The sequence below is a fragment of the Oncorhynchus clarkii genome, chromosome 25 (genome assembly GCF_045791955.1).
Source record: "Oncorhynchus clarkii lewisi isolate Uvic-CL-2024 chromosome 25, UVic_Ocla_1.0, whole genome shotgun sequence".
NCBI lineage: Eukaryota > Metazoa > Chordata > Actinopteri > Salmoniformes > Salmonidae > Oncorhynchus > Oncorhynchus clarkii.
The window spans coordinates 39,390,697-39,501,504 of NC_092171.1; the positions used below are offsets into that span (position 1 = coordinate 39,390,697).

General features: G+C 41.7%; 3 protein-coding genes and 1 pseudogene across 4 annotated transcripts; 2 read left to right on the forward strand and 2 right to left on the reverse strand.

Moving 5' to 3' along the window:
• Positions 1-2,588: 2,588 nt before the first annotated feature.
• Positions 2,589-8,454, reverse strand: LOC139384107 (oocyte zinc finger protein XlCOF6.1-like). Of its 2 annotated transcripts, none has more exons than XM_071128752.1 (4): positions 8,305-8,454; positions 7,613-7,813; positions 6,571-6,684; positions 2,589-3,671 (listed from the first exon to the last, which is right to left on the reverse strand). In XM_071128752.1, exons 2-4 carry the CDS (start codon positions 7,710-7,712, stop codon positions 2,992-2,994), a joined length of 894 nt encoding a protein of 297 aa, XP_070984853.1. In that variant the 5' UTR covers positions 7,713-7,813; positions 8,305-8,454; the 3' UTR covers positions 2,589-2,991. The 2 variants fall into 2 exon arrangements, with proteins under 2 accessions (XP_070984853.1, XP_070984854.1); XM_071128753.1 differs by having other exon boundaries at positions 7,613-7,854.
• Positions 8,455-12,012: 3,558 nt separating this feature from the next.
• Positions 12,013-13,332, forward strand: LOC139383743 (thrombomodulin-like). Its single transcript, XM_071128300.1, has one exon. It carries the CDS (start codon positions 12,049-12,051, stop codon positions 13,177-13,179), a length of 1,131 nt encoding a protein of 376 aa, XP_070984401.1. The 5' UTR covers positions 12,013-12,048; the 3' UTR covers positions 13,180-13,332.
• Positions 13,333-18,481: 5,149 nt separating this feature from the next.
• On the reverse strand, positions 18,482-20,100 carry LOC139383641 (complement component C1q receptor-like; annotated as a pseudogene).
• Positions 20,101-59,667: 39,567 nt separating this feature from the next.
• LOC139383958 (calpain-1 catalytic subunit-like) lies at positions 59,668-102,936 on the forward strand. The gene is made up of 21 exons (XM_071128582.1): positions 59,668-59,764; positions 68,089-68,345; positions 68,468-68,537; positions 72,134-72,252; positions 72,466-72,599; positions 72,702-72,876; positions 73,557-73,631; positions 73,783-73,868; positions 74,563-74,637; positions 74,765-74,925; positions 75,431-75,615; positions 77,426-77,634; positions 77,810-77,867; positions 77,970-78,050; positions 80,626-80,683; positions 81,124-81,188; positions 84,237-84,305; positions 84,433-84,511; positions 100,550-100,666; positions 101,122-101,174; positions 101,497-102,936. The coding sequence occupies exons 2-21, from the start codon at positions 68,109-68,111 to the stop codon at positions 101,521-101,523; spliced, it is 2,133 nt and encodes a 710-aa protein (XP_070984683.1). The 5' UTR covers positions 59,668-59,764; positions 68,089-68,108; the 3' UTR covers positions 101,524-102,936.
• Positions 102,937-110,808: the final 7,872 nt, after the last annotated feature.

The following is a 110,808-nucleotide window of genomic DNA, read 5'->3' on the forward strand; positions in this document are numbered from 1 at the left end:
TTTGTCGAGATCGGTGTGGAAAAACTTGATTTGCCTGCACATAGACCTGACCTCAATCCCATCAAATAGACCTGACCTCAATCCCATCAAACACCTTTTGGATGAATTGGAACGCCGACTGCGAGCCAGACCTAATCGACAAAAAACATCAGCGCTCAACCTCACTACTGCTCTTGTGGCTGAATGGAAGCAAGTCCCCACAACAATGTTCCAACATCGAGTAGAAAGCCTTCCCAGAAGAGTGGAGGCTGTTATAGCGGCAAAGGAGGGGGTACAAATTACATATTAAGATATTCAACTAACAGGTGTCCACATACTTTTGGTAATGTAGTGAAGTACTAAACCAGAGAACGCCACCTAGACGAGCACAGGCACAAACTCACAGAACACAACATAAAAGCCAGCAGATATAAAGTAAAGAGAGAGCAGAGACTTAACGATTTGACAGCTGAGTTAGCTACCAAAGAAGAGTCGAGGGAGAGTCAGCTAATCGAATAGCGATATACGGAGGTAAAACCAAAGAATATTTGTCTGTAATGTCAAATGCAATGGGGTAGGGATCCCGGATAGCACGTGTTTCATGTAGTTTTAATGAAGAAGCCAACAGTGCCTTAGCCAGCGAGTAACAACTTCTATATACCGCCTGCTCAACAATGGCATCCGGTCTATAACCTAACAGTTCAGCACCTTACCAGCAGGTGACATCCAAGCATTACATTTTTTATTTTATTTAATCTTTATTTAACTAGGCAAGAATAAATGATTATTTACAATGACTGCCTACACCGGCCAAACCTGGATGACGCTGGGTGAATTGTGCGCCGCTCTATGGGACTCCCAATTGTTGTGATACAGCCTGGATTCGAATCAGGGTGTCTGTAGTGACGCCTCTAGCACTGCGATGAGGTGCCTTGGACCGCTGCGCCACTCGGGAGCGGACGCTTATTCCACCATGCCTAGATGGAATACAGCTTATGTCAACTAGACGTCAAAACATTTTAGAAAATATCACTTTAGCCAAACTCTTTTCCTAAACTTAACCTAGGGTAGCCTAGTGGTTAGAGCGTTGGACTAGTAACTGGAAGGTTTGCAAGTTCAAATCCCTGAGCTGACAAGGTACAAATCTGTCGTTCTGCCCCTGACCAGGCACTGTTCCTAAGCCGTCATTGAAAATAAGAATTTGTTCTTAACTGACTTGCCTAGTTAAATAAAGGTCAAATTAAAATGTAAAAAAAATATCCTAACCTGCTACATTAATTATCACTCGCTACAAAAAGTTAATTTTGACAAAAGCAGCGTACCTTCTAGACAATTCGACTAAAAACGAATAAAAACAAACAGATATATGCCACCATGTGGCTGGATTGTTTACTTCAGAAGGAAACAACAATTTGTAAGATCTCCTGTTGAGATTTATCCAGCAGGGACGAGATCTGAATTCAGGGTAAAAAAAAAGCCTTTTATTATCAGTGACCAGGTCGCGTATCGCTGGTAATAAAACCTGCTCGATAACCTGGTTAATCATCATATTCCCCAAAATCTTAAAATTCCTCTTTCGACAGTCAGCAGGAATGTAAACTTACTCAATAAACATGTACATAAATACCTTTATGGAATGGCAAAGATCCAGTTTGAGGTACTACAAGGACCTGTTTAGGCTGGGAAGCATGCGGACATCTTAATGGTCAATCACTTATACCATGGTTCATCAGTCTACACCAGTCTCTTGGTAGTTAATTGAAAAGGAATTAGTTTCCCCTTATTAGATTGAAAGATGTGTTATTTTTCTAGTATGCTAAGAAATGCATGTTATAGTATATTACAGTTATATTATCTCCAATGCAGTAAAGAACTTGAGGAATGTTGAGAAGTGTGTAAATGGTATAGTTGGTTAATCCAGAACTAAAGTGTTGTGTAATTGGTCAGCTGCACGATTACAATTCTAGGTCCATATGTGTTAAGAGAAAGGGATCAAGAGATTCTAGAAAATGAGAAGCTTCACTCTCTCTCTCTCTCTCTTTGCTAGTGACGAATGAATGTCCCCCTCTCCTTCCGAAATTTCGGAAGACGCTAACCTCTGCGAAATCACGAGTTGTCCAAATAAATCAGTGACGAAAACGCCAAAACACCAGACCTACTGCCGTTCGATAGCACACGCATCCCATTCCTTCCGGACAGAGTCTATGGCACCAGTTACGTTTACATAGATCTGTCCATGAGAGATTATGTAGGTGGTACCTGGAAGTGGCATCTCTATACCCCTCTATGGCATAACAAGGCTATTCATTTCAGGTAATAAACCATTTGAGCCAAAAGCCTGGTGTGCAAAAGCGATCAAACATCTAGGAGATATATTTAACTCAAGAGGGTCTCCCTAGTTTCCAGGAACTTTGTCTCTTTATCTTAAGTCTACAGTCTGCACTTTGTGCCTATGGTGTCCCATTGGGTACAAATTTGTCCAGAGGTTTGGTGTCTGCTATTTATTTTCCATCTTCAATTACTAAAGCAAAAAATATCTTCCAAATGGTTAAATCATGGGTAAAGTATTTGTCTGATGATGATGATGCTATTGACTGGGAGAATGTCTGGGAGAATGTCATTTCACTGATCAAAGAACCCAAACCATCAATTAATTCATTGTAAGCTTTGTCATAGGTTGTGCTGGACACCACTTATAATAATTCATACAAAACAGGCTTTAAGCCTAACCTGTAACCTGTGCCCCCCTCAATAGACTTGGCACATATAAAACTGATGATATGAGATTCATATGTTTTGGAGGAAAGGATCATCTATCCTGACTTCACTCCTTGAACCGATTCCTCTTCGACTTAATGACGATTCCAGTGAACAACAGTGGATGGTTTGGCCGGCTGGGTTGACTGCCGACCGGCTGGGTTGACTGCCGACCGGCTGGGTTGACTGCCGACCGGCTGGGTTGACTGCTGGCCAAAAATGTATTGTTCAGTGCTGGTTGCCACCACATGACCTTCATATAACACAATGGTTAGCATGTTTCCGCAGGTGTTGTTCAAGATATGATGGGAATGGGAAACTCTTCCCACAGTCAGAGCAGGAGTAAGGCTTCTCCCCTGTGTGAACTCGGCGATGGGAGGTTAAATGACTTGATGTTGTGAAGCATTTCCCACAGTCAGAGCAGCAGTAAGGCTTCTCTCCAGAATGTTTTCGCAGGTGTCTTTCAAGATATGATAGGAATGGGAAACTCTTCTCACAGTGAGGACAGTGGTGAGGCTTCTCTCCAGTGTGTGTTCGCTGGTGCACGTTCAAGCCACTCAGTTGAGAAAAACTCATCCCACAGTCAGAGCAGGAATAAGGCTTCTCTCCAGAATGCTTTCGTAGGTGTCTTTCAAGATATGATGGAAATGGGAAACTCTCCTCACAGTGAGGACAGCGGTGAGGCTTCTCTCCAGTGTGTGTTCGCTGGTGCACGTTCAACCCGCTCAGTTGAGAAAAACTCCTCCCACAAACAGAGCAGGAATAAGGCTTCTCTCCAGAATGTTTTCGAAGGTGTCTTTCAAGATATGATGGGAATGGGAAACTCTCCTCACAGTGAGGGCAGTGGCGAGACCTCTTAGCTTTGGTCCCTTCCTGATGTTTCTTCCCGGATGCAGGAAATGTCTCCACTTGCTCAGAGGAGTTAGAGGTCTCTCCTGGGTGAATGACAACATAAAAAACTGGTGAGCGGGTGCAGTACACATCCATAATCATTGGATCAAATTAAAAGAAATAAATGTGCATTACTGATAAAGCATTACTGAAAAGGAGTTACATCTATAGGTGTATTCTGCTTGAAATGAATGCTACATCGGCTTTATCTTCTTTTCTAAGTGACAATATCGCTGTTGAGCATCTTTAAAGACCCACTCCAGACTTCCTATCACCTAATGTATCACCTGATGTACTTAACAAAAGGCACATCTCAATGGTTGGTCCAGGTTAGAGCTTAACACAGGAACAGGAATTCAGCGGGTTTTGTGAGATTCTGGCAGGAATGGGAGTGAAATTCTAGAGTCTAGTTCGGGACAGGACGGGACAGGATCAACAGTCCACAGGAACGGGCAGTACAGGGATAGTGTAAAATTGCGTTTGTTTTTTTAGGTGGAAATATGTAATGTGAGGAGCATTTCATATAAACAACAACTGTGCAGGGTAGGCCTAACATAGTTTACTTAATAGAAACGTATACAAAAATTAAAGTCATTTCCACCCTTCCCCTTCCGTCAGCTCACTCTTGCGCCTCTAGGACCCATCACTAACATTAACATTAGAGACAAGGAATGAAAAAAAATGTTTTACCTAAATTTGATGGAGTTGTCTTTGACAAACACTGCTTGTAAAAATGTTGCGGATTAGGCTACCAACCGGAGAGAGCGACACGCAGCCTGAGGCAGCATAGCTGCTAATACTTTCAACAACTTTACCTTCAAACCAAATTGTTTGCATATTTTTTTTAATTTAAAAAAATTTTTTTTACCCCGTTTTCTCCCCAATTTCGTGGTTTCCAATTGTTTTTAGTAGCTACTATCTTGTCTCATCGCTACAACTCCCGTACGGGCTCGGGAGAGACGAAGGTTGAAAGTCATGCGTCCTCCGATACACAACCCAACCAAGCCGCACTGCTTCTTAACACAGCGCGCATCCAACACGGAAGCCAGCCGCACCAATGTGTCGGAGGAAACACCGTGCACCTGGCAACCTTGGTTAGCACGCACTGTGCCCGGCCCGCCACAGGAGTCGCTGCAGTACAGCGCCCTTAACCACTGCGCCACCCGGGAGGCCTAATTGTTTGCATATTTAACTAAACCCATGCCATCGGAGGTGAAGAGAGAAATAAAAATAGATTGACTTATGCAGTACTGGCGCTCAGGTTTTTAAAAATGTTTTATGTTCATGTTGTAAATTTGTGCTCAGTGCTGAGCTGTAGGCCGGTGCTGTGGTGAGTTGTAGGCCGGTGCTGTGCTGAGCCATAGGCTACAGTTTTATGCCGGTGCTGTGCTGAGCCATAGGCTACAGTTTCATGCCGGTGCTGTGCTGAGCTGTAGGCCGGTGCTGTGGTGAGTTGCAGGCCGGTGCTGTGCTGAGCCATAGGCTACAGTTTTATGCCGGTGCTGTGCTCAGCTGTAGGCTGCAGTTTAATGTGCTCAGTGCTGTGCTGAGCTGTAGAGGCTGCAGTTTAATGTGCTCAGTGCTGTGCTGAGCAGACCATCCTGCTGGGGTCTCTGTCCTCACCTGCAGCCTTAATCCACCTACATTTAGAATACGCTCTTATCCAGAGAGACTTAGGCAAAACAACCACATCACAGTCGCATATTGCATTAACAAAATAATTTTCAATACTTGGTAAAACCATAAACTATAAAAACATTTAGGTAATTTAATAAACTATTTGTATAGTTTATTCTCCGTTAGTCAGCAACTCCACACAAAATACATTTTCTGCGTGTGTGCCAGCTCATGTTATTTTTATAACACTTGGTAAACCAACGCAATAGCCTACATATTTCTGCGGGCAAAAAAAAGAGCACGAGATGGGAGTGGTTTTTATCAGGAAGGGACAAGAATGTTCCGGGGTAAAATAATTTGTTGCGAGAGCAGGACAGTACAGGGGGAAAAAAATTGCCAGGACAAGATGGGACAGGAATTCATTTTCACTCCCGTGTCAACCTCTAGGTGTCCTCTGGCATGGTAAAAGTGTGGTGGTGGTGGGGGGGTGCTCTTTTGTCCTCAATTGCTTCTCTATTGTTTCCACATACAACTCCTTCAATTTCCAAACCTTTGAATTTCGTAATTGTGTCTAAACATATAATTTCACCCTTATGTGTTTATACTTTACTGAATTTATACTTGGAATATACTTCAAATCAAATGTTATTGGTCACATGCACATGTTCAGCAGATGTGATTGGTCACATACACATGTTCAGCAGATGTGATTGGTCACATACACATGTTCAGCAGATGTGATTGGTCACATACACATGTTCAGCAGATGTGATTGGTCACATACACATGTTCAGCAGATGTGATTGGTCGCATACACATGTTCAGCAGATGTGATTGGTCGCATACACATGTTCAGCAGATGTGATTGGTCGCATACACATGTTCAGCAGATGTGATTGGTCACATACACATGTTCAGCAGATGTTATTGGTCACATACACATGTTCAGCAGATGTTATTGGTCACATACACATGTTCAGCAGATGTGATTGGTCACATACACATGTTCAGCAGATGTTATTGGTCACATACACATGTTTAGCAGATGTTATTGGTCACATACACATGGTTAGCAGATGTTATTGGTCACATACACATGGTTAGCAGATGTGATTGGTCACATACACATGTTCAGCAGATGTTATTGGTCACATACACATGTTCGGCAGATGTTATTGCGGGGTGTAGCGAAATGCTTGTCCTTTACTTTTATTACTGGAAAAATTCAAAGATAGCTGGAGTGGGCCTTAAACCCGTGAAACCAACTAATGTGTGTTCCTGGATCATCTGACGTGCCTAAAAATAATACATCAAATCTGCTCTTACCATGATCAGCAGATTCCCCAATGTATTCCTTCTGTTCTTCATTCATGGTGACATTCAGCCCCAGTGTTTGACTGCTGCCTGCCAGCTCTACGGATGCCATGTCTGGACTCTCTCCTGTGTAAATGAGAATAGAAGACAAAAAAAAAGTGTCAAAATGTGACAAATGCATTGCGTCTAAACTAACATTTTGCATTGGACTCGAGGAAATAAAATAAATACTAAAACCATGTAAGAAAGTGGTTGGCGTGCAACTAAATGACCTAACTGCGTACTTGATATCTGCCTGCCTCGATCAACAACAGACCCAGGTATCTTAAGTAAAAAATAAAAAAAAAATACAATTGGCATCTTAAAAATAGTATTCTAATAGAAATCAGTCTCTCACTAAAAGGAAAGTATGAAAACCAGCTGGCACTGTGGCCCTCGAGGACCAGAGGAAAAGTGTAACCGCTGTTGATAAAACATGGGATGTAATCTTAAGTGCACACGGTAGCAAACTGTTTGGCCAGTAACCAAGAGGTTGCAGAGTCGGATCCCCGAGCCAACTAGATGGGTTGGGGGGGGATCTGTCGATGTGCCCTTGAGCAAGGTATTTCTCCCCTATGAACTTACTAATAGTTTTTAATGTATAACAGGCTATGAATATTTCCTTTAACCTGTCACAAAGGCAGATAAGAGCATCTGTAAAATGACTAAAATGTAAAGGTAAACATGAATTTGAGCTGTGTATAACAGCAACACAATGCAATGTACAGTGGTAGAAAAATGTGAATGAGAAATGTGGAGAATACAGTATTCAATATACAGTACAATACCTTATGGACCTACACAAGGAACCGAACAGAAGCAAAAGGCACAAAACAGGAAGGGACCAACCTGAATTTATCCAATGAAAACTCTTGTTTACATTGTAAACGGTTTCTGTTGTAAACGTTTTGCAATAGACCAAGGTTTTTGCTACATTCTGCAACTAATGAATACACACCCCTGCTCTCTTACCTTGGTTGTAAACGCTGTTGATAAAAACCTGCTCTCTTCTTACCTGGATAATCATCACATTCCCAAATCTTCACTTCCTCCTCTTTATCTTTCGTGATGATATTCAACAGGAGTGTTTGACTGCTGTCTTTCACTGATGCCATTTCGCCTGCGGTGCCCAGTGATGTTGTCAGTCAGGACCCAGTCAGTATAGTCTTGGGCTCAGTTTGTGGTGGAGAACGGCAGGCTAGTTATCTTCACTCTCCTTATTAAGTAAAGATCAGATAGATAAACAACCTGAAAAACCTGTATAAAATGCAAGGGCTGTTATTTAATTTGGTGACTTGCTATCTAGTTAGCACACATAGCTATTGTTTTCTGATGTAGACAGTGATTTAATCAGTGTTGCTACGCTAATTTATTTACCTGTACCGGCTCTCGGCTGGATAAGCTACGAAATAAAGTCACAAATTGAAAGATAACCGTAGTTAACTAACGTTATTTAGGGTTTTTGCCACAATTTATTGCTAACGTTAGTTAGCTACACATTTGCCTATTTTGATAAAGTATGTGATGGCATTACTTTTTTCCGTTTGATTAACTTTAGCAAATATTTGAGTAACATTAGCCAGTCCTTGCGGTTTTGTCTAGAAGAGACGCGGCTTTTATTACAATTTACTTTGATTAAAAATTGACTTGACCAGGCCTTGCCTGTCCATTTGTCCTGAAACAGACTCCTCGTAAGGTCGTTCTTACCTGAAGCCTTGCTTCGCTAAAACGGAATCATAAATAGTTTGTTTTATTTGTGTACTGGATTAAGTTATGTGTCCATTGTTTATCGAATACAGTATTACTTATGGTTTAATATCTCCTACTAATAAAAAAACAAACAAACGCGATGGCAAATTTTCACTTCTTCTTTTTCGAATGACTGGGCTTGTCAAACTACACAAACGTAGAGGTACGCCACCTGTGTGCGGGAGGGTGCATCGCAGGGCATAATATATTCATTACTCAGGTTTTGGTTATTGTCCCCCACGATGAAATTGGAGAGGGGTTTCTCCGGTGAAAAGAGCCAATAATGAGCGGAATGAGCTACTATCGCCGAGCATTGAACAATGAGACAGATATTTCACTGGATGTATAAAAGTAATGCATCCGCTTGGGGTTTTACGCTCACTCAGAACTGACCATATAATTAATCAACTTCATTATGCTGTATTCCTCACCAAACTTAAGAGATACAACTTTATATTGATATTGACTCTGCATCTAACATATAATAATATAATAAACAATTGTATTTAACATTTGAATTCGTTTATTTATTGGCCTGTGTGTCCAATAGAAAAAATTACTGGTATGTCCTGTCTTCACAACCATTACAATTATCGGAGAGAGAAAATAATTTGGGCCTTGCTCAGTGAAACATTGTTGACAGTATATTGACATTTTATTCCCAGTACACTCACACAAAAAAAATGATTTGGGCCACTATTTTTGCCTGTAGGGGAACCCTGTAAAAGAAAAAAACAGGTTCCAGATCTAACCATTTAAGATCAGATAAAACTCATGGTGATGGTGGAGGCAGAGAAGGGGACCGTGGTCAACATAGAGGAGTCAGCTGACTAGGGGCCCATGGTGATGGTGGAGGCAGAGAAGGGGACAGTGGTCAACATAGAGGAGTCATAGAGGAGTCAGCTGACTAGGGGCCCATGGTGATGGTCAACATAGAGGAGGACTAGGGGCCCATGGTGATGGTGGAGGCAGAGAAGGGGACCGTGGTCAACATAGAGGAGTCAGCTGACTAGGGGCCCATGGTGATGGAGGAGGCAGAGAAGGGGACCGTGGTCAACATAGAGGAGTCAGCTGACTAGGGGCCCATGGTGATGGTGGAGGCAGAGAAGGGGACCGTGGTCAACATAGAGGAGTCAGCTGACTAGGGGCCCATGGTGATGGTGGAGGCAGAGAAGGGGACCGTGGTCAACATATGGTGATGGAGGAGGAGTCAGCTGACTAGGGGCCCATGGTGATGGAGGAGGCAGAGAAGGGGACCGTGGTCAACATAGAGGAGTCAGCTGACTAGGGGCCCATGGTGATGGTGGAGGCAGAGAAGGGGACCGTGGTCAACATAGAGGAGTCAGCTGACTAGGGGCCCATGGTGATGGAGGAGGCAGAGAAGGGGACCGTGGTCAACATAGAGGAGTCAGCTGACTAGGGGCCCATGGTGATGGTGGAGGCAGAGAAGGGGACCGTGGTCAACATAGAGGAGTCAGCTGACTAGGGGCCCATGGTGATGGTGGAGGCAGAGAAGGGGACCGTGGTCAACATAGAGGAGTCAGCTGACTAGGGGCCCATGGTGATGGTGGAGGCAGAGAAGGGGACCGTGGTCAACATAGAGGAGTCAGCTGACTAGGGGCCCATGGTGATGGAGGAGGCAGAGAATGGTCCCATAGAGGAGTCATCACTGATCCCAACCGTGGCCACCAAAGGAGGCAGGGGCATGTGCAGAGCAGGTGACCGTGGTCACCAGAGGAGGGCAGATCCCTCAGGGCATGTATCTGAATTAAACAGAAATAACACTTGGGACTACGCCAACCACGTGCGACAGCAGTAGCCATTCATTTACATAGACAGCGTCGTGTATGCCAGCGTAATTGTCAGGAAAAGTAATTATAAAAAAGTTGTTATTCTCTTTTTAAATCAAAGTTGCCTCATTCCTTCAGTTTTCCAGACGTAGCCCAGGTTACATGCCCTGAGATAAACAGGAGTAGCTGAGACTGCGCCGAAGAGGATGATGTTTACAAGCTTCTAACCAACTGTGCTATTTAGTTAGGTTTTGTTTGCGTTGTTTGGAACTTGTTTTTTTTAAACTTATTTTTTTCATAATGTTGCTGCTAGGGTTAGCTACGTCTGGTAAGACGAGGGGTGGGTGTGTCTATTTGCCAATAACAGCTGGTGCTACACACAGACCGATGCTGGCAATAAGACCGCACACAGCCAACTGTATAAGGCCATAAGCAAACAAGAAAATGCTCATCCAGCAATGGCGCTCCTAGTGGCCGGGGACTTTAATGCAGGCAAACTTAAATCCGTTTCACCACATTTTTACCAGCATGTCACGTGTGCAACCAGAGGAAAAATACACCCTCCATTTGGCAAATCTGACCATAATTCTATCCTCCAGCTTACAATCAAAAACCTGTGCAGGAAGCACCAGTGACACGCTCAATACGGAAGTGGTCAAATGATGTGGATGCTACGCTACAGGAATATTTTTCTAGCACAGACTGGAAAATGTTCCAGGATTCAGCCAATGGCATTGAGGAGTATACCACCTGAGGTAAAGCCCCTCAGTTTACTTCTGGAGATGCCACGTCTGCCCTATCCTGACTATCCTGAAGTGTGGCTGCCAAACACTGTGCAAGATACTCCACTGACATCAATGCAATTATGAAGTTGTGAGACAGTGAAACATTCCTTTTTCTACCTGTTGGATTCTGGCTTGAAATATACGTATTCCTGTCATCATATTAGAACGTATTGATTACATGAATAAGAAATGTATATGTTAGGGGTCAATGAAAGGTGAATAGGAACTTTGTGCATGGAAAGTTACTGAGTGAGACAAGGGGAGGTGCAGAAAGTTCACATTCTGTTCAAACATGTTTTTGCTGAATATTCATATTTCTAAGGAAGAGGGCAAAGGGTAGCATTTTGGTTTGAGTTCCTGGTAAGGCAGGCACGTTGCTGGGAACTAGGACAATGAGGGATGTGGAACTCAACTCCAGATAAGGTCAACAGTTGAAGAGAGAAGACAGGGAGGGGGGCCATAGGGGCCCACCCTGAAAACCATCTGACTACAGCCCTATCCCATATCAAATCAAATCAAATGTATTTATATAGCTCTTCTTACATCGGCTGATATATCAAAGTGCTCTACAGAAACCCAGCCTAAAACCCCAAACAGCAAGCAATGCAGGTGTAGAAGCATCGTGGCTAGGAAAAACTCCCTAGAAAGGCCAAAACCTATGAACCTAGGAAGAAACCTAGAGAGGAACACATGGGGAAAGATAGTACTTTTTGGAGAAATGTCCTCTGGTCTGATGAAACAACAAAAATAGAACTGTAACCTTCCGGTTACTAGTCCAATGCTCTAACCACTAGGCTACCCTGCCGCCCCTGCTGTACCTGTAGGAATGTGAAAGACAATGTAATTATTAGACTTTTACATCACCAAATCATTGTGGATTACTAAAGTATAATATCCCTGATAACAAATCATGATAATAGATGACATGATAATGATCAATAGATTCATGGGCACAAATATGTGTGTACCTTCCCTATCCAGAAGAGCCTACTCACTTTGCAGTTGGGGGTGCTTTTCTGGCAGTTTCCATTTCCTTCCTTCCTCTAAACTTTTGTCTCTAGGGTTTCTCCTTTCATGGTTTACTCAGTATAACTAAATGGATTTTGCCCTCCACGAATCCTCCTGTGATGTTCACTGCGATCATGGCAATGAAAACGAATCCTTTTCTTGGTTTGATAACCATAATTATTATAACTATGTTCATGCTAACGGTAGGCGGGGAAAGCATTGACTCGACTACATGCGTGTGCAATAGGAACATGTGCAACGCTGTAACCCTGGGTGCTGTCGATTTCCAGACATCGGGGGAAACATGCCAAAAGATGGAAGGAGAGTTATTGACAGTTCGATCTGCAGCATCAGACGAAATTATTGGAGATTTGCTTGTAGGCTTAACGGGAGACTTCTGGATCGGTTTGCGCCTACCAGCTGACCGATGTAGCAACATCGAATCGAAATTGAGAGGATACCAGTGGGCAACTGGATTTCAAATCACAGAATTCAGCAACTGGAAAGACAACGTAAATGTCTGCGCTCCACGGTGTGTGTCCGTTTCTACCGATCGAATGTGGACAGAACGACCTTGTCAGGAAAAAGTCGATGGATTTTTGTGTCAGAATGTTCATGGAAGCATGTGCCAAACACCGCAAATGGAGGCTCGCGAGTTTTTTCATCAAGGTGATGGTGGTGAAGGATGCGCTATGGCTCCTTGCGAACATATATGCACAGAGGTACCAGGGGGCTACACATGCTCGTGTAAAGAAGGATATATTCCAAGTAGCGAAAATACGCACTTGTGTAAAATGCACTGTTTTTTGGCCAAATGTCCAGTAATATGCGACAGACACAGCGCTGGGACACAATGTGATTGTCCTAGTGGCTTCATAAAGAGTGACGATTATTGCCACGATATTGACGAATGCGACCATGGATATTGTGATCAAAGTTGTGCTAACACGGCTGGAAGTTTTGTTTGTTCGTGCAGTGCAGGATTTTCCCTTCAAAATCTCGTGAAATGTGTCAAAACAGTCGGAAATGAAAGTGTTCCCTTAACAACGCCTGTCCACAGCGACTTTTTAGCGCCAGGTGTTAACTTTACAAGTAATGTCTCATCAGCAACAGCGGGGGGGTTTCTTTGGGTATGGATTTTCATTGCAGTGGCGGTCATAGTACTGATACTTGTTGTTCGGTATTGTGTTATTAAGCGTCATGAGCAGAATGTCGATAGCCAACAGAGATGTAATGATGAGGCGTTATAGAAACCAGTGACTGCCACATTAAGGAATGAGGAAAAGCTACTCAAGTTGGGGAGGGGGTTCAATGCTACTGTTGTGACTGTTGTTCAATATCACTTCTAGAGCCATGTTGTCATAAATGTTATGAAACCTAAATAAAGATGTCTAAAAAAGAAACAACGAATGACTTATAGCATTTTCATATGTAGAACATTCTCATAATGGTTGCTAAATAGTGTATGATAAAAAAAACGGTTTATGAATCGTAAAAATGTCAAATAAATGTTAACATTTCGTTGATGGATACCCTACAAATGATGCATACACATTTACAGACAAGGGCATATGGTTCTTTAAATCAAAGTAATATAACAATTGGTTACTTAATGTCACGGACCATTAATGCTTTTGATAATATTAATGTGGTCTAATTATTATACTGTTATAATTAGTACTACACTATGAATGGTCAAAATGTACAAGCTGAAGGAGGTCCTGAGCTCACCCATGATGTTATATTCAGATTTGGTACAATCACTTTTGCTCCACCCTGTTGTTAATATCGGTATTGTAAAATCAAGCCCCAAGAACATCCATTAAGGACACGTTTGTGTTACTTTTTTTGGGTGAAAAAAAAAAAAAATATATATATATATATATATATATATATATATATATATATATATATACAGTGCCTTGCGAAAGTATTCGGCCCCCTTGAACTTTGCGACCTTTTGCCACATTTCAGGCTTCAAACATAAAGATATAAAACTGTATTTTTTTGTGAAGAATCAACAACAAGTGGGACACAATCATGAAGTGGAACGACATTTATTGGATATTTCAAACTTTTTAACAAATCAAAAACTGAAAAATTGGGCGTGCAAAATTATTCAGCCCCCTTAAGTTAATACTTTGTAGCGCCAACTTTTGCTGCGATTACAGCTGTAAGTCGCTTGGGGTATGTCTCTATGAGTTTCGCACATCGAGAGACTGACATTTTTTCCCATTCCTCCTTGCAAAACAGCTCGAGCTCAGTGAGGTTGGATGGAGAGCATTTGTGAACAGCAGTTTTCAGTTCTTTCCACAGATTCTCGATTGGATTCAGGTCTGGACTTTGACTTGGCCATTCTAACACCTGGATATGTTTATTTTTGAACCATTCCATTGTAGGGGGCTGAATAATTTTGCACGCCCAATTTTTCAGTTTTTGATTTGTTAAAAAAGTTTGAAATATCCAATAAATGTCGTTCCACTTCATGATTGTGTCCCACTTGTTGTTGATTCTTCACAAAAAAATACAGTTTTATATCTTTATGTTTGAAGCCTGAAATGTGGCAAAAGGTCGCAAAGTTCAAGGGGGCCGAATACATTTGCAAGGCACTGTATATATATATATATATATATATATATATATATATATACAGCAGTTTCTGTCTCAATATTTGCAATGACCTCAATTTGTCAAAACAAACGTACAAAACAAATCAAAGTGCTCATTTCACTTTGGCCCATTGACTAATCAACTTCTGTATGTAGATGTGGTGTACTAACATCGCCACATCTTTTACAGTGTAAGAAAACACAATGAGAATTCCATTATTTGAGTGCTATTTAGGAACAGGATATGACTGTTCTCCTTTGTCTACCATTAGATCCAAAGTGCAAAAGACACAGGGGTCTGTTTCAGATTATCCAGGCACACATTTTGAGTGGCTGCTTGCTGCTTCCTTGTAGCGTTTTAGCCAGGCCCAGTAGGCATGTTTGGATAATTAACGTGAGAGTTTAGGATAATTAATGTGAGAGGTTAGGATAACTATCGTAGCAAGTTATGATAATTAAATTGGCAGGTTAGGAGAATTGACGTGTCATGTTGGGATAATTAGGTTATGGTTAGGAAAAGGTTACGTTGCTTGTACACTAGATGGCGGTAAATTGCTACGTGCAAAAACTAATGTCTGCAGTTTTTGGTTTGGCTATTTGTTTCAAGTGCATTAGTATGTAAATAAATCTCTCCCATGTCTTATTCGACTAGTAGTTGTTCTGAAATGTTTATTGCTTGCCTACAATTTACTCCCTCCTCTATGTTTACAGTTTTTTCCAACTGCTTACACACAAAATCCTTTCATGTCACACGATTTTTGAAACCTCTCACTCAAAGTGCAAAACTACACACCAAATATCCAAAACCATAAGCTATTTCTCAGGCTTTGACTCAGTTGTCAATTGCATAAAACACTTTTTTCAAAACACAAGTGACTTGCTTTCGTTTTCCAAACACAACCAATCAAAATGCTACACTTATTCACCAGGTCACACACACACACTCCTCACATGTGCAAACACTAAAATCTTAACTGATCACTAACCAATCACTGTTTTACTGTAGTATAGGCCTATAAATAGGTCAAAGGTCAGATGACCTGTTTTGAACAATGGATGCCAACAATGGACAGAGAGAAAGAGGAGTAGGAGGGAGAGGAAAAGGAAGAAGATGACAAGGGCAAAGAAGAGAAGGAAAGGAGAGCCATCTCTGATGAGATTAGGGCAACACTTGTTGATCATGTGATCAACCACGGTTTGACCATGAGAGAGGCTGGACTGAGAGTCCAACCCCAGTTGAGTCGATTTACAGTGGCGTCCATAATTCGAACCTTCAGAAATGAGAACAGGCATGCAACTATCTAATGACTATTTTAGCATTACAGCAATGTACTGTAAAATACGTACGACAGCATAGTATTGCATAAACATGTGTAACTCTAAGCCATCCATTTACTGCACTGCATTGAATGAATAAGGTTGTTTATCATGCTGTACTACATGTTTTTGTACATTGTTTACAGTTCCTATGCTGAACACATACTGTGTTTGAATTCTGTACAGAGTGGAAAGGCAAAAACATCATGGAGGACGAGGACGCTTGTTTACAGATGTACAAGAGACTGCTATTATAAATATGGTCTATGTGGGGACATAGAGGTTGCCTCTGTCCAAGGTTGGATACGCCATGCTAGGAGATACTTCCCTCCATGTTTGGCAAGAGAAAACGTATCCTGTGATGTGGACGAAGTATTGTGGCCAGGCCCAGGCCGGAGGAGAGATGAAGAGTAGCTTAGCACTGGTGATCCACCCCCCCCCCCCCCCCACCACCAATTCCTGGACTGACCACCCCGGGACCCCCCACACACAAATTGTGTTCTTTACTGTATTCTAAAGAAAATACTTTTGGTTTACATATGTTTATGGTTGTGTTGTATGCTACTGTATACAACAGTAATGTTTGGCCTAATAAATATGTTCTGTTTCTACATTGCATTGGTGTTTACAGTGTACTTGTTACCCCTCTCAGCAGATTACTTTCACTGTAGAACATTGTATTGGTGTTTACAGTGTACTTGTTACCCCTCAGCAGATTACTTTCACTGTAGAACATTGTATTGGAATGTAGATATAAGCCTATGAAAGACCAAAGAGCTTTAGATTTAGAACAACAGTGTTTACATGGTATATCCAAACATGTACTATTATGAAAGCAGTGTTTGCCATTTGATGCAAATGCTTCACTCTGACATGTGTTTATGGCATTTTGAATGCAGTGTTACATTTTGAAGGAGATGTGAGGCATTTTGCATTTTGTGTGTGCAGTTTGGGGAATTGTGTGTAGAGTTTTGAAAAAAAAGGAGACCGTTTTGAAAACTTGTGTAAGCAGTTGGAAAAAAACTGTAATACAACACACATACATTCATTATTCATTTCGGATGCCTAACCTGATGTGAATGTTGTTCTATAGAAAGTATTTGACTCTAGCTACAAAATTAAGGAAGTAGAAGGGGGTTGAGGGGGAGGGGTATTGTACTTAGAGCATTGGACTTGTAACCGAAAGGTCGCAAACTCGAATCCCCGAGCTGACAAGGTAAAAAAATATGTTATTCTGCCCCAGAACAAGGCAGTTAACCCGCTGTTCCTAGATCGTGATTGGAAATAAGAATTTGCTCTTCACTGACTTGCCTAAAGGTTGAATAAAAAGACTATGTAAATATATGCAAGTACACTACACATTAACTCACCAATGGGATTAAACACTACATAAGGATCTGTTAGCAGAAAAAAATATATTTTATTTAGAAAAGGTAAACAAATGTGTTTGTGGTACAGAACTTTTTGTTGTTGTTGCAGTTTTACAGATAATTTCCTGCAATTCAACACATTTCACCATGGAGCGGGGAGACATGTTTGCAGGTTTAAAAGGCGATTTCCTGCAATTCTACACAGAGAGAGTAACAAAATCAATGGGGCCGCCTCGAGGTCAGGGTCCCGGGTAATTGGTAATTCAGATCTGATTATTACAAGTTTAGATAGCTGGCTAGACTAACTCAAATAATTTATCGGTCTAAAAAATGATAACTGACATGGGCTAATTGAGTGACCGTGGGTGAATGACATGGGCTAATTGAGTGACCGTGGGTGAATGACATGGGCTAATTGAGTGACCGTGGGTGAATGCCATGGGCTATAACGAGAGGAAAACTGCTGATGCACAACCAAGTTTCGAAATTGCACCCTGTGTTTTCTACTATTCCAACTCAACAGTGAGTTGAGACCCTGACTGAGGTCTGTAAACCACGCACAACGTGACTGGACTAACGACGTGCACACAGCAATGGACTGTATAGGAAGGAGTATAGCAAAAAATATAAATAATGATTACCGTGCAATAAAAGTAGGAAATAACCCACTGCTGGGTCAAAATACACGAATAACATGAACTCGGGAAAATAGTAAAAATCAACCCAACATTTTTTTTCGAGAGTATGACGATGAAATAACATTGTTAAACCGTTATGAATAAAACATACTTAAAATTGGATATGTGCTTTGATGAAGTACAGGCAATGATCTGACACGCTGTAAAAAGAAAACATTTGTATTCAGATTCTTCAACGATTTTTAAAATATATTTTAGTAGGTAATGCAATGTCTGAATATTATTTAGATTTGTTATCGTTTAACATTTCAAGAGTTCACACAATTTCAAGCTGTGCTTTCAAGTGACCCGTCAAATGTTTCCAACCGAGTATCTATACCGGAAGCCACCCAACAATAACTGTCAGCAGTGGCGATTTTCTTCCTCGCTTCTTTTTTTGAATGACTGCATCGAAATATGACAATAACAGAGGTTACTGCAATGAGAATAAGTAGTGGAACAACAGAAGCAATGACGCAAATAAACAGCCAAGAGCTAAATAAATGATAATTATGCGCTGGCCCACTCATTCCAATGGTTTTGCTGGACGGACTATGCTGCGTAATGTCGTGCGGAATGTCATGCGTAATGTCGTGCGTAATGTCGTGCCTAATAGTGTCTTGAGGTGGTCCGTGGGTGTACTGAGTCTCTTTTTTTAATTCAACCGGCGATATGGTTATAGTGCCCATGGTCTCGTCGTGTTGGTCAGTGTCTCTATGATCACTTGACGTCTCCGCAGTGGAGACAACAGTCACATCTCGAATGCAGGTCATTCCATTAGGGTGTAACCGGAAGTTCTGATGGCAAGAACACCTGAAACTACCAAAGGTATTAGTGCATTTGTCCTCGCATCGATTACTGAAGCATTCGTCTATGTCTTTACAAGTATGCCCGTCCTCAGACACAGTGAACCCCGCGATGCAATGGCAGGAGAAGGATCCTTCAGAGTTAAGACATATTTGGGGACATCTAGATTCCGTGCACTCGTCTATATCGTGGCATTTGCCATCAACCATTGTGTAGCCTCCCTTGCACCTACATATGTAACTACCTTGGGTATTGATGCAATGATGACCATCGCAGGCATTAATGTGGCATTCATCAACATCAATACAACCAAATTGGTCTTTATCCAATTGGAAGCCGTTTGGGCATACGCACGAGAAGCCCGTCGGTCCTGTTACACATTGGTGCTGACATGGAGAACTGTGACAATATTCCTTTAGGCCACATGATACTCTGTCCTGTCCTAACACATAACCGTCCTTGCATTCACAACGGACACCACCAGCGTCACTATCAACGCACAAATGATCACATCCACCGTTTTTATACCCACAGTTCTGTTTATCTGAGCCACAAAACGGACCAGGGATAGTCCAACCATAGACACCATCCGTTAATTTACAAATAGAAAAGTGATCAGTGTCATTGCATCTTATATCAGCATATGTTCCAAATGGGAATGCAGTCATGTTATTATCCCCATTTAATGGATTTGCTGAGAATGGGAGCATGTAATTCACTTGCTCTCCTCCTGCCAACAACAAAGGTTTACACATTCCCTTGAAATAGAATTTGCACGAGTAAAAAGCCTCGTCTTTGCAAGATCCATCCGTCCATTTCAATTCATTGCGACTCCATAAAGAATAATGTACCAACACGCAACGCTCCTCTGTGCAGGTGCTGCGAGGTTCCTTCTCCCAGTTCGAATATTGGGAATATTCCCCTCCAGATATCCACTTAAAACCGTTGAGACTCATGTCCCTTATAATGCAATCGCCTTTACGCAATTTCAAACCGATCCAAAATTTGAAGTCCAAATAGCGATGTCTTTCGTCGATCTGTGAAAGGGTTGACTGAAGTTCTGCTATCTCGCTTTTGTCTTTAATTGTTACCAAGTAACCTCCGTCACCATGGCATTTCAATCGAGCGTCTTCAAAGCTGACTCCCTCCATGTGAAAAGAGAAACAGGCATTGGATGTACACACAGTTGCTTCTCCGTCGGTGTCTGCTCCAGTTGCTCCCCACATAGAGAGTTGCAGTAAAAGTAACAACAGCATCATTCCCACATAATCCAATAAACCAACAGCAATCATTGATTTAATTTCTAAAAGGCTACATTTACGCCTTATTGGCAAACGGACGACAAATTAGGCTCCTCATTCCCTGCAAGTGGTGCGAATTTGAATTGTACATTCAAGCGCCTACACCCTGTATGTGTATGTAAACATTAGACCTAAAAAAAATATTGCAGCAGATTTTTGTCTTCTGCTGAACAAAGTTCCATTGTGGAAAGCAAAAACAATAGCAGCACCCTCATTGTTTTGACTTGTTTTCCCGATGGCTACATGTTTAGTAAACGTGACAGACTGCTTGTTTGGCCTACACCACTTTTAGCCGATGTTGATTTGCAAACGCAAAACATAGCATTTAATGATTTCGCAATCTATTAAATCAATTCCCATATGAAAGTAACAATTTGTACGTAACTATTGTTCATAGCCTATCATATTTATTTCATTTATTTCAAAAGCTGTTGATTTCATTATTTATTTAGTTATGTTGACTAACTTAATAGGCTACATTTAAGTTTATAGAAATAAGCCTTCATTAAAAATTGCAAGTGGACAGACAAAAACGGCTTCCCAAATAGAATGAATTCAATAATTTGTTTCCATGTGTTGCAGAGAACAGGGTCTTTTCCTGACAGCCTTCTTTTAATTCATTTAAAAGCTCTGCTGAAATGAGAGCCCGGAAAAATGACAGTAGTTAACTAGATGGTAACTTTACAAGTACAGTTGTGGGGCTTGGAAGTTTAACAAGTTTTTTGGTAACACTTTCCTGGACACCCAGCATCATAACACATGATGACATGGTCACAACCAAAATTTGTCATAACCTGTCATAATATTGTCATATTACTGTTATGACCATTATATTTACTCCTTCATTTCAAACGTGTTTTCTCCCTGTCAAGAAGTGTCCTTCCATTTGAACGTTTTTTTTCCTTTGTTTGCATTTGTAATTCATTCTTTACAGTCATGTTTTTTTTTTCATCATATTTTAAGTAACTTGCAGAAAATACACTCTATGACACTGTCATGAAGCATTATGACCATCCTGCGTCACTTTACTTGGACTAAGATAATACACTCTATGACACTGTCATGAAGCATTATGACCATCCTGTGTCACTTTTAGTAGTTGTGGTTCAGCAGTTTTGTGGTCAGTAGTTGTGTGGTTGTGGTCAGTAGTTGTGGTAAGTAGTTGTGTGGTTTAGTAGTTGTGGTCAGTAGTTGTGTGGTTGTGGTCAGTAGTTGTGGTCAGTAGTTGTGGTAAGTAGTTGTGTGGTTTAGTAGTTGTGGTCAGTAGTTGTGTGGTTGTGGTCAGTAGTTGTGGTAAGTAGTTGTGTGGTTTAGTAGTTGTGGTTCAGCAGTTTTGTGGTCAGTAGTTGTGTGGTTGTGGTCAGTAGTTGTGGTCAGTAGTTGTGGTAAGTAGTTGTGTGGTTTAGTAGTTGTGGTCAGTAGTTGTGGTCAGTAGTTGTGTGATTTTGTAGTTGTGGTCAGTAGTTGTGTGGTTGTGGTCAGTAGTTGTGGTAAGTAGTTGTGTGGTTTAGTAGTTGTGGTCAGTAGTTGTGTGGTTGTGGTCAGTAGTTGTGGTCAGTAGTTGTGTGGTTGTGGTCAGTAGTTGTGGTTTAGCAGTTTTGTGGTCAGTAGTTGTGTGGTTCAGTAGTTTTGTGGTGAGTACTTGTGGTTCAGTAGTTATGGTTCAGTGGTTGTGGTTCAGTGGTTGTGGTTCAGTAGTTGTGTTTTCAGTACTTGTGGTTCAGTAGTTATGGTTCAGTAGTTGTGTGGTCAGTATTTGTGGTTCAGTAGTTATGGTTCATTGGTTGTGGTTCAGTGGTTGTGGTTCAGTAGTTGTGTTTTCAGTACTTGTGGTTCAGTAGTTATGGTTCAGTAGTTGTGTGGTCAGTACTTGTGGTTAAGTAGTTATGGTTCAGTAGTTTTGTGGTCAGTAGTTGTAGTTCAGTAGTTGTGGTTCAGTAGTTGTGGTCAGTAGTTGCGGTTCAGCAGTTTTGTGGTCAGTAGTTGTGTGGTTCAGTAGTTTTGTGGTCAGTACTTGTGGTTCAGTAGTTATGGTTCAGTGGTTGTGGATCAGTAGTTGTGTTTTCAGTACTTGTGGTTCAGTAGTTATGGTTCAGTAGTTTTGTGGTCAGTACTTGTGGTTCAGTAGTTATGGTTTAGTAGTTTTGTGGTCAGTAGTTGTGGTTCAGTAGTTGTGTGGCTGTGGGAGGTAGGTGGGGTTCAGTAGTTGTGGTCAGTATTTGTATGGTTGTTGTCAATAGTTGTGATCAGTAGTGGTCAGTAGTTGTGTGATTGTTGTAGGTAGTTGTGGTCAGTAGTTGTGTGGTTCAGTAATTGTGGTCAGTAGTTGTAGTCGGTTGTTGTGTGGTTCAGTAGTTGTGGTCAGTAGTTGTGGTCAGTAGTTGTCGTCAGTAGTGGCCATCAGTAGTTGTGTGGTTGTGGTCAGTGGTTGTGTGGTTCAGTAGTCGTGTGCCCTCCAATTAGTATGATACTGTATGTATTAGGTATCTTGTATATTTTATGTTATTGTTATGTGTCTATGGTCTATGGCTATGGGTTAGGGTTAAGATCAAGGTTAGGTTAAAGGGTTAAGGTTAGGGTTAGGGTTAGCTAACATGATAATTATTTACAAAGTACCTAAAAAGTAGTAAGTAGTTGAAAAGTTTCTAAAATGCAGAAGTTGTCCTTGATAAGATTTGAACACCCAACATTTGGGTTGCTAGACATGCACGTTATATGTTTTTGCCTTAATTGTGTAACCATACCAAACATAACATTTCATACTATTTTCATAGTCCCGGATTTACATTTACTATGTTACGTCTAGTCTATGAGACCAGGCTGTTTACACAGGCCCGATTGCTTCTGCCAAATATAAGGCCCTGCCTGAAACCCGAAATCAGAAATAACTCCCGCAATTAGTAAATCCTTTAGCTGCTGCTCTCTGTCTGTCACTCAATCACTCCCGCATACTCCCATTTTCTTCTGAGCTGTCTTGTATTATTCACGACCGTAATCTAGCCTGGGCTAAAAGCAAGGAAATCTTGTTCTGATGCTGATTGGCTTATTTTTAGGCAGTTACGAAACAAGTATTATTTTCTTCTCAGGAAGGCAAAGTCTGAATATTTTATGTCTGTTACCACTGATAACCTGAATTTATTTGTATTTTTTATTTTACCTTTATTTAACCAGGTAGGCAAGTTGAGAACAAGTTCTCATTTACAATTGCGACCTGGCCAAGATAAAGCAAAGCAGTTCGACAGATACAACAACACAGAGTTACACATGGAGTAAAACAAACATACAGTCAATAATAAAGTATAAACAAGTCTATATACAATGTGAGCAAATGAGGTGAGAAGGGAGGTAAAGGCAAAAAAGGCCTTGGTGGCAAGGTAAATACAATATAGCAAGTAAAACACTGGAATGGTAGTTTTGCAATGGAAGAATGTGCAAAGTAGAAATAAAAATAATGGGGTGCAAAGGAGCAAAATAAATTAATTAATTAAATACAGTTGGGAAAGAGGTAGTTGATAGGGCTAAATTATAGGTGGGCTATGTACAGGTGCAGTAATCTGTGAGCTGCTCTGACAGTTGGTGCTTAAAGCTAGTGAGGGAGATAAGTGTTTCCAGTTTCAGAGATTTTTGTAGTTCGTTCCAGTCATTGGCAGCAGAGAACTGGAAAGAGAGGCGGCCAAAGAAAGAATTGGTTTTGGGGGTGACTAGAGAGATATACCTGCTGGAGCGTGTGCTACAGGTGGGAGATGCTATGGTGACCAGCGAGCTGAGATAAGGGGGGACTTTACCTAGCAGGGTCTTGTAGATGACATGGAGCCAGTGGGTTTGGCGACGAGTATGAAGCGAGGGCCAGCCAACGAGAGCGTACAGGTCGCAATGGTGGGTAGTATATGGGGCTTTGGTGACAAAACGGATTGCACTGTGATAGACTGCATCCAATTTGTTGAGTAGGGTATTGGAGGCTATTTTGTAAATGACATCGCCAAAGTCGAGGATTGGTAGGATGGTCAGTTTTACAAGGGTATGTTTGGCAGCATGAGTGAAGGATGCTTTGTTGCGAAATAGGAAGCCAATTCTAGATTTAACTTTGGATTGGAGATGTTTGATATGGGTCTGGAAGGAGAGTTTACAGTCTAACCAGACACCTAAGTATTTGTAGTTGTCCACGTATTCTAAGTCAGAGCCGTCCAGAGTAGTGATGTTGGACAGGCGGGTAGGTGCAGGTAGCGATCGGTTGAAGAGCATGCATTTAGTTTTACTTGTATTTAAGAGCAATTGGAGGCCACGGAAGGAGAGTTGTATGGCATTGAAGCTTGCCTGGAGGGTTGTTAACACAGTGTCCAAAGAAGGGCCGGAAGTATACAGAATGGTGTCGTCTGCGTAGAGGTGGATCAGAGACTCACCAGCAGCAAGAGCGACCTCATTGATGTATACAGAGAAGAGAGTCGGTCCAAGAATTGAACCCTGTGGCACCCCCATAGAGACTGCCAGAGGTCCGGACAACAGACCCTCCGATTTGACACACTGAACTCTATCAGAGAAGTAGTTGGTGAACCAGGCGAGGGAATCATTTGAGAAACCAAGGCTGTTGAGTCTGCCGATGAGGATGTGGTGATTGATAGAGTCGAAAGCCTTGGCCAGATCAATGAATACGGCTGCACAGTAATGTTTCTTATCGATGGCAGTTAAGATATCGTTTAGGACCTTGAGCGTGGCTGAGGTGCACCCATGACCAGCTCTGAAACCAGGTTGCATAGCAGAGAAGGTATGGTGAGATTCAAAATGGTCGGTAATCTGTTTGTTGACTTGGCTTTCGAAGACCTTAGAAAGGCATGGTAGGATAGATATAGGTCTGTAGCAGTTTGGGTCAAGAGTGTCCCCCCCTTTGAAGAGGGGGATGACCGCAGCTGCTTTCCAATCTATGGGAATCTCAGACGACACGAAAGAGAGGTTGAACAGGCTAGTAATAGGGGTGGCAACAATTTCGGCAGATAATTTTAGAAAGAAAGGGTCCAGATTGTCTAGCCCGGCTGATTTGTAGGGTTCCAGATTTTGCAGCTCTTTCAGAACATCAGCTGAATGGATTTGGGAGAAGGAGAAATGGGGAAGGCTTGGGCGAGTTGCTGTTGGGGGTGCAGTGCTGTTGACAGGGGTAGGAGTAGCCAGGTGGAAAGCATGGCCAGCAGTAGAAAAATGCTTATTGAAATTTTCAATTATGGTGGATTTATCAGTGGTGACAGTGTTTCCTATCTTCAGTGCAGTGGGCAGCTGGGAGGAGGTGTTCTTATTCTCCATGGACTTTACAGTGTCCCAGAACTTTTTTGAGTTAGTGTTGCAAGAAGCAAATTTCTGCTTGAAAAAGCTAGCCTTGGCTTTTCTAACTGCCTGTGTATAATGGTTTCTAGCTTCCCTGAACAGCTGCATATCACGGGGGCTGTTCGATGCTAATGCAGAACGCCATAGGATGTTTTTGTGTTGGTTAAGGGCAGTCAGGTCTGGGGAGAACCAAGGGCTATATCTGTTCCTGGTTCTAAATTTCTTGAATGGGGCATGTTTATTTAAGATGGTTAGGAAGGCATTTTTAAAAAATATCCAGGCATCCTCTACTGACGGGATGAGGTCAATATCCTTCCAGGATACCCCGGCCAGGTCGATTAGAAAGGCCTGCTCGCTGAAGTGTTTCAGGGAGCGTTTTACAGTGATGAGAGGAGGTCGTTTGACCGCTGACCCATTACGGATGCAGGCAATGAGGCAGTGATCGCTGAGATCTTGGTTGAAGACAGCAGAGGTGTATTTAGAGGGGAAGTTGGTTAGGATGATATCTATGAGGGTGCCCGTGTTTAAGGCTTTGGGGAGGTACCTGGTAGGTTCATTGATAATTTGTGTGAGATTGAGGGCATCAAGTTTAGATTGTAGGATGGCTGGGGTGTTAAGCATGTTCCAGTTTAGGTCGCCTAGCAGCACGAGCTCTGAAGATAGATGAGGGGCAATCAGTTCACATATGGTGTCCAGAGCACAGCTGGGGGCAGAGGGTGGTCTATAGCAGGCGGCAACGGTGAGAGACTTGTTTTTAGAGAGGTGGATTTTTAAAAGTAGAAGTTCAAATTGTTTGGGTACAGACCTGGATAGTAGGACAGAACTCTGCAGGCTATCTTTGCAGTAGATTGCAACACCGCCCCCTTTGGCAGTTCTATCTTGTCTGAAAATGTTGTAGTTTGGAATTAAAATGTCTGAATTTTTGGTGGTCTTCCTAAGCCAGGATTCAGACACAGCTAGAACATCCGGGTTGGCAGAGTGTGCTAAAGCAGTGAATAGAACAAACTTAGGGAGGAGGCTTCTAATGTTAACATGCATGAAACCAAGGCTATTACCGTTACAGAAGTCGTCAAAAGAGAGCGCCTGGGGAATAGGAGTGGAGCTAGGCACTGCAGGGCCTGGATTCACCTCTACATCGCCAGAGGAACATAGGAGGAGTAGAATAAGGGTGCGGCTAAAAGCAATAAGAATTGGTCGTCTAGAACGTCTGGAACAGAGAGTAAAAGGAGGTTTCTGGGGGCGATAAAATAGCATCAAGGTATAATGTACAGACAAAGGTAAGGTAGGATGTGAATACAGTGGAGGTAAACCTAGGTATTGAGTGATGAAGAGAGAGATATTGTCTCTAGAAACATCATTGAAACCAGGAGATGTCATTGCATGTGTGGGTGGTGGAACTAATAGGTTGGATAAGGTATAGTGAGCAGGACTAGAGGCTCTACAGTGAAATAAGCCAATAAACACTAACCAGAACAGCAATGGACAAGACATATTGACATTAAGGAGAGGCATGCTTAGTCGAGTGATCAAAAGGGTCCAGTGAGTGGAGAGGTTGGTTGAGGGTCACGGCGATTTAGACAGCTAGCCAGGCCAACCGGTAGCAAGCTAGCATAGGATGGAGTCTGTTGTTAGCCACCTCTTGCGTTCGGTCAGTAGATTAGTGGGGTTCCGTGTGGTAGAGGGGATTAATCCAAATCACACAACAACAACAAAAATAAGAACAATAGATATAGTTATAGAGGCCCGAGAAGAAAACATAATAATAATAAAAATAAATAAATTGTCCGATTGTCAGATAGCAGCCGGTAAGACAGCTAACGGTTAGCGGGCCGCAGATGGGCGTTCAGGTAACGTCGCGACAGAGGAGCCAGCCGGATCTCATTCAGGTAGATAACGTCGGCAGTCCAGTTGTGAAGGCCCGGTGGGGCTCCGCGTAGGCAGTGAAACGGGTCCAGATAGGTGACTGCAGCCCAGGAGTGAATGATGGAACTCAGGAGTGATTGACGGAGCTGGCTAGCACCGGAACAATCGATGTTTGCTCCGGAATCGACGAAAGCCGACTGTCACACGGATAGCAGCTAGCTAGCTGTGAGATCCGGGTATGAATGTCCAGAGAGCAGTTGAAATCCAGGGACATGGAGAGAAAAATTGGTCCGGTATGTTCCGTTCCGAGCCGCGCTGCGCCGTACAAAACTGGCGATAGATTTTCGATAGATTTTCGAGCTAAAGGATAGCTGATGACCACAAACCGTGGTTAGCTGAATACTAACGATTTGCCAGTAAAGAAGCTAACTAGCTTCTGATTAGCTTCTGGATTAGCTTCTGGGCTAGCTCCTGGCTAGCTTCTGGCTAGTTTCTGGCTAGCTTCTTGGAGTTTCTGGCTAGCTTCTTGGAGGATTACAGATCTGAGGTAAATAATATTTTTTTATAAATATAAATTGGTGAGGCTGGTTGCAGGAGAGTGTTTAGAAGATGAGTTGATGGAAAATAAAAATAAAATGTATGTGAAAAAAGTTGTAAATATATATGTATACAGGACACGACAAGACGAGGACAAAAGACGTCTGAACTGCTATGCGATCTTGGAGTTTTTTTTTTGAATGACCCTAGAAAGTTTGGAAGGCTATTAAGTCTATGTCTGGTAACAGTAATGTTAATGAATTACCGTCATGTGTTTTGAAGGACTCTGTTGCTGTATATGGCAAAACTGAAATGCTGAATTGTTTCAATGAGCACTTTGTATCATCTGGTAGGCTGTTTGAACCCTGTGTGGATGAAGTAGTGTCCTCTGTCACTGTACAACCCTGTGTGGATGAACCAGTGAGAGCTTGTCAAACTTTTAGCTTTTTGCCATTCTCAGTGCAGGTGGTACATAAAGCCCTGAAATCCTTAGATCAGAGAAAGCCTGCAGGTCCTGATCTTTTGGATCCCTGCTTTTAAATCTGGCAGCTGATTTCATAGCTGAACCACTTAGATATCTGTTCAATCTAACCCTGGAATGTAATGACATTCCAAAGATCTGGAAATCAGCATTTGTCCTACCACTTTTAAAAGAGGGAGATCCAACTCTTTTAAGTAATTATAGGCCAATCTCAAAGCTGTCACCCCTGGTGAAAATACTTGAAACCCTTGTAAGTGAACAGCTAAAATAGTTTTTATTTACTAACTCTATTTTATCAATAGGAAGAAGCAGAGCACAATTACAGCAGACATGAAGGTTTTAAATGATATCACTGAAGCCCTTAACAAAAAACAGCACTGTGTCTCACTTTGTATTGATCTCTCTAAGGCTTTTGATACAGTTGATCATGCTATACTAAGGCAGAGATGGTTGAGTGTAGGTCTTTCGGAGCATGCAGTTGCATGGTTTGCTAACTATCTGTCTGATAGAACTCAGTGCACTCAATTTGATGGGCTTATGTCTGTTAAATTGTCTGTCCTCAATGGTGTGCCCCAAGGCTCTGTACTTGGTCCTCTCTTATTCACTATTTATATAAATGATTTAGACAAAAATGGCCAAAAATGCACAACTTAATTTTTATGCTGATGATACTGTTATTTACTGTTGTGCCTCGTCTCTTACAAAAGCTTTCCAGAACTTGCAAACTGCTATTTATACTGTTCAACATACCTTGTGTCAATTGAAGTTTATCCTCAATACTGACAAAACTAAACTAATGGTGTTTTCTAATGCAGGAAATAGACCTCTGAACCTTTCACCTATTACTACCTGTCAGGGAAAGGAGATTGAGGTTGTAACCTCATATAAATATCTTGGAATTCTAGTTGATGACGGCCTCTCTTTAAAATTGCATATTCAACAACTTATAATAAATTGAAGCTGAAATTGGGATTTTATTTTTGGAATAAGGCCTGTTTTTCTTTTGAAGCCAGAAGGAGGCTAGTATCAGCTACATTTATGCCTTTACTAGACAATGGAGATATTTTATACTGTATATGAATGCTTCCGCTCAGTGTTTGAGATCAATTGACATTCTTTACCCTGGCACTTTGAGATTTATTTTAAACTGCAAAACTGCACTTTGTATACCAGGGTTGGCTGGCCTTCTCTAGTAACTCATAGGCTCAGTCACTGGTATACTTTTATTTACAAAGCCATTTTGGGTTTACTACCTTTTTATTTGGGCATTTTTATTGTTCAGAAATGTGGTGGGTACTCTCTTTGTTCGGTGGACTTTATCCTGCTAACTGTTCCAAATGTCCAAACTGAATTTGGTAAAAGGTATTGTATGTACTCTGTGCCATTGGAACAGAGTACATAGTCAGATAGTCAGATATAACTGTACTACGTAGCAGAGCACGAGAAATTACTCAAGATTAAAAATGTCAGTGATCAATTTTGTGATCCCCCAAGCCGTACCATAGTTATTGATGTGGTCAAAGTAGCTGATTTGTGTCAAAAGTTGCATTATTGAATTTTCAGTGAATGGATTGTTGGAAGTGATGTCAAAATGGGGAGCTTAAGAATTTTGAGGAAATGCCAGGAAAATGAATAAATCAAATCAAAGTTTATTTGTCACGTCCGCCGAGTACAACATGTGTGACCTTACAGTGAAATGCTTACTTACAGGCTCTAACCAATAGTGCGAAAAAAGGTGTTAGGTGAACAATATGTAAACAAATAAAACAACAGCAAAACGACAGGCTACATACAGTAGCGAGGCTATAAAAGTAGCGAGGTAACATACAGACACCGGTTCGTCAGTCTGATTGAGGTAGTATGTACTATAACGATTGACGTAAAGAAGGACAAAAATGTATAACCTAAAAAGTATAAAATATGTCAAAGCGGAATACCAGCAAATCAAACCAGATCAGTCTACATGTTTTAACGTTTGAATGGTGTTTCTAGCTTAAACGGTGTAGAAGCAGTTGAGTGCTAAATAATTATAATAAAAGTAGGTAGGTTGAATATTGAAGTGTTTTTTGCTTCGCAAGCCCCCATCATTTATAAAAAGATAAAGGCAGGGTGTTAGGAAGTTCCTGGGTCAGGATGTGTGTGCACAGAATGGGGACATATTTTTACGCGATTGTGGAGGGCTACTGATGGAAGCTCAGCCAGTCTCGCCACTCTCAGCAAATCTAACCCTGTTTTTACCCTTGGCAGACAGCGGGGCATTTCCTTTTTAGCTATCATTATAACTGATTTGAACCAAACATTGACAGATGTTCAAGATGTCTATATGTGATTGCGTTCTATAATGTTAGTGGTATTAGCTTTCTTGCGTATTATGATTTTGTCATGTGTCTATGGTTTTATATAGTGGAGAAAAGTAAATGCAGACTTTTGAAATGATTCCCATATGGAATATTATTTATAATAATCTTTTGAAGTAATTACCCACTGGGCACAAGCTGGTCGAATCAATGTTGTTTGGATGTTATTTGTCAACGTAGCCCGATTGTGACGTTGAATCTACATTTTAAACAAATTTGGATTTGAAAAATGTTACCAGTACTGTTTTCATATCATTTAAAACAGCTTTACAAACATTGAAATGAGGGTAAAACTTTAACTTCAATACAATGACTTAATAATCTGACTATCAGGGTTTTACAACATTCTATTGAACAAATATATACATGTAAAGTGTTAGTCCCAAATAAAAGATCCCAGAAAAGTTCAATATGCAAGAAAAGCTTGTTTCTATCAAATGTTGTGCACAAATTTGTTTACATCCCTTTTAGTGAACATTTCTCCTTTGCCAAAATAATGCACCCACCTGACAGATGTGGCATATCAAGAAGCTGATTAAACAGCATGATCATTACACAGGTGCACCTTGTGCCGAGGACAATAAAAAGCCACTAAAATGTGCAGTTTTGTCACACAATACAATGCCACAGATGTCTCAGGTTTTTGAGGGAGTATGCAATTGGCAAGCTGACTGCAGGAATGTCAACCCTGAGCTGTTGCCAGAAAATGTAATGTTAATTTCTCTACCATAATGTCATTATAGAGAAAGTGGCAGTACTTCCAACCGGCCTCACAACCGCAGACCACGTGTAGCCTCGCCAACCCATGTCCACCACATCTGACTTCTTCACCTGGGGGTTGCTGAGGAGTAATTGTGTCTGTAATAAAGCCCTTCTGTGGGGAAAAAAATAATTATGTGGGTGGGCCTGGCTCCCAGGTGTTTTATTGTTGCATTTATATTTTTGTTCATTGTACATTTATGACATTGAAGTGGCTTTTGTGCATCTTTCACCATCTTTGTGTCTTCAGACGGGGTTTCATGTATCGCACTCCGACAAAGTAATGAGGCAAAATGTATATTTATTTCAGTATAATTTCAACGTAGTTATCAGAACTATGTATATGTTCAAATTGCTTTAAAAATGCCACGTAATTCACGTCAGTGTGAACGAGTCTGCATATTATTCATAATATATATGCATAAGACAATATTGAAATGTAAAATGTGTATTATATTCATATCATGAATTTGGCGTTCTATTTATAGGGCTAAAATGCCATATGGTGTTTTGTAATTTACTTTGCATGAAGTGTTGCCACTAGTGAAAAGGTGTCTTGTCAACCTGTTCGCGAAATCGTCTGACAGCTTCAACTGATTGACCCGATTATAGTAGTCTACTGTAATTTACACAGATAACAACCCATCTCAAGCTAATCAAGCCCTGTGGAGAAGACGACATCTGAATAGGTAAGACACAAACATTTTGTCACCTATAAATCCAAATGTCTCTTAGTTTAATGGTTTGTTGGACTAGTGCAATTTAGCTATGACTTCTCATAAACGGTGACATGAATTACAATGCGGATGTTTTAGCTCTGACAGAGTCTATCGATAATGGGACATCTGTCATACATATTGAAACTAGGGTAGATGGTAACTTGACTGACACCTCCTCCATTGTTACAAGTGATCGTACTGGAAGGTTGTTTGATAGTGATGAGATTGAGCGGTCGTCTGATAGCGTGTGAAGCAGGATCTTCTCAAACTGCAAAAAAAGAGTGGTATTTGTGAAGCTGGCATCTTGGAATAATGAAATCAACCTCACCAAGGGTGCAGTGGGTAGTTTATTGGTAATTCTCAAAGAAGAGGGGCTGAATATTCAAAAATATACCGGTGCTGTGCCGAAAACCTCCCCCCTCGCGTAAATGCGCACGCAATCAATTCTTCATTGCGCCGACTGGCCTGCTTGTTGAGATTTCCGATCACGTCATGCTGGGTTTCATTATTTTTTTTTATGTCGGTTTGAACGCGGGAGAGGCGAATCAAATCCAATTTTATTGGTCACATACACATGGTTAGCAGATGTTAATGCGAGTGTAGCGAAATGCTTGTGCTTCTAGTTCAGACCATACAGTAATATCTAACAAGTAATCTAACAATTTCACAACAACTATCTATTACACACAAGTGTAAAGGAATGAATAAGAATATGTACATAAAAATATATGGATGAGAGATCGCCGTGCTGCATAGGCAAGATGCAGTAGATGGTATAGAGTACAGTATATACATATGAGATGTAGGGTAATGTAGGGTATGTAAACATTATATTAAGTGGCATTGTTTAAAGTGACTAGTGATACATTTATCACATCCAATTTTTAATTATTAGTGGCTAGAGATTTGAGTCAGTATAATGGCAGCAGCCACTCAATGTTAGTGATGGCTGTTTAACAGTCTGATGGCCTTGAGATTGAAGCTGTTTTTCAGTCTCTCGGTCCCAGCATATGATCGTGTTGAGCAGGGTATATAGTACCCCATTCATATACGCTAACTACTACTTTAGAGACTATTGAAGATAGTATCTTCTGACCAAGGGGAGTTTTGTTAAGACCCCCGACGCTTGCACTAAACATGAATACTCATCGCTTGAGGTACTGTTTGAGAAACATTAGGAATATATATTTTTTTAAATATCAGAGAGAAATAATACTACAAAAAAAGTTAATTATTACACAACTTTTTATAGGGTTACCGTTTCCACCTGTCCAAATCTCCACGGTACACCGTGACAGTAAGCAACAGTATATATATTTTTAGATTATTTCTCGCTGACATGAAAGATGACATGAACGATCACTATCGAAAGCGATTATTGACATCTCTAAATGTTAAAACACAGCGTCGCAATTGTAGTTTACGCAGAGCCAAATGTGGATGAATGTAATGGCTGAAAACCCTTTATGTGGAGAAGGGTTTTCAAAAAGCTAGCTGTAGCAAAGACTCTGGTTGAGCATCCAGATTTCATTGAGGATTCAATAGATTTGAAAATCAACTTTGGTGGTGTTCCTCTCCAAATCATCTAGCTGCCAACTTATTTAGCTTTCATCTTTGTGTTTGCATTTATTGTGGATGCCCATTATCTGCTGCCAAGGCAGCCGCTACTATTCCTGGGGTCCAGCAAAATTAAGGCAGTTTATACAATTTAAAAAAACATTAAAATACATTCACAGATTTCACAATACACTGCATGCCCTCAGGCCCCTACTACACTACTACCACGTAACTACAGTACTAAATCCATGTGTACGTGTGTGTATAGTGTGTATGTTATTGTGTGTGTATGCACATGTCTGTGCCTATGTTTGTGTTGCTTCACAGTCCTGGCTGTTCCAAAAGGTGTTTTTTCAGTTTTTTTTAAAAATCTTAATTTTACTGCTTACATGACTTCCATCCATTTTGTTTCCTTATTCTCTGGAGAGACTAAACCAGTGCCTGTGGATAAATGCTTGAATGATGTCCTGTCTGAGTCATGTCCTGTCTGAGTTGAAGTTGCTCCTGGTTTCAGCTTCTGAAACATGCACACTGTCTTCCTCTCAGAAAACCAAGGTGTCGGCGGCTCTGATCTCCTTTCCAGGCTTATTGCCAAAATAATTTTCCCATATACAGTTGACACTTTAAAAAATGATGTAGCTGCTGTAGCTGTCTGTGTAGCTGTCTGTATCAACCATGGAAAATAACTCCATATTGCCTTTGCGTGGTAGGCTAGGGCACATATCATCTAACTTCTCATCGGTTCTTGCTTGACTGATACTTGTCTCTGAAATATGCTGCAAACTCACCACATTTAGGTGTGGCGGAAAGTTCACATAGGTTTGCAGGGGCCGCGATTTATCAGGTCATCAATGGTTGAGAAGAGCACTCTCGAATTATACAGAGTTAATAGTGCCGAAGGTATACAAATAGTCTTGTTATATTTGCCAAGTTGCACTCTCAGAATATCATAATGGACCTGCCACTTTGACTTTCTCCACTTCCGCTCTGCATTTCTGCAATTTCTCTTTTAATTGATTTCGTTTATTCATTCCAAGGGGCTCTCTGTTTGGTTGTGGCCTTTTTTCAACTTTACTGGAGCTGTGGCATCAATGGTTGCCCTTCATTTGCTATTACAGTTATTAACTAAATCATTACAAGAGGAAGGTAGAATAGGTGGTGGAGTATTGTTCAGACACTCAATCAAATCTGTAGCAACTTCAGAAGTATTGTGTTCAGTATTGCCCTGTGCTGTGGGCTACACAGTGATGATCAGATAAAGCAACTTCAGAAGTATTGCGTTCAGTATTACCCTGTTGCTGTGCGCTACACAGTGATGATCAGATAAAGCAACTTCAGAAGTAATGCGTTTAGTATTTCCCTGTGCTGTGGGCTACACAGTGATGATCAGATAAAGCAACTTCAGAAGTATTGCGTTCAGTATTGCCCTGTTGCTATGGGCAACAAGGTAGTAAAACAGACAGTGGTGGTCAGATAAAGCAACATCACAAATAGAGGATATGTCAATAGAAAGCCCCTTGGTAATAACCAGATCCAGAGTATGGCCGCTGTTATGGGTGGGCCCAGTAGAAAGCCCCTTGGTAATAACCAGATCCAGAGTATGGCCACGGTTATGGGTGGGCCCAGTAGAAAGCCCCTTGGTAATAACCAGATCCAGAGTATGGCCACGGTTATGGGTGGGCCCAGTAGAAAGCCCCTTGGTAATAACCAGGTCCAGAGTATGGCTGTGGTTATAGGTGGGCCCAGTAGAAAGCCCCTTGGTAGTAACCAGGTCCAGAGTATGGCTGTGGTTATGGGTGGGCCCAGTAGAAAGCCCCTTGGTAATAACCAGGTCCAGAGTATGGCCACGGTTATGGGTATGGCCCCACAGGTTATGGCTGTGGTTACGGGTGGGCCCAGTAGAAAGCCCCTTGGTAATAACCAGGTCCAGAGTATGGCCATGGTTATGGGTGGGCCCAGTAGAAAGCCCCTTGGTAGTAACCAGGTCCAGAGTATGGCTGTGGTTATGGGTGGGCCCAGTAGAAAGCCCCTTGGTAATAAGCAGGTCCAGAGTATGGCCATGGTTATGGGTGGGCCCAGTAACATGTTGGATGAAGTCCATAGAGATCAAAAGATTCATAAATTCACTGGCCTTGGAGTCAGTTTCTTTGACAACACGAATATTAAAATCGTTCTCATGGACAATAGACAATAGTTCAGATAAATCAGTAAAGTTCAGGAAATCTCCAAGTAAAACAGAAAGAGAACTACATTCAAATAATTTAGAATCGGTATGTTTAAACACACATTGACAGTTTGTGTACATTGAATTTACTTGGCATGGTTGTATTCTGTATATTGTGTGTTTAGAATCGCTGGAGGAATGTAGTCTGCCACCTCTAGCCACTACTGCCTCCAAGTTACAGTGTGTAATTAGGGTAGCCCGCAATAATGACTAATCAAGCCCTTGTCCCTGAACCCTAGCCACTGAACAACCACCTTGCCTTTTAATAGACTGGGAGGACCTTGTACAATATTAATTAAACTGATCCTTTCAAATCTACAAGTATGTGGCTAGTGGGGAGGTAGACTCAACCCAGACAGAACAGTCCATTGTTAGTGTTGTGAAACTGAGCTGAAATCTGTCTGGATTTCCGGAGTTGAGGCTTGGGAGGCATGTTGTAGAATTTTGGCTTAAAGTTTGGTAATGTGTTTAGTTTAACGTTTTAAAAGTCTTCCACTTCAGTAACATTTAAACGCTTGACAAACGTGTGTAGAATAAGGCTGGATGTTATTTTACACATATTTTATTTCCAGACAAAGGTCTTACCCAAAACCCCCCACCAAAATATGCCCTGACGGACCAGAAAACCAGTGCCACTGCTACCAAGAAGGAAAACGCAAAAACGCAGCACAAGCCACCATGATGGTGAGGACGACCCTTCACAACGTATTCCAACCCCTTTCTCTTGATCAAAGGTATTCTAACTGTAAAAACAGCAAAGGTACAGGATGGCAGGCAGGCTCAGGGTCAGGCAGTGGTTAGGCTTGCGGGTAAATGGTCAGGACAGGCAAACGTCAAAAACCAGGCGGACGAGAAAAAGAGAGACTAGGGAAGGTTTCCCCTAGTCTCTCTTTTTGTCGTGCGAGCAGAGACAAAACACTGATAGGCTTGAACAAACAAAACTGGCAAACTGGCATTATACAGACAGAAAACACAAGTATAAATACACAGGGGATAATGGGGAAGATGGGCGACACCTGGAGAGGAGTGGAGACAAGCACAATGACAGGTGAAACAGATCAAGTTGTGAAATGTCGTACTGGATGGACAAATCCTGTACATGTGTAATACATAAATTGTCATTTTGTAAATTGACAGATATGTCAAAGCTTGGGTGGGGGGGGATATCCCGGACCGGGTGTAGAGTGCAGCGCACCAGTAAACTATTGGCATATTTGTTTCACTTATAAATTAGGTTGTGGTGTGTTGCTTTTAAAGTACAAATTTGTACTTGTAATGTACAAATAAACAGCCTTGTGTTCTACACAGAACCCTGACAAATGGCCTTGTTTTCTACACAGAACCCTGACAAACGTCCTTGTGTTCTACACAGAACCCTGACAAACGGCCTTGTGTTCTACACAGAACCCTGACAAACGGCCTTGTGTTCTACACAGAACCCTGACAAACGGCCTTGTGTTTTATACAGAACCCTGACAAACGGCCTTGTGTTTTATACAGAAGCCTGACAAATGGCCTTGTGTTTTATACAGAAGCCTGACAAACGGCCTTGTGTTTTATACAGAACCCTGACAAACGGCCTTGTGTTTTATACAGAAGCCTGACAAACGGCCTTGTGTTTTATACAGAAGCCTGACAAACGGCCTTGTGTTTTATACAGAACCCTGACAAACGGCCTTGTGTTCTACACAGAACCCTGACAAACGGCCTTGTGTTCTACACAGAACCCTGACAAACGGCCTTGTGTTCTACACAGAACCCTGACAAACGGCCTTGTGTTTTATACAGAACCCTGACAAACGGCCTTGTGTTCTACACAGAACCCTGACAAACGGCCTTGTGTTTTATACAGAACCCTGACAAACGGCCTTGTGTTTTATACAGAAGCCTGACAAATGGCCTTGTGTTTTATACAGAAGCCTGACAAATGGCCTTGTGTTTTATACAGAAGCCTGACAAATGGCCTCATGTCAACGATAAATTTGAAAGGAAACAAAAGAAGAGGGTCTTTGAGGACTCCAACCTTTGCAGCATCATTATAGACACAGTTAGAAACATGACCTTCTACATGCCATTTGAATACATTCTCTAGCTAATATTTGTTTTCCCCCCTTTTACAGCAGGTGTGAGTCTTGGCGAATCAAATACTACAGACAGAAATACTACAGGCAGAAACACTATAGGCAGAAACACTACAGGCAGAAATACTACAGGCAAAAATACTACAGAAAGAAACACTACAGGCAGAAATACTACAGGCAGAAATACTACAGAAAGAAATACTACAGGCAGAAATACTACAGGAAGAAATACTACAGAAAGAAATACTACAGGCAGAAATACTACAGGAAGAAATACTACAGGCAGAAATACTACAGGCAGAAATACTACAGGCAGAAATACTACAGGAAGAAATACTACAGGCAGAAATACTACAGGCAGAAATACTACAGGCAATGTCAACCTGCCTGAAATGTGCAACAGACTGCAAGGGTGCAGCGGGAGGTTCACTGAGCAGCAGGAGGTTCACTGGGCAACGGGAATGAAGGGATGAAAGAGGTCATAAATAGTTAAAAGCATCAAAGCCTTTTTTTGGTTCATTGTGTATCTAGGTCTTTACTGAAGCATGTGACAGAAATGCATGTTTTTTTGTCTTGTACATCTATTTTGTGTTGCAATAAAGGTGTTTATTTAAATGCATATCAGCTTTTACATGGACAGAGGTTCACACAATGCTGTTCCACGATCCAGCTCTAATTGTGTTACACATCATGACAGTAACCAACAGTAGTACAGACCCTTAGTCTGGAAGATACATGTTGCACCATGGGTAGAATGGTATTATACATATTGTGTTTCTTTTCAAGTGTGGGCAACATCAAAGGTCCTGGTTGATACACTAAATGACCAAAAGTATGTGGACATCTGCTCATCGAACATTCTCATTCCAAAATCATGGCATTAATGTGGAGTTAGTCCCCCCTTTTCTGCTATAACAGCTTCCACTCTTCTGGGGAGGCTTTTCACTAGATGATGGAACATTGCTGCAGGGACTTGCTTCCATTCAGCCACAAGAAATCAAATCAAATCAAATTTTATTTGTCACATACACATGGTTAGCAGATGTTAATGCGAGTGTAGCGAAATGCTTGTGCTTCTAGTTCCGACAATGCAGTAATAACCAACAAGTAATCTAACTAACAATTCCAAAACTACTGTCTTGTACACAGTGTGAGGGGATAAAGAATATGTACATAAGGATATATGAATGAGTGATGGTACAGAGCAGCATAGGCAGATACAGTAGATGGTATCGAGTACAGTATATACATATGAGATGAGTATGTAAACAAAGTGGTATAGTTAAAGTGGCTAGTGATACATGTATTACATAAGGATACAGTCGATGATATAGAGTACAGTATATACGTATGCATATGAGATGAATAATGTAGGGTAAGTAACATTATATAAGGTAGCATTGTTTAAAGTGGCTAGTGATATATTTACATCATTTCCCATCAATTCCCATTATTAAAGTGGCTGGAGTTGAGTCAGTGTCAGTGTGTTGGCAGCAGCCACTCAATGTTAGTGGTGGCTGTTTAACAGTCTGATAGCCTTGAGATAGAAGCTGTTTTTCAGTCTCTCGGTCCCAGCTTTGATGCACCTGTACTGACCTCGCCTTCTGGATGATAGCGGGGTGAACAGGCAGTGGCTCGGGTGGTTGATGTCCTTGATGATCTTTATGGCCTTCCTGTGACATCGGGTGGTGTAGGTGTCCTGGAGGGCAGGTAGTTTGCCCCCGGTGATGCGTTGTGCAGACCTCACTACCCTCTGGAGAGCCTTACGGTTGAGGGCGGAGCAGTTGCCGTACCAGGCGGTGATACAGCCCGCCAGGATGCTCTCGATTGTGCATCTGTAGAAGTTTGTGAGTGCTTTTGGTGACAAGCCAAATTTCTTCAGCCTCCTGAGGTTGAAGAGGCACTGCTGCGCCTTCTTCACAATGCTGTCTGTGTGAGTGGACCAATTCAGTTTGTCTGTGATGTGTATGCCGAGGAACTTAAAACTTGCTACCCTCTCCACTACTGTTCCATCGATGTGGATAGGGGGGTGTTCCCTCTGCTGTTTCCTGAAGTCCACAATCATCTCCTTAGTTTTGTTGACGTTGAGTGTGAGGTTATTTTCCTGACACCACACTCCGAGGGCCCTCACCTCCTCCCTGTAGGCCGTCTCGTCGTTGTTGGTAATCAAGCCTACCACTGTTGTGTCGTCCGCAAACTTGATGATTGAGTTGGAGGCGTGCGAGGCCACGCAGTCGTGGGTGAACAGGGAGTACAGGAGAGGGCTCAGAACGCACCCTTGTGGGGCCCCAGTGTTGAGGATCAGCGGGGAGGAGATGTTGTTGCCTACCCTCACCACCTGGGGGCGGCCCGTCAGGAAGTCCAGTACCCAGTTGCACAGGGCGGGGTCGAGACCCAGGGTCTCGAGCTTGATGACGAGCTTGGAGGGTACTATGGTGTTGAATGCCGAGCTGTAGTCAATGAACAGCATTCTCACATAGGTATTCCTCTTGTCCAGATGGGTTAGGGCAGTGTGCAGTGTGGTTGAGATTGCATCGTCTGTGGACCTATTTGGGCGGTAAGCAAATTGGAGTGGGTCTAGGGTGTCAGGTAGGGTGGAGGTGATATGGTCCTTGACTAGTCTCTCAAAGCACTTCATGATGACGGAAGTGAGTGCTACGGGGCGGTAGTCGTTTAGCTCAGTTACCTTAGCTTTCTTGGGAACAGGAACAATGGTGGCCCTCTTGAAGCATGTGGGAACAGCAGACTGGTATAGGGATTGATTGAATATGTCCGTAAACACACCGGCCAGCTGGTCTGCGCATGCTCTGAGGGCGCGGCTGGGGATGCCGTCTGGGCCTGCAGCCTTGCGAGGGTTAACACGTTTAAATGTCTTACTCACCTCGGCTGCAGTGAAGGAGAGACCGCAAGTTTCCGTTGCAGGCCGTGTCAGTGGCACTGTATTGTCCTCAAAGCGGGCAAAAAAGTTATTTAGTCTGCCTGGGAGCAGGACATCCTGGTCCGTGACTGGGCTGGATTTCTTCCTGTAGTCCGTGATTGACTGTAGACCCTGCCACATGCCTCTTGTGTCTGAGCCGTTGAATTGAGATTCTACTTTGTCTCTGTACTGACGCTTAGCTTGTTTGATAGCCTTGCGGAGGGAATAGCTGCACTGTTTGTATTCGGTCATGTTACCAGACACCTTGCCCTGATTAAAAGCAGTGGTTCGCGCTTTCAGTTTCACACGAATGCTGCCATCAATCCAAGGTTTCTGGTTAGGGAATGTTTTAATCGTTGCTATGGGAACGACATCTTCAACGCACGTTCTAATGAACTCGCACACCGAATCAGCGTATTCGTCAATGTTGTTATCTGACGCAATACGAAACATGTCCCAGTCCACGTGATGGAAGCAGTCTTGGAGTGTGGAGTCAGCTTGGTCGGACCAGCGTTGGACAGACCTCAGCGTGGGAGCCTCTTGTTTTAGTTTCTGTCTGTAGGCAGGGATCAACAGAATGGAGTCGTGGTCAGCTTTTCCGAAAGGGGGGCGGGGCAGGGCCTTATATGCGTCGCGGAAGTTAGAGTAACAATGATCCAAGGTCTTTCCACCCCTGGTTGCGCAATCGATATGCTGATAAAATTTGGGGAGTCTTGTTTTCAGATTAGCCTTGTTAAAATCCCCAGCTACAATGAATGCAGCCTCCGGATAAATGGTTTCCAGTTTGCAAAGAGTCAAATAAAGTTCATTCAGAGCCAACGATGTGTCTGCTTGGGGGGGGATATATACGGCTGTGATTATAATCGAAGAGAATTCTCTTGGTAGATAATGCGGTCTACATTTGATTGTGAGGAATTCTAAATCAGGTGAACAGAAGGATTTGAGTTCTTGTATGTTTCTTTCATCACACCATGTCACGTTAGTCATAAGGCATACGCCCCCGCCCCTCTTTTTACCAGAAAGATGTTTTTTCCTGTCTGCGCGATGCGTGGAGAAACCTGTTGGCTGCACCGCTTCGGATAGCGTCTCTCCAGTAAGCCACGTTTCCGTGAAGCAAAGAACGTTACAGTCTCTGATGTCCCTCTGGAATGCTACCCTTGCTCGGATTTCATCAACCTTGTTGTCAAGAGACTGGACATTGGCAAGAAGAATGCTAGGGAATGGTGGACGGTGTGCCCGTCTCCGAAGTCTGACCAGAAGACCGCCTCGTTTCCCTCTTTTTCGGAGTCGTTTTTTTGGGTCGCTGCATGGGATCCACTCCGTTGTCCTGTTTGTAAGGCAGAGCACCGGATCCGCGTCGCGAAAAGCGTATTCTTGGTCGTACTGATGGTGAGTTGACGCTGATCTTATATTCAGTAGTTCTTCTCGACTGTATGTGATGAAACCTAAGATGACCTGGGGTACTAATGTAAGAAATAACACGTAAAAAAACAAAAAACTGCATAGTTTCCTAGGAACGCGAAGCGAGGCGGCCATCTCTGTCGGCGCCGGAAGTAGAACATTAGTGAGGTCGGGCACTGATGTTGGGCAATTAGGCCTCGCTCCTAGTCGGATTACAATTCACTCCAAAGGTGTTCAATGAGGTTGAGGTCAGGGCTCTGTGCAGGCCAGTCAAGTTCTTCCACACCGATCTCGACAAACCATTTCTGATGGGACCTCCTTTGTGAATGGAGCCATTGTCATTCTAAAACAGGAAAGGGCCTTCCCCAAACTGTTGCCACAAAGTTGGAAGCACAGAATTGTCTAGAATGTCATTGTATGTGGTAGCATTAAGATTTCCCTTCACAGGAACTAAAGGGCCTAGCCTGAACCATGAACCACCCCAGACCATTATTCCTCCTCCACCAAACTTTACAGTTGGCACTATGCATTCTGGCAGGTAGCGTTCTCCTGGCATCCTCAAACCCAGATTCATCCGTCAGACTGCCAGACGGTGAAGCGTGATTCATCTCTCCAGACAATGCATTTCCACTGCTCCAGAGTCCAATGGCGGTGAGCTTTACACCACTCCAGCCGATGCTTGGCATTGAGCATGGTGATTTTAGGCTTGTGTGCGGCTGCTCGGCCTTGGAAACCTATTTCATGAAGTCCGTGAGGAACAGTTCTGGTGTTAACGTTGCTTCCAGAGGCAGTTTGGAATGGACAGATCATTTCTACGTGTTACACCACACGGCAGTCCTGTTCTGTGAGCTTGTGTGGCCTACCACTTCGCGGCTAAACCGTTGTTGCTCCAAGACGTTTCCACTTCACAATAACAGCACTTATAGTTGACCGGGGCAGCTCAAGCAATGTAGAAATTTGAAGAAATTGGAACAGTGGGAAGGCTGCCTTGTTCAGGGGTAGAAAGACAGATGCTTACCTTGTCAGCTTGGGGATTTGATTTAGCAAACTTTCAGTTACTGGCCCAACGCTCTAATCACTAGGCTACCTGCCACCTCTACACTCTAACCACTAGGCTACCTGCCACCTCTACGCTCTAATCACTAGGCTACCTGCTGCCCCAAAATAATGATAATCCCTGTTGAGTTCATGGATTGGTGAAAATCCCTGTTGAATTCATGGTGTGTTCTGGTCAAATCAGATCACAATGTGTCTTCAATCTCACTCCAATATTTAAATGCAGTTGATTATTAGTTGAGTGTAGGTTTCAAACTGGATATTACAGAGTTGGTTAATTAAAGTTAATCTCATTGATCAACGTCTCAACCAAATATTACTCACATTTCCACATTGAATTGACGTGGTGTGCACAGTGGGAGTAACCTTGGGTGGGGTCAGTGAATTGTTCTTTACTTCCTACGGTATGTAGATAAATGTGGCTGCATAGACCACTTCCTGGGTTTGTTTAAAGATTAGGAAGCGCCAAAACACAGGAAATCGTGCAAGAGGCCCCTCGAGCCACTGACCCTCTCCGGCTCTGCCGTCCAATTATTCTGTTCAATCTTTTTGCACGTATGAATATGATCTCACTGCCTGGAAACAGTCCAGGAAATCGTGCAAGAGGCCCCTCGAGCCACTGGCCCTCTCTGGCTCTGCAGTCCAATTATTCTGTTCAATCTTTTTTTTTTTAGCACGTATGAATATGATGTCACTGCCTGGAAACAGTCCACACCCATTACAATTGTTCTGTAAAAGACTCCTATTATCAAAAGCCTAACAATCACCCCACATTTAAAGATCCAAATGGAGGTTTAGTTGCTAATATGTCAAAGTTTGAGTTGAATGTTGGCTGTGTGGTTCAGACATTAAATTATATATTTATCTTTTCTCTTATAGATGTCTTTCTATGAAATGAAACTGCACAGATAAACCCAGTTTTAGGCAAACAATGTTTTTGCTCGTGGATTTGGGGAGGTGTGCACTTTTTGTGGTTCCAGAATTTCTCCCTCCTTTGCCCAGCCCTGATGGAGAGCTCCTGGCCAAGGTAGCAGTTTGTGTTAATATGGTGTGGCACCGTCCTCTGCTGGCACAACAGGAGTCTGCAGAGACACAAAACCAATCCCAAATCATTCCTCATGCATAAACTGGTATACATTAAGCAATATGGTGAAACTTAAACCGAGCCTATCAGAGGGCAAGGTGGCGCCATTACCAGATTGTTTACACCAATCAAATCCTCTCAGATCGTCACAAGTCCCCCCCCCCATCCCTTTATCAAAGGTGTAAATAATTTTTTGAATAAATTAGCAAAAATAAAAAATAAAAAAACATGTTTTCACCTAGTCATTATGGGGTATTGTGTGTAAATGGGTGAACAAATAAATATTTACTACATTTATAATTCAAGCTGTAACAACAAAATGGGGAATAACTCCAGGGGTTTGAATCCCTTGTGAAGGCTCTGTAAGAGTGGTTGAGTGGGAGTCGGTGTAGAAAGTCTCCTGAGAAGCAGAGAGTCAGTGAACACAGTCTCTAAGGTGCAGGTGACTGTCTGTGGTCTATTGAACAGATGTTCTGGGAACACAGTCTCTATGGTGCAGGTGACTGTCTGTGGTCTATTGAACTGATGTTATGGGTTGGGCTGCGGTGGACATGGACGGTTGCACCAGTTTAACTCCCCGTAAGACACTTGACCCTTCTTCCCCTTGTCTGCTGACACAATAAGGTCCTCAAAAATGAGGAGAGCGCCAGGGTTGGGAGGTTATTTAACAAGAATTATCTGGCTCTGTCTCCACATCAGAATAGTTATTTTGACCAACTGACCAAAGCCTGAGAAATCACAGGAGACTAAGTTATTCTGCCCAATAAGCAAATGGTCTTGAACACTGGAATCCCAAAACTAAAAAAACTACACACTAAAATCTCACTTTTTCCAACTCAGTCTCAACTTTTCAAAACTCAGTACTGTATTTAAATGTATGGACTGGTTTACATTTATAAACAAACCTGTCTCTAAGGCAACGCCACCTTTGTTTTTTTAATGTCCCATTCCTTTGCCCTGTCAGGGGAGTCCAACGACTTCTCTGTCTTTCACATACCGATGTGCAGCTGCATCTGAGGAGTCAGTGTGGTGTATTAGCAGTGGTTCTATGTTACAGTCAGTGTGGTGTATTAACAGTGGTTATATGTTACAGTCAGTGTGGTGTATTAGCAGTGGTTATATGTTACAGTCAGTGTGGTGTATTAGCAGTGGTTCTATGTTACAGTCAGTGTGGTGTATTAGCAGTGGTTCTATGTTACAGTCAGTGTGGTGTATTAGCAGTGGTTATATGTTACAGTCAGTGTGGTGTATTAACAGTGGTTATATGTTACAGTCAGTGTGGTGTATTAGCAGTGGTTCTATGTTACAGTCAGTGTGGTGTATTAGCAGTGGTTATATGTTACAGTCAGTGTGGTGTATTAGCAGTGGTTATATGTTACAGTCAGTGTGGTGTATTAGCAGTGGTTATATGTTACAGTCAGTGTGGTGTATTAGCAGTGGTTATATGTTACAGTCAGTGTGGTGTATTAGCAGTGGTTATATGTTACAGTCAGTGTGGTGTATTAGCAGTGGTTATATGTTACAGTCAGTGTGGTGTATTAGCAGTGGTTATATGTTACAGTCAGTGTGGTGTATTAGCAGTGGTTATATGTTACAGTCAGTGTGGTGTATTAGCAGTGGTTATATGTTACAGTCAGTGTGGTGTATTAGCAGTGGTTATATGTTACAGTCAGTGTGGTGTATTAGCAGTGGTTATATGTTACAGTCAGTGTGGTGTATTAGCAGTGGTTATATGTTACAGTCAGTGTGGTGTATTAACAGTGGTTATATGTTACAGTCAGTGTGGTGTATTAGCAGTGGTTCTATGTTACAGTCAGTGTGGTGTATTAACAGTGGTTATATGTTACAGTCAGTGTGGTGTATTAGCAGTGGTTCTATGTTACAGTCAGTGTGGTGTATTAGCAGTGGTTCTATGTTACAGTCAGTGTGGTGTATTAGCAGTGGTTCTATGTTACAGTCAGTGTGGTGTATTAGCAGTGGTTCTATGTTACAGTCAGTGTGGTGTATTAGCAGTGGTTCTATGTTACAGTCAGTGTGGTGTATTAGCAGTGGTTCTATGTTACAGTCAGTGTGGTGTATTAGCAGTGGTTCTATGTTACAGTCAGTGTGGTGTATTAGCAGTGGTTCTATGTTACAGTCAGTGTGGTGTATTAGCAGTGGTTATATGTTACAGTCAGTGTGGTGTATTAGCAGTGGTTCTATGTTACAGTCAGTGTGGTGTATTAGCAGTGGTTCTATGTTACAGTCAGTGTGGTGTATTAGCAGTGGTTATATGTTACAGTCAGTGTGGTGTATTAGCAGTGGTTATATGTTACAGTCAGTGTGGTGTATTAGCAGTGGTTCTATGTTACAGTCAGTGTGGTGTATTAGCAGTGGTTCTATGTTACAGTCAGTGTGGTGTATTAGCAGTGGTTCTATGTTACAGTCAGTGTGGTGTATTAGCAGTGGTTAAATGTTACAGTCAGTGTGGTGTATTAGCAGTGGTTATATGTTACAGTCAGTGTGGTGTATTAGCAGTGGTTATATGTTACAGTCAGTGTGGTGTATTAGCAGTGGTTATATGTTACAGTCAGTGTGGTGTATTAGCAGTGGTTATATGTTACAGTCAGTGTGGTGTATTAACAGTGGTTATATGTTACAGTCAGTGTGGTGTATTAGCAGTGGTTATATGTTACAGTCAGTGTGGTGTATTAACAGTGGTTATATGTTACAGTCAGTGTGGTGTATTAACAGTGGTTATATGTTACAGTCAGTGTGGTGTATTAGCAGTGGTTATATGTTACAGTCAGTGGTGGCGACCTGTCATTCAGGTCCCCACCTGTTTGGCATGTTATTTTGGCATTAATACCTGTCACATATCAGTTTGCAAACAATTGAAACAATGTAAAAAAACATTGAGTTAATAAAGCTGCATACAAACTTGGTCTTTTATTTGCTTTTTTTTTGAGTAAGGCAGCTCCACAATGCAGGGGTTTCAGTCTAGCTCAGTGCTTTCTGTTGTGGTGGGGCAGCGGAAAATACAGAGCGTAGATGTTGGTAATGTTCTCTAGTTGCGCTGTGATTGGCTCAGTGTTCTGTCACTCATGGGGACACTACGTCACCGCAAAATCTACGGGTAGAGCTTGAAAATTGAAGTCCCTTGGGTGATGCCATAGAGTTACATTGTAAGTGCCCATCCAAGAAGGCTCAATGTCAATTGGCCACAGATAAAATGACGTCAAATCACGTTATATCTAATGTAGCTTTAATTGGACTGATCATGTCAACATCATACTTTCAATATCTTAGCTAGCAAGCTAGTAGTAATCATCATGAATCAAGTCGACAATCTACTGGCAAATCCTTTTCAATCCTTGTCAAATGAAGAGAATAATAAAGAGAAATTATAGATAAAATGTATGGGTGCTCATCGGCCATTGGACATAAACCTTACACAACATGTTAGAACTTGCAAATTAAACAATGAGTGATTTGAAAGGAATCAGTGGCTAACTGCAAGCATTGCAAAGCAATCAGTCGCCTGCTATTCAGTGGAGTGGGTGTGTGGTCACAGTCTAGGTGTAAGGGTCTCTTTTCCAATCTTAAAAGGATAAACATTCAACATTGGCCATGCTGTCAATCCAGCACGACTTCTGACACACTCAAAACAACTGGAAACTGGGACGACTTCCAGCACGACTTCTGACACACTCAAAACAACTGGAAACTGGGATATCTCAGAATTCAGTGAGGTCAAAAACTAGCTCGTTTTGAACGGTCATCCAACTTGGAATTGCAAGTCGAGAACTCTGGTCTTTTTCTAGAGCTCTGACCTGAAGATCATTGAAGTCATCATGATTTTACCTTGTTTTTTTCCAGAGTTGACAGTTGTCTTGAAAGCACCATGAATCCAGAGAATACCAGACTTTGATGACAAAGGTTGATGACCAAATTTGCCCACGGAGGACCGTCGCGCCACCTTCCTGTTCAAGTGAGCAGAGCACACCAAGGAGAGGCCAAAAATGTATTGTATGAATGATGATATGATATGATGTAAATGCCAGGGAGATATGTATACTGTAGCTAAGAAAGTATTCCTACATTTTTTAAAATAATTTATTTAACTAGGCAAGTCAGTTAAGAACACATTCGTACTTTCCATGACAGCCTTGGAACAGTGGGTTAACTGCCTGCAGAACAACAGACCTTGACAGCTCAGGGATTTGAACTTGCAACCTTCCGGTTACTAGTCCAACACTCTAACCACTAGGCTACCCTGCCACCCAGTGGGTAACAATGTACCTTGTGTAGTAAGCTGTTTGTAGCCCATGTGTCTAACCCTAATAATTTGGTCCCTTTTCCCCTTCTAATTTAGCCTACTGTTCTGACTTGGTATTTGGTATTTTATTAGGATCCCTATTATCTGTTGAAAAAGCAGCAGCTTCTATTCCTGGGGTCCACACAAAACATGTAGCCTACAGTACATATCAATACATACACACAAACAATCTAGGGGAGAGGTGTTGTGCCATGAGCTTTTACTTAATTTGTTTTTTGAAACCAGGTTTGCTGTTAATTGGAGCAATGTGAGATGGAATAATGTTCCATGCAATAATGGCTCTATAAAATACTATACGCTTTCTTGAATTTGTTCTGGATTTGGGGACTGTGCCCCTGGTGCCCCTGGTGCCCCTGGTGCCCCTGGTGGCATGCCTGGTGGGGTACGTGTGTGTGTCAGAGCTGTGTGTAAATTGACTATGCAAACAATTTGGGACTTTCAACACATGTTTTCTTATAAAAAAGAAGTGAAGCAGTCAGTCTCTCCTCAACTCTTAGCCAAGAGAGACTGGCATGCATAGTATTTATATCAGCCCTCTGATTACAACTAAGAGCAAAACGTGCCACTCTGTTCTGGGCCAACTGCAGCTTAACTAGGTCTTTCCTTGCAGCACTGGACCACACGACTGGACAATAATCAAGATTAGACAAAACTAGAGCCTGCAGAACTTGCTTTTTGGAGTGTGGTGTCAAAAAAGAGCATCTCTTAATTACGGACACCTCTTTCCCCATCTTCACAACCATTGAATCTATACGTTTTGACCATGACAGTTTACAATCTAAGGTAACGCCAAGTAATTTAGTCTCCTCAACTTGTTCAACATCCACACAATTCCTATCCAGATTCAGCTGAGGTCTAGAATTTAGGGAATGATTTGAACCAAATACAATGCTCTTAGTTTTAGAGAGGTTCAGAACTAGTTTATCTACTGGCAACCCATTTGTTGTGGGCTTCAGTGACTTCACTAGCTGTGGTTGCTGATGCGTACATTTGAAGTTGGACATTAACATACACCTTCAGCCAAATACATTTAAACTCAGTTTTTCCACAATTCCTGAAATTTCATCAGAGTAAAAATTCCCTGTCTTAGGTCAGTTAGGGTCACCACTTCATTTTTTAGGAATGTGAAATGTCACAATAATAGCTGAGAGAATAATTTATTTCAGCTTTTATTTCTTTCATCACATTCCCAGTGGGTCAGAAGTTTAAGTACACTAAATTAGTATTTGGTAGCATTGCCTTTAAATTGTTTAACTTGGGCCAAACTTTTCAGGTAGCCTTCCACAAGCTTCCCACAATAAGTTGGGTGAATTTTGGCCAATTCCTCCTGACAGAGCTTGTGCAACTGAGTCAGGTTTGTAGGCCTCCTTGCTCGCACACGTTTTTTGAGTTCTGCCCACACATTTTCTATGGGATTGAAGTCGGGGCTTTGTGATGGCTACTCCAATACCTTGACTTTGTTGTCCTTAAGCTATTTTGCCACAACTTTGGAAGTATGTTTGGTGTCGTTGTCTATTTGAAAGACCCATTTGCGACCAAGCTTTAACTTATTGGCTGATGTCTTGAAATGTTTCTTCAATATATCCACATAATATTCCTTCCTCATGATGCCATCTATTTTGTGAAGTGCACCAGTTCCTACTGCAGCAAAGCACCCCAACAACATGATACTGCCACCTCGTGCTTCACGGTTGGGATGGTGTTCTGCGGCTTGCAAGCCTCCCCCTTTTTCCTCCAGACATAACAACGGTCATTATGGCCAAACAGTTCTATTTTTGTTTCATCAGAACAGAGGACATTTCTCCAAAAAGTACGATCTTTGTCCCCATGTGCAGTTGCAAACTGTAGTCTGTCTTTTTTGTGGTGGTTTTGGAGCAGTGGCTTCTTCCTTGCTGAGCGGCCTTTCAGGCTATGTCAATATTAGACTCGTTTTACTGTGGACATAGATACTTTTGTACCTGTTTCCTCCAGCATCTTCACAAGGTCCTTTGCTGTTGTTCTGGGATTGATTTGCACTTTTCGCACCAAAGTGCGTTCATCTCTAGGAGACAGAACGGGTCTTCTTCCTGAGCGGTATGATGGCTGCGTGGTCCCATGGTGTTTATACTTGTGTACTATTGCTTGTACAGATGAACGTGGTACCTTCAGGTGTTTGGAAGCATGAACCAGACTTGTGGAGGTCTGCAAAAACAATTCTGAGGTCTTGGCTGATTTATTTTGATTTTCCCATGATGTCAAGCAAGAACAGCGATTACTGAGGATTTCTCTTTATGTAAGGGGTGCGTAACTGGTGGCAGGGAAGTCAGACACAGGAGAGCAGAACTGGGTAATAACCGGAGCAGTATAATTATCAAAACCAACGGCATCCAGAAATACAAAATATGGGTACAAAACCCGTCGCGCACCAGTCAAAGTGCACAAGCACTTACAACAAACAATTTCACACAGAGACATGGGGGGAACAGAGGGTTAAATACACGACAAGTAATGAGGGAAATGTAAACCAGGTGTGTGGGAAAACAAGACAAAATAAATGGAAAATGAAAGGTGGATCAGCGATGGCTAGAGGACCGGGGACGTCGACCGCCGAACAAGGAGAGGAACCGACTTCTGCGGAAGTCGTGACACTTTAGTAAAAGGCCCAAATCCCAGTCATTCGCTTGAAGAAAATCAGGAAAAACAGGGGGCGGAGATCAGGGTTTGGGTGCCTGGTGAGAATTTGTCATCAAGTGGGTAACCCGCCTCTACCATCTGTTCTATTGGCCAAAGTGCAATCACTGGAGAATAAACTGGATGAGCTCCTTTCGAGACTATCCTACCAACGGGGCATTAAAAACTGTAATATCTTATGTTTCAATGAGTCGTGGCTTAACGACAACACAGATAATACATACAGTGCTTTGCAAAAGTATTCACCCCCCTTGAGGGGCATTTTTCCTTTTTTGTTGTCTTACAACCTGGAATTAAAATAGATTTTTGTATAATTTGATTTACACGACATGCTTTCCACTTTGAACATGCAAAATATTTTTTTCTTGTAAAACAAACAAGAACTAAGACAAAAAAACAGAGAACATGAGCATGCATAACTATTCATCCCCCAAACTATATACTTTGTAGAGCCACCTTTTGCAGCAATTACAGCTGCAAGTCTCTTGGGGTATGTCTCTAAAAACTTGGCATAGCTAGCCACTGGGATTTTTGCCATTATTCAAGGCAAAACTGCTCCAACTCCTTGAAGTTGGATGGGTTCTGCTGGTGTACAGCAATATTTAAGTCATACCACAGATTCTCGAATGGATTGAGGTCTGGGCTTTGACTAGGCCATTCCAAGACATTTAAATGTTTCCCCTTAAACCATTCGAGTGTTGGATTAGCAGTATGCTTTGGGTCATTGTCCTGCTGGAAGGTGAACCTCCATCCCAGTCCCAAATATCTGGAAGACTGAAACAGATTTCCCTCAAGAATTTCCCTGTATTTAGCTCCATCCATCATTCCTTCAATTCTGACCAGTTTCCCAATCCCTGCCGATGAAAAACATCAACACAGCATGATGCTGCCACCACCATGCTTCACTGTGGGGATGCTGTTATCTGGCTGATGAGAGGTGTTTTTGTTTGTGCCAGACATAGTGTTTTCCTTGATGGCCAAAATGCTAAATTTTAGTCTCATCTGACCAGAGAACCTTCTTCCATATGTTTGGGGAGTCTCCCACATGCCTTTTGGAAAACACCAAATGTGTTTGCTTATTGTTTTCTTTAAGCAATGGCTTTTTTTCTGGCCACTCTTCCCGTAAAGCTTAGCTCTGTGGAGTGTGTGGTGTGGTCACTCCACAGTGTACGGAGTGGTCCTATGGACAGATTCTCCAATCTCCACTGTGGAGCTTTGCAGTTCCTTCAGGGTCATCTTTGGTCTCTTTGTTGCCTCTCTGATTAATGCCCTCCATGCCTGGTCCATGAGTTTTGGTCTGCAGCCCTCTTTTGGCAGGTTTGTTGTGGTGCCATATTCTTTAAATGTTTTAATAGTGGATTTAATGGTGCTTCGTGGGATGTTCAAAGTTTCTGATATGTTTTAATAATGGATTTAATGGAGCTCCGTGGGATGTTCAAAGTTTCTGATATGTTTTAATAGTGGATTTAATGGAGCTTCGTGGGATGTTCAAAGTTTCTGATATTTTTTATATTCCAACCCTGATCTGTACTTCTACCCAACTTTGTCCCTGACCTGTTTGGAGAACTCCTTGGTCTTCATAGTGCCGCTTGCTTGGTGGTGCCCCTTTCTTAGTGGTGTTGCAGACTCTGGGGCCTTTCAGAACAGGTGTCTATATACTGAGATCATGTGACACTTAGAATGCACACAGGTGGACTTTATTTAATTAATTATGTGACTTCTAAAGGTAATTGGTTGCACCAGATCTTATTTAGGGGCTTCATAGCAAAGGGGGTGAATACATATGCACACACCACTTTCCCATTTATTTATTTTAGAATTTTTTGAAACAAGTTATTTTTTTCATTTCACTTCACCAATTTGGACTATTTTGTGTATGTCCATTACATGAAATCCAAATAAAAATCCATTTAAATTACAGGTTGAAATGCAACAAAATAGGAAAACTGCCAGGTGGGCTGAATACTTTTGCAAGGCGCTGTATTTTATTTATTATGGATCCCCATCAGCTACTCTTCCTGGGGTCCAGCAACATTAAGGCAGTTTATACCATTTTAAAACATTACAATACATTCACAGAATTCACAACACACTGTGTGCCCTCAGGCCCCTACTCCACCACTACCAATTATCTACAGTACTAAATCCATGTGTATGTGTAGTCTGAATGTTATTTTGTGTGTGTGTGTGTGTGTGTGTGTGTGTGTGTGTGTGTGTGTGTGTGTGTGTGTGTGTGTGTGTGTGTGTCTGTGCCAATGTTTGTGTTGCTTCACAGTTCCCGTTGTTCCATAAGGTGTTTTTTAATCTATTTTTAAAATCTAATTTTACTGCTTACATGATTTCCATCCATTTTGTTTCCTTATTCTTGCATCAGTTACTTGATGTGGAATAGAGTTCCAAGTAGTACTGTGTGCCTCCCATAGTCTATACTAGGTGGTGTTAGAGGAAGGCCAAAAAAATTGTCAAAGACTCCATTCACCCAAGTCATAGACTTTTCTCTGTACCGGAGAGCCAAGTCTAGGTCCAAAAGGCTCCTTAACAGCTTGCACCCCCCAAGCCATAAGACTGCTGAACAATTCATCAAATGGCCACCCGGACTATTTGCATAGACCCCCCCCCCCCTCACAATTTGTTTTTACACTGCTGCTACTCGCTTTTTGTTATCTATGCATAGTCATTTTACCCCTACCTACATGAACAAATTACCTCGACTAACCTGTACCCCCACACATATAGCCTCATTATTGTTATTTTATTGTGTTATTTTATTTTTTTTTAATTTACAATATTTTGTAAACATTTTCTTAACTCTATTTTCTTAAAACTGCATTGCTGTTTAAGGGCTTGTAAGTAAGCATTTCACGATAAGTTGAAACATCAAACATTAAGGCACTAGGTGGGCCAAATGCTACACCTGGTTAAGTCTTCTACAAATCATTTACAATTCAAACAGTAAAGGTATTCGGCAGATGTGACAAATACAATTTGATTTGTTTTTGACATTTTAAATGCACTTCAAATAAAGTTTGAATTGAAGTGTGATTTGATATTGAATCTTTAATTGAGGATTGTGTGAATATATACTTCATAGTCTGTCATTCTTCTTAAGACGTTTTAAAATGTATGAAAGACATGTTTGGAATAAATTGCTCTCTTTCCAGACTCACATTAAGCATCTCCAATCCAAAATTAAATCTAGAATCGGCTTCCTATTTTGCAACAAAGCATCCTTCACTCATGCTGTAAAACATACCCTCGTGAAACTGACTGATCCTACCGATCCTCGACTTTGGCGATGTCATTTACAAAATAGCCTCCAACACTCTACTCAGCAAATTAGATGCAGTCTATCACAGTGCCATCCGTTTTGTCACCAAAGCCCCATACTCTACCCACCACTGCGACCTGTATGCTCTCACTACATATTCGTCGCCAAACCCATTGGCTCTAGGTCATCTATAAGTCTTTGCTAGGTAAAGCCTAACACCTTGTCTAAAAATTAGACAAGGTGTTAGGGGCTATTAGCATGTGTAAAGATCCATGACCTTCCAGAGTTGACTAATCAAGACTGTTTTTATTCTGACTTCTCAATATTTAGCTTCTACTTCTTGTCAGTAAAGATATTCTGATTTACATGTACACACTCGGAAACAGGCCATTTCACGCAGTGAAAAGGATTAGATTGGTTGAGGTATAGGCGTGAGTGAGTTACCACTATATTTCATATACTTCTCTTTCTAATTAGTGAAGGGAATTGGACAAGGCCACACTTTAAAAAAAAAAAAAAATTATTATTATTTTTTTTTCACCTTTATTTAACCAGGTAGGCTAGTTGAGTGTAAAGCCTGTCGTGGAAAGTGTTCATGATTTTATTGATCAAAGGAAACTGAAACAAAGTAAATAAACAAAAGTGAACAGTTCTGTCAGGTAACAGATATTAAACAGAAAAAACCTACCTACAAACACAGGTGGGAAAAAGGCTGCCTAAGTATGATTCCCAATCAGAGACAATGATAGACAGCTGCCTCTGATTGGGAACCACACCAAAAACAAAGAAATATAAAAAATAGAAATAAAGAAACTAGAATGCCCACCCTAGTCACAACCTGGCCTAACCAAAATAGAGAATAAAAGCCTCTCTGTGGCCAGGGTGTGACATTGAGAGCAAGTTCTCATTTACAACTGCGACCTGACCATGGTTATACAAAGCAGTGCGACACAAACAACAACACAGAGTTACACAAGGAATTAACAACCATGCAGTCAATAACACAATAGAAAAGGTATACAGTGTGTGCAAATCAGGTAGGATAAGGGAGGTGAGGCAATAAATAGGCCACAGTGACGAAATAATTACAATATAGCAATTAAAAACTGGAGTGATAGATGTGCAGAAGATGAGTGTAGCTGTTGACTTTGGGAGAGATAATTGGGACACAGCCACAGGCCATCATTCACATGAAAAACGTTTATGACTGGTTGAAGTTCCGGATTATCCAGAACCCAATTTGCCCGTGGCTGTTGATATGGAGATTACTCTGCGTGTGCAGGATCATTTTTTATATAGATGCTGCCTACTGCTGCCTACGTAGCTTGGGACACACTCTTCACTTTGACACAAAGTGATTTTTGTAACAGGCTAGGAGATTATTTTCCCTAACCCTTTTCCTAACCTTAACCCTAGTCTTCTAACCTGCTATGTTAATAATGCTCCTAACCTGGTGCGTAAATTCTCCTAATTTGCTAAGAAAAAGTCACTTGGGCATCTGAGTGGCGTGAAAAGAGTGTTTCACTGTGTAGCTTCTGCTCATTGCTCCCACTCAGCTGCCACTTCACCCTTAGTGACATGGAGGGGGAAACTTCATGTTCACCCTTAGTGACATGGAGGGGGAAAGGTCATGTTCACCCTTAGTGACATGGAGGGGGAAAGGTCATGTTCACCCTTAGTGACATGGAGGGGAAACTTCATGTTCACCCTCAGTGACATGGAGGGGGAAAGGTCATGTTCACCCTTAGTGACATGGAGGGGGAAAGGTCATGTTCACCCTTAGTGACATGGAGGGGGAAAGGTCATGTTCACCCTTAGTGACATGGAGGGGAAACTTCATGTTCACCCTCAGTGACATGGAGGGGGAAACTTCATGTTCACCCTCAGTGACATGGAGGGGGAAACTTCATATTCACCCTCAGTGACATGGAGGGGGAAACTTCATGTTCACCCTCAGTGACATGGAGGGGGAAACTTCATGTTCACCCTCAGTGACATGGAGGGGGAAACTTCATGTTCACCCTTAGTGACATGGAGGGGGAAACGTCATGTTTAGTGACATGGAGGGGGAAACGTCATGTTCCCCCTTAGTGACATGGAGGGGGAAACTTCATGTTCCCCCTTAGTGACATGGAGGGGGAAACTTCATGTTCCCCCTTAGTGACATGGAGGGGGAAACTTCATGTTCACCCTCAGTGACATGGAGGGGAAACTTCATGTTCACCCTTAGTGACATGGAGGGGAAACATCATGTTCGCCCTTAGTGACATGGAGGTGGAAACGTCATGTTCACCCTTAGTGACATGGAGGGGGAAACTTCATGTTCACCCTCAGTGACATGGAGGGGGAAACTTCATGTTCACCCTCAGTGACATGGAGGGGAAACTTCATGTTCACCCTTAGTGACATGGAGGGGAAACATCATGTTCCCCCTTAGTGACATGGAGGTGGAAACGTCATGTTCACCCTTAGTGACATGGAGGGGGAAACTTCATGTTCACCCTCAGTGACATGGAGGGGGAAACTTCATGTTCACCCTTAGTGTCATGGAGGGGGAAACTTCATGTTCACCCTTAGTGACATGGAGGGGAAACTTCATGTTCACCCTCAGTGACATGGAGGGGAAACTTCATGTTCACCCTCAGTGACATGGAGGGGGACACTTCATGTTCACCCTTAGTGACATGGACGGGGAAACTTCATGTTTAGTGACATGGAGGGGGAAACTTCATGTTCACCCTTAGTGTCATGGAGGGGGAAACTTCATGTTCACCCTTAGTGACATGGAGGGGGAAACTTCATGTTCACCCTCAGTGACATGGAGGGGGAAACTTTATGTTGTACACTAAAGATATGGAGGGGGAAACTTCATGTTCACCCTTAGTGACATGGAGGGGGAAACTTCATGTTGTACACTAAAGATATGGCCGGCATGTTCCAACTATACATTCCATGCCTCAAGCGCTATTCCATGTAATTGTTTCATGTTGTAGCCTACACAAAAGACAAAAGGGGGTGGCAAACTTGAAGGCATCACGACGACTTCGTGGGGAGTGGGTTCTGAACAGCAATGGCAAAACATATGTACCCCTCAAAAAATATTTTATGGGAAATTATACCTCCACCCAATAGGGCACTTTGGAGAATAAGTGCTAAGGGGCATGTGCTCTTCACAGGTAGAGCCCTGTCAGTTTAGGACCACCACACAATGTAATTATTCCTAGGCTAAGGAATGTTGTTAGATAATTGCATAAAATGCATGTATGATTCCCCCACAGGCAATGTTCTTTCAATGCTTATGTTAAAGTCATATACTCTGAGACCTCTGTAGTCAAAGTCAAGGGAAGCTTATTGTAGGAGTGCTACAGACAACAGCTTATTGTAGGAGTGCTACAGACAACAAGTCTTCTCCTTGGTATACCTTGTGTTGTTATTTGATAGTCAGCGTAAAAGTGGTTTGAAGAAGAACAAGAACTAGCAGGTTTGACATTTAAGTCTCCATGCAGTCAATCAAGTTGCCCCAAGGCCTTGTCAGTGACTCAACAGGAGCTTACATCCTCAAATGAACAAAGACAAGCATGCAAGTGTGAGAACAGGGGAAAATCTTCTGTGGCATAAAGGACAGAAGAAAAACGGGCTCAACTTTGCACCACAAAAGCTGGCCTTTCGGAGACCCCAACATGATTTACAAGATGACTGACATCTTGATTGCTCTATGAAATGACTTTTGACAAACGTACAGTATGTTATTACATACACTGTACTATGTCAAGTCAATGCAGGTAGACGTTGATCTGAAGCAATTCTTGTGATTATTGTGACTTTTGCCATTGTAGTTGTTTGTAAGCTTGTGCAGTCTAAAATGAACCTATGATCGTATGCTCTCCATTTGCTTTTTGTATGCTGTTCTTTGTATGACATTTTAATATTTGATTATTAACCAATGATATTAGGCCTCTCTTGGCCATGATTACAGACACATGTGTGTCTTTTGACACTATATAAACGAGTCATCCCGCAGTGTTTATGATTATACCCTGATGAAGACAGCTTGCCTGTCGAAACGTTGGACATTACATTTTTGCATCTGAGCTCCTAGAGTTTCGGCTTTCCTTTGTTTTCAAGAAAACCTGGAAATTACCATTAGTTATTTATTAGTCAATTTATTGTATATGTTATTATCAAACATGGACAGTAGCATAGTATGATTCATTTAAAATTGTATTTTTTTTTTTTTTTAAGATAATAATAGTTTCAGAAATACAAGACTGTTTTAGACATTCCACCTCATTTTATGTGACCAGTTTAGCTGAGGGAAGAGGCCAGTGATAAACGGAGAACATTTTAATAAAATCGCATTTTAAAATCTGCAGAACATGACTATGGTACATGAGTATAGTTGTGAGTATTGTGGTCTTGGCAACATTAGATATGTCATGATTCATTTACTTTCTGTGTTTGTTGTGTGGGTTTTTTTCTCCCATGGCAGTTACTCTAAATGTCAAATTTTGTTTGGGCAAATCCTTAAAATGCCACAAGTCTTGCTGAAGGAAGAAAAGACAAGCCCGTGCAGGTGAGAAAAAAAATATGCTTGGACTAACATCTGCTGCCTACAGTGATAGGACATTTCACAGGATCAAACAACTGACTGTAGCTCAACTAGTACCCAGGCTTCACTTGATTATTTGCCTTTTGTAAACTATATTTTTTATTCTCAAGTTAACACTTTCAAATAGGCTTAGCCTACACAACATTTACATAGCCTATCTGATTTAGGCAACATACATCAGTTGGCATTTCCCCTTTTCAAGGCTTGTGAACCTATTCTCTCTTTCTGTACTTTCAGAAGTTTCTCTTCTGATCTAAAGCAAAAATTAAAACGGATGGCTATATGACTGACTAAACTAGATTTGCCACTACCCTATCCAATGGAAAGCTGTGGTAATATGAGAAGCTAGGAAAGCATTTGTATGTATTGGAGACCTACCTAATGTGGGCGTGGTTTGTGCCACGCACGCCCACATTCAGTAGTCTACAGTATATTAGAAATCTCTGGAACCTTCAGGTATATAAGATGACGATGACCTGAATTAGTTTCTAAAAGATTGAAAACTTTGAATAATAACAACCATTCCTGCGATATTCTGAGGTGAGGCACTTTACCTGACTCTGATTTACAGCCTGTGTTATTAATGGTTTGTGTAGGCTGCACGTGCCTGAAACAGACACGTTCACGTTACATTTCACCATGGCTTATGTATTCATGTGATCTCTGTGTGACTCAAACATTACAACAAAATATTTTGCTCTGAGTAGTCTTTTCTTCATCTCTGATGAAACATTGGTGATCTCAATTTTGTATTATTTAGTCATCACATATATCTGAACTGTTTCTCCTAAGGCTGATTACTTAAAAATATATATATTATTGGGACTTCATGAGACAAATGAGCTTGGATTGAGACTTACAGTTGAGAAATATGAGAAATTGAAGAGATCTTATCATTGTGAGCACATTGTTTGTATTGTTTATAAATTACATATTTCTGTATTTTGCATTCAATACATTTGCAAAAATTTAAAAAAACATGTTTAACTTATGGGGTATTGTGTGTAGACAGGAAATTAGAAAAAAATATATATACAGTATATATATATATAGAGATACTTTATCAATTTTTAATTCAGGCTGTCACACAACAAAATGTGGAAAAGTCAAGAGTTATAACTACTTTCTACTTTCTGAAGAAACTACATTTAGAATGTTGTTGCATTCATGCATAGTTAATTCAGCCTCCATCCAGTGGTGTAGTGGAGGGTAGGTATGCTCAGGTATACGCCATATACCCACTAATGCTTCAGTGGGCATTGCCTATACTAACTAACTCCATCTCATATGCTAGTTTTTTTTTTTACAAATGTGAATGTCTTAGATATTCTCTAAACCTCAAAAATGGGCTCCTGATGTGGTTTAAGCAACCCTAAGTCTAAATATTGCTGTTACACTGCACAACCTTCAATGTTATGTGATAATGATGTAAAATTCTGGGAAATTAGTTCGCAACGAGCCAGGCGGCCCAAACTGTTGCATATACCCTTACTCTGCTTGCAATGAACACAAGAGAAGTGTCACAATTTCCCTAGTTAATATGCCTGCTAACATTAATTTATTTTAGCTAAATATATTTCTGTGTATTGATTTTAAGAAAGGCGTTGGTGTTTATGGTTAGGTACATTTGTGCAACGATTGTGCTTTTTTCACGAATGGGCTTTTGTTAAATCATCCCCCGTTTGGCGAAGTAGGCTGTGATTCGATGAAAAATTAACAGGCACCGCATTGATTATATGCAACGCAGGACAAGCTGCGTTGCATATAACCTAGTAATATCATTAACCATGAGTGGTTAACTAGTGATTATGTGATTGATTGTTTTTTACAAGATAAGTTTAATGCTAGCTAGCAACGTACCTTGGCTCCTTGCTGCACTCACAAAAGGTGGTCAACCTGCCACGCAGTTTCCTCGTGGAATGTAAAGTAATCGGCTGTAATCCGCGTCCAAAAATGCTGATTGCCAGTTGTTTTCAAAACTTGAAATCGGCCCTAATTAATCGGTTTCAATAGTAGCCTACTTGTACTTGTTCTTGTACTTTCCTCTTGGCTACCCCAAACCCGGCCAACAGCTCCGCACCCCCCGCAGCTGCTCGCCCAAGCCTCCCCAGCTTCTCCTTCACACAAATCCAGATAGCAGATGTTCTGAAAGAGCTGCAAAACCTGGACCCATGCAAATCAGCTGGGCTAGACAATCTGGACTCTCTCTTTCTAAAATTATCCGCCGCCATTGTTGCAACCCCTATTACCAGTCTGTTCAACCTCTCTTTTGTATTGTCCGAATTCCCTAAAGATTGGAAAGCTGCCGCGGTCATCCCCCTCTTCAAAGGGGGTGACACTCTAGACCCAAACTGTTATAGACCTAAATCCATCCTGCCCTGCCTTTCTAAAGTCTTCAAAAGCCAAGTAAATAAACAGATCACTGACCATTTCGAATCCCACCATACCTTCTCTGTGCAATCCATTTTCCAAGCTGGTCATGGGTGCACCTCAGCCATGCTCAAGGTACTAAACGATATCATAACTGCCCTCAATAAAAGACAGTACTGTGCAGCCGTCTTCATCGACCTGGCCAAGGCTTTCGACTTCTCAAATGACTGCCTCGCCTGGTTCACCAACTACTTGGCAGACAGAGTTCAGTGTGTCAAATCGGAGGGCCTGTTGTCCGGACCTCTGGCAATCTCTATGGGGGTACCACAGGGTTCAATTCTCGGGCCGACTCTTTTCTCTGTATATATCAACGATGTCGCTCTTGCTGCAGGTGATTCCCTGAACCACCTCTATGCAGACAACACCATTCCGTATACATCTGGCCCTTCTTTAGACACTGTGTTAAACTCCAAACAAGCTTCAATGTCATACAACACTCCTTCTGTGGCCTCCAACTGCTCTTAAATGCTAGTACAACCAAATGCATGCTTTTCAACCGTTCGCTGCCCGCACCCACCCGCCCGACTTGCATCACTACTCTGGACGGTTCTGACCTAGAATATGTGGACAACTACAAATACCTAGGTGTCTGGCTAGACTGTAAACTCTCCTTCCAGACTCATATCAAACATCTCCAATCCAAAATCAAATCTAGACGTATGATGAAGGACTCTCTCCTCCATCGTGAGGAGAGGGGTGGTCGCTGCTCCTGCTGACTACATCTGGTGGTGCGGGCTTCTGTAACGGTGGGTGAGTGATGGGTGTGGAGTCAGACGCAGAGAGCAAAAGTAAACGGGAGAAAACGCTTTAATGTCCCCTACAAAGTAACAGGTCCAAACATGGGTGAAGCCCTAAACACAGGTGCAAACAAACCCAAAACCTTAGTTACAAAACCTGGACAGGGAAAACCCAAAAGACAACAATAACCACAAACATAACCATAACAACAAGCCCGCACAAACAACAGCGGGATAAACAAACTTAAATAACACCCATCCCAAAACCCCAACAAGGTGAAAACAATTAGAACAGGTGAAAGCTAGTAGACCTGCGACGACGACCACCGAGCGCCACCCGAACAGGAAGGGGAGCCACCTTCGGTAGTATTCGTGACAAGTATTTCTACATGCACATCATCATCTGCTCATCTATCACTCCAGTGTTAATTTGCTAATTGTAATTACTTCGCTACTATGACCTATTTATTGCCTTACCTCCTCACGCCATTTGCACACACTGTATATAGGCTTTCCTTTTTTTCTATTGTGTTATTGACTGTATACTTGTTTATTCCATGTGTAACTCTGTGTTGTTTGTATCGCACTGCTTTGATTTATCTTGGCCAGGTCGCAGTTGTAAATGAGAACTTGTACTCAACTAGCCTACCTGGTTAAATAAAGGTGTTCTCAACTAGCCTACCTGGTTAAATAAAGGTGTTCTCAACTAGCCTACCTGGTTAAATAAAGGTGTTCTCAACTAGTCTACTTGGTTAAATAAAGGTGTTCTCAACTAGCCTAACCGGTTAAATAAAGGTGAAATAAAAATACAAGTAAATAAACATAGGTGCGTGGTTGCCAAGGGCATCAGTGTCTTAACAACGCGATTTGCCAAGGCAGGATACTCTGAGTGCAGCCCAATCCAGAAATACGGCAGTGGCTTCTGATTAAATTACATTTTCACAGAACCACTTGTTGCAATTTTGATGAGGCTCTCTGGTTCAGATATCGGTAAGTGGACTGGAGGCAGGGCATGAAAGGGATAACGAATCCAGTTGTTTGTGGAAAGTACCTGTGTAATTACTCACCAAACTCAGGTAATTCTCTATATCACATTTCACATTGCCCGTAAGCTTAAGTTCATTTGCACACTAAAAATCATACAATGATGAAAAGACCTGTGTGTTGTTCTTGTTAATGCAGACAGAAAAGAGCTCCAACTTCTTTATCATAGCCTCAATTTTGTCCTACACATTGTCGCGGAGAGTCCGATAATTCAGGCAAGAAAAAATATCACCAAGATAGGCCAGTCGTGTGAGAAACTGATCATCATGCAAGCAGTCAGACAAGTGAAAATGATTATCAGTAGACATCAGTACAGATACCAACACATCTTGTGTCCATTTGATGTCACAAAGCTGTCCAGTTCTTTAAAAATACCCTCTCATGTTGTGCTGGTTTCCAGTGGTTTGCAGAAGAGGATGTCTTCCTTAATTGACCCCCCATAAATGTAGCGGACATATACCAGGAGCTGTGCCAGACCCACCACGTCTGTTGACTCATCCAGCTTTAACGGATGGAATTCACTGGCTTGAATGCAAAGCAGTAATTGTTTCAAAACATCTCCTGCCATGTCACTGATGTGTTGTGAAACAGTGTGGTTTGATGAAGGCATTGTCCGAATAGTTTTTTTGGGCCTTTTCCCCCAGCATTGTCCCAGCCATATCCACGGCAGCAGGAAGAATTAAGTCCTCTACAATAGTATGGGGCTTGCCTGTCCGAGCCACTCGGTAGCTCACCATATAAGACACTTCTAACCCCTTCTTATTAATGGTATCTGTTGCTTTTATACATGTCTTACCACTCAAAAGTCATCTTTATTCTCGCTGAAAATACTCCTTTGGCTTATTTTTCAAATTGTCATGTTTTGTTTCTAAATGTCTGTGCAAGAGTGAAGGTTTTCTGTGAGAGAGTAACGGTTAATATGATTGGAAGTTAATTATTTGACTAGGCTACCTGTATTTGACGTTGTGTTGTTATTTCGCTTGAACACTAGATGGTTTAATATGATTTGTGCCAGTGAAACGAGGCGACTCTGGCTTGGAAAAAACACCTCACCCAAATGTATATCAAATCAAATCAAATCAAATTGTATTTGTATTTGTCACATACACATGGTTAGCAGATGTTAATGCGAGTGTAGCGAAATGCTTGTGCTTCTAGTTCCGACAATGCAGTAATAACAAGTAACAATTCCAAAACTACTGTCTTGTACACAGTGTAAGGGGATAAAGAATATGTACATAAGGATATATGAATGAGTGATGGTACAGAGCAGCATAGGCAAGATACAGTAGATGGTATTGAGTACAGTATGTACAAATGAGATGAGTATGTAAACAAAGTGGCATAGTTTAAAGTGGCTAGTGATACATGTATTACATAAGGATACAGTCGATGATATAGAGTACAGTATATACGTATGCATATGAGATGAATAATGTAGGGTAAGTAACATTATATAAGGTAGCATTGTTTAAAGTGGCTAGTGATATATTTACATCATTTCCCATCAATTCCCATTATTAAAGTGGCTGGAGTTGAGTCAGTGTCAGTGTGTTGGCAGCAGCCACTCAGTGTTAGTGGTGGCTGTTTAACAGTCTGATGGCCTTGAGATAGAAGCTGTTTTTCAGTCTCTCGGTCCCAGCTTTGATGCACCTGTACTGACCTCGCCTTCTGGATGATAGCGGGGTGAACAGGCTGTGGCTCGGGTGGTTGATGTCCTTGATGATCTTTATGGCCTTCCTGTGACATCGGGTGGTGTAGGTGTCCTGGAGGGCAGGTAGTTTGCCCCCGGTGATGCGTTGTGCAGACCTCACTACCCTCTGGAGAGCCTTACGGTTAAGGGGGGTGCAGTTGCCATACCAGGCGGTGATACAGCCCGCCAGGATGCTCTCGATTGTGCATCTGTAGAAGTTTGTGAGTGCTTTTGGTGACAAGCCGAATTTCTTCAGCCTCCTGAGGTTGAAGAGGCGCTGCTGCGCCTTCTTCACGATGCTCTCTGTGTGAGTGGACCAATTCAGTTTGTCTGTGATGTGTATGCCGAGGAACTTAAAACTTGCTACCCTCTCCACTACTGTTCCATCGATGTGGATAGGGGGGTGTTCCCTCTGCTGTTTCCTGAAGTCCACAATCATCTCCTTAGTTTTGTTGACGTTGAGTGTGAGGTTATTTTCCTGACACCACACTCCGAGGGCCCTCACCTCCTCCCTGTAGGCCGTCTCGTCGTTGTTGGTAATCAAGCCTACCACTGTTGTGTTGTCCGCAAACTTGATGATTGAGTTGGAGGCGTGCGTGGCCACGCAGTCGTGGGTGAACAGGGAGTACAGGAGAGGGCTCAGAACGCACCCTTGTGGGGCCCCAGTGTTGAGGATCAGCGGGGAGGAGATGTTGTTGCCTACCCTCACCACCTGGGGGCGGCCCGTCAGGAAGTCCAGTACCCAGTTGCACAGGGCGGGGTCGAGACCCAGGGTCTCGAGCTTGATGACGAGCTTGGAGGGTACTATGGTGTTGAATGCCGAGCTGTAGTCGATGAACAGCATTCTCACATGGGTATTCCTCTTGTCCAGATGGGTTAGGGCAGTGTGCAGTGTGGTTGAGATTGCATCGTCTGTGGACCTATTTGGGCGGTAAGCAAATTGGAGTGGGTCTAGGGTGTCAGGTAGGGTGGAGGTGATATGGTCCTTGACTAGTCTCTCAAAGCACTTCATGATGACGGATGTGAGTGCTACGGGGCGGTAGTCGTTTAGCTCAGTTACCTTAGCTTTCTAGGGGACAGGAACAATGGTGGCCCTCTTGAAGCATGTGGGAACAGCAGACTGGTATAGGGATTGATTGAATATGTCCGTAAACACACCGGCCAGCTGGTCTGCGCATGCTCTGAGGGCGCGGCTGGGGATGCCGTCTGGGCCTGCAGCCTTGCGAGGGTTAACACGTTTAAATGTCTTACTCACCTCGGCTGCAGTGAAGGAGAGACCGCATGTTTTCGTTGCAGGCCGTGTCAGTGGCACTGTATTGTCTTTAAAGCGGGCAAAAAAGTTATTTAGTCTGCCTGGGAGCAAGACATCCTGGTCCGTGACTGGGCTGGATTTCTTCCTGTAGTCCGTGATCGACTGTAGACCCTGCCACATGCCTCTTGTGTCTGAGCCGTTGAATTGAGATTCTACTTTGTCTCTGTACTGGCGCTTAGCTTGTTTGATAGCCTTGCGGAGGGAATAGCTGCACTGTTTGTATTCGGTCATGTTACCAGACACCTTGCCCTGATTAAAAGCAGTGGTTCGCGCTTTCAGTTTCACACGAATGCTGCCATCAATCCACGGTTTCTGGTTAGGGAATGTTTTAATCGTTGCTATGGGAACGACATCTTCAACGCACGTTCTAATGAACTGGCACACCGAATCAGCGTTTTCGTCAATGTTGTTATCTGACGCAATACGAAACATCTCCCAGTCCACGTGATGGAAGCAGTCTTGGAGTGTGGAGTCAGCTTGGTCGGACCAGCGTTGGACAGACCTCAGCGTGGGAGCCTCTTGTTTTAGTTTCTGTCTGTAGGCAGGGATCAACAAAATGGAGTCGTGGTTAGCTTTTCCGAAAGGGGGGCGGGGCAGGGCCTTATATGCGTCGCGGAAGTTAGAGTAACAATGATTCAAGGTCTTTCCATCCCTGGTTGCGCAATCGATATGCTGATAAAATTTAGGGAGTCTTGTTTTCAGATTAGCCTTGTTAAAATCCCCAGCTACAATGAATGCAGCCTCCGGATAAATAGTTTCCAGTTTGCAGAGAGTTAAATAAAGTTCGTTCAGAGCCATCGATGTGTCTGCTTGGGGGGGGATATATACGGCTGTGATTATAATCGAAGAGAATTCTCTTGGTAGATAATGCGGTCTACATTTGATTGTGAGGAATTCTAAATCAGGTGAACAGAAGGATTTGAGTTCCTGTATGTTTCTTTCATCACACCATGTCACGTTGGCCATGAGGCATACGCCCCCGCCCCTCTTCTTACCAGAAAGATGTTTGTTTCTGTCTGCGCGATGCGTGGAGAAACCCGTTGGCTGCACCGCTTCGGATAGAGTCTCTCCAGTGAGCCATGTTTCAGTGAAGCAAAGGACGTTACAGTCTCTGATGTCCCTCTGGAATGCTACCCTTGCTCGGATTTCATCAACCTTGTTGTCAAGAGACTGGACATTGGCAAGAAGAATGCTAGGGAGTGGTGCACGGTGTGCCCGTCTCCGGAGTCTGACCAGAAGACCGCCTCGTTTCCCTCTCTTTCGGAGTCGTTTTTTAGCCTCGTTGGAAAATACAAATGTACAGTTTGAAAATGTGAAGATTTTTCGGTTTATGTTGTGAATCACATTTATATGTGACGTACCCCCGACGTACCCCAGTTTTGGAGTACCCTCTGCAGACTATTCTTTCTTGCATTTTTGGGGGGACTTTTCATGTGATAGATTGGATGTAGGCTATGTATTATGAATAAGATCCTTTAAAATATAAAATAATATCTGTAAAAATGAATGTACAATATACTACTGTATTAAGTAGTTTTGTACATCTGTTATTGTTACTTGTCATCAACACTTAATAATGCAGTATGTTTTTTATATTTAGGCTCCACCTATTGATTCAGAGTATTTCATCATTTCACCCTGCTAACAGATCCTGCATACAGGACAACAATGCCTCCTCCCGGTGTGTGTATGAGTATAATGCGGGAGCGCCACAAGAAAGAGGGTGTTGGGAGTCTTGCCAACCCAGAGAAACACAGCAACCAAGACTTTCAGCAGCTGACGCAATACTGTTTGGCCAGGGGAGTGAGGTACATCGATGAGATGTTCCCCCCAGACCATAACTCCATTGGTGATGGGCTACTTCCCCCTGATAACATGGGCAGAGTGGTGTGGTTGAGACCAGCGGTATGACATCATCCAGATCTGCACACATTACAGCACAGATTGTTAACTGATTGCAATGTGTAATTATGAATAGAAATTATAAACATTAATAATAGGTGTAATGTGTGCATTCACTCTTACAGAAAATGGTACAGTATCCAGATTTTGTTGTTGATGGACTTTCAAGGTTTGACTTTGGGCAAGGATTGGTTGGTAAGTGGAACAAACACTCAAACTAGACAGTTTTTATCTCCATCTCTTCATTCAACGACTCCATCATGGACACTCTTACTGACAGTTGTGGCTGCTTTTGTGTGATGTATTTTTTGTCTCTACCTTCCTGCCCTTTGTGCTTTTGTCTGTGCCCAATACTGTCTGTACCATGTTTCGTGCTGCTACCAGTGGAGTGAAGTACTTAAATAAAAACACATTAAACTACTACTTAATCGGTACTTTACTTTACTATTTATATTTTTTAACAACTTTTACTTTTACTTCACTACATTCCAAAATAAAATAATGTACTTTTTACTAACATACATTTTCCCTGACACCCAAAAGTTCTCGTTACATGTGTCACGTCCTGCCCTTAGTTCCTTTTTTATGTCTCTATTTTAGTTTGCTCAGGGCGTGAGTTGGGGTGGGCATTCTATGTTTTGTGTTCTATGTTTTCTATTTCTATGTGTTTGGCCTGGTATGGTTCCCAATCAGAGGCAGCTGGCAATCGTTGTCTCTGATTGAGAACCATACTTAGGCAGCCTGTTTTCCCACTATGGGTTGTGGGTAGTTATTTTCTGTTTAGTGTTTTTGTTGCACCTTGCAGAACTGTTCGTTTGTCGGTTTGTTGTTTTTGTTCGAGTATTCATCTTTATTAAAAGTATTACGAATACGCACTACTCTGCACTTTGGTCCTCTTCTCATTCTCCCAACGACAGTCATTACAACATGTTGAATGCTTAGCATGGCAGGAAAATGGTCCAATATCAAGAGAACATCCCTGGTCATCCCTACTGCCTCTGACCTGCAGGACCCACTAAACACAAATGCTTCATTTGGAAATTATGTCTATGCGCTGTATTGTGCCCCTGGCTATCCATAAATAAATAAAATAAAAATCTGGTTTGCTTAATATAAGCACTTTAATTCTTATGAATATTTTTGCAATTACATTTACACAAGTATGACAATTGGGTACTTTTTTCACCACTGGCTGCTACCATGTTGTGCTGCTGCCATGTTGTGCTGCTACCATGTTGTGCTGCTACCATGTTGTGCTGCTGCCATGTTGTGTTGCTACAATGTTGTTGTCATGTTGTGTTTCTACCATGCTGTGTTGACATGTGTTGCTGCCATGCTATGTTGTTGTCTTAGGTCTCTCTTTATGTAGTATTGTGTTGTTTCTCTTGTTGTTATGTGTGTTTTGTCCTATATTTTATATGTATACTGTGGGGCAAAAAAGTATTTATTCAGCCACCAATTGTGCAAGTTCTCCCACTTCAAAAGATGAGAGGCCTGTAATTTTCATCATAGGTACACTTCAACTATGACAGACAAAATTAGAAAAAAATATCCAGAAAATCACATTGTAGGATTTTTAATGAATTTATTTGCAAATTATGGTGGAAAATAAGTATTTGGTCACCTACAAACAAGCAAGATTTCTGGCTCTCACAGACCTGTAACGTCTTCTTTAAGAGGCTCCTCTGTCCTCCACTCATTACCTGTATTAATGGCACCTGTTTGAACTTGTTATCAGTATAAAAGACACCTGTCCACAACCTCAAACAGTCACACTCCAAACTCCACTATGGCCAAGACCAAAGTGCTGTCAAAGGACACCAGAAACAAAATTGTAGACCTGCACCAGGCTGGGAAGACTGAAGGCTGGGAAGTTTGAAGAAATCAACTGTGGGAGCAATTATTAGGAAATGGAAGACATACAAGACCACTGATAATCTCCCTCGATCTGGGGCTGCACGCAAGATCTCACCCGTGGGGTCAAAATAATCACAAGAACGGTGAGCAAAAATCCCAGAACCACATGGGGGGACCTAGTGAATGACCTGCAGAGAGCTGGGACCAAAGTAACAAAGCCTACCATCAGTAACACACTACGCCGCCAGGGACTCAAATCCTGCAGTGCCAGACGTGTCCCCCTGCTTAAGCCAGTACATGTCCAGGCCTGTCTGAAGTTTGCTAGAGAGCAATTGGATGATAAAGAAGAAGATTGGGAGAATGTCATATGGTCAGATGAAGCCAAAATATAACTTTTTGGTAAAAACTCAACTCGTCGTGTTTGGAGGACAAGAATGCTGAGTTGCATCCAAAGAGCACCATAACTACTGTGAAGCATGGGGGTGGAAACATCATGCTTTGGGGCTGTTTTTCTGCAAAGGGACGAGGACGACTGATCCGTGTAAAGGAAAGAATCGTGTATCGTGAGATTTTGAGCGAAAACCTCCTTCCATCAGCAAGGGCATTGAATATGAAACGTGGCTGGGTCTTTCAGCATGACAATGATCCCAAACACACCGCCCGGGCAACAAAGGAGTGGCTTCGTAAGAAGCATTTCAAGGTCCTGGAGTGGCCTAGCCAGTCTCCAGATCTCAACCCCATAGAAAATCTTTGGAGGGAGTTGAAAGTCCGTGTTGCCCAGCAACAGCCCCAAATCATCACTGCTCTAGAGTAGATCTGCATGGACGAATGGGCCAAAATACCAGCAACAGTGTGTGAAAACCTTGTGAAGACTTACAGAAAACGTTTGACCTCTGTCATTGCCAACAAAGGGTATATAACAAAGTATTGAGATAAACTTTTGTTATTGACCAAATACTTATTTTCCTCCATAATTTGCAAATAAATTCATAAAAAATCCTACAATGTGATTTTCTGGATTTTTTTTTCTCGTTTCGTCTGTCATAGTTGAAGTGTACCTATGATGAAAATTACAGTCCTCTCTCATCTTTTTAAGTGGGAGAACTTGCTCAATTGGTGGCTGACTAAATATTTTTTTTGCCCCACTGTATATCTTAACTGACTTACCTTGTTAAATAACGGTTAAATATAATAAATTAAAAGTGGATTTCTTAGTTAGCAAGTGTCAACATATACCACACCATGCCCCCACCACACCATGCCCCCACCACACCATGCCTCTACCACACCATGCCCCCACCACACCATGCCCCCACCACACCATGCCCCCACCACACCATGCCTATACCACACCATGCCTCTACCACACCATGCCTCTACTACACCATGCCTCTACCACACCATGCCCCCACCACACCATGCCCCCACCACACCATGCCCCTACCACACCATGCCCCCACCACACCATGCCTCTACCACACCATGCCCCCACCACACCATGCCCCCACCACACCATGCCTCCACCACACCATGCCCCCACCACACCATGCCCCCACCACACCATGCCCCCACCACACCATGTCCCCACCACACCATGTCCCCACCACACCACGTCCCCACCACACCATGCCCCCACCACACCATGCCCCTACCACACCATGCCCCCACCACACCATGCCTCTACCACACCATGCCCCCACCACACCATGTCCCCACCACACCAAGCCCCCACCACACCATGTCCCCACCACACCAAGCCCCCACCACACCAAGCCCCCACCACACCATGCCCCCACCACACCATGCCCCCACCACACCATGTCCCCACCACACCATGCCCCCACCACACCATGCCCCCAACTCACCAAGCCCCCACCACACCATGCCCTTTGCATTACAAATGTCATGATCTTCATAAACTTGTCATTTTTTAGGAGATTGCTGGTTTCTTGCTTCCATTGGGGCTTTGACGTTCCAGAAGCACATCCTGGAACAAGTAGTACCCCTAAACCAAAGCTTTAAAGAGGATTACTGCGGAATATTCCACTTCAGGGTAAATTACCTTGGGCTTACTAACTTATTAAAATAACCATCATCCTTTGAGGATGTCATGTATTGACACAGAATACATTGTAATGAAAAGCTTCTGAGATGTTTTGAGAACTCTTGAATTGTAATGAATGATGACTGCTTAGGCGGCACCTTTCTCAAGCCCCGTAGAGAATAGTCTCTGTAGGAATCATTTTCCTCTCCTCCTATCTTTCAGTTCTGGAGGTTTGGGAGGTGGGTGGACGTTGTGATCGATGACAAGCTACCAACAGTTGACGGCAGGCTCATTTTCGTTCATTCAAAAACTCCCAATGAGTTTTGGCCCGCCTTGCTGGAGAAAGCCTATGCCAAGTATGTGAGCCACATCAGTTATTTATATAAGGAACTTTCTTATATAAAATGAACAAACATCACCTTAATTGTTGGTCTTATTTACCTGTCTTCTTCTGGCAGGGTGTGTGGCTCCTACGCAGACATGAATTCAGGGACCCTTTCAGAGGCTATGATGGACTTCACTGGAGGGGTTCACATCACATTCAAGCTCACTGACGCTCCACCAAATCTGTGGGACCTCCTGTTCAGAGCTGCCAAGTCAAAATCGCTGATTGGGTGTGGAACACCTCAAGGGGTAGCTTTGATGAGACTTTGAACAAAATACTTCATAGGGCAGGTAGCCTAGGGGTTTGAGTGTTGGGCCAGTAACTGAAAGGTTGCTGGATCAAATCCCTGACCTGATAAGGTAAAAAAATCTCTTGTTCTGAACAAGGCAGTTAATCCACTGTTCCCCAGTAGGCTGTCATTGTAAATAAAAATGTGTTCTTAAAACTGGCTTGCCTTGTTATTATTTTATTTTACTAGGCAAGTCAGTTACGAACAAATTCTTATTTTCAATGACAGCCTAGGAACAGTGGGTTAACTGCCTGTTCAGGGGCAGAATGACAGATTTCTACCTTGTCAGCTTGGGGATTCAAACTTGCAACCTTTTGGTTACTAGTCCAATGCTCTAACCACTAGGCTACCTGCCACCTCTACACTCTAACCACTAGGCTACCCTGGGCACCACTTACATAAAGGTTACTTTTTTTTTTTTTAAACATGTGTGTTATTAAGATACCGCAACTCATCCATTGATGTCAATAACATATCTGTAGAGTAATATGAGACGTGGCGTAGTTTAACTTGTAAACACAAAAGACATGAAGGCTGTGTTCATATTAGGTCATATTTTGTGACTGAAACCTCTGTTCTGTTACGGTCCAGTTACTTCACTTTAAATACCTGTAATAACCTGTGTCTATTGTTCTGTAGGAAACATCAGCAAACACGGTGGCACCCAACGGATTAGTGAGGGGTCATGCCTACACCGTCACAGGGATTAAACAGGTACTGTATGGAACTAACAATCTGAGAGAAATGCTTTGGCAATATCTAGTTCTTCCTGGAGGGAAATTGGAGCGTTTGTGTGGTATGATTTTTTTTCTGCACAACCCAAAATGAACCATTTTCCTTATGTTCATTCTGGTTTCTTCCACAGATCATGAGCCAAGGCATGCTAGTTAATCTGATCCGCCTCTTCAACCCCTGGGGCCAGGGAGAGTGGAAAGGAGACTGGAGCGATAAGTATGTATTTACAGTATAGTCTGACTGTGACCTGTCATCACACCCATTGTCTTCAAAAGGTCTTTATGAAATGTCAGCTAATCTCCCTTACCTTTTACATTGTCTTCAGAAGTCACTCACAAGCAGATTTTTACATTGTTGTCTCTTGTTTTGTGTTTTTGACTTGAAATGACACATTGCTAGTTTCCCTAAAGCTAATTTACCCCCCCCCCCCCCTGTTCCTGAAAAACAAGTTGTTCTGTCAAAAGACTGATAATCCAGTCTAAGCATTACATTTTCACTCAGCTTACCTTTGTGTAAAGGTACTGTATGTAATGGTACTGTAATAGTATGTTCCTTCATGTAAGGTCATAATATTTGTATACAAGAAAGGTTTATGGTTTTGATTTTACTCTTGAGTTTGCTTACGATGTAGCTGTCTGTGACTGACAGCGTAATATTTGAAAACTACTTAAGACTCTTCCCCAGTTCATCTATTTTTTACCTTTATTTAACTAGGCATGTCAGTTAAGAACAAATTCTAATTTTCAATAACAGCCTAGGAACAGGCCTTGTTCAGGGGCAGAACGACAGATTTGTACCTTGGGGACTTGAACTCGCAACCTTTCAGTTACTAGTCCAACCCTTTAACCACTAGGCTACCCTGCCACCCCATTATATATCTATTGATGTATAACATTGGCTTTCCTGTCAGGTCTTCCATGTGGCAAACAGTGAGTCCTGACGATCGGAAGATGTGTCTGTCAGTGGAAGAGGATGGGGAATTCTGGTAAACCATATTATAATGCAGAAATTTGTTTTGCAGACCATGTAAATAAGTGCAACTGACACATGCAGCATTTCAAGTGATGATATTTCAACACCTTTATCGGTCACAACTTTGCTTGTCTTCTCAGGATGACGATGAAACATTTCTGTGAGCACTTTGTAGACGTGGACATCTGCTGTCTGTGCCCAGATTTTCTTGATGGCAACTCCACTTGTCATTGGACCCCTTCATTCTATGATGGCAGATGGGTTGCAGGAACCACTGCTGGAGGTTGCCTGAATTTCCCAGGTAAATCTTACCTTGATTGACACGGAAATATATGCAGTTCATGAATAAATCTTACCTTGATTGACACGGAAATATATGCAGTTCATGAATTTCTCAGGTAAATCTTACCTTGATTGACACGGAAATATATGCAGTTCATGAATTTCCCAGGTAAATCTTACCTTGATTGACACGGAATTATATGCAGTTCATGAATTTCTCAGGTAAATCTTACCTTGATTGACACGGAAATATATGCAGTTCATGAATTTCTCAGGTAAATCTTACCTTGATTGACACGGAATTATATGCAGTTCATGAATTTCCCAGGTAAATCTTACCTTGACACGGAAATATATGCAGTTCATGAACGGTAAATATATGACACGGAAATATATGCAGTTCATGAATTTCTCAGGTAAATCTTACCTTGATTGACACGGAAATATATGCAGTTCCATGATGACTACAACATTTCCTGAATCAACAGTCAAAATATCCATATTTTTTTTGTGTTGTCCCCCAGACAGCTTCTGGATAAATCCCCAGTATCGGGTGAAGATTGGGGGATTGAGCGGTGTCTGCTCTGAGACACAGGGCGACAACAACATGTTGGTGTCTCTGATGCAGAAGCCTGACAAGAGAAACAGACGCCTGGTCAAAAGTCTCCACATCGGCTTCTCCATCTTTGAGGTCCAGTGCCCTTCTTTGGTGAACACGTTTCATAAACCTGTATCACACTTCTCATATACGACCCACATATCACACCTCTCACACACGACCCAGATGATAAGCCATATCACACCTCTCACACACGACCCAGATGATAAACCATATCACACTTCTCATATACGACCCACATATCACACCTCTCACACATGACCCAGATGATAAACCATATCACACTTCTCATATACGACCCACATATCACATCACACACGACCCAGATGATAAGCCATATCACACCTCTCACACACGACCCAGATGATAAACCATATCACACTTCTCATATACGACCCACATATCACACCTCTCACACACGACCCAGATGATAAACCATATCACACTTCTCATATACGACCCACATATCACACCTCTCACACACGACCCAGATGATAAACCCGTATAACACTTCTCATATACGACCCACATATCACACCTCTCACACACGACCCAGATGATAAACCATATCACACTTCTCATATACGACCCACATATCACACCTCTCACACACGACCCAGATGATAAACCATATCACACTTCTCATATACGACCCACATATCACACCTCTCACACACGACCCAGATGATAAACCATATCACACTTCTCATATACGACCCAAATATCACACCTCTCACACACGACCCAGATGATAAACCCGTATAACACTTCTCATATACGACCCACATATCACACCTCTCACACACGACCCAGATGATAAACCATATCACACTTCTCATATACGACCCACATATCACACCTCTCACACATGACCCAGATGATAAGCCATATCACACTTCTCACACATGACCCAGATGATAAACCCGTATAACACTTCTCACCAACGACCCAGAAGCACTACATTTGCTGCAGAAAATGTGTATTTCTACAAAGAAACTGAAATGTCTATGACTTTTATCTAAAACAATTCAAACAAGTTTATCTACAAAAGCTTTTTTTTTTATCATTAAAACATTAAAAAAATATGATCTAGACACAATTATCCAATATGAACCTACAAGTATAATGTCATCCCACAAGAGTAAATTCAACAGTCCAGATATGCTATTGTTCCTGCTATTGAATTGTATATGTTTTACTTTCTACAGGTGTCTGACCACGTAAGCCACTTTTATACATCATTTTCACAAACACCGTTATACAGGAGCTAACAAAATACACTGTTGCTCTAGATAGGCCTGTGTATTCTCCTTGGTCTGTAGTTTCTATTGTACTATGGTTGTGCAACCTGGTCTCAGAGCATTTCGCATTATTCTGTATGTAAATCTGAGATAACCCATTTATTATGATATGTTACTTTTGAACTGCAAACTACTTTACAACTACTTAGCATGTAGCTAAACCTTCCCTGAACCCTAACCTTAACCCTTTAACCTAACTCCTAACGTTAACCCTAATCCCTAACCCCTAGCCTAGCTAACGTTAGAGAGTTAGCTGATGTTAGCCACCTACCTAGAATTCACTACAGATTGTACGTTTTGCGAATTCTTAACATATAACATGAATTGTAATTCGTAACATATTATACGTAATGGACCTCCACAAATGAACACATACCATACGAAATGTAACATATCACACTAAATGGAGTGTCTCAGATCTACTTATAGAATAATACGAAATGCTCTGAGACCAGGTTGGGTTGTTGCACAACTATTATATAACATATATACGACCAAGTGGCTTTGTTTAATTGTTGCATTACGGTTCAAAAGTAACATTTTACAAAGACATATTTTAGCACAGCCTTTTGTAATTTCTGGTTTTATTGTGATCTCAGTTCAAAGGACAGAGTGGGAAGTTTCCTGCCTCCTTCTTCAACAACAATGTGCCTGTCGCCCAATCGAAGAACTACCTGAATGCTCGGGAAGTGATGGAGTTCTTCAGGTTGAAACCTGGTGAATACCTGATCGTGCCATCAACCTTCAAACCAAATGAAACCGCCTCCTTCATCCTGTCCATCCTCTCCAAGGCAGAGACCCACATCCAGTAAGCACAGCCCCACCCCATAACGACATGAATAATAACGTAATATCAGGTTTTTTTTCCAATATTTTTAAATATTTTTTTTATATAGTCTGCGATCATAACTAACATTAGGTCTCACTATAATTAATGTGTTCCTAACAGAAACAAAACGGTACATTTTTTTTTCTTCCCTCAGTGAAAACTCCAATGACCAAGACATGGAGGATATCCTGTTTTCCCCGAAAACGCCAAAGGTACTTAAGGCCAAAAGTGTTTCATCTTAATGTAACACTGGTATTGCTTTGCTTCCACCTCCTTTATAACTCACTAAAACACAATTTTTTTTTTTTTTTAAGCCCACATCTACAGACAAATTTGAATACAACGGAGGAGATGTGGATGACAAAAGAACTCTGTTTCAGAAGTATTCTGATGAGGCAAGTTCAGAGTATTTTGATTTTTTAAAAATTTAAAAACTATTGCAATGTCAAATTAAAGACATAACCGGAGAAATAAAAAGCTGTAAAAGAAGAATAATCGTTTAAACTAATTGAAGCCATACTTTAACATTATGAAAAAGTTTTAGTTCAAGTTCAAGCATTGGCCAATTAAAATTGTTGACGTAGTTGCACTTGATCAAAGGCTACATGTTAGCTGTTCCCATTACATAATCTGGCATATTTAGCCCTTTGCTAACCTCACCAGGTGGCAGTGTTTATATTCGGTTCAAAATTGACACTGCTAAAATAATGAATCGACACTACTATAGTGTTACATAGACGTGTAGGCCACATTTACATGTACAACATTTTATAACAATCTATTTCGTCACGTATACGTTATATGACCCAAGGATCAACAGTGGCGTATTTTTTTTTTTTTCTCGAATAAAAACCTTGCCCCGAATGGGTTACGAACTCACGGCATCTCACGGTTTCTTGGTTTACCACCTTAGTGAGTCACACCACCAATTAGTGATAGCAGTAAGAGGTAAATTTGACAAGATCTTGAGCCTCTGCTACTTTTAAAAAATATATATTTTTTACAACATATACGGATCGCTTAGTTAGCGGTGGTGCGCGCTAAATAGCGTTTCAATCGGTGACGTCACTTGCTCTGAGACCTTGAAGTAGTTGTTCCCCTTGCTCTGCAAGGGCCGCGGCTTTTGTGGGGCGATGGGTAACGATGCTTCGTGGGTGACTGTTGTTGATGTGTGCAGAGGGTCCCTGGTTCGCGAGGGGACGGTCTAAAGTTATACTGTTACATATGTGAAAACGAGCTTTGTCTAGCATAACGTTAGTAAAGTAGTCTGGTCATGGATGCAATGACACTTGAGACAGACCAAGTGAATATGAACGAAAGTAAACCTTGAATTTGGAAGTTTAAATACAGTATATCCCTCCGGTTAGGCAGGTTTACCTATTTAAACAAATGCCATTTATTTGTGTGCCACATTTTTTGTAAGGTCCAGTGTAGTCAAAAACATGATTTCCTGTGTTTTATCAGAGAGGAAAGATTCACTCCACGCAAAATGTGTCCGCGAGAGATAAGCGCTTTTATGAATGGAGGTCCATGAGAGAGTATCGATTTACTTGAGGCTTATTAGATTGAATAGAAATGTCGTAATTTTTTTAGGCTGTTTCAAATGTACTGATGATGTACACATAGTACACAAAGCATTAGAAACACCTGCTCTTTCCATGACATAGACGGACCAGGTCAAAGCTATGATCCCTTATTAATGTCACCTGTTAATGTCACACTTCAATCAGTGTAGATGAAGGGGAGGAGACAGGTTAAAGAAGGATTTTTAAGCCTTGAGACATGGATTCTGTATGTGTGCCATTCAGAGGGTGAACGGGCAAGACAAAAGATTGAAGTGCCTTTGAACAGGATATGGATAGGAGGTGCCAGGTTCACCGGTTTGTGTGTGTCTAGAACCGCAACGCTGCTGGGTTTTTCATTCTCAACAATTTCCCGTGTGTAATCAAGAACGGTCCCACCACCCAAAGGACATCCAGCCAACTTGACACAACTGTGGGAAGCATTGGAGTCAACATGGACCAGCATCTCTGTGGAACACTTTTAACACCTTGTAGAGTCCACGCCCTGATGAATTGAGGTTGTTCTGGAAAAAAAGGGGGTGAAACTCAATATTAGGAAGGTGTTCCTAATGTTTTGTACACTCAGTAAGTGGATGCATGCGGCATTCCCGCAACATTGCGGAAAAAACGACTTAGTTGAGCCTGTCGTTCACACACGTATCTGCCCTGTTATTGGTTAGAATGGTCCCAACTGATCTTGCCTGCCTTCAAACATTGAGGACATGTCTTTCCAATGTTAGAGCGGTCATTCAGATATCTTGTCAATATAATAGATCATCTTTGGTTTTATATATATTTCCGAACTATGATGTTGAAATAATATTGTGAAAATGAAGATAAGGCTATTTTACTGTAAGAGCTGTTTAAAAAGGCCAAAAGTGACATCACCAGGTGGTGAATTAGTTCATAGACCAATAAGAATGAGACTTCCAAACCTCTCTGCCAATAACAGCTCGTTTTTAGTTTTCTCCTCCTCACTCAGACAGTCCTAGCAAAATATTTGCTTGAGAAATTGCTATTTGCTAAAAAGCTATTTTTGTTTATTTTTCATCATTTTAATTTAAAACAATCACAGTAAGGTACTGAATTGTTACACAGAAATGATTTGATATTGAGAAAAGAAACTGCTGCATTGTCCCTTTTTAAGATCTTTGAAAGGTTGTCGCGGAATTTGTTTCAGGAAATAATCACACCCACCTGACGAGATTAGCATACGGCTAAATGTGCCAGATTATGAAATGGGAACAGCTAACATATAGCGTTTGAACTACTTCGACGATTTTAATAAACTGATTCTTAAACTTGAACTAAAGCTTAAACTTTTTATAATTTTCGCAAGTATGGCCCCATTGTTTTTAACTAATCGTTAAAAAAAAAATAACAGTATAATTTTCTTTTTACTAAAAAGTTTGAGGAGGTGAATGCTGAACAGCTTCAGAGCTGTCTGAATGAAAATCTCATCCAAGGTATGTAAAGAGAAAATCTAGTGTAATTTATAGTGTTGGGCACTGATATGGAAAATCTATATCGATATTAGTAGCATTTTTCGAACCAAAATCAATATCTTAACGGTTTGAATAAATAACACTGCAACTTCCGCGGCTTTATGACGTTCAGACAACTGCTTGCTGATTGCCCATTGGGCCAGGTGTGAATGTCTAACCTACCCAACCAGTAGTTGACTGCCCATCAGCAGACACTGAAGTACGCAGGAACAGTCATGTATTCTCTTTTACATAATGTAGGTTAACAGATATCACGTTATTCTTTGCTCATATCGATATCGTATTGAATAATCGATATTGATGCACACCACAAGTTCTGAATAAAATCAGGAGTTTGTACACAGAGAATTGTTTAAATAAGTATGGTTTTCTAATGTGCCATCTTTTCCCATTTTACACAGGAAATGTAAAGAAAACTCAAGGCTTCAGCTTGGAGTCCTGTCGCAGCATGTTGGCCTTATTGGATGTATCCTTCATGAGTTTAGTGACAGTCTCCCATGATGTTTTCTGTTATGAAACACCTTGAACAGTACTTTACAAGAGTACATTTTAACACTCCCATGTAACAGTAAAATCTGTGAATGAATGTATGAGTCTCTATGGTATAGACTAGAGAGAGAGAGAATTAGTTTCATTTTTCATCTTCATGTAATCTGAAAAGCAGTTTACAAACCCAGCAATCTGAATTGGAAAGGGAAAATACCGCAAATAAAGTTACAACAAAATAAAAAAGACCACAAACAAACAGCGTTATCCCAATACAGGTCAAAATGTCAACAGTTTTTTTTAATCTGTCCTTGGATATTCCCTTTCACCCAGGGGTTACCAAATTTGTTTGGCCCACTATCTCATTTTGATATCTGAAAATTCCCACGACCCAAATCAATGCAAAAATGCTGTATTTAATTAACTGCCAATGTTAACCTTATATTTTGATCGGGGTGTATTAATTCCGACGATTCTGTTGGAAAAACTTTTCTTAAACGGAAGCAAGCTAAATAAAATGGGGATAAACATACCTGAATTTGTCCAATAGAAACCTCAATTTGCTCACTAATGATTATTACTCACTAACGATTACACTCTAGATCAGCTAGATGCAGGCACGCGTGTGCAAGGTGGTATTGAATGTGTCACTGTCTATCACCTTGATTATTCACATTTTTCTCTTGACCTGTGTGCACCTACGTTTTAAATGTTCATTCATAGGGTAGGTTGTAGCAACCTCATGATGGGTATAGAGAACATTAGAGTATCATGCAGTAGCCTAAACTTATCAATGTTACATTGAGCTGGGATGAACGGAATATGAATGACAGTCATCCATCATGATGTAATAGAAATAAGGCCATGCTCATATGAAAAATAGCATCCTCCCTCATCTTAAACGGCACCAACCGCCACTGCCGTGAATGCATTTGGTCACATGACAGCTCGATCAGCTGTTTGATTTCACTTACAGTCTTGTCAACTGAGCCAGGATCAGAGTCAAACGGATTGGGAAGTAGGTCCCAAAGTGCTCTTCCAAGCGTTGGAGGTGAGCAGTCCTCACCGGTGTGGGGACAATTACTGATGCTGTTTATGTTAGAAACATGCACAGCTGAGGGAAGGTTCACTTTTGAAAGATGCTCTCCAATAAGAATTATTTCCTCTGAATCCAATGATTCGGACACTCATCTGGCCTTAATGGCCATGTACTCTTATAACCTCCACCCGGCACAGCCAGAAGAGGCCTGGCCACCCCTCAGAGCCTGGTTCCTCTATAGGTCTCTTCCTAGTTTCCTGCCTTTCTAGGGAGTTGTTCCTATCCGCACTGCTTCTACACCTGCATTGCTTGCTGTTTGGGGTTTTAGGCTGGGTTTCTGTATAAGCACTTTGTGACATCTGCTGATGTAAAAAGGGCTTTATAAATACATTTGATTGATCAAATGTTTTTGTATTTCCCCTGCATGCTTGAGTTCAGTTCGTTCAGTTTCCAAATATTTCTGTCATGCTCTGATCCCAAATCTCCACATAGTGTTGTGAACAGGAATACTTGTAATGGATGTAGTTTTACAATCGAAGTTACCTGCTGCAGTACATCTCAGAGTAATGTGCTCAACTCTTTTGGATGCCAGTAGCTCTCGGTGTGTCATATAATCCATCCATATGGCAGAGGGAGACACATTCATAACTAGAGTGCAGAGGCCTGCTCGCCGTCACGCCATAGATCAAATAAAATAATCAAATCAAATCAAACTTTATTTGTCACATGCGGCGAATACAAGTGTAGAACCTTACCGTGAAATTCTTACTCACAAGCCATTAACCAACAGTGCAGTTCAAGAAGAAAATATTTCCCAAATAAACTAAAGTAAACATAAAAAAATAAATAAAAACACAATAACATAACAATAACGAGGCTATATACAGGGGGTACCTGTACCGAGTCAGTGTGGAGGTTATATACAGGGGGTACCTGTACCGAGTCAGTGTGGAGGTTATATACAGGGGGTACCTGTACCGAGTCAGTGTGGAGGTTATATACAGGGGGTACCTGTACCGAGTCAGTGTGGAGGTTATATACAGGGGGTACCTGTACCGAGTCAGTGTGGAGGTTATATACAGGGGGTACCTGTGGAGGTTATATACAGGGGGTACCTGTACCGAGTCAGTGTGGAGGCTATATACAGGGGGTACCGGTACTGAGTCAGTGTGGGGGGGTACAGGTTAGTCGAGGTAATTTGTACATGTAAGTAGGGGTGAAGTGACGATGCATAGATAATAAACAGCGAGTAGCAGCAGTGTAAAAAACAAATGGAGGGAGGGGGAGGGGGTCAAATTAAATGTATTTATAATGCCCTTCGTACATCAGATGATATCTCAAAGTGCTGTACAGAAAACCAGCCTAAAACCACAAACAATGTAATGGTAATAGTCTGGGTGGCCATTTGATGAATTGTTCAGCAGTGTCTTATGGCTTGGGGGAAGAAGCTGTTAAGGAGCCTTTTGTCCTAGTCTTGGCGCTCCGGTACCGCTTGCCGTGCATTAGCAAAGAAAACAGTCTATAACTTGGATGACTGGAGTCTCTGACAATTTTATGGGCTTTCCTCTGACACTGCCTAGTATATAGGTCCTGGATGGCAGGAAGCTTGGCCCCAGTGATGTACTGGGCTTTACGCACTACCCTCTGTAGCGCCTTACGGTCAGATGCCGAGCAGTTGCCATACCAGGCAGTGATGCAATCAGTCAGGATGGTCACGATTGTGCAGTTATCTGACAAAGGTATCGATGGTAGTTTCTGTGCCTCTACACATTTTTTCACCATATAATTTGCGGACGGTAATATTAAAGTCTCTGTAATAGTGTGGTTTCATAAGCGTAGTGAGCCTAGCCATTCACCGTGAGAATGATTCAAGTGAAACGGTCAAGTGCAGCCTTGTCCCATGATCTAAGGGCACTCTCTGGTAGAATTGTATCTAAAAATGTTGTATTCTGCCTTTGTAGATGTCCTTAATAACCATTCCTTCTCCAGACATCAATCACAGGAAAACTGAACGTTGCTGAATTTCTGCGTCTATGGAGAAAAGTTACCGTGTACAAGGTAAATTAATTAGCAGGTCTGTGGCAAAACCTCTATCAGGTTATACATTTATTATTATTCAATTCTTCAAATTTTTCCAAGTACGGTTTACCTGAGAGTGTTATTTTTATGTTCTTACATCATCCAGGACATCTTCTTCCGCACAGATGAAGACCGTTCTGGAATGTTGTCATTGAGTGAACTGAGGAACGCAATCATGGCTTCCGGTAACTTCTGGCATGACAAACAAACAAACCAAAATAGATTTTTAGGGCCTAATGTAAAAATCAGGAAAACTTAACATCAGTGCATGATTTACGTGCAGGTCGGAGTTAGGATAATCAAGTTAGCAGTCCGTCCTTCAAATTTGTAATAATCCAAACTGATGTGATAGGCTATAGCCTAACTCCAACCTAGAGGCCTTCACAGGTCCAAGAAGTTTGGACCTGTTCTGAAATGGACCTGGGGCTTTCCCCATCCATTTTTTTAAACATAGAGACCCATTCCAAACAGACCTAAGGACAACTAGACCAGTTCCGCACAGACCTGGTCAGATCCAGACCCGGTCCGATCCGAGTGAGGGAAGCAGTAGAAAAGTCCATTTTTAAGCTACTTTATTAACCCCAGCTGATAAAGCGCCAGGGAGAGGAGGTAGAGAGAGGTTAGCTCTAGCAGAGGCCATGCTGTGTGGGATAATATGAGTGTGAGCGAGTGACACTGGTGCAGGGAGGAGGGAGAGAGGGAGAGACAGCAACCAACCAACCAAGCTGACTCGCGCTATAGTAGATTAATAGCTGCCCATAGCTAAATTATTTATCATCCAATACGATTCTATAGTACCTGTCTTGACTCCATCACACTGCATAAATTCTCTCTCTCTCGCTCTCTCAGAACCATGTGTGGTAGGTTTGAAGCCTGTCCTCTCGTACAGAATGTACATAACAGATTTTAGGCACTTAAGGCTGAATATGGTTTTAAAGCTTTTTACTGAGAATTTCTTCCCACAATAATGTTAGGGAGCTTAGATGTTATTTGAGGAAGTGGAATTTTCCTGTGCAGACGGGGTAGACGGCTTGCAGCTAGCCACATAATGTAACTGGCTATAGCCCCTCTAAATTCACAAATTCAAATCAAATCGTCACGTGTGTTGAATACAACAGGTGTAGTAGACCTCACAGTGAAATGCTGAATACAACAGGTGTAGTAGACCTCACAGTGAAATGCTGAATACAACAGGTGTAGTAGACCTTACAGTGAAATGCTGAATACAACAGGTGTAGTAGACCTTACAGTGAAATGCTGAATACAACAGGTGTAGTAGACCTCACAGTGAAATGCTGAATACAACAGGTGTAGTAGACCTTACAGTGAAATGCTGAATACAACAGGTGTAGTAGACCTCACAGTGAAATGCTGAATACAACAGGTGTAGTAGACCTTACAGTGAAATGCTGAATACAACAGGTGTAGTAGACCTCACAGTGAAATGCTGAATACAACAGGTGTAGTAGACCTCACAGTGAAATGCTGAATACAACAGGTGTAGTAGACCTCACAGTGAAATGCTGAATACAACACGTGTAGTAGACCTCACAGTGAAATGCTGAATACAACAGGTGTAGTAGACCTCACAGTGAAATGCCGAATACAACAGGTGTAGTAGACCTCACAGTGAAATGCTGAATACAACAAGTGTAGTAGACCTTACAGTGAAATGCTGAATACAACAAGTGTAGTAGACCTTACAGTGAAATGCTGAATACAACAGGTGTAGTAGACCTCACAGTGAAATGCTGAATACAACAGGTGTAGTAGACCTTACAGTGAAATGCCGAATACAACAGGTGTAGTAGACCTCACAGTGGAATGCTGAATACAACAGGTGTAGTAGACCTCACAGTGAAATGCTGAATACAACAGGTGTAGTAGACCTTACAGTGAAATGCTGAATACAACAGGTGTAGTAGACCTCACAGTGAAATGCTGAATACAACAGATGTAGTAGACCTCACAGTGAAATGCTGAATACAACAGGTGTAGTAGACCTTACAGTGAAATGCTGAATACAACAGGTGTAGTAGACCTCACAGTGAAATGCTGAATACAACAGGTGTAGTAGACCTCACAGTGAAATGCTGAATACAACAGGTGTAGTAGACCTCACAGTGAAATGCTGAATACAACAGGTGTAGTAGACCTCACAGTGAAATGTGAATACAAAATGACCTCACAGTGAAATGAATACAACAGGTGTAGTAGACCTCACAGTGAAATGCTGAATACAACAGGTGTAGGTAGACCTCACAGTGAAATGCTGAATACAACAACAGGTGTAGTAGACCTTACAGTGAAATGGAATACAACAGGTGTAGTAGACCTCACAGTGAAATGCCGAATACAACAGGTGTAGTAGACCTCACAGTGAAATGCTGAATACAACAGGTGTAGTAGACCTCACAGTGAAATGCTGAATACAACAGGTGTAGGTAGACCTTACAGTGAAATGCTGAATACAACAGGTGTAGTAGACCTCACAGTGAAATGCTGAATACAACAGATGTAGTAGACCTCACAGTGAAATGCTGAATACAACAGGTGTAGTAGACCTTACAGTGAAATGCTGAATACAACAGGTGTAGTAGACCTCACAGTGAAATGCTGAATACAACAGGTGTAGTAGACCTCTCAGTGAAATGCTGAATACAACAGGTGTAGTAGACCTCACAGTGAAATGCTGAATACAACAGGTGTAGTATACCTCACAGTGAAATGCTGAATACAACAGGTGTAGTAGACCTCACAGTGAAATGCCGAATACAACAGGTGTAGTAGACCTCACAGTGAAATGCTGAATACAACAAGTGTAGTAGACCTCACAGTGAAATGCTGAATACAACAGGTGTAGGTAGACCTTACAGTGAAATGCTGAATACAACAGGTGTAGGTAGACCTTACAGTGAAATGCTGAATACAACAGGTGTAGTAGACCTTACAGTGAAATGCTGAATACAACAGGTGTAGTAGACCTTACAGTGAAATGCTGAATACAACAGGTGTAGGTAGACCTTACAGTGAAATGCTGAATGCAACAGGTGTAGGTAGACCTTACAGTGAAATGCTGAATACAACAGGTGTAGGTAGACCTCACAGTGAAATGCTGAATACAACAGGTGTAGTAGACCTTACAGTGAAATGCTGAATACAACAGGTGTAGGTAGACCTCACAGTGAAATGCTGAATACAACAGGTGTAGTAGACCTCACAGTGAAATGCTGAATACAACAGGTGTAGTAGACCTTACAGTGAAATGCTGAATACAACAGGTGTAGTAGACCTTACAGTGAAATGCTGAATACAACAGGTGTAGTAGACCTTACAGTGAAATGCTGAATACCACAGGTGTAGGTAGACCTCACAGTGAAATGCTGAATACAACAGGTGTAGTAGACCTTACAGTGAAATGCTGAATACAACAGGTGTAGGTAGACCTCACAGTGAAATGCTGAATACAACAGGTGTAGTAGACCTCACAGTGAAATGCTGAATACAACAGGTGTAGTAGACCTTACAATGAAATGCTGAATACAACAGGTGTAGTAGACCTTACAGTGAAATGCTGAATACAACAGGTGTAGTAGACCTTACAGTGAAATGCTGAATACAACAGGTGTAGTAGACCTTACAGTGAAATGCTGAATACAACAGGTGTAGTAGACCTTACAGTGAAATGCTGAATACAACAGGTGTAGTAGACCTTACAGTGAAATGCTGAATACAACAGGTGTAGTAGACCTTACAGTGAAATGCTGAATACAACAGGTGTAGTAGACCTTACAGTGAAATGCTGAATACAACAGGTGTAGTAGACCTTACAGTGAAATGCTGAATACAACAGGTGTAGTAGACCTTACAGTGAAATGCAGAATACAACAGGTGTAGTAGACCTCACAGTGAAATGCTGAATACAACAGGTGTAGTAGACCTCACAGTGAAATGCTGAATACAACAGGTGTAGTAGACCTTACAGTGAAATGCTGAATACAACAGGTGTAGTAGACCTTACAGTGAAGTGCTGAATACAATAGGTTTAGTAGACCTTACAGTGAAATGCTGAATACAACAGGTGTAGTAGACCTCACAGTGAAATGCTGAATACAACAGGTGTAGTAGACCTCACAGTGAAATGGTGAATACAACAGGTGTAGTAGACCTCACAGTGAAATGCTGAATACAACAGATGTAGTAGACCTCACAGTGAAATGCTGAATACAACAGGTGTAGTAGACCTCACAGTGAAATGCTGAATACAACAGGTGTAGTAGACCTCACAGTGAAATGCTGAATACAACAGGTGTAGTAGACCTCACAGTGAAATGCTGAATACAACAGGTGTAGTAGACCTCACAGTGAAATGCTGAATACAACAGGTGTAGGAGACCTCACAGTGAAATGCTGAATACAACAGGTGTAGTAGACCTCACAGTGAAATGCTGAATACAACAGGTGTAGTAGACCTCACAGTGAAATGCCGAATACAACAGGTGTAGTAGACCTCACAGTGAAATGCCGAATACAACAGGTGTAGTAGACCTCACAGTGAAATGCCGAATACAACAGGTGTAGTAGACCTCACAGTGAAATGCCGAATACAACAGGTGTAGTAGACCTCACAGTGAAATGCTGAATACAACAGGTGTAGGTAGACCTTACAGTGAAATGCTGAATACAACAGGTGTAGGTAGACCTTACAGTGAAATGCTGAATACAACAGGTGTAGTAGACCTTACAGTGAAATGCTGAATACAACAGGTGTAGTAGACCTCACAGTGAAATGCTGAATACAACAGGTGTAGTAGACCTCACAGTGAAATGCTGAATACAACAGGTGTAGTAGACCTCACAGTGAAATGCTGAATACAACAGGTGTAGTAGACCTTACAGTGAAGTGCTGAATACAATAGGTTTAGTAGACCTTACAGTGAAATGCTGAATACAACAGGTGTAGTAGACCTTACAGTGAAATGCAGAATACAACAGGTGTAGTAGACCTCACAGTGAAATGCTGAATACAACAGGTGTAGTAGACCTTACAGTGAAATGCTGAATACAACAGGTGTAGTAGATCTTACAGTGAAATGCTGAATACAACAGGTGTAGTAGACCTTACAGTGAAGTGCTGAATACAATAGGTTTAGTAGACCTTACAGTGAAATGCTGAATACAACAGGTGTAGTAGACCTCACAGTGAAATGCTGAATACAACAGGTGTAGTAGACCTCACAGTGAAATGGTGAATACAACAGGTGTAGTAGACCTCACAGTGAAATGCTGAATACAACAGATGTAGTAGACCTCACAGTGAAATGCTGAATACAACAGGTGTAGTAGACCTCACAGTGAAATGCTGAATACAACAGGTGTAGTAGACCTTACAGTGAAATGCTGAATACAACAGGTGTAGTAGACCTCACAGTGAAATGCTGAATACAACAGATGTAGTAGACCTCACAGTGAAATGCTGAATACAACAGGTGTAGTAGACCTTACAGTGAAATGCTGAATACAACAGGTGTAGTAGACCTCACAGTGAAATGCTGAGTACAACAGGTGTAGTAGACCTCACAGTGAAATGCTGAATACAACAGGTGTAGTAGACCTCACAGTGAAATGCTGAATACAACAGGTGTAGTAGACCTCACAGTGAAATGCTGAATACAACAGGTGTAGTAGACCTCACAGTGAAATGCTGAATACAACAGGTGTAGTAGACCTCACAGTGAAATGCTGAATACAACAGGTGTAGTAGACCTCACAGTGAAATGCTGAATACAACAGGTGTAGTAGACCTCACAGTGAAATGCTGAATACAACAGGTGTAGTAGACCTCACAGTGAAATGCCGAATACAACAGGTGTAGTAGACCTCACAGTGAAATGCCGAATACAACAGGTGTAGTAGACCTCACAGTGAAATGCCGAACACAACAGGTGTAGTAGACCTCACAGTGAAATGCCGAATACAACAGGTGTAGTAGACCTCACAGTGAAATGCTGAATACAACAGGTGTAGGTAGACCTTACAGTGAAATGCTGAATACAACAGGTGTAGGTAGACCTTACAGTGAAATGCTGAATACAACAGGTGTAGTAGACCTTACAGTGAAATGCTGAATACAACAGGTGTAGTAGACCTTACAGTGAAATGCTGAATACAACAGGTGTAGTAGACCTCACAGTGAAATGCTGAATACAACAGATGTAGTAGACCTCACAGTGAAATGCTGAATACAACAGGTGTAGTAGACCTCACAGTGAAATGCTGAATACAACAGGTGTAGTAGACCTCACAGTGAAATGCTGAATACAACAGGTGTAGTAGACCTCACAGTGAAATGCTGAATACAACAGGTGTAGTAGACCTCACAGTGAAATGCTGAATACAACAGGTGTAGTAGACCTCACAGTGAAATGCTGAATACAACAGGTGTAGTAGACCTCACAGTGAAATGCCGAATACAACAGGTGTAGTAGACCTCACAGTGAAATGCCGAATACAACAGGTGTAGTAGACCTCACAGTGAAATGCCGAATACAACAGGTGTAGTAGACCTTACAGTGAAATGCTGAATACAACAGGTGTAGTAGACCTCACAGTGAAATGCTGAGTACAACAGGTGTAGTAGACCTCACAGTGAAATGCTGAATACAACAGGTGTAGTAGACCTCACAGTGAAATGGTGAATACAACAGGTGTAGTAGACCTCACAGTGAAATGCTGAATACAACAGATGTAGTAGACCTCACAGTGAAATGCTGAATACAACAGGTGTAGTAGACCTCACAGTGAAATGCTGAATACAACAGGTGTAGTAGACCTTACAGTGAAATGCTGAATACAACAGGTGTAGTAGACCTCACAGTGAAATGCTGAATACAACAGATGTAGTAGACCTCACAGTGAAATGCTGAATACAACAGGTGTAGTAGACCTTACAGTGAAATGCTGAATACAACAGGTGTAGTAGACCTCACAGTGAAATGCTGAATACAACAGGTGTAGTAGACCTCACAGTGAAATGCTGAATACAACAGGTGTAGTAGACCTCACAGTGAAATGCTGAATACAACAGGTGTAGTAGACCTCACAGTGAAATGCTGAATACAACAGGTGTAGTAGACCTCACAGTGAAATGCTGAATACAACAGGTGTAGTAGACCTCACAGTGAAATGCTGAATACAACAGGTGTAGTAGACCTCACAGTGAAATGCTGAATACAACAGGTGTAGTAGACCTCACAGTGAAATGCTGAATACAACAGGTGTAGTAGACCTCACAGTGAAATGCTGAATACAACAGGTGTAGTAGACCTCACAGTGAAATGCTGAATACAACAGGTGTAGTAGACCTCACAGTGAAATGCTGAATACAACAGGTGTAGTAGACCTCACAGTGAAATGCTGAATACAACAGGTGTAGTAGACCTCACAGTGAAATGCTGAATACAACAGGTGTAGTAGACCTCACAGTGAAATGCTGAATACAACAGGTGTAGTAGACCTCACAGTGAAATGCCGAATACAACAGGTGTAGTAGACCTCACAGTGAAATGCCGAATACAACAGGTGTAGTAGACCTCACAGTGAAATGCCGAATACAACAGGTGTAGTAGACCTCACAGTGAAATGCCGAATACAACAGGTGTAGTAGACCTCACAGTGAAATGCCGAATACAACAGGTGTAGTAGACCTTACAGTGAAATGCTGAATACAACAGGTGTAGTAGACCTCACAGTGAAATGCTGAGTACAACAGGTGTAGTAGACCTCACAGTGAAATGCTGAATACAACAGGTGTAGTAGACCTCACAGTGAAATGGTGAATACAACAGGTGTAGTAGACCTCACAGTGAAATGCTGAATACAACAGATGTAGTAGACCTCACAGTGAAATGCTGAATACAACAGGTGTAGTAGACCTCACAGTGAAATGCTGAATACAACAGGTGTAGTAGACCTTACAGTGAAATGCTGAATACAACAGGTGTAGTAGACCTCACAGTGAAATGCTGAATACAACAGATGTAGTAGACCTCACAGTGAAATGCTGAATACAACAGGTGTAGTAGACCTTACAGTGAAATGCTGAATACAACAGGTGTAGTAGACCTCACAGTGAAATGCTGAATACAACAGGTGTAGTAGACCTCACAGTGAAATGCTGAATACAACAGGTGTAGTAGACCTCACAGTGAAATGCCGAATACAACAGGTGTAGTAGACCTCACAGTGAAATGCCGAATACAACAGGTGTAGTAGACCTCACAGTGAAATGCCGAATACAACAGGTGTAGTAGACCTTACAGTGAAATGCTGAATACAACAGGTGTAGTAGACCTCACAGTGAAATGCTGAGTACAACAGGTGTAGTAGACCTCACAGTGAAATGCTGAATACAACAGGTGTAGTAGACCTCACAGTGAAATGGTGAATACAACAGGTGTAGTAGACCTCACAGTGAAATGCTGAATACAACAGATGTAGTAGACCTCACAGTGAAATGCTGAATACAACAGGTGTAGTAGACCTCACAGTGAAATGCTGAATACAACAGGTGTAGTAGACCTTACAGTGAAATGCTGAATACAACAGGTGTAGTAGACCTCACAGTGAAATGCTGAATACAACAGATGTAGTAGACCTCACAGTGAAATGCTGAATACAACAGGTGTAGTAGACCTTACAGTGAAATGCTGAATACAACAGGTGTAGTAGACCTCACAGTGAAATGCTGAGTACAACAGGTGTAGTAGACCTCACAGTGAAATGCTGAATACAACAGGTGTAGTAGACCTCACAGTGAAATGCTGAATACAACAGGTGTAGTAGACCTCACAGTGAAATGCTGAATACAACAGGTGTAGTAGACCTCACAGTGAAATGCTGAATACAACAGGTGTAGTAGACCTCACAGTGAAATGCTGAATACAACAGGTGTAGTAGACCTCACAGTGAAATGCTGAATACAACAGGTGTAGTAGACCTCACAGTGAAATGCTGAATACAACAGGTGTAGTAGACCTCACAGTGAAATGCTGAATACAACAGGTGTAGTAGACCTCACAGTGAAATGCTGAGTACAACAGGTGTAGTAGACCTCACAGTGAAATGCTGAATACAACAGGTGTAGTAGACCTCACAGTGAAATGCTGAATACAACAGGTGTAGTAGACCTCACAGTGAAATGCTGAATACAACAGGTGTAGTAGACCTCACAGTGAAATGCTGAATACAACAGGTGTAGTAGACCTCACAGTGAAATGCTGAATACAACAGGTGTAGTAGACCTCACAGTGAAATGCTGAATACAACAGGTGTAGTAGACCTCACAGTGAAATGCCGAATACAACAGGTGTAGTAGACCTCACAGTGAAATGCTGAATACAACAGGTGTAGTAGACCTCACAGTGAAATGCTGAATACAACAGGTGTAGGTAGACCTTACAGTGAAATGCTGAATACAACAGGTGTAGTAGACCTTACAGTGAAATGCTGAATACAACAGGTGTAGTAGACCTTACAGTGAAATGCTGAATACAACAGGTGTAGTAGACCTCACAGTGAAATGCTGAATACAACAGATGTAGTAGACCTCACAGTGAAATGCTGAATACAACAGGTGTAGTAGACCTCACAGTGAAATGCTGAATACAACAGGTGTAGTAGACCTCACAGTGAAATGCTGAATACAACAGGTGTAGTAGACCTCACAGTGAAATGCTGAATACAACAGGTGTAGTAGACCTCACAGTGAAATGCTGAATACAACAGGTGTAGTAGACCTCACAGTGAAATGCTGAATACAACAGGTGTAGTAGACCTCACAGTGAAATGCCGAATACAACAGGTGTAGTAGACCTCACAGTGAAATGCCGAATACAACAGGTGTAGTAGACCTCACAGTGAAATGCCGAATACAACAGGTGTAGTAGACCTTACAGTGAAATGCTGAATACAACAGGTGTAGTAGACCTCACAGTGAAATGCTGAGTACAACAGGTGTAGTAGACCTCACAGTGAAATGCTGAATACAACAGGTGTAGTAGACCTCACAGTGAAATGGTGAATACAACAGGTGTAGTAGACCTCACAGTGAAATGCTGAATACAACAGATGTAGTAGACCTCACAGTGAAATGCTGAATACAACAGGTGTAGTAGACCTCACAGTGAAATGCTGAATACAACAGGTGTAGTAGACCTTACAGTGAAATGCTGAATACAACAGGTGTAGTAGACCTCACAGTGAAATGCTGAATACAACAGATGTAGTAGACCTCACAGTGAAATGCTGAATACAACAGGTGTAGTAGACCTTACAGTGAAATGCTGAATACAACAGGTGTAGTAGACCTCACAGTGAAATGCTGAGTACAACAGGTGTAGTAGACCTCACAGTGAAATGCTGAATACAACAGGTGTAGTAGACCTCACAGTGAAATGCTGAATACAACAGGTGTAGTAGACCTCACAGTGAAATGCTGAATACAACAGGTGTAGTAGACCTCACAGTGAAATGCTGAATACAACAGGTGTAGTAGACCTCACAGTGAAATGCTGAATACAACAGGTGTAGTAGACCTCACAGTGAAATGCTGAATACAACAGGTGTAGTAGACCTCACAGTGAAATGCTGAATACAACAGGTGTAGTAGACCTCACAGTGAAATGCCGAATACAACAGGTGTAGTAGACCTCACAGTGAAATGCCGAATACAACAGGTGTAGTAGACCTCACAGTGAAATGCCGAACACAACAGGTGTAGTAGACCTCACAGTGAAATGCCGAATACAACAGGTGTAGTAGACCTCACAGTGAAATGCTGAATACAACAGGTGTAGGTAGACCTTACAGTGAAATGCTGAATACAACAGGTGTAGGTAGACCTTACAGTGAAATGCTGAATACAACAGGTGTAGTAGACCTTACAGTGAAATGCTGAATACAACAGGTGTAGTAGACCTTACAGTGAAATGCTGAATACAACAGGTGTAGTAGACCTCACAGTGAAATGCTGAATACAACAGATGTAGTAGACCTCACAGTGAAATGCTGAATACAACAGGTGTAGTAGACCTCACAGTGAAATGCTGAATACAACAGGTGTAGTAGACCTCACAGTGAAATGCTGAATACAACAGGTGTAGTAGACCTCACAGTGAAATGCTGAATACAACAGGTGTAGTAGACCTCACAGTGAAATGCTGAATACAACAGGTGTAGTAGACCTCACAGTGAAATGCTGAATACAACAGGTGTAGTAGACCTCACAGTGAAATGCCGAATACAACAGGTGTAGTAGACCTCACAGTGAAATGCCGAATACAACAGGTGTAGTAGACCTCACAGTGAAATGCCGAATACAACAGGTGTAGTAGACCTCACAGTGAAATGCCGAATACAACAGGTGTAGTAGACCTCACAGTGAAATGCTGAATACAACAGGTGTAGGTAGACCTTACAGTGAAATGCTGAATACAACAGGTGTAGGTAGACCTTACAGTGAAATGCTGAATACAACAGGTGTAGTAGACCTTACAGTGAAATGCTGAATACAACAGGTGTAGTAGACCTTACAGTGAAATGCTGAATACAACAGGTGTAGGTAGACCTCACAGTGAAATGCTGAATACAACAGGTGTAGTAGACCTCACAGTGAAATGCTGAATACAACAGGTGTAGTAGACCTCACAGTGAAATGCTGAATACAACAGGTGTAGTAGACCTTACAGTGAAATGCTGAATACAACAGGTGTAGTAGACCTCACAGTGAAATGCTGAATACAACAGATGTAGTAGACCTCACAGTGAAATGCTGAATACAACAGGTGTAGTAGACCTTACAGTGAAATGCTGAATACAACAGGTGTAGTAGACCTCACAGTGAAATGCTGAATACAACAGGTGTAGTAGACCTCACAGTGAAATGCTGAATACAACAGGTGTAGTAGACCTCACAGTGAAATGCTGAATACAACAGGTGTAGTAGACCTCACAGTGAAATGCTGAATACAACAGGTGTAGTAGACCTCACAGTGAAATGCCGAATACAACAGGTGTAGTAGACCTCACAGTGAAATGCTGAATACAACAAGTGTAGTAGACCTCACAGTGAAATGCTGAATACAACAGGTGTAGGTAGACCTTACAGTGAAATGCTGAATACAACAGGTGTAGGTAGACCTTACAGTGAAATGCTGAATACAACAGGTGTAGTAGACCTTACAGTGAAATGCTGAATACAACAGGTGTAGTAGACCTTACAGTGAAATGCTGAATACAACAGGTGTAGGTAGACCTTACAGTGAAATGCTGAATGCAACAGGTGTAGCTAGACCTTACAGTGAAATGCTGAATACAACAGGTGTAGGTAGACCTCACAGTGAAATGCTGAATACAACAGGTGTAGTAGACCTTACAGTGAAATGCTGAATACAACAGGTGTAGGTAGACCTCACAGTGAAATGCTGAATACAACAGGTGTAGTAGACCTCACAGTGAAATGCTGAATACAACAGGTGTAGTAGACCTTACAGTGAAATGCTGAATACAACAGGTGTAGTAGACCTTACAGTGAAATGCTGAATACAACAGGTGTAGTAGACCTTACAGTGAAATGCTGAATACCACAGGTGTAGGTAGACCTCACAGTGAAATGCTGAATACAACAGGTGTAGTAGACCTTACAGTGAAATGCTGAATACAACAGGTGTAGGTAGACCTCACAGTGAAATGCTGAATACAACAGGTGTAGTAGACCTCACAGTGAAATGCTGAATACAACAGGTGTAGTAGACCTTACAATGAAATGCTGAATACAACAGGTGTAGTAGACCTTACAGTGAAATGCTGAATACAACAGGTGTAGTAGACCTTACAGTGAAATGCTGAATACAACAGGTGTAGTAGACCTTACAGTGAAATGCTGAATACAACAGGTGTAGTAGACCTTACAGTGAAATGCTGAATACAACAGGTGTAGTAGACCTTACAGTGAAATGCTGAATACAACAGGTGTAGTAGACCTTACAGTGAAATGCTGAATACAACAGGTGTAGTAGACCTTACAGTGAAATGCTGAATACAACAGGTGTAGTAGACCTTACAGTGAAATGCTGAATACAACAGGTGTAGTAGACCTTACAGTGAAATGCAGAATACAACAGGTGTAGTAGACCTCACAGTGAAATGCTGAATACAACAGGTGTAGTAGACCTCACAGTGAAATGCTGAATACAACAGGTGTAGTAGACCTTACAGTGAAATGCTGAATACAACAGGTGTAGTAGACCTTACAGTGAAGTGCTGAATACAATAGGTTTAGTAGACCTTACAGTGAAATGCTGAATACAACAGGTGTAGTAGACCTCACAGTGAAATGCTGAATACAACAGGTGTAGTAGACCTCACAGTGAAATGGTGAATACAACAGGTGTAGTAGACCTCACAGTGAAATGCTGAATACAACAGATGTAGTAGACCTCACAGTGAAATGCTGAATACAACAGGTGTAGTAGACCTCACAGTGAAATGCTGAATACAACAGGTGTAGTAGACCTTACAGTGAAATGCTGAATACAACAGGTGTAGTAGACCTCACAGTGAAATGCTGAATACAACAGATGTAGTAGACCTCACAGTGAAATGCTGAATACAACAGGTGTAGTAGACCTTACAGTGAAATGCTGAATACAACAGGTGTAGTAGACCTCACAGTGAAATGCTGAATACAACAGGTGTAGTAGACCTTACAGTGAAATGCTGAATACAACAGGTGTAGTAGACCTCACAGTGAAATGCTGAATACAACAGATGTAGTAGACCTCACAGTGAAATGCTGAATACAACAGGTGTAGTAGACCTCACAGTGAAATGCTGAATACAACAGGTGTAGTAGACCTCACAGTGAAATGCTGAATACAACAGGTGTAGTAGACCTCACAGTGAAATGCTGAATACAACAGGTGTAGTAGACCTCACAGTGAAATGCTGAATACAACAGGTGTAGTAGACCTCACAGTGAAATGCTGAATACAACAGGTGTAGTAGACCTCACAGTGAAATGCCGAATACAACAGGTGTAGTAGACCTCACAGTGAAATGCCGAATACAACAGGTGTAGTAGACCTCACAGTGAAATGCCGAATACAACAGGTGTAGTAGACCTCACAGTGAAATGCCGAATACAACAGGTGTAGTAGACCTCACAGTGAAATGCTGAATACAACAGGTGTAGGTAGACCTCACAGTGAAATGCTGAATACAACAGGTGTAGGTAGACCTTACAGTGAAATGCTGAATACAACAGGTGTAGTAGACCTTACAGTGAAATGCTGAATACAACAGGTGTAGTAGACCTTACAGTGAAATGCTGAATACAACAGGTGTAGGTAGACCTCACAGTGAAATGCTGAATACAACAGGTGTAGTAGACCTCACAGTGAAATGCTGAATACAACAGGTGTAGTAGACCTCACAGTGAAATGCTGAATACAACAGGTGTAGTAGACCTCACAGTGAAATGCTGAATACAACAGGTGTAGTAGACCTCACAGTGAAATGCTGAATACAACAGGTGTAGTAGACCTCACAGTGAAATGCCGAATACAACAGGTGTAGTAGACCTCACAGTGAAATGCTGAATACAACAGGTGTAGTAGACCTCACAGTGAAATGCTGAATACAACAGGTGTAGGTAGACCTTACAGTGAAATGCTGAATACAACAGGTGTAGGTAGACCTTACAGTGAAATGCTGAATACAACAGGTGTAGTAGACCTCACAGTGAAATGCTGAATACAACAGGTGTAGTAGACCTCACAGTGAAATGCTGAATACAACATGTGTAGTAGACCTCACAGTGAAATGCTGAATACAACAGGTGTAGTAGACCTCACAGTGAAATGCTGAATACAACAGGTGTAGTAGACCTCACAGTGAAATGCCGAATACAACAGGTGTAGTAGACCTCACAGTGAAATGCCGAATACAACAGGTGTAGTAGACCTCACAGTGAAATGCTGAATACAACAGGTGTAGTAGACCTCACAGTGAAATGCTGAATACAACAGGTGTAGGTAGACCTTACAGTGAAATGCTGAATACAACAGGTGTAGGTAGACCTTACAGTGAAATGCTGAATACAACAGGTGTAGTAGACCTTACAGTGAAATGCTGAATACAACAGGTGTAGTAGACCTTACAGTGAAATGCTGAATACAACAGGTGTAGGTAGACCTTACAGTGAAATGCTGAATGCAACAGGTGTAGGTAGACCTTACAGTGAAATGCTGAATACAACAGGTGTAGGTAGACCTCACAGGGAAATGCTGAATACAACAGGTGTAGTAGACCTTACAGTGAAATGCTGAATACAACAGGTGTAGGTAGACCTCACAGTGAAATGCTGAATACAACAGGTGTAGTAGACCTCACAGTGAAATGCTGAATACAACAGGTGTAGTAGACCTTACAGTGAAATGCTGAATACAACAGGTGTAGTAGACCTTACAGTGAAATGCTGAATACAACAGGTGTAGTAGACCTTACAGTGAAATGCTGAATACAACAGGTGTAGTAGACCTTACAGTGAAATGAATACAAAATGCAGAATACAACAGGTGTAGTAGACCTTACAGTGAAATGCTGAATACAACAGGTGTAGTAGACCTTACAGTGAAATGCTGAATACAACAGGTGTAGTAGACCTTACAGTGAAATGCTGAATACAACAGGTGTAGTAGACCTTACAGTGAAATGCTGAATACAACAGGTGTAGTAGACCTTACAGTGAAATGCCGAATACAACAGGTGTAGTAGACCTTACAGTGAAATGCTGAATACAACAGGTGTAGTAGACCTTACAGTGAAATGCTTACTTACGAGCCCCTAACCAACAATGCAGTTTATAAAATATATATATGAATAAGAAATAAAAGTAACACGCTGAGCACAAGTTGGCCCATTGTCTGGCATGATCGGCAACATCTGTATTTTTACAGGGGCTAGTTTGTTCTTTGAACCTTCCACACTTGTGGCCTTTAATTCAATAAGTTGCCTCATTCCTGTCACAACATCCATCATAATTTCACTCACTGAAAATACCTCTACTATTAGGGTAAGACTAAACAATAATAAATTGTTACATCTTACCCAGTGAACTAAAGGTGTGAGACGTGAACCCAGTCTGCCTCTCCTCTCCTCTACAGGGATCAGAGTGGGTGATGACATGTTAAACCTGATGGCTCTGCGCTACGGTGGATGTTCTGGAATCATCAGCCTGGAGAGTTTCATCAGCCTCGTCCTACGCATGGACTGCATGGCCAGTAAGTCCACAACTAAAGAATAGTACACAATACATATTTGTGCATGCACACAAGACACATTCCTCATTATGTCTGTCATGGCACTCACAGGTTTGATCTTAGTTAGTTTGCTATATCAATGTCCCCCCCCCCCCCCCCCCCCATCCGTCCTTCAGTGCACGTTTTGGTTTCTACCATAGCACTACACAGCTTATTTCAATAATCAACTCATGATCAGGCTTGGATTATTTCAATAAGCTGTGAAGTGCTATGGCAAAATCTAAAACGTGCACGGGGGGGGGGGGCACGACCGAGTTTGGAAAACCCCGATCTAGAAAACTAATTAGGATCACCCTGTGAGTGCCATGGCATACATCATGAGGAATGTGGAAACCCTATGCTAGATGAGGGTTTGAAGCCATGGTACTGTGTTTATCTACATTGTCTTATAATGTCATTCGTGCCCTCCTCAACAGAAATATTCAGACAACTCAACGATGGAGGGGTCATATCTCTTCAAGAGAGTGAGGTAATGAACAGTTAATAAAGCTACTTCATTAATAAAGCTACTTCATTAATAAAGCTACTTCATTAATAAAGCTACTTCATCACCAGGGGTTTTCAACTCCAGTCCTACATTACGTTTTGAACCTTTGAGTGTGTACGTTATGAGATGGCACACCTTTCTAGTTGTCAAGACAACGGAGAACAGCAAGAGATTTTTTTTTTTTTTGCATTTCATTTGGGGACATTTCTTATTGGAAGAGGTCCACTCAGAGGTCAAACCCAACTTGATACTATTATATACACTTAATATACACTACATGATGTTTTTTATCTTCTTCTTCCAGTGGATGTACATCTCTATGTATACGTAAACCGAGGACCAAATAGGACGGACAGAAGACTGCCGTTGGAATCGTGAGATTTGGAAGGTGTGTGGGGGGCGTGCTGAGGTGATGCTTTGCTGGACAAACCACTCCTTTTCGCTGCAGCAGTTTCAGGGTGATTTGTTGCACTTTGAGATGTGATGCTCCTGCAGTTCAAAGAGAACAGTCAAAAGATTGGGTGCTTAGCAAGTGACTGTACTCTTGAAATTGATGGGTTCATAGGCTATAGAACATAAGGGGTTACATTCTGGTACACATCTGGTACATAATATTTTATATCTGTTAATGTGGTAGTTTGTGTTTCTGGGTATACTGTAAGGGTTAGTAAGGTCCTAACTGTATATGTGTAGGGCAGTGGTGTCCATCTCTAATAGTTCTGGAGAGCTACTTGAAAAATAAAACATTTCAAATGTAACGTTTTATTTAACTAGGCAAGTCAGTTAAGAACAAATTCTTATTTACAATGACAGCCAACACCGGCCAAACCCGGAGGACGCTGGGCCAATTGAGCGCCGCCCTATTGGACTCCCAATCACAGCCGGTTGTGATACAGCCTGGATTCGAACCAGGGTGTCTGTAAGTGCCTTAAACTACTGCGCCACTCGGGAGCCCACAACTGTAGGTGTTCCGTCTTTTGGTCCAGCCCTGCACTAACACAACTGATTAGACTGACGGCGGTCCAGACTGAGGATCACCTGTTTATTTGAAACAGGTGTGTTAGTGCAACAAAAAAACAACATAGAATAACTAGACTCTTAACTATTCAAAACTCAAACCTTTTTTTTCTATACCAGCAACTAACATCCATTCGATTTTATATTTGCCTCGTAGTGTATTCTCTGCATATTTAGATTTGTCTACTACCTTTCATTATCCATGTAACCGTGGTGATATATTGGTTGTTGGGTTTTATATTCGTTTTTTTTTTGTTAAATAGAAATGCAGTCAAACACAACTTCTCATATGATGATTTGAAGCAATGTTCTATTGTCTACACAAGTATTGGATTAGTAATGTGAATAAAAACTAAAGGGACTCCTTGTTCCACTCTTTATAACACCTTCATTGTATTGCCTTGTATTCATTAAACAAGGTTACATGCTATTACATGATTATGTCATCCAGGGAGATTCTAAATGGACACAAGCTTAGACAACAGACTTTAATCAAATGATCCCTGCTGGGCTTTGTTGCTCGAAACCAGAGAGCGAGAGGCAAAACGAGTGTTCACTCTGCCCAAAATCTGTCCATGTTAAGTAGATCATGAATTATTATCCGGTTGCGGATTTTCTGGAAACTGATTTGCCGATGCTATTGATATGGTGATTTGTGCGCATGTGCAGGATATTTGTTTACGTTTCTGCTGCCTACAAGAGCTGCTGCTTCGTGCTCCAGCCTAAGCTAAATTTTATTTTATTTATTTTTTATTTTACCTTTATTTAACCAGGTAGGCAAGTTGAGAACAAGTTCTCATTTACAATTGTGACCTGGCCAAGATAAAGCAAAGCAGTTCGACAGATACAACACAGAGTTACACATGGAGTAAAACAAACATACAGTCAATAATAAAGTATAAACAAGTCTATATACAATGTGAGCAAATGAGGTGAGAAGGGAGGTAAAGGCAAAAAAGGCCTTGGTGGCAAGGTAAATACAATATAGCAAGTAAAACACTGGAATGGTAGTTTTGCAATGGAAGAATGTGCAAAGTAGAAATAAAAATAATGGGGTGCAAAGGAGCAAAATAAATAAATTAATTAAATACAGTTGGGAAAGAGGTAGTTGATAGGGCTAAATTATAGGTGGGCTATGTACAGGTGCAGTAATCTGTGAGCTGCTCTGACAGTTGGTGCTTAAAGCTAGTGAGGGAGATAAGTGTTTCCAGTTTCAGAGATTTTTGTAGTTCGTTCCAGTCATTGGCAGCAGAGAACTGGAAAGAGAGGCGGCCAAAGAAAGAATTGGTTTTGGGGGTGACTAGAGAGATATACCTGCTGGAGCGTGTGCTACAGGTGGGAGATGCTATGGTGACCAGCGAGCTGAGATAAGGGGGGACTTTACCTAGCAGGGTCTTGTAGATGACATGGAGCCAGTGGGTTTGGCGACGAGTATGAAGCGAGGGCCAGCCAACGAGAGCGTACAGGTCGCAATGGTGGGTAGTATATGGGGCTTTGGTGACAAAACGGATTGCACTGTGATAGACTGCATCCAATTTGTTGAGTAGGGTATTGGAGGCTATTTTGTAAATGACATCGCCAAAATCGAGGATTGGTAGGATGGTCAGTTTTACAAGGGTATGTTTGGCAGCATGAGTGAAGGATGCTTTGTTGCGAAATAGGAAGCCAATTCTAGATTTAACTTTGGATTGGAGATGTTTGATATGGGTCTGGAAGGAGAGTTTACAGTCTAACCAGACACCTAAGTATTTGTAGTTGTCCACGTATTCTAAGTCAGAGCCGTCCAGAGTAGTGATGTTGGACAGGCGGGTAGGTGCAGGTAGCGATCGGTTGAAGAGCATGCATTTAGTTTTACTTGTATTTAAGAGCAATTGGAGGCCACGGAAGGAGAGTTGTATGGCATTGAAGCTTGCCTGGAGGGTTGTTAACACAGTGTCCAAAGAAGGGCCGGAAGTATACAGAATGGTGTCGTCTGCGTAGAGGTGGATCAGAGACTCACCAGCAGCAAGAGCGACCTCATTGATGTATACAGAGAAGAGAGTCGGTCCAAGAATTGAACCCTGTGGCACCCCCATAGAGACTGCCAGAGGTCCGGACAACAGACCCTCCGATTTGACACACTGAACTCTATCAGAGAAGTAGTTGGTGAACCAGGCGAGGCAATCATTTGAGAAACCAAGGCTGTTGAGTCTGCCGATGAGGATGTGGTGATTGACAGAGTCGAAAGCCTTGGCCAGATCAATGAATACGGCTGCACAAATAAAGTCTTCATGTTCGACCTATGCGTTCCATGCCTCAAGTGCGATTTCATGTCGTTGTTTCATGTTGTAGCCTACACAAAAGACATGATCGTCATGTTTATACACACTTTGTTGTAACAGTATATTTTGGCAAGCATATCAAACATGAGCCGCTCCTACACGCCCTTCTGGAACGCGCACGCCACAGCTCGTGCATGGCTACATATATCAAACACAAGCGAGACACATCCAGGCAGTGAATATGGCGATTATTTTCTCATTGTCATTGCAAATACAAGTATTTCTCTTCCCAGCAACTCTCGCTACGATATGGCAGCATAACTATGAATAATATCATCACAGATAGTAGGCAGTCTAAAGCGGTAGTCGACAAAATGACATAAGGAATAATAACGCACCGGGTTCGGTGTGGTGAGATAATAGAGCCATGTGATGATAGGACCGTTTACTTCAGAGCTCTCCATAAACGACGCCCCATTGGGCAGAGCTTGGCATTTTGCACTGGGACAGTTTTAATAGGAGAAAAATGAACTCTTATTTTACAATGGGGTCCACCGTGGTTCTGTGTAGCCTTGTCATGCTAATATATTTGAGACCAGTTCATTTCGTAGTTGACTTAAATAAGTACAATATTTTTAATAGTAAACAGAGAAACAACAATGATTCTAGACAGTTACAATTTATTACCTACATTATTGGGATCATCTAGTTAGCACCAGTGTTTGGAATATATTAGAAATACAGAGAAATAAATGGGGTTTTGCTTGAACATATGGGTCTTTCTGAGAACAGAAAATCCAGTTTTCTGCCTGAGTGTGGCGCTGTTTGTATAATTTCTCTGGAAAATGTACTTATACAGCTCTTCTTGATCTGTTATCCTACCTACTACTGCAACAACTTGTCAGTTATTTGCCCTTTGAGAGAATACCCTTTTTTTTAAACTAATGACTCAATGGTGTGTGACCATTAACATTGACTCTATATCCACTGTGACCATTAACATTGACTCTATATCCAATGGAGACCATTAACATTGGCTCTATATCCAATGGAGACCATTAACATTGGCTCTATATCCAATGGAGACCATTAACATTGGCTCTATATCCACTGTGACCATTAACATTGGCTCTATATCCAATGGAGACCATTAACATTAGCTCTATATCCACTGTGACCATTAACATTGGCTCTATATCCAATGGAGACCATTAACATTGACTCTATATCCAATGGTGACCATTAACATTGGCTCTATATCCAATGGAGACCATTAACATTGGCTCTATATCCAATGGAGACCATTAACATTGGCTCTATATCCAATGGAGACCATTAACATTGGCTCTATATCCACTGTGACCATTAACATTGGCTCTATATCCAATGGTGACCATTAACATTGACTCTATATCCAATGGTGACCATTAACATTGGCTCTATATCCAATGGAGACCATTAACATTGACTCTATATCCAATGGAGACCATTAACATTGGCTCTATATCCAATGGAGACCATTAACATTGGCTCTATATCCAATGGTGACCATTAACATTGGCTCTATATCCACTGTGACCATTAACATTGGCTCTATATCCAATGGTGACCATTAACATTGACTCTATATCCAATGGTGACCATTAACATTGGCTCTATATCCAATGGAGACCATTAACATTGACTCTATATCCAATGGAGACCATTAACATTGGCTCTATATCCAATGGAGACCATTAACATTGGCTCTATATCCAATGGTGACCATTAACATTGGCTCTATATCCAATGGAGACCATTAACATTGGCTCTATATCCAATGGAGACCATTAACATTGGCTCTATATCCAATGGAGACCATTAACATTGGCTCTATATCCAATGGAGACCATTAACATTGGCTCTATATCCAATGGTGACCATTAACATTGGCTCTATATCCAATGGAGACCATTAACATTGGCTCTATATCCAATGGAGACCATTAACATTGGCTCTATATCCAATGGTGACCATTAACATTGACTCTATATCCAATGGTGACCATTAACATTGGCTCTATATCCAATGGTGACCATTAACATTGACTCTATATCCACTGTGACCATTAACATTGGCTCTATATCCAATGGAGACCATTAACATTGACTCTATATCCAATGGTGACCATTAACATTAGCTCTATATCCAATGGTGACCATTAACATTGACTCTATATCCAATGGAGACCATTAACATTGACTCTATATCCAATGGTGACCATTAACATTGGCTCTATATCCAATGGAGACCATTAACATTGACTCTATATCCAATGGTGACCATTAACATTAGCTCTATATCCAATGGGGACCATTAACATTGACTCTATATCCATTGTGACCATTAACATTAGCTCTATATCCAATGGTGACCATTAACATTGACTCTATATCCAATGGTGACCATTAACATTGGCTCTATATCCAATGGTGACCATTAACATTGACTCTATATCCACTGTGACCATTAACATTGGCTCTATATCCAATGGAGACCATTAACATTGACTCTATATCCAATGGTGACCATTAACATTAGCTCTATATCCAATGGTGACCATTAACATTGACTCTATATCCATTGTGACCATTAACATTGGCTCTATATCCAATGGAGACCATTAACATTGACTCTATATCCACTGTGACCATTAACATTGGCTCTATATCCAATGGAGACCATTAACATTGACTCTATATCCACTGTGACCATTAACATTAGCTCTATATCCATTGTGACCATTAACATTGACTCTATATCCACTGTGACCATTAACATTAGCTCTATATCCAATGGTGACCATTAACATTGACTCTATATCCATTGTGACCATTAACATTAGCTCTATATCCAATGGTGACCATTAACATTGACTCTATATCCATTGTGACCATTAACATTGGCTCTATATCCAATGGAGACCATTAACATTGACTCTATATCCACTGTGACCATTAACATTAGCTCTATATCCAATGGTGACCATTAACATTGACTCTATATCCATTGTGACCATTAACATTAGCTCTATATCCAATGGTGACCATTAACATTGACTCTATATCCATTGTGACCATTAACATTGACTCTATATCCATTGTGACCATTAACATTGGCTCTATATCCATTGTGACCATTAACATTGGCTCTATATCCATTGTCCTTCTCCCAAAGTATGGATTTACACATTTCTTCTCATCTCAGGGATTTAACCACGGTATAAAATAGCTCAAGCCAATGCTTACATCTACCTAATGCTTGGAAATCCACGAGGAGAGGGATGGACAATTGGTATGCAGCCACTGATTTCAGGTGGCTTCATCAACAGTTGAAATTGTGTCCCAAATGGTGCCCTATTCCATGTACATAGTACGCTAATGTAGAGCTCTGGTCAAAAGTAGTGCATTATTCAGGGAAACGTTATACACATGCCGTCTGTTGATCCCTACTCTGCCTATTGTAAACCATTTCTCCATTCCATTCACCCTGTTACACAAATGAAGGGACTATAATTGATGTAGTAAATTACTTTTCCTGTCAATGACTTTATTTGATCAACTTCCTTTATCGTGTGTGTGTGTGTCCCTTTTGAAGGTTTAATAAAACCCTCATTCAGCCAAGAAATCCATATTTTCATTGATGGAATATTCAACAGACTGAACAGTCTTGTACCAATGAGATTAATTGTGGGGCTTGCGAAGCAAGAGCCCCAGCTTAGATATTCGACATACTTCTTCTCATTCTTCTTCTTCTGCACGCTAGAAACGCCGCTCGATATTCAAAACGTCCGGAATGGTCTCTGTTAAACTTTTTTACATTATTAATCTTCTTTTTTGTTGTTGGCCTAAATCCGCTTTCATTTCATCAACATTCTAAAGATCCCCATTGTGACATCATCACTTCCAACTTGTCATTGTCTTTGAGAAATCATGCAACGTTTTACTCAAATCAGCAAATTTTTCCACTTTGCAACAACTCAGACAAAAAGCAAAAAATGCATATTCGGATGAAAAGTTACAGCAGTTTATGTAACCGCATCAACACCATTTTCTAGAACTTTTTTGCGAAAAACTTCTGTTTTGACCACTACCCCAACAAGTTTTGTCTACTTCTCTGCTATTCATATCTGTTCATGGAATCAAAATATTCACCACGGAACTTACTTGTCCTCTTGTTCAGTTGTGCACCGGGGCCTCCCACTCCTCTTTCTATTCAGGTTAGAGCCAGTTTGCGCTGTTCTGTGAAGGGAGTAGCACACAGCATTGTACGAGATCTTCAATTTCTTGGCAATTTCTCACATGGAACAGCCTTCATTTCTCAGAACAAGAATAGACTGACGAGTTTCAGAAGAAAGGTCTTTGTTTCTGGCCATTTTGAGCTTGTAATCAAACCTACAATTGCTGATGCTCCAGATACTCAACTAGTCTAAAGAAGGCCAGTTGTATTGCTTCTTTAATCAGAACATAATTGCAAAGGAGTTTTCTAATGATCAATTGGCCTTTTAAAATGATAAACTTAGATTAGCTAACAAAACGTGCCATTGGAACACAGGTGTGATGGTTTCTGATAATGGGCCTCTGTACGCCTATGTAGATATTCCATAAAAAAATCTGCCGTTTCCAGCTACAATAGTCACTTACAACATTAATAATGTCTACACTGTATTTCTGATCAAGTTGATGTTCTTTTAATGGACGGGGAAAAAAGCTTTTCATTCGAAAACGAGGACATTTCTAAGTGACCCCAAACTTTTGAACGGTAAATACTTATTTTCCACCATAATTTGCAAATAAATTCATTAAAAATCCTACAATGTGATTTTCTGGATTTTTTTTCTCTCATTTTGCCTGTCATAGTTGAAGTGTACCTATGATGAAAATTACAGGCCTCTCTCATCTTTTTAAGTGGGAGAACTTGCACAATTGTTGGCTGACTAAATACTTTTTTGCCCCACTGTATACAAGCCCTTAAACAACAATGAAGTTTTAAGAAAAATATGAGTTAAGAAAATGTAAAATAGCAATAACGAGGCTATATACTGGGGTCAATGTGCGGGGGGTACAGGTTAGTAGAGGTAATTGAGGTAATATGTACAGTACATGTAGGTAGGGGTAAAGTGACTATAAAATAGACAGTGAGTAGCAGCAGCATAAAAAAGGTGGGGGTGGGGTCAATGCAAATAGCCCAGGTAGCCATTAGATTGACTGTTCAGCAGTCTTATGGCTTGGGGGTAGAAGCTGTTAAGGAGCCTTTTGGACCTAGTGTAGAAAAAAAAGGCCATTCTGCTCCTCTCCTCTCTAGAGTCCTCCCAGACAGTTCTTGGAGCTTGCTCAAGCACATAGTAATTTACGACCCTGTGGCACCAGGCCACATCTGATAAGGTCTCAGCCTGGCAGATTCTCACACAAGGCTGGAGTGAGAGGGTGCCGTAAACATTGATCGTTTGTCAATCCAAGTAATAAGTGTTTCTTTCTCTCTCCTAGAAGTGAATGTTTAAGTTTATATTGAGGCTGTATTTATAGCCCGTTATAGACATGGTGTAAGTAAAATGCCATTTGTCATTTATTCATGTACGTATACAGTACCTGATGGTGCTGCATCAGATGACCTGGCCGCCACAATCACCCAACCTCAATCCAACTGAGATGGTTTGGGATGAGTTGGGACCACAGAGTGAAGGAAAAGCCGCCAACAAGTGCTCAGCATATGTGGGAACTCCTTTAAGACTGTTGGAAAAGCATTCCTCATGAAACTGGTTGAGAGAACGCCAAGAGTGTGCAAAGCTGTCATCAAGGCAAACGGGTGGCTACTTTGAAAAATCTCAAATATAAAATATATTTTGATTTGTTTAAACACTTTTTTGGTTACTACATGATTCCATAAGTGTTATTTCATACTTTTGTTCTCTTCACTATAATTCTACAATGTAGAAAACATAAAAAAAATAAAGAAAAACCCTTGAATGAATAGGTGAGTCCAAACTTTTGACTGGTACTGTATGTATATTTTATAGTTATAACCCTTAACTAATACTGTTTACATGTGTGAATATCATTGTCTTATAGAACCACAGCAATAAGATTCCAAGTATCTTTCAGGTTACCAAACACAGCTGTGTGTGTGTGTGTGTGTGTGTGTGTGTGTGTGTGTGTGTGTGTGTTGTGACTATCAAGAGTACCGTGATGGGCCTCAACATCATGTTCTAACTAGAAAGCACTATAGAGGACAGAACCACACCAATCAGTTGTACAGTAAGTATATAACGGGTGAGGACATTCACAGCCGACTGCTCAGAC

Coding starts and splice junctions, on each gene's coding strand:
- LOC139384107 (XM_071128752.1), bottom strand. CDS start 7,712: ATGGCATCAGTGAAAGACAGCAGTCAAACACTCCTGTTGAATATCATC. Junction 6,685..7,612: donor GGAATGTGATGATTATCCAG/GTAAGAAGAGAG, acceptor TCATTTACACAG/GAGAGAGTCCAGACATGGCA. Junction 3,672..6,570: donor TGGGGAATCTGCTGATCATG/GTAAGAGCAGAT, acceptor TCATTCACCCAG/GAGAGACCTCTAACTCCTCT.
- LOC139383743 (XM_071128300.1), top strand. CDS start 12,049: ATGTTCACTGCGATCATGGCAATGAAAACGAATCCTTTTCTTGGTTTG.
- LOC139383958 (XM_071128582.1), top strand. CDS start 68,109: ATGCCTCCTCCCGGTGTGTGTATGAGTATAATGCGGGAGCGCCACAAG. Junction 68,346..68,467: donor TGGTGTGGTTGAGACCAGCG/GTATGACATCAT, acceptor TCACTCTTACAG/AAAATGGTACAGTATCCAGA. Junction 72,600..72,701: donor CTGGAGAAAGCCTATGCCAA/GTATGTGAGCCA, acceptor TTCTTCTGGCAG/GGTGTGTGGCTCCTACGCAG.